General features: G+C 41.0%; 14 protein-coding genes across 25 annotated transcripts in view; all 14 read left to right on the forward strand.

The window, feature by feature from the left end:
- Positions 1–10,538: 10,538 nt before the first annotated feature.
- Positions 10,539–11,649, forward strand: LOC310725896 (uncharacterized protein; the record flags this gene model as incomplete). The annotated part of the gene is made up of 1 exon (XM_083541017.1): positions 10,539–11,649. The coding sequence occupies one exon, from the start codon at positions 10,539–10,541 to the stop codon at positions 11,601–11,603; it is 1,065 nt and encodes a 354-aa protein (XP_083397143.1). The 3' UTR covers positions 11,604–11,649.
- A 35-nt stretch (positions 11,650–11,684) lies between these two features.
- On the forward strand, positions 11,685–23,969 carry LOC310725892 (uncharacterized protein). Of its 3 annotated transcripts, none has more exons than XM_083541013.1 (4): positions 11,685–11,740; positions 16,916–17,183; positions 21,472–21,556; positions 21,629–23,969. In XM_083541013.1, the coding sequence occupies exons 3-4, from the start codon at positions 21,550–21,552 to the stop codon at positions 22,741–22,743; spliced, it is 1,122 nt and encodes a 373-aa protein (XP_083397139.1). In that variant the 5' UTR covers positions 11,685–11,740; positions 16,916–17,183; positions 21,472–21,549; the 3' UTR covers positions 22,744–23,969. The 3 variants fall into 3 exon arrangements, 2 of the variants coding, with proteins under 2 accessions (XP_083397139.1, XP_083397138.1); XR_014533538.1 differs by lacking the exons at positions 11,685–11,740; positions 16,916–17,183 and adding an exon at positions 20,321–20,756 and having other exon boundaries at positions 21,629–23,856; positions 23,896–23,969; XM_083541012.1 differs by lacking the exons at positions 11,685–11,740; positions 16,916–17,183 and adding an exon at positions 20,321–20,756.
- A 360-nt stretch (positions 23,970–24,329) lies between these two features.
- Positions 24,330–36,897, forward strand: LOC310726989 (uncharacterized protein). The gene is made up of 4 exons (XM_083543021.1): positions 24,330–24,844; positions 25,890–26,955; positions 30,411–32,323; positions 34,105–36,897. Exons 2-3 carry the CDS (start codon positions 25,900–25,902, stop codon positions 31,284–31,286), a joined length of 1,932 nt encoding a protein of 643 aa, XP_083399147.1. The 5' UTR covers positions 24,330–24,844; positions 25,890–25,899; the 3' UTR covers positions 31,287–32,323; positions 34,105–36,897.
- Positions 36,898–38,944: 2,047 nt separating this feature from the next.
- On the forward strand, positions 38,945–50,606 carry LOC310726990 (uncharacterized protein). Its single transcript, XM_083543022.1, has 3 exons — positions 38,945–39,174; positions 44,101–44,963; positions 49,029–50,606. Exons 2-3 carry the CDS (start codon positions 44,114–44,116, stop codon positions 50,096–50,098), a joined length of 1,920 nt encoding a protein of 639 aa, XP_083399148.1. The 5' UTR covers positions 38,945–39,174; positions 44,101–44,113; the 3' UTR covers positions 50,099–50,606.
- A 1,162-nt stretch (positions 50,607–51,768) lies between these two features.
- On the forward strand, positions 51,769–59,895 carry LOC310725897 (uncharacterized protein). 2 transcript variants are annotated; one of them, XM_083541018.1, is made up of 3 exons: positions 51,769–51,808; positions 51,908–52,084; positions 58,093–59,895. In XM_083541018.1, the coding sequence occupies exons 2-3, from the start codon at positions 52,007–52,009 to the stop codon at positions 59,065–59,067; spliced, it is 1,053 nt and encodes a 350-aa protein (XP_083397144.1). In that variant the 5' UTR covers positions 51,769–51,808; positions 51,908–52,006; the 3' UTR covers positions 59,068–59,895. The 2 variants fall into 2 exon arrangements, with proteins under 2 accessions (XP_083397144.1, XP_083397145.1); XM_083541019.1 differs by lacking the exon at positions 51,908–52,084.
- A 3,737-nt stretch (positions 59,896–63,632) lies between these two features.
- LOC310725880 (uncharacterized protein) lies at positions 63,633–66,815 on the forward strand. The gene is made up of 2 exons (XM_083540991.1): positions 63,633–63,788; positions 64,798–66,815. The coding sequence occupies exon 2, from the start codon at positions 64,821–64,823 to the stop codon at positions 66,159–66,161; it is 1,341 nt and encodes a 446-aa protein (XP_083397117.1). The 5' UTR covers positions 63,633–63,788; positions 64,798–64,820; the 3' UTR covers positions 66,162–66,815.
- Positions 66,816–68,141: 1,326 nt separating this feature from the next.
- Positions 68,142–81,882, forward strand: LOC310725890 (uncharacterized protein). 4 transcript variants are annotated; one of them, XM_083541009.1, is made up of 7 exons: positions 68,268–68,299; positions 71,702–71,876; positions 73,772–74,930; positions 75,006–75,248; positions 75,436–75,546; positions 75,770–75,908; positions 80,537–81,882. In XM_083541009.1, exons 4-7 carry the CDS (start codon positions 75,206–75,208, stop codon positions 81,357–81,359), a joined length of 1,116 nt encoding a protein of 371 aa, XP_083397135.1. In that variant the 5' UTR covers positions 68,268–68,299; positions 71,702–71,876; positions 73,772–74,930; positions 75,006–75,205; the 3' UTR covers positions 81,360–81,882. The 4 variants fall into 4 exon arrangements, 3 of the variants coding, with proteins under 3 accessions (XP_083397134.1, XP_083397135.1, XP_083397136.1); XM_083541008.1 differs by lacking the exons at positions 71,702–71,876; positions 75,770–75,908 and having other exon boundaries at positions 68,142–68,299; positions 73,772–75,248; XR_014533536.1 differs by lacking the exons at positions 71,702–71,876; positions 73,772–74,930; positions 75,006–75,248; ... (1 more) ...; positions 75,770–75,908; positions 80,537–81,882 and adding an exon at positions 70,088–71,607 and having other exon boundaries at positions 68,184–68,299.
- On the forward strand, positions 79,340–87,537 carry LOC310725903 (uncharacterized protein). The gene is made up of 3 exons (XM_083541027.1): positions 79,340–79,445; positions 82,142–82,316; positions 86,396–87,537. The coding sequence occupies exon 3, from the start codon at positions 86,418–86,420 to the stop codon at positions 87,285–87,287; it is 870 nt and encodes a 289-aa protein (XP_083397153.1). The 5' UTR covers positions 79,340–79,445; positions 82,142–82,316; positions 86,396–86,417; the 3' UTR covers positions 87,288–87,537.
- Positions 87,538–91,039: 3,502 nt separating this feature from the next.
- Positions 91,040–92,522, forward strand: LOC310726984 (uncharacterized protein). The gene has a single exon (XM_083543017.1). The coding sequence runs from the start codon at positions 91,072–91,074 to the stop codon at positions 91,855–91,857; it is 786 nt and encodes a 261-aa protein (XP_083399143.1). The 5' UTR covers positions 91,040–91,071; the 3' UTR covers positions 91,858–92,522.
- A 536-nt stretch (positions 92,523–93,058) lies between these two features.
- On the forward strand, positions 93,059–102,208 carry LOC310725888 (uncharacterized protein). 4 transcript variants are annotated; one of them, XR_014533534.1, is made up of 2 exons: positions 93,059–93,275; positions 96,970–97,395. XR_014533534.1 is itself a non-coding variant. In XM_083541006.1 (2 exons), exon 2 carries the CDS (start codon positions 100,217–100,219, stop codon positions 101,336–101,338), a length of 1,122 nt encoding a protein of 373 aa, XP_083397132.1. In that variant the 5' UTR covers positions 93,066–93,275; positions 100,195–100,216; the 3' UTR covers positions 101,339–102,208. The 4 variants fall into 4 exon arrangements, 2 of the variants coding, with proteins under 2 accessions (XP_083397132.1, XP_083397131.1); XR_014533535.1 differs by lacking the exon at positions 96,970–97,395 and adding an exon at positions 95,682–96,033; XM_083541006.1 differs by lacking the exon at positions 96,970–97,395 and adding an exon at positions 100,195–102,208 and having other exon boundaries at positions 93,066–93,275.
- Positions 102,209–104,177: 1,969 nt separating this feature from the next.
- On the forward strand, positions 104,178–112,309 carry LOC310725907 (uncharacterized protein). 2 transcript variants are annotated; one of them, XM_083541031.1, is made up of 2 exons: positions 104,178–104,327; positions 111,479–112,309. In XM_083541031.1, exon 2 carries the CDS (start codon positions 111,501–111,503, stop codon positions 112,284–112,286), a length of 786 nt encoding a protein of 261 aa, XP_083397157.1. In that variant the 5' UTR covers positions 104,178–104,327; positions 111,479–111,500; the 3' UTR covers positions 112,287–112,309. The 2 variants fall into 2 exon arrangements, with proteins under 2 accessions (XP_083397157.1, XP_083397158.1); XM_083541032.1 differs by lacking the exon at positions 104,178–104,327 and adding an exon at positions 109,031–109,141.
- Positions 112,310–119,417: 7,108 nt separating this feature from the next.
- On the forward strand, positions 119,418–124,916 carry LOC310725891 (uncharacterized protein). Of its 2 annotated transcripts, XR_014533537.1 has the most exons (4): positions 119,418–119,568; positions 121,421–122,765; positions 124,393–124,469; positions 124,714–124,916. XR_014533537.1 is itself a non-coding variant. In XM_083541011.1 (2 exons), exon 2 carries the CDS (start codon positions 121,443–121,445, stop codon positions 122,562–122,564), a length of 1,122 nt encoding a protein of 373 aa, XP_083397137.1. In that variant the 5' UTR covers positions 119,444–119,568; positions 121,421–121,442; the 3' UTR covers positions 122,565–123,120. The 2 variants fall into 2 exon arrangements, 1 of the variants encoding a protein (XP_083397137.1); XM_083541011.1 differs by lacking the exons at positions 124,393–124,469; positions 124,714–124,916 and having other exon boundaries at positions 119,444–119,568; positions 121,421–123,120.
- Positions 124,917–134,573: 9,657 nt separating this feature from the next.
- LOC310725873 (uncharacterized protein) lies at positions 134,574–140,392 on the forward strand. The gene is made up of 3 exons (XM_083540979.1): positions 134,574–134,715; positions 136,570–138,466; positions 138,558–140,392. Exons 1-2 carry the CDS (start codon positions 134,700–134,702, stop codon positions 138,459–138,461), a joined length of 1,908 nt encoding a protein of 635 aa, XP_083397105.1. The 5' UTR covers positions 134,574–134,699; the 3' UTR covers positions 138,462–138,466; positions 138,558–140,392.
- Positions 140,393–141,187: 795 nt separating this feature from the next.
- The window catches only part of LOC310725882 (uncharacterized protein), a 3,599-nt gene continuing 3,358 nt past the window's right edge, over positions 141,188–141,428 (forward strand). The window contains exon 1 of the mRNA XM_083540994.1: positions 141,188–141,307. The gene's annotated coding sequence lies outside the window, so the exon portion shown is untranslated. The remainder of the gene's footprint in view (positions 141,308–141,428) is intronic.

Below are 141,428 nucleotides of genomic sequence, written 5' to 3' on the forward strand. Positions count from 1 at the left end.
TGCAGAAGTTCTCTGATGACTCTGCCATTGTCGAATGATCACGAATGATGATGACAGAGAGTACAGAGGACTAATACAGAACTTTGTGGACTGGTGCCAACGGAGCTGCCTCCAGATAAACGTGGGGAAAACCAAAGAACTGGTGGTGGATTTCCATAGGCACAAACACACTTCATCACTTCCATTGGTAAACATTCAGGGAAAGGACATTGTGAGAGTGGACTCTTAAAAATACCTGGGTGTTCACCTAAACAACAAACTGGACTGGACAGACAACACTGAGGCAATCTACAAGAAAGGGCAGAGCAGACTCTTTCTGCTGAGGAGACTAAGGTCTTTTGGAGTGCAGGTAGAGCTACTGAAGACCTTTTTTGACTCTGTTGTGGCATCAGCCATATTCTATGAAATGGTCTGCTGGGGCAGCAGCATCTCTACTGCAGACAGGAAGAGACTAGACTATCTGATCAGGAAGGCCAGCTCAGTCCTGGGGATTCCCCTAGACACTGTACAGGAGGTGGGAGAAATAAAGGATGGTAGCAAAACTATCATCATTACTGCAGAACGCATCCAACACCCTGTATGAAACTGTTACCTCGTTGAGCAGGTAGCAGCGATACAGAAGGTCTTTTCTCCCTGCTGCTATTAGACTGTACAATAAAAGCTGCTCCCAGTGAACCATTAACCAAAATACACACTGCTATTACTGTTCAATGGTGTAATAGTTACTGTTTTTACTGTTTTACTATTTAATAATTCTACTGTGTGCAATATTACATGAAATACGTGCAATATTACCTGCAATACGTGCAATACCACCTGTGTGCAATACAACCTGCAATACTTTCTGTCCCTCATCTTTATTTATATATTGTGTTTGTTTATACTTGTAATATTATAGTATGTCCCTTTCGTCTATTCTTTTATATATTTGCATTTATTTTTATTTTTTTTTATACTGCTGTAACAAAGAAATTTCCCCACTGTGGGACGAATAAAGGTTTATCTTATCTTATCTTATCTTATCTTATCTTATCTTATCTTATCTTATCTTATCTTATCTTATCTTATCTTATCTTATCTTATCTTATCTTATCTTATCTTATCTTACTGGTGCCCCTATTTAAGGAAGAAGAAGAGACACAATTGGGGAGGGTTGTTGTAGTGGTGATCGTTGTGTTATTGGTGATCATTGTGATTGTTGTGATTGGCTTAGTTTGGTAACTGTTGAGAAATGTAGCTTTATTTAGCTTTAAAGCGAAGACTTATTATTTAAAGAGTTCAGGTATGAAAACCTCGCTTAAATTATATATGAGGATATAGAAAATTGTATAAGAGGTAAGAGAGAGAGTCTGCATAAAGTGATACAGGCTGTTTGAAGACATCTGCAGCCAGCATTGTTAAACACCTGAGCTAAAGACACTCCTTGACTTATCTTGCAGAGCAACATGCATGTGCAAGTTAAAAAGTGCAGCTTAGGCCAGCTTAAATCATTATTAATAGTAGACAATAAAATTCAGCTTTCTTTACTGAAAATTCCATGGACAAGTTCACACTGTGTGAACAGTCAGTGCTAACTACAGTTCACATTTGATCTCCATCACTGCACCTCAACAACGATGAACTGTAATAAATGGACATTCGGTGCCATCCAGATGAGGATGAGGTTCCCTCTTGAGTCTGGTTCCTCTCAAGGTTTCTTCCTTATTTCATTTAAGGGAGTTTTTACTTCACCACAGTCGCCACCGGCTCGTTCATCAGGGACAAACTTACACTTATAAAGAACAAACTTATTCATTTTTATCTCCACATTATCTGTGTAAAGCTGCTCTGAGACAATGTTCATTGTTAAATGTTCATTGCGCAACACAGATAAACATTCTGCAAAGTATTAGGTCAGGAAAACAGGTAAGAACAATCGAGCAGATTGGCAGGTTTTGAATGTAAACAACCAAAGCAAGAACGAAAGTTAGAAGTATGGTAGGCAAAGGTCAGGTCAGACAGAAGTTCTGGTTGAAGCTTTGCAGTAGACACCACCCTCTCTGCCTTTAAAGGAAGTGTTGCAGGAGACTTCCTCTTTATCTCCAGCAATCTTCTCAGGTTGGAAAGAAAACACAATGTGATATTTCGTAGGTGACCCTAAAAGATCACATCAATGATGAAGGTTTTTTATAGTAACTAATAGCAAGGTTTAGTTTGTGGATTTGTGTATATGCAGTGCTTTTTTGCAGTGCTTGTGGGTTGCACAGTGTTTTCTGCTACAGCTTGTTCTTGGTACCAGAGCCTCTGAGCTGATTTTGCTATGGTAAAAAGTCACATACGAGTTTCCTGTATGAAACTGTTTCATCACCAGTGGCTTTATTTACTCAGCAGACCTCTTCCTTTTATTTACTCAGTCATTTTCCACTATCAGCATCAGCAATGTTCTCCACTAGTCATTCGGTTTTGCTGGTTCTACTGGTGATCACCTGCTTCCATTAATATGCAGAATGTGATGGTAAGTTCAACAAAAGCTGCTCACATATTTTTCTATTTTACCCACAGAATTATATTATTATTATTATTATTATTATTTTTGTTGTTGTTGTTATTATTATTATTATTATTATTATTATTATTATTATTATTATTATTATTATTATTATACATTTTCTCTGTTTTTTTTTAAATTATAGATGAACTCATGACCGATTTTTGTTTAAACACGGATACACCTGTATACATGGATTCCTCAACAGTGCTAAGTCAAGAAATCTTGACAACCTTCTCTATTTTGGCTACAACGAATCCAGATCAACAGGATTACACAGAACATCTACACACTCTACAAACACATAGAGGTTCAGGTATGTGATATGTGACTACAATAAACACTTCTTCGCAACTTACTGCTGAGAGGTTTTTTTTTTTCGTGTGTGTAAGTGTGGGGGGGCCTCCTACGATTGGCTTGTGCCCCCACATGGAGATCATATCTACGTTATTATTGTACATTTAAACTATAATGCTTGTTTAAACAATTATCAACTCCATGTTTAATAATTCTTGCATAATATTAGAAAAATATTCGGGGAGGGGCAGAAAAAATGCAGACGTTTGTTAAGATCAGCAGGTCTCTAACACTGTGCCAAGATGGTGTTTGGGTTTTTTTTGTTAGTTTTTTTCTTAAAAATATGAATAACTGCCTTAAGATTTCATACAACATTTGAACATGAAATTAATATCTGGATTTAATCATTTGAAATTTTCACATTTCCCAGAACTAATTGGTGGATAATCATTAATATTTAAATAATTGTAATCATTAGTATATTAAGCCAAACTCTCAGGATATTTTATTCATTTTTTTTTACATATGTTGATTTAAATTCTATCACATTTCTAAATAAAAAAAAAGATTAATTTAATAATCATTAATTATTAATTTATTAAATAAAAGAGCTTCTATAGGATAAATGGAGAATATTCAGTGTGACCTTGAACAATAGCAGGAACCTGGTTCTCGTAAATCTAAATGAAGTGGAACCCTGATTACCACCTGCTTCTTATTTAGATACTAGAATCAAGTGATTCACAGATTACAGATATACCCTGAGCTTCTTAATGTTATTATTAATGTTATTATTATTAATATTATTAGGTGTAGTGTCAATAGTAATTGGTTGTGAAATAATCAGTGTTCATTAAAAATACCTCATGACTTTAATTCAACTCCAGCCTTTATTGTAAAATAAAAGAGAAGATAATGAAATGTTCTGTCACAGGAGTGAATAAAGCGGCGGGTTTGTGCTGTTTTGAGTTTCATAAAACATCAATTCCTGCAGCGAACATCGTCTCTGTGGAACAAACAAGATTCGACTGCACACTTCCTGGAGTCATGTATGATTTGTGATTCCTGTCTTTTTTTTATTTGCTTTATGAGGAGATTTACAGATTCTGGTTCTTTCCTGATGTTTATCTTCTTTCTTCTGCAGTCTTACAACAAAAAAAAGATCACGGATGTGTGTAGATCCTGAGGACGATTGGGTGAAGCAGATCATCAGTAAGTCTGAAAAAAAAGAGAAGATAACGACATTGAATGTCACAGGAGTGAATGAAGCAGGATTGTGCTGTTTTGAGTTTCATAGAAGACCAATTCCTGCAGTGAACATCATCTCTGTGAAGGAAACCAGATTCGACTGCCCACTTCCTGGAGTCATGTACGATTTATCATTCTTACTTTATTTTTTTATTCTTTATTATTTAATCTTTATTTATTTTTATTATTTATTCTCGCAGAGGATTTCAAAATATAATCTAAATGAGGAGATTCACAGATTCTGGTTCTCTCCCGATGTTTATCTTCTTTCTTCTGCAGTCTTACAACAAATAAGGGATCACAGGTGTGTGCAGATCCTGAGGTGGATTGGGTGAAGCAGATCATCAAAATTAAACAACCTGCATAGACTCAGACGTCACATAAAAAATGTCTCTCCATGAATCAGCTTTTTTTTTCAGAATGCTTCACGTCATACTTTCATGATGTTTTATTAAAAAGACACCTGTAACTGCAGGCACTGATTTATTTCCATCTTCTACACAGATTAAAGCACATTTATAACTCATGACCTCTTGGTTTGTTTCTCTGAATAATCACTTCTTAATACTGTTTCTATTGTTGGGATGTTCTGGGATGTTCTCTCACAACCTCTGGGTTCTTCCAGGAACTGGGCATTTATACTGAGAGAACATGAACCTTTTAATGGAATTACTCTCAGATCAACTCCAGTCTAGTGATTATAGAACCAGTTTCACACCAACATTCTCTCTGTAATCTGCAGTTTATACTGATTTAGTTTACAGCATTTATTCATAGTTCTTAGAAACACTTTTATTCAGGGTCAGTAACATTTACAACAAAAGCTTACTGATCCTGCTCAAGGGTCCAGCAGTAGAACCTTTCCCTCAGAAGCTGCTCCTTTCACTCACATTAACCAGTGTGTTTCCACAATCACAACATCTACAACATGTGTAATAAATTATGACAGACCCAAAAAATAACATCCTGGTAAAGCAATGAGAAAACAAAATGTGATTTTCTTCTTGAATGATCTAAAGGAGGAGATGGTGGTGGAATGTGTGTTAATAAATGGATTTAGTATCACACAGAGGGATAAAGCCTCAGAGAAACAGGAACTAAAGCATTTAACCTTCCTCTTATGTTAGCTTCCTGTTACTATCTCTTATGTTAACGGGTTGGTTTTGACCCGTGTCTTAAAACAGCCATAAAATACCCACAATTTTTCATCATCCAATTTGTTTCTCACCTCTTGGTTACCCTGTTAGGTTTCCTTACCCATGAAAAGATTGCTTTGAATATTTTTGGTGTGGCCCCCTGGGCCTTTCATTTGAGAGCATACCTCTCGTTTTCAATAAAGAAAAATGGTAAAATGAACCTCAAGAGAATTATATAAATAAATAAATGATTGTTATGTTGCCTGACTATTACTGAGAGGTATTAGAACACATCTCTTAAATAAATAAATAAATACATACATACATTCAATTATTTTTATATTATTACCTATAGTAGCATCTATGGTGTTCAGGTCAATTTTGACCCATATATTTTTACACCAAAAAAAGTATATATTTTTTTTTAAATAGAGCTTTAATACAAATACAAAATGAAAATCAGAACAAGTAGTAATAAAAAAATATGGATATAGATTTGCAGTCAAACAAACAACAACCAATTAGGCAATCAAACCAATGGAAATCAATTACCAGTTCCAAAAAATGTCTTTGTTTGCAAAAACATACATGTATGTGTGTTTAGATGCATGTGTGGCAAATAGTCAGTAGTGTGTTCTTTGCAGAGATATTTTTTGCAGTAGAAGCAGAATATATGTTTGTCTTTCTGTCCTTATTGCTAGGGCAGACCTGACACCTCTTTCTTTTAGAATCAGGTGGACTCAGTTGGTTTGTGGCTTTTGCTGTGCTGGTTGATGTTGAGGCTGGGCAGGGCTGGCTGAGGAGGATGCTGGTGCTGATGCTCTTTAAGTTGCTAGGTGAACTCTGCAGCTGTCTGACCAAGGCTGCGGCGGCTGGGTCTCAGCTTCGCTCAATGTGCGTCTTGACTAGGGAACTTCCTAGCTCCTCAAGAAACATTCTTCGCTTGTATTTTTTATTTTTTTTTGGTTGAGTTCCACCCTAGGTGGATGTGAGTCCACAACACAAATGTATTGTATGCAGACACATCTAGGATGTTATAAAAACATTTTTTTTTTTTTACACTATAAAAATAAAAAAAAAAGAAGGTGGAGCCCTGTCCTTCACCTGCAAAATTTCTGCGGGCAGCTCAGGTTTTTTTTTTATTTTATTGTGCCCACTATGGTAACTTTCCTCCTAAAAAGTTCTTGTCCAATTTCATAGCTGGTAAAAAATAATTGTCACATGTGATATTGTGACCCCTTAGTCCAGTAGTCATATTGAGGACTACACATTTTCCTTGTTTTTTTCTTAGGGATGCCACTCGCAGGTTTGCCTGTGTAAATCTGTAGATTCCATGCATAGCTGTTTTTTACAGATCAAAAAGTCAAAAAAATTGATGTCTCATCAAAGCAAACCTAGTGATCCCAGAGGTCATTTTGATTACATTTGCAGCAGTTACCCTGCCATGTAATTCAGCAGGTACTGAGCTCCAACAGATGTTCCCACTTTTGTATTTGAATGTTTCAGCAGGAGCGGAAGCAGCTTCAGCACTGGCGACCTCTTCATCAGACTCATCAGATGTGTCTGTGTCTTCTGGTTGATTCTCTACATTGTCTTCCTCCTCAGAAACTTCCTAATCTGTATTGTGATGCTGATCTGTGTCCTCTGCCTCACAGAGGATTGAGAGCTTGGCTTGTTGTAAATCTTCTAATTTTTTGCATGCAAACTGGAGATATGCACTCTGCAAGTCACCAAATCTAAACTGAATTGGTCTTATGCATGTCTTGCATGTCTGGACATGTCAGTTTTGTTTGTTTGTTTTGTTTGTTCAGGGAAGGCGACAAACAGGCAAATAGAGAAGCCCCTAACTGAAGCTTACAGGGTTAGGAGAGGAGCTGACTTTCAGTTGGCTGTCGGCTGACTTTGTTACTGAGCTGACAATTGTGTTTATGGTTTCAGTTTTGGCACTAATTATTGTTTTAAAATGTTATATTATAACTGGGTCGAAACCGACCCTAACAACACAAAGGCCATAATTTTATTCAGAGAATTTTATAATTTAGTGAAAGAGATTTTTTTTATTTTTTTTTTTTTTAAATAAAGATTCCTGGCAAAGTAAAAAAAATAAAACCTTGATGCAATAAACAAATGTATGTGGTACTTCTGTGCATTTAAACATTAAAACGGGTCGGTGCCGACCCTAACACAAGAGGAAGGTGAAAACAGTTTTCATGAACATTAGAAGGAAGTGGAGTAGATCTTTAATATTTTACCTAAAATCCAGGCCAGTAGATGGCGATAAAACACCATACACCTGTGAAATCATCTCAACTCGATGAAGAGCTTGGACCTCCGAGATCTAATCAGAATGATCTGATCATCTCTACATGTACTCTAAATATAGTTTATATACAGTAAAATATTTTTATAAAATATAATTATAGTAGTGACATCTGAGGAGGATGAATGTTTAAATCCTGAGGTAAGTTAAAGTGAAACTGTTTCTCTGAGCTGCTCGGTGTGGGTTACCAGGTCCTGACTGGATCTCCACTGGATCTCCACTTCATATCTAATAGGGTCTAGTGAACATTACTACATTTTACCTCATAAATTCCTCAGGAATCTTTACATATTTCAGCGACTGGTAAAGATTGAGGGTCTAAGTTACTTTACTTCAGGTAGCATACCTTCAGCTACATTATTTACACAGGGGTTAATGGTAGAATTCAAATTGTGATGGTTTTAAATCTTAGAATAGGAATTTTAATGATTTTAATGGTTATAATGGGAATTGTAAGGGTTATAATGAGAATGGGACTGGTGTTAAGGGTTATAAGAGGAATTGTAATGGTTCAAAGGGTTATAATTGGAATTGTAATGGTTTTAAGGGTTATAATTGGAATTGTAATGGTTCAAAGGGTTATAATGGGAATTGTAATGGTTTTAAAGGGTTATAATGAGAATTGTAATGGTTTTAGGGCTGTAATGGGAATTGTAATGGTTTTGAGGGTTATTATGTGAATTGTAATGGTTTCAGCTACATTATTTACACAGGGTTTAATGGTAGAATTCAAATTGTAATGGTTTTAAACCTTAGAATAGGAATTTTAATGATTTGAATAGTTATAATGGGAATTGTAAGGGTTATAATAAAAATGGGACTGCTGTTAATGGTTATAAGAGGAATTGTAATGGTTTTAAGGGTTGTAATGGGAATTGTAATGTTTTATTGGTTATAACAGGAATTGTAATGGTTTAAGGGTTATAATGGGAATTGTAATGTTTTAATGGTTATAATGGGAATTGTAATATTTTAAGGGTTATAATGGGAATTGTAATGGTTTTAAGGGTTATAATGGAACCATCCCCAGCCACTCTTAGTGCCGGTCCCAAGCCCGGATAAATTGGGGAGGGTTGTGTTAGGAAGGGCATCCAGCGTAAAAAAATGTGTCAAATCAAACGTGCGGAGGATCCGCTGTGGCGACCCCTAACGGGAGAAGCAGAAAGAAAGTTTAATGGGAATTGTAATGGGTTTAAGGGTTATAATGGGAATTGTAATGGTTTTAAGGGTTAAAATGGGAATTGTAATGGGTTTAAGTGTTATAATGGGAATTGTAATGGTTTAAGGCCTGTTATAGGAATTGTAATGGTTTTAAGGCCTGTTATAGGAATTGTAATGGTTTTAAGGGTTATAATAGGAATTGTAATGGTTTTAAGGGTTATTATGGGAACTGTAATGTTATAATGGGAAATGTAATGGATATAATCGTTATAATGGGACTTGTTGTGGTTTTATTGTTTATAATGAGAGTTGTGATGGTTTTAATGGTTATAATGGGAATTGTAAAGGTTTCGGTGTAATAATGCGGATTGTATTGGTTTTGGGTGTAATAACGGGGATTGTAATGGTTTTGGGTGTGATAATGGGGATTGTAATGGTTTTGGGTGTGATAATGGGGATTGTAATGGTTTTGGGTGTAATAATAGGGATTGTTATGTGGTTTGTGGTTATAATCACAACTGTTTTGGTTGTAATTGGAGATATAATGGTTATAATGAGACTTGTATTGGTTACATTGTCAGATTGGAATTATATCGATTTTAATAGTTGTAGAGGGAAGTGCATTTGTTTTAAAATAAGATAAGAAGGGAGAAAAGAGCTTCTGTATCGCTCTTTCAGACACAGGATGTAAGTGTGTCACTGAAGGAGCTGCTCAGAGATTAAACTGTTGCATACAGGGGGTGAGAGACGTTCTGAAGTAATGATGAGTTTAGCTCCCATCCTCCTTCTCCCATCTCCTGTACAGTGTCCAGGGGAATCCCCAGGTCTGAGCTGGACTTCCTGATCCCAGCTTGTCCAGTCTCTTCCTGTCTGCAGTAGAGATGCTGCTGCACCAGCAGATCACACCATAGAAGATAGCTGAGGCCACCACAGAGTAAAAAAAAAATGGTTATAATGGGAATTGCATTGTTGTAATGGAATTGTTTCAGTTTTATTGTTAATAATGAGAGTTGTATTGCTTTTATTGGCAGAATTAAACATACTGCTTTTAAAGGTGATGATGTGAATTGTAGTAGTTGTAATGGGAATACAATATATCGTTTTTAATGGTTGTATGGTTGTAACAAGAGTCCCATTGGTATTAATGGTTATAATGGGAATTGTTATGTTTTAATGGTTATAATAGAAACACCTTTGGCAACATGAAGGTCACGTGATGGTTTCTGAATTGGTTTCTGTGCTTTTATTTTATTAAATTTTTTTGGTTTCTGAGTTTTTGAGCTTATTTAATGACTTACACAAGCATGATGTGATGGTCACTTTCATTAGAATTTGTGATGTTTTCTACTGTTTGCAGTGATCTTCAGAAAACAAGATGGTTAAATTTTTTTTCTTCTTCCATACATCTGTGAGCTCTTTTACAGAATTATTTTTGAGTGATCAATCCGACTGAAAAACTTTGCTAAAACTATTTTAGCTGCATGTCTTCTAAACTGGTTAACTGGTTCTGGTAAATGGAATGGATCATTTGGGAAAAGATTTCTGAAGGTTATGAGTTCGAATGAGTTCAAGCAACCAGTTTTTGGGCACTTGAGCAATGCCATGAACCCTCAGCTGCTCAGTGGTATAAATGAGATTAACTTAGGATTTAACCAGTGGCCTTAACCTAAGTTGTTTGAAGTGCTTTTCACATTTACTTTGGGTTGTGTGGTCGATGTTGCTTGGAGATCTGAGTCAGTGCTTTTTGGCAAACCGGCTGATGGTCCTATAATTTAAAGCGTAGTAGTATGGTTACGCAAACAAAGCTTATTGAGTTCCATTCCTTTCCTTTCCAGGTATAAACAGTATCATGATGCCCTCAAGAGACTCGGACAGTCAGCAAGAGGCCGATATGTTTTGTACTATGACCAGTGAAGTACGGATGCAGGCTGACCTTCACCCCTGCTCGGACTGTGGGAAGAGTTTTACTCATCGCAGCATGCTCCAAAGACACCAGCGCGTTCACACCGGAGAGAAGCCGTACGATTGCTCGCATTGCGGAAAGAGTTTTTCACAACTGATCACTCTCCAGCTCCACCAGCGCATCCACACCGGAGAGAAGCCCTATGACTGCTCGAAGTGCGGGAAGCGTTTCTCCAGGCTGAGCAATTACCACCAACATCAACGGATTCACACGGGAGAGAAACCGTTTCTCTGTGTGGAGTGCGGAGCAAAGTTTACTCACAAGGCCAATCTTAAAACACACCAGCGCATCCACACGGGGGAGAAGCCCTATCGATGCGCAGACTGCGGAAAGAGTTTTGCTGACATTAGCAATTTTCTACAGCACCAACGAACCCACGCGGTAGAGAAGTCGTTTCGCTGCTTACAATGTGGCAAGGGTTTTCATCTACAGCGTGGTCTCCAACAACACCAGCACGTTCACACCGGGGAAAAACCCTATCACTGCCTGCAGTGCGGCAAGAGTTTTAATCACAAAAGGACCCTGACACGACACCAGAGTATTCACCGAGGAGACAAGCCGTACCGCTGCTCGCAGTGCGGCAAGAGCTTTAACCGAGAGAGCAACTTCCAAACGCATCAGCGCATTCACACCGGAGAAAAACCCTACAGCTGCTCCCAGTGCCAAAAGTGTTTTAACCAGTTAAGCGCTCTCAAAGCACACCAGCGCACCCACACGGGTGAAAAGCCGTACCAGTGCTTGCATTGTGGGAAGAGTTTTAATCAGAAATACACTCTAAGACATCACCAGCACATTCACACTGGAGAGAAGCCGTATCAGTGCTCGCGGTGCGGGAGGAGCTTCACTCACCCCAGCACTCTGCAAAGACACCTGCGTGTTCACACCAAACAAACCCAATCCAATCCACATTCGCAATGGACGAAAACTGGGTCGAAAAATTCACTTATTTAAACTCATTTTAAGTTAAAGACGATGATGGGATCTGTAGCTGTCGGTCTTATTTGGAATAACGATCTGGAATTCGACAACAGGAAAACAAGTTTAGTCCAATAAACACCTGTTAATAATAAGTATATTCTAATATAGAGGTCGACCAAGATGGCGGCGCGTGCACAACGGGAGGCCCAGCGTCTCTCCAGATTTTGCGATTTAGTAGCAATTTCTCCATCAACAGCAAGTTTATTCACGCAGAACAGGCTTGCACACATCTCACACAGCCGAGAAGCATTACTAGACATCAGCAACACTCACAGATACGGACTTTCAACGTACTTTGAACTCCCTCGGGAAATCGCCCGAACACCGCGGACCGCTGATCCAGCTCGGCCGACAGCGAGACCACAGCGCCGGCGGCGAGACCGTAACCAAAGGAGGGGGAAGCGAGGCGGCATCAGGGCTAAGCTAAGGCTAAACCCGCATTAACCATCGATTCCAAGTGTCTTCCTTGCCAATGTACGGTCTCTTGCTAATAAAATGGATGAGTTGCTGCTCCGGATATCATCACACAAACGGATTAAGGAATGTAATGTCATGATTTTTACGGAAACATGGCTCAACAACAACATTCCCAGCAGCGCCATTGAGCTCAGGGGTCGCAGTGTCTTTCGGGCGGACAGGACGGCAGAGGACTCTGGTAAGCGCAGAGGTGGAGGTCTCATGGTGCACCGACTTTACTGTTACTGAAAGTCATTGCTCTGTTCATTTAGAGTATTTGATGATTAAGTGCAGCCCCTTTTATTTACCGAGAGAATTCTCAGCCATTGTTGTGACTGCAGTGTACATTTTGCCGGATGCTAATGCTAAGCTAGCTATGAAGGAACTGCATGCAGCTATCAGCAAACAGCAGTCTACACATCCGGAAGGAGCCATCATTGTTGCTGGAGATTTCATTTGCGGTGAAATTTCTATCAAAATTTCACCGCAATGTCTCCTGCTCTACCAGAGGAGACAAAACACTGGACCAGGTATACACAAACATACCTGGGGCATACACAGCCATTCCCCTCCCCCACTTGGGTCAGTCTGATCACCTCTCTTTGTTCATGCTACCCAAATACACACCACTGATCAAACGTGTGAAACCAGCTGTGAGGACAGTAAAGGTATGGTCAGAGGGGGCCATTTCTTCTCTACAACAACAGTTTCAGGATACTGACTGGAACATGTTCGCTTCACAGGCCACACTGGACTCACACAGACATGGACACTTACACATCATCGTTTTGGACCATATTAACACGTGCATTGACAATGTCACTACCGTCAAACATGTGAAATGCTTTCCTAACCAAAAGCCGTGGATGAACTCTGAAGTCCGTCTCCTGTGAAAGCAAGAGATGCTGCCTTTAAATCTGGCAGTGCAGAGGACTACAACAGAGCCAGGTCCAACCTGAAAAGGGGCATCAGGAAAGCAAAGCTCACATTCAAACTCCACATAGAAGAGCACTTCCACAACTCTGACCCCAGACGCATGTGGAAAGGCATCCAGTCAATCACAGACTACAAACCTACAGTTTAACCAACCAGCAGTGCCTTCCAACCGAACGAACTTAATCACTTTTTTGCTCGTTTTGACCAAAGCACAGGACATTTTACACCAACCACGGACTCTGCTACTGCTTACAGCCCACTTTCACTCTCAACAACGGACGTCTATTCAGTGTTTAGCAGAGTGGATGCACGCAAGGCAGCTGGCCCGGATGGCATATCGGGACGTGTTCTCAGAGCATGCGCTGGACAACTGGCACAGGTTTTTACTGACATTTTCAACCTGTCACTGGCCCAAGCCACGGTACCAACATGCCTGAAGACCACTACTATCATACCAGTGCCTAAGCACTCAGCTGCTAAATGCCTGAATGACTTTCTTCCGGTTGCACTTACCCCCATTGCTATGAAGTGCTTTGAGAAACTGGTCCTGAATCACCTCACTGCGGGCCTACCACCTTCACTGGACCCACACCAGTATGCCTATCGCCCGAACAGGTCAACTGAGGATGCAGTTTCCACAGCTCTTCATTCTGCTCTCACCCACCTGGATAAGAGCAACACATACATAAGAATGCTGTTCATTGACTTTAGCTCTGCATTCAATACAGTCCTCCCCACTGTACTGATCACTAAGCTCAGTGAACTGGGTATCTGCACCTCCACTTGCAGATGGATTCTGGACTTTCTCACCAACAGACCTCAATCTGTCAGGTTGGGAAACCAGGTATCCTCAACCCTCATTCTGAACACTGGCATACCGCAGGGCTGTGTTCTGAGCCCACTGCTCTACTCGCTGTTCACCCACGATTGTGCTCCTCTGTATAACTCCAACATCTTCATCAAGTATGCAGATGACACCACCGTGGTCGGCCAGATCGAAAAAAATGACGAATCCGCCTACAGGGTAGAGATCCGTAATCTGGCAGCATGGTGTGCCACCAACAACCTGACTCTCAACGCCACAAAGACCAAAGAGCTCATTGTGGACTTCCGGAAATCCAACAGCGGGAGACATCTACCAGTCAACATCAATGGAACCGAGGTAGAGTGAGTCTCCAGCTTTAAGTTCCTGGAAGTTCACATCTCTGAGGATCTGTCCTGGCAGCAGAACACGTCAGCTCTGGTAAAAAAAAAAGCACAACAACGCCTGTACTTCTTGAGAAGTCTCAAGAAATCTCATCTGTTCCCGGGGATTTTAACGAGTTTCTACCGCTGCATCATTTAGAGCATCCTGACCAACTCCATCACTGTATGGTACGGAGGCTCCACTGTGTGTAAACGTAAAGCACTGCAAAGGGTGGTCAAAACCGCCCAACGCATCACTGGCACCCAACTACCTGCCATCGAACACCTTCACCACAGCAGATGTCTGCGCAGAGCTCACAACATTATCAAGGACTCTTGACATCCCAGTCATAAACTGTTTAACCTCCATCCATCATAAAAGGAGATACAGGAACTTACACACTAGAACCAGCAGGTTCAGGGACAGCTTTTTTTCCATCCACCATCACATTACTGAACTCAACACTACACCGCTAAAACACTACAAAACAAACACGAACAAAAGACTGTATATAACCTCTATACAATACATCTCCATACTATATATTATATCTTTTTCACTCCTCAGTACATCTGCACTTTTTATATCTGTATGTATCTTTATCATTACTGTACATTCTGCCCAACATTTCACATTAATTTGTGTATATAATGTATGTGTGTATACAGTGAGGAAAATAAGTATTTGAACACCCTGCTATTTTGCAAGTTCTCCCACTTAGAAATCATGCAGGGGTCTGAAATTGTCATCGTAGGTGCATGTCCACTGTGAGAGACATAATCTAAAAAAAAAAATCCAGAAATCACAATATATGATTTTTAAACTATTTATTTGTATGATACAGCTGCAAATAAGTATTTGAACACCTGTCTATCAGCTAGAATTCTGACCCTCAAAGACCTGTTAGTCTGCCTTTAAAATGTCCACCTCCACTACATTTATTATCCTAAATTAGATGCATTTGTTTGAGGTCGTTAGCTGCATAAAGACACCTGTCCACCCCATACAATCAGTAAGAATCCAACTACTAACATGGCCAAGACCAAAGAGCTGCCCAAAGACACTAGAGACAAAATTGTACACCTCCACAAGGCTGGAAAGGGCTACGGGGAAATTGCCAAGCAGCTTGGTGAAAAAAGGTTTACTGTTGGAGCAATCATTAGAAAATGGAAGAAGCTAAACATGACTGTCAATCTCCCTTGGACTGGGGCTTCATGCAAGATCTCACCTCGTGGGGTCTCAATGATCCTAAGGAAGGTGAGAAATCAGCCCAGGACTACACGGGAGGAGCTGGTCAATGACCTAAAAAAGAGCTGGGACCACCGTTTCCAAGGTTACTGTTGGTAATACACTAAGACATCATGGTTTGAAATCATGCATGGCAGGGAAGGTTCCCCTGCTTAAACCAGCACATGTCGAGGCACGTCTTAAGTTTGCTAATGACCATTTGGATGATCCAGAGGAGTCATAGGAGAAAGTCATGTGGTCAGATGAGACCAAAATAAAACTTTTGGGTCATAATTCCACTAAACGAGTTTGGAGGAAGAAGAATGATGAGTACCATCCCAAGAACACCATCCCTACTGTGAAGCATGGGGGTGGTAGCATCATGCTTTGGGGGTGTTTTTCTGCACATGGGACAGGGCGACTGCACTGTATTAAGGAGAGGATAACTGGGGCCATGTATTGCGAGATTTTGGGGAACAACCTCCTTCCCTCAGTTAGAGCATTGAAGATGGGTCGAGGCTGGGTCTTCCAACATGACAATGACCCAAAGCACACAGCCAGGATAACCAAGGAGTGGCTCTGTAAGAAGCATATCGAGGTTCTGGCATGGCCTAGCCAGTCTCCTGACCTAAACCCAATAGAGAATCTATGGAGGGAGCTCAAACTCTGTGTTTCTCAGCGATAGGCCAGAAACCTGACTGATCTAGAGAAGATCTGTGTGGAGGAGTGAGCCAAAATACCTCCTGCAGTGTGTCCTGTCCTACAGGAAACGTTTGACCTCTGTAATTGCAAACAAAGGCTACTGTACCAAATATAAACATTGACTTTCTCAGGTGTTCAAATACTTATTTGCAGCTGTATCATACAAATAAATAGTCAAAAAATCATACATTGTGATTTCTGGATTTTTTTTTTTAGATTATGTCTCTCACAGTGGACATGCACCTACGATGACAATTTCAGACCCCTCCATGATTTCTAAGTGGGAGAACTTGCAAAATAGCAGGGTGTTCAAATACTTATTTTCCTCACTGTATATATATATAATTTTTATTTTTTTTTTATATATAGTAGACTGTTTATTCAGCTTGCTACACTTTAATGCCATGATCTTGTGATCTGTAACCTTTCATTTCTGCACATTTTCTTAATTACTGTACGCCTCTATATTTATTCACTGTACTTCTGAATGTCCACACGTCTCTGCACTGAAATAGCCTTTATATTTATTCACTGTATATACTTTCATATATACCACTTGCTGTAAATATGCTAGATAGTTATCTGCACTGTAAATATGCTAGATATTTATCTGCACTTTTGCACGACTGCTACATTTTGCACTTCTGGTAGATGCCAAACTGCATTTCGTTGCTGTGTACCTGTACAATGCAATGACAATAATCTATCTATCTATCTATCTATCTATCTATCTATCTATCTATCTATCTATCTATCTATCTATCTATCTAATAGTAAGTATAAGAAGCAGTAAGAAAGGAATCGCAATGAAACATCAGCTGGAACATGACCTCCCATAAAACACTGAAAGGGACATTGACAAAAGTTTGTGGACACCTAAAATTAATACGGAACGGCATACATTAGATTTTGTGATTAGATGTGTCCTAGTGGTGAACATGTTGAATTTTCTATGACAATGTCATGAGCCCCACCAAGCTGCCATTGGAGCAAGGCCCAGCAAAGTCTGGTGCTGATGTTGGATGGAGTTCCAATTCCTCCCAAAGGTGTTGAATATGGTGTTCTACATCAGGCAACTCTGTAGAACCTATGTTCTACAGAGTTGCCTAATGTTTTGTTTTTAAACTGTTACCACAAATCTGTAGGCACTCAGTTGTACAGGTCTTTAGATGGCGCTATAATAACATTTTGCTTTCACTTGAACTACAAGACCCAAACCTGTTCGAGCATGGCGATGCCCCTGTGCACAAAGTGAGTTTCTTGAAGATCTGGTTTACATGCTTTGGAGAGAAAGATCTTGCTGCTATAGAGCTCTGATCTCATCCCTACTGAACACCTTTGGGATGAATGTGAACGCTGACTGCACCACAGGTCTCCTCACCTACATCAGTACCTGCCTTTCGGAATACCCTTATTGCACAAATATCTATAGCTCACTTCAAGATCTCGTGGAACATCTTTCCAGAAGAGTGGAGGGAATTATAAGAGCAAATTGGCACTAAATGTGCAATGCGATACTCAAAAATTACATACCGTACTTATGACCAGGTGACCAAATACGTTTGGCCACATCAGTAAGTAACCACACCCCCACCTGAAGACTAATCTTACAAAGACCAACCGTAAGAATCAATCTTCAAACAAACATGGAAAATTCTTTTCAGTGTCTTCTATAATAGAGTCAAAATGTCAATGCATCTTTAACAGTTATATGAAAGAACATCCAGGTATAAGACTAAATTGCATCTCAGGAGATACCCCTCTCATACACAGAAACATTCAATTCCAGAATGAAACCCTCTGAGACCTTCAATCAGTTTTAGTTCCTGGCTTTGTATCTAGCAGGTACACCAGAAATAGGAAAGTGAGGACTTATGAGAACTCAATGGTTAATGATCTGAAGGTTGAGAATTCATACTGTTGGGCAATTAAGCAAGGCTTTAAACCATTTTTTCTCCAGAGGAGGTCTGTGTCATGGCTGTGCTCTCAACAAAGATTCCTCACAAGCTGGGATATGTGACAAGTCAAATCCCATTTCTTTCTCTTGTTTTATCATGTCCAGAAAAAGGTTTATAATTCTGTTTGTGTTGAAATAATGAGAGCGTTTGGAGAAAATAGATTTATTTAACATTTAATCCTGAGGTAAGTACAAACTGGTCCTCAAGTTCCTGTACAATGTCTTTTTTTTTTTTTTTTTTAAGGTGGAGTAATGTGAAGCTTTGAATTGTAGACCAGAGAAGGTCTTCAGACTTGGTGTGTTCTCATCCATTGGACCGAGGATACAACAAATAAGAGAATGTGCTGAAAGTCACACTGCTTTGTAAACTCTCTACATAACAAGGACAAACATATCGCTTGTGTGTTCCAATACTTTTGAATACGTGGAAATCTGGGATAAAACAAACATTAGCATGTTTTAAATTGTTAAATTTACTATGAGGTGGAAATACCAGGATGTGAAAGATGAAATTAGGACCTGTCATCTCAATCACCTTTTGATCTCAAACCTGAATGTCTTAAGTGTGTAGTAAAACCAATGGAACCAGCCATGATGTTCTAATACTTTTGGTACTGCAAGATTGATTGATTGATTGATTGATTGGATGGATGGATGGATGGATGGATGGATGGATGGATGGAGGGATGGGTGGAGGGATGGGTGGAGGGATGGGTAGGTAGGGAGAGAGGCAGGCAGGCTCACAATGATTTCAGCATCAGGAGGATTTAGCCTGTATGTGTATTTTTATCAACATAGGCCAAAAAGGTCCTCCTTCTGTAGCTTATCTTCTAAAGCCCATACTACTGAAAATATTCTGGCAGGTCAACCTCTCAACAGCCTCCAAACCGTTTCAGAATGCAATTTGTAAGTTCTTCCTACGTTCTCCCCCACACCACCTCATTCCTTTAACTCAGATTTAAAAACACTTGTGCTCACCTACAAAACCCAAACTGGACCAGCATCCACCTACCTCAAAGCTCTTATCTCCACCACACTCCTTCTGAATCTCCAACATTGCATGACTGATCCGTCCATTTCTCAGGGTACAAAAAAAAAAAAGTCATTGCATCAAGAACTGTTTTGGCACTGGAATTTTTGGATTGTGCATCATTATTTACACCCCATTCTTGAGTGATTTCATTCTATTACAGCACCTTTGATGAGAAAGCAGTATATGAGCTGAAATTATAAACAGGTCAAGCGCTACAAAAACAACACATAATATTACATTACACAAAACTAACCCACAACATGCACAGTGGGAGGCAATGTAATATGGGATTACACCAGATGGAAGAAAGAGTTTGTTCCAATACTTTTGATCACATTAAAAAATCTTTTTGCTAAAACAAAAGTTGATCTTTTTACATCTGGATCTGATAGCTGACATTTTGGTCTGTCATCTCATGATCATTCAATTTATGGCATTTTGTCAGATGTCTTTATCTAGAGCGACTTAGAATGTTCTCATTTCTACTCTGAGCAGCCCAACAGTGGGGAATAGTGTTTGGATTTTATGTTTCATTCAGACATCCAACACCTTACCTACAGAGCTACAACTTCCCCAAATGTCTTCATCGTATAGCAAAACCAATAGAACTAGCCTTCCTGTTCCAATACTGTTGAAGAGAACACAACTGAAAGAACAATATAAGAATCCAAGCAAAGTAGAATACAACCTGCTGAGTATCTTTCTTTCAGATGTTATACACCTGACTTACACCTAACACCTAACTTACAGAGCTACAACATCTGCACGTGGTCATCTTCTGAGCTCGAAACCAAAATGTCTTAATTGTATAGCAAAACCAGTATAGCTGTTCCAATACTTTTGATCATTTGCACTGAATAGGTCTGGAAATATTGTGGCTTGTTGTGGAATATAGTTATGATTATGAAACGTGGCTTGGTCAGATAGAAAGAGCAGATGGAAGCAAGCCTTGGAAAAAGTAATCCTGGGTTGAGTCTATGGAACCTTCTGCAACAGAATAATATGGTTGCAATTTAAAACTTTCACACAGCAAGGGTTGAAATTCAAATTGCTTAGTGCTCTACGTGGAAAGGAAATACGCTGTGTTCCAATCCTTTGGACACCTGATAATCTGTGTTCTAAGTTGTTAAAAAAAAAAACATGAGGTGGAATTATCAGGATCTGAAAGCTGTAAAGCAAAACCGATGAATACTTCTGGAGAGAAGAGTACTGCAAGAATAATAAGAATCTAAGCAGAGTAGACGACAATCTGCGCTGAGAATCTTCCATTCGGACATCCAACACCTTACCTACAGAGATCAGACTTCCCCACGTGATCATCTTTTGATCTCAAAAGTGGTGCCACTTCAATCATATAGGAAAAATAGCTGAAAGAAACATTATAGAGAATCTGAAGAAGCTCTAAACACACTGACAGTGTACTTGGAGCAGAATACAGTGCAGTTTGAGATATTTAACAAAACCTGGTCCTATAGAGGGCAGTATAACACTTCTAGCTGTGAAAACACAGAGGAAGAAACTGTTTTTTATCATCTGGATGCTGAAAACTCTGTAATTTTGCTTTGGTTGAACAGAAGATGGAGTATATGAATAAAACCAGCATTTTGGAAAGGACCATTAAATCCTGGGGTAAGTTAAAGGTGTCAGTTGCATCCTGAATAGATATTCATGTATGTCTAATGCTTTATATATATATTATATATATGGATTGTGCTATTTCTATATATGCACATCCCTTTGAATAAGTTATTCCTAATGTAAGATTACACATGGATACCTCTATTTTTGTCTGTTTTCTATGTACATATATTAATACACACACTATATGGACAAAACCTTGTGGACATCTGACCATAAAAGTGGTATGTGCTTCTCATCTTCCACATTCAGTCTTATATTAACATCCACTCTTCTGGGAAGTTGTTCCACTAGATAGTTTTGTGGAGATTCCTTTAGCCACAAGGGTGTTAGTCAAGTCAGATGCAGGTGCCTGGGGTGCAGTGATCAGGTTTACATAGCTCAGTAGTTGGAGATCTTCCATTCCGAACCATGTAAAGCATATCCTGATAGATACTAGCTTTGTGCACAGGGGCATTGAGGTGGAATGCTGGAACAGGTTTGGAAAAATTTCATGCTAACACATCCAAAGACATCTTATAGAATAGTGTGCCTCCAACTTTGTGGTAACAGTCTGGAGAAGAACTACATATGGCTCGAAAAGTCAGGTGTCCCAATACTTTTGGGAGAAAAAAACGGTGCAAATATCCACTTTTACACAATATTTTTTCTATCAGTGTAAGTGGTTCAATATATAATTTCTTCTGATATTTCTGTTCACTTATAGAATCTATCCTGAGTGGTATATGTTTATTTGGACTGAAATGAAGAAGGATGCCATTTCCAAGTTTCCCAGTTTCTTGAAATGCAAGGTCGTTATTTTCACTGCTTTACTCTTTTATTTAATGATTACTTTATAATGAGCCCATTTTTGCCCTCCCCAGACATGCAGAAGAACATGATGCTGATAAAAGACTCCACTAGTCACAAAACTTCATCTGGTGATACCTGTTCTATCTCCGCTCATACCGAAGTGAAGAAAAAGCTTCACTCGTGCTCAGAATGTGGGAAGACCTTCACTTGCAAGAGTGGCTTACAGATTCACCAGCGCACTCACACGGGAGAGAAGCCGTATCTGTGTTCACACTGTGGGACGAGTTTCAACCGCAAGGACACTCTCAGACATCACCAGCGCCTTCACACGGGGGAGAAGCCGCACGAGTGCTTGCAGTGCGGCAAGAGGTTTACAGGCACGCGGGCTCTCCGGAGACACCAGCGCATTCACACAGGGGAGAAGCCGTATCAGTGCTCGCAATGCGGGAAGAGCTTCTCCGACATCAGCAACTTTAAGCACCACCAACGTGTTCACACAGGAGAGAAACCGTTCACCTGCTTGCAGTGTGGAAGAAGATTTACCATGCGAGGTAACCTCAGGACGCACCAACGCATTCACACGGGGGAGAAGCCGTATCGCTGCTCGCTCTGTGGTACGAGTTTCCAATACAACGCGACCCTCCAGGAGCATCAGAGTGTTCACTCTGGGCAGAGGCTCTACCACTGCTCGCTGTGCGGGAAGAGTTTCAATCGAGAGAGTCATTTCCAGAAACATCAGCGCATACACACCGGAGAGAATTATATCTGCTCACAGTGTGGAGAAGGTTTTCCTGATCGGGGCACCCTTAAAGAGCACCAGCTCCTTCACCCTGAAGAGAACCCGTACCAGTGCTTGGAGTGTGGAAAGAGCTTTGTTCGACGCGACACATTCCAGTACCACCAACGCCTTCACACGGGGAAAAATCTGTTCCATTGCTCGCAGTGCGGGAAACGATTTAATCGAAAGGATACTCTGCGGCATCACCAGCTTGTTCACACCGGAGAGAAACCGTATTCTTGCTCGCAGTGTGGCAAGAGCTTTAACCGAAAGGACACGCTTCGGCATCACCAGCGCCTTCACACCGGAGAGAAGCCGTACAAGTGCTTGCAGTGCGAGAAGCGTTTCGCTCACCCGAGTAATCTTCAAACACATCTCCGTGTTCACGCGAGACAGAATTCCCATTAGTACTGACATCAAGGGGTTTTTCCCTCAACCGAGTCACCTGCGTTCACACAGGAAGGCAAAACAGGGATTCCCTCGTCAGTAGTGTTCTAGTCAGAGTTATCTAACAGCCTTTGCTCCCCACGTGCATCAGTGATCCTCGTCCCCCTTGACCCTGTCACCGGTTCACCACTGTTCCTTCCTTCTAGCACTTTTGATAGACAATGACCACTGCAGACCAGTAACATCTCACAAGAGCTGCAGTTTTGGAGACCCTCTGCCCCAGTCATCTAGACATCACAATTTGTCAAACTCGCTTAAATCCTTACGCTCGCCCATTTTTACTGCTTCTAACATCAACTTTAAGGACAAAATGTTCATCTGCTGATTGATAAATAAATCCACTCGCTTACAGGTACCATGATGAAGAGATCATTAGTGTTCTTCACTTCACCACTCAGAATGTTCTAATGTTATGCCTGATCAGTGTTTACATCTAAAGTTTTAAAGCCTTGCTCAAGAACCCAATAGTGGCATCTTGGTGTTGTTGGAATTTAAACTCATGACTTTCTGACTTTTTAAGCTACTTTCATGTGAGAGCTGGATGTTAAATGCCTCCGATTTATAAGCAAAGCCATAAGAATTGTTTTAAGTATAAATTTCAGTTGGTTTATAATTTCCTCCTTCTGCTAACGCTACACTATATGGACAAAACCATTGTGACTTTTTTCACCCATGTTTGGTTCCTCAAAAAACTGTTTGCAGAAAGTTGGAGGCAGACAATTGTGTAAAATGTCGTTGTATGTGGTAGAATGTGTAGAAATGTTCCCTTTACTTGAACCACATTCCTTCATGACAATGCAAACCCTGTGCACAAAGCCAGCTCCATGAAGATCTGCTTTACATAGGTTGGAGTGGAAGATCTCCTGCTATAGAGCAACTGATTGCACCGCAGGTTTCCCGGCATCCTTTACATCAGTACCTGGCTGTGATAACACCCTGAATGAGCACGTATCTCCACAACCAAAATCTAGTAGAACATCTTCCCAGATAGTGGAGGTTATTATAAGAGTGAATGGCGACTAAACATAAGCATTAAGAAACATGGTTTAAATGGTTATCATGTGAATTGTACTGGTTTTAATGGAGACAGCAACAATGTGTGGGTCTGTAAAGGTCATTTCTTGACTTATATTGCAATCATTGTACGTGTGACATCTTTATGCACCAATAAAGCACTTTTTTTGGCAGCTTGTAGATTGTATGATGGTATCTCCTGGACAACAATATGGACACCTTTCCGGAATCATTCACATTCTGGTAAGTTTTTACACAGACTGATTTGGTTTGGTGATTTAACAAACATTTGAGGCAACGTATTGGAAGCCATTTGATTTTAATGGGTTTAATGGAATTCAGTTGAATTTCTGTGAGAGTTTCTACTGTGATAAAGCAAAGGAATATAATATCCAGAAGAGAAGAAAATACATTCACAAGTGGTTTTACATTTAATAAATAAGCAACAGAATGATGGGGAGATGAACAGAAGGCATTTGAGATTAAGTACCAAAGATAAGGAACAGCTGGACTGAAGAACATTGAGGGACAACTCTGATACCATTTCAGGTTTACTTTATCCAGCATGATTTACAATTATTTCATTCAAACAACTGTGGGCTAAGGACCTTGTTTAAGGGCCCAGCAAAGGCAGCACACTGGTGTTGGAATTTAAACTCACAACCTTCTGATCAGAAATCCAACATCTTAACCACTAAGCTACTGCTAAACTACCCCTGAGTGTAAAGGGCCTTGCTCAAGGGCCCACCAGGTGTAGCTTGGTGATGTTGGGATTGGAACTCATGACCTTCAAACTCCAACGCATTAAGTAATGAGCTACCACCACACTATAATCTAATCTAGTGCAATTTGAGTAGATATTTGGTCAAAGTTGGTCCAATAGATGGCGGTAAAACCCATGTTTAGCTGTGAAATCACTGAAGAAGAAGAAGCAGCCATTCACGTCTCAATGTTTATTAATATTTTCCTTAGTGTTACAGCGACGGTTAAATCCGTTGGAATGAAAAAATAACGGACGCAGAAAATCCGTTAATATTTAAATCCTGAGGTAAGTTCAAATAAAACCGGATCCTGACTGGATCTCCACTTCATATCTGGGAAATATTACTAGATTTTCCCCTTGGAATAAATTACTCAGGCTTGCTAGCAATTTTCTAATATACTTCATGTTGTTTTGTTAGCATTGTGCTAATAATTAAACTTAGTTTACATCAGCTAACAGTTTCCTCAGCTGGTAATTCCCATTCAAGACCCTGGATCATTTCAGAGTTGGCTTTGGAGAACTTCTCTAACAGAGTGGTGGTCAGTAAACTATTAATTATATTAGATATAAATTATTAACTGTACTCTGATCAGCCAGAACACTTAAACCACCTGCCTAATATTGTCTAAATATCACCTCACATGGAGATGTTTGCAGCAGATCCTTTAGGTTCCTTCAAGTAGTGAATTGGAGAAGCGAAAGTTCAGTGGAAAAGATGTTGGACTTCCAATCAAAAGGTTGTGAGTACAAATCTCAGCATCGCTGAGCTGCACAGAAGGGCATCTTCTGTAAATCTAAATAAGCCTCTATGCCAGGGGTCCACAAACTTTTTACTGTGAGGGCCACATAGTTTTTCCTTTCTTTAATGGGGGTCTGTCGGTAACAGAAAATGATTTTGATATATAGTCTATTATTACTACACTATCATAATGAAATGTTTTAATATTTATTGCTATTGAAATAAAAACAATCACTTACTTACTTACTGGTCCATTTTCTTGCAGCATTGAAATACAGTAATCCCCCGTTTCTCGAGGTGGTTACGTTCCAAAACCTCATGTGGTAAACGGACGCCACCCACAAATGCTTTTTTTTATCGTTTAAGCTATAAATTATCCTTCCACACACTTCAAACAGTCATTATTTTTATTAATAAATTTCACTTTTTCAAATGTAAAACTTCATTAAAATCAGCCAAACTAATTAGTTATGTGGCAAATGCAATTCCGCGCCAAACCGGGGCGCCAGATTCTAACTTCGGTAAAGCGGGGGATTACTGTACTACAGATTTTATATAAATTTTTTATTTTATTCTTCTTTTCTTACCTAGACTCAAAACCATGATGCCCACAAAAGACTCCAGTAGGCATCAAGCGACCTTTAGCGTCCCCGATACGATCACCAGTTCTTTACCAACAAAGAAAGCTCTTCCCACTTGCTCAGACTGTGGAAAGAGTTTCGCGTCGCAGAGTAAACTCCAAATCCACCATCGCATTCACACGGGAGAGAAGCCGTATCAGTGCTCGCAGTGCAGCAAAAGGTTTAATTGCACGAGCGCTCTTCGGAGACACCAGCGCGTTCACACGGGCGAAAAGCCGCATCAGTGCTCGCAGTGTGGGAGGAGGTTTAATTGCAGGAGTACCCTCCGGAGACACCAGCACATTCACACGGGCGAGAAACCGTATCGCTGCTCGCATTGTGAAAAGAGCTTCACTCGACTGAGTATTTTACGCGAACACCAGCGAATTCACACCGGCGAGAAGCCGTTCATGTGCTTGCAGTGTGGCAGGGGATTTACTCAGCGGGGAAATCTCAGGACGCATCAGCGACTTCACACAGGAGAGAAACCCTATCAATGTTCACAATGCGGCGAGAGTTTCAAACACAAGACAACTTTCCAGGAACACCAGACTCTTCACTCAGGAGAGAGGCTCTATTACTGCCCGCAGTGTGGGAAGAGTTTTAATCGGGAGAGTCATTTTCAAATACACCAGCACGTTCACACCGGACAGAAGCCGTACCGCTGTTCACAATGTGGAAAGAGCTTTGCTCGGCCAACTACGCTGCGAAACCATCAGCGCATCCACACCGGACAGAAACCGTACCAGTGTTCAAAGTGTGGAAGGAGCTTCACTCAAATAAGTACCCTCCAAAACCACCAGCGCATCCACACCGGACAGAAGCCGTACCACTGTCCACAGTGCGGAAAGAGGTTTGCTCTGTCCAACGCCCTCCGAAGACACCAGCGCATTCACACGGGAGAGAAACCGTATCACTGCTCAGAGTGTGGGAAGAGTTTCAACCAAAGAAGTCACCTCCGAACACACCAGCGTATTCACATACCTACAATGTGGGAAAAGATTTGCCCCCCAGGGCCGTCTCAAAACACTACACATCCATGAAGGAGGGAACAGTGGAACTGGTTATATTCGCATTTATGGTTGCAAAATTACAAGAAATTTGAAGACTGGAAACTTTCCATGAGGATTAATGGGATAAAACGAAATTCTCAGTGGTGGACTAATGAAATAAATGTAATTTGTTCCTAGTTTTTTTTAAGTATCTGTACTTTACTGAAGTATTTCCATTTGGGGAGACTTTTACTGTAACTTCACTACATTTCAAAGTCAAATCTTTGACTTTTTACTCTACATTTTGCAAAATCAGTCGTTCCTTTTTATTAATGCGGATCAAAACGTAACTGGTCAAACACGCAAGTCACCAATCAGCGTTTTTAACTTGCATTTACATTTGCGCCATTTAGCAGCCGCCCGTGTCCTGAGCGACGTACAAAAGTGCTTTGAGTCTCCAGCAATGAATAAATCTACACTGGTACACTGGATTACACACTTAATATAAATCATACTAAAACTCTTGATTTCTACAAAGCAAACGTGGGAAGTGCTGAAGGGAACAGCTGAAAGACAGTGACTTGCATAGGAATGCAAAGTGGCAGAACATTTCGGGCCTCATGACCCTGCAGGAAGTGTGCTGTGTGCATGTGATTGATGAATGTGCAGGGTAGACATTTAACTGAAATTGCATTAAATCTGATTATAAAAACAATTATACTGAAAGACTTTTATTTTTACTGCACTTAAGTTCTCTGTTATATGCTGCAATTTTGTAAATTCCCAGTTTATTACCATGGCAAGTTTCCAGTCTTGAAAATTCCTGGAATTTTGCAACTCTAGACTTACAACTGAGCAGTTGAGGGTTAAGAGTTTAACCACTGAGCCTCCACTCACTTCCAGTTTGGATTCCCTTATCATGCCACAGTCTTATCCCAGAAATGTAGAGGATTTCTTCTGAGCCTCTTAAAACCAGATTACATTGACCTGCTTCTCATGCTGCATCAGCATCAGGGTGGCATAAGTCTTTACAAAGAAGTGCAATCCAATACCTGCATTAACTTCTAGACAGCCATGACAGGCTTGTCACTTTGATTCACAAAAGAGGGACAGAATGAAGACTCTCCTCCAGACAGCACAAAGCCAATTTTTCTGTGCAGGAAACCAAGAATGTGGGATCTTCCTGATTCACAATCTTCTGATAGGTTGAATGCTTCTCTGTTGTGCCACTATGGAAGCAGTAGTTATTTGATAACTATCTCTAATTTCTCTCTAAGGTGTATGTAGGTGATTCGACCAGCTAACAGTTGGAATCGTCTGGTGATTGTTCAAGGGAATTTCTTAAAAAATCTTTATTGAATGATGAAACATAAACGGATGAGAAAAGAGCTCTTCCAACTTTTTCATTAAGTTCTGGACAATTATTTATTTGTAAATTCTGTTCACGTGGTATTGTCTGAATGAATTACGTCTAATCTTACTGATTTTCAGTTTTATCTTCATCTTATTTTCTCTTGAAATAAAAAATATATTTATATAATAGTAACGAGAGACTCCAGCGGTCAAGAGGCAAACTTCCGTTCCACCTTGTACTGTTACCCATCATGCACAAATAATGAAAGCACTTCAACCCTACAATGTAGGGAGATGTGGAAAGTTCTCCAGGGGTACTGCAACACAGAGGGGCTAGCACCTCCCCGAACTATAATCTGATCAATAACCTAGAGCCTTAACTACTGAGCGAGCACCTACCCCAACATTATTTTTGTTTATTTTTATCAGATTTATTTTATTTATAAACTACATCTATATGTAGTAATAAACTTTTACTATGCAGGTGCTGTTTATTTATATAAACATCCAAACACATATTCCTGCATGTGACACTGGAGTCCTACCAGAGCACATTCAGCCATAGACTGAGACCACCAAAGACAAGCACAGAACACCACAGGAGATCTTTCACACCAGTGGTCATCAAACATTATTCCCACTTCTGTAGGGAGCAGAGCTGAAACAATTCTCACAATAATTATAATGTATGTTTATACAATATCATTTCCAATATCACTTCATGTGCAATATGTTCTAAGTTCCTGAGCACCTTTTGTATTTATATATATGTATATATGGAATATTTAAATTATTTTTCAAATATATTTCATTCATTTTCTTTTTTTTTGCTTGTACTTTGAAGTAGTCTCTGGCAAAATAATTTCTTTCGGATAAATAAAGGACTTTTTAATTGTATCTTATAAGTTTGACATAAGTATATTATATATAAGTTGTTTGTGAATAGATTTTACTCCTTGAACCTCACACTCCTCTCAGTCTATATCTGTGTATTAGAACATTTTGCTTTACATTCCGTCCTGTAGGTGGCAGAAACGCACCAAAAGTTGGTTTTACAACCTCCAGAAGAAAAGCGCAGTGTGTAGACATAAAACATTTCTTCCAGGGTTTCATCAGTGATGGTTGAAATCTCTCTGATGTGAACACCAGCAGTATTTGACCTGATTAAATACTGCAATTCTGAGGTAAGTGAAAGCAGTTTTCTGAACTATAAAATAAATAATTTAGAAAACAACTTCCTACAGCAAACCGACAATAAGTTCACAGCCCAGGGCCTGTTCTTCTGTTCTTTCTACACTGAGAAGTGAATTAGCTGTAGATCTCATTGTTCAGGATCTAGGGTTAGGGTTCAGACCTGCTTGGGATCAGGATTATTTCCCAGGAACAGGATTAGATGATGGTTTTCTAAGCAGATGATATCAGAAGTGTGTCCAGGTCTAGACACTAAGAGCTAGATGGGAGAGGTTAGTGTGTAGAGCATTATTTATAGCATTATCTGTGGACATCTTTTAGAGGGTTAGGATCTGGAGAGTTATTTAGGGGGACAGACAATATGTAGGAGCAACATATAGCTTGAGGGACGGATAAATCATGGTGGTGAAGACTGGTGCCGTTTGGGTAGCACAGACTTTTTGCACATATTGTCTGAGGCTGTTGTCAATGCTAGTGGCTTTGGGGATTCCATGATTGATGCAAGACCCTGACGATCTTCTCAGCAATCCTCACTATTCAATGTAGGACCATGGTATTGAGATGGTGTGATCCCCAGACCAGGCAGTAATGCAGCTGATCAGGATCTCCATGGTCCCTCTCTAGAACGTGATTAGGATGCGTTCTTAGTTTGGAGCTGGTTTTGAGAGACCAGGTGAGGCTTTCTGCCAGATGAACACTAAGGAATTTGGTGTTCTTGACCATCTCCACAGAGAAGCTGTTGGTGTATCATTTCCGTGGTTAAGAGTTTGGACTTCAGTTTGGAAGGTTGTGAGTTCAAATCCCTCCAAGCTGCCACTACTAGTAACATAATCCTCAGCACTTTAACCAGTTCTTTATCCATGGTATTAATGTGTTTAAAACAGTCCACTATGGGATATTGGGATGATATTGCTTTGTATTTTTTGTTATTGACCTTTTTTTTCCTTCTTCTCCAGAAACACACCATGCTGTCTACAGGAGACTCCACTAATCATCAATCGAATGATATTTTAAGAATGACTGATTTCCAAGCGCCACAGCACACCCACACAGGAGAGAAGCCATTTCACTGCTCACACTGTGGAGAGAGTTTTGCTGAAGATACTGAATTCCAGGAACATCAGCAAATTCATAAAGAAGAAAAACCGTTTGTCTGTTCAGACTGCGGGAAACGATTCGGTAATAAGGGCAATCTGAAAAAACACCAACGCATCCATACAGGAGTGAAGCCCCATCAGTGTTCCCAATGTGGAAGGAGTTTTGCTAGCAGGACTCGTTTAAAAAAACACCACCGAACCCACGTAGTAGAGAAGTCGTATCACTGCTCAGAGTGTGGGCGGAGTTTTAATCTGGAGAGTTCTCTCCAAGTACACCAGCGCATCCACACCGGAGAACAACCGTATCACTGTTCTCAGTGCGGGAAGAGTTTTAATTACAAGAGATCCCTCAAGAGCCACCAGAGTATTCACCGAGGAGAGAAGCCGTATTACTGCTCACAATGCGGGAAGAGTTTCAACCGAGAATTCAACTTCCAATCACATCAGCGCATTCACACTGGAGAGAAACCGTACAACTGTTCAGAGTGCGGAAAGAGTTTTAACCAACAAGCTCATCTCAAAGCGCACCAGCGCCTTCACACGGGGGAAAAGCCGTACAAGTGCTCGCAGTGTGGGAAGAGTTTTGCTCAACGAAGTCATCTCAAAATCCATCATCTCAGCCACACAGGAGAAAAGCTGTATCAGTGTTTACAGTGTGGGAAGCATTTTACTTACCCAGAAAGCCTCCGGAAACACCAAGCCATCCATGTGAGAGAGAAGCTGGATGAGAGCTGACCGAGCCAGATATATTTTGCCCTGAACATGTGATGATACTTTAAACGTTGCTTTCCTGTATTTTATGTAATGTTTATATCCCACTATAACAGGATTTTTAAGGGACTAAATGAAGCATTGAGGCAAATGGTTTACTACTTAGTCGAGTTACTTAAAGAATCTTTTTATCCCTCATTGATTTGAAGTTTAGGCTGTAAGTCATGCTGGATACAAGTTCACACGTTCTTTTCAAGATGTATCACGGTTCCCAGATTCTAACAAGTCATCTGTGCTTCGCATCTTTCACTTAATAGAGTCGCTAACGTCCCTGTACTGCGCATGCGTCATTTTCCGGCTCTTTGAAACGTCCTCGTCCACACTCTGCGACATGAAAACAGCGTTTTCTAGATTGTTCTAGAAACACAGCTTCACTGTAAAACAGAGCATGTTTGGTGGTTGTGTGTATGTTTACATTTATGGCATTTGGCAAATGATATCTAGAGTTACTTAAAACTGAGCCGGGTTAAGGGCCTCCCTGAAGGGCCCAGCAGTGGCAGCTTGGTGGTGCTGTGATTTAAAATAATGACGCTCCAATGCCTTAAATCACTGAGCTTCCACTTCCAGGAGTTTTATAATAGGATGTGAGGATGGTTGTTAAGGGAATGAATCCATGGCATAACAATAACAAACACTATATGTGTAATGTTTATGATTCTGAGGGTTTGTGGGAAAAAATAAAAACTAAAATATCTAAAAATGTGTGTTTTTGTCAGTTTGCCATAGTTAGACGTTTGCTTTAGTTAACAGCTCCAGGTCATGTTCTCGTGATCTATCAGATAATGAAAACAATGTCGTCTCTCTGGATTTCCCAGCTAAGGCTCAAAACATCACACTCCATCCCTGTAGGTGGCAGAAATGCACCAAAAGTTAAACCTCCAGAAGAAGAGAAGCTTTTCTATCTCTTTTAGTGTTTCTTCTACAATGGTCTCAAAAATAATACCGATCTGAAAAATAACAGCATTTAAACTGATTAAATCCACCGATCCTGCAATCCTGAGGTAAGTAAAACTGGATTTCTGAGCTGTGGAATGAATTCAGGTTTGATTTATGGAAAAAAAACAAAAGACAAATCTTTGTGATCAGGGCCTGTATGTTGTACATGTTCATGATCATCTAATCGTGGTCATTATGGTCTGGCCAAATGGGTTCTTCATGAGCAGGTGAGTAGTATAGCAGGAGTGGGTTTGAGATGTACAAACTGGTTACTCAAAGCCATGATTTGCAATGCTGTGATTGCCTGATCAGTGGTCCAATGAGAGCAAAAGTTTTTGGTCGGTTATAAAGGATATCAAGAATATGGATACGGAATAAATAAAATAAAACACTAAATAAACACTCCATGTTAAATTAAATGCATTTGTGAAGATATTTGAAGATAACCATTTTCAGCACGACTTATGGAATTTGTGAAACGGTAATGCTTTACTGTAAGAGTCCATATGTAATTGAAGGTAATAAATGCTTTAGAAATATTATTTCTTCTTTCAGCTGCTTCCATTAGGGGTCTCCACAGCGGATCATTCGCTTCATAACCCCCTGTCCTCTACATCTGCCTCTTCCACACAAACTATCTGCATGTCTTCCCTCACCACATCCATAAACCTCCACATTGGTCTTCTTTTTCTCCTTCCTGGTGGCTCCATCCTCAGCATTCTCCTACTGATACACCCCATGTCCCTCCTCTGCACATGTCCAAACCATCTCAATCTCACCTCCCTCACCTTGTCTCCAAAATGTCCTATCTATATCTCTATATCTCTCTATATATATCTCTATATCTCTCTCTATATATCTCTCTCTATATATCTCTCTCTATATATCTCTCTCTATATATCTCTCTCTCTCTCATATATATATATATATATAGATAGATAAAATGTTATATTTATAGATAAAAAAAAAAAGTATTGCACAACAGGACAAAATAGAACTTGGAACAGTAAAATACAAGAATGTTCTATAAAATTGTCTCCTTTACTACTTTTATTTTGAGAATTTAAGAGCAATGCGACTGAACCCTGACCTGCTCAGTGTATAATTGTAAGTCGCTCTAAATAAGGACACCTGCCATAGGATAGGATAGGATAGGATAGGATAGGATAGGATAGGCCCGGCCCCAGATGAGCTTCAAAGAGCCAAACAATGCTGGTCCACCCCAGTTGGTTCAGGATGAAAATTAAAGTGGTAAGAAAAGTCTATTCAAAGGTTTATGTCCTTTCTAAAAACAATATTGTACTTCAAACTTGTTCAAGGAGAGACTTCTCTGTATTTGGGTGAGTTTCTGAGTAATGTCTTCAGGAGCTTTACGCTCCCAATAGGGCTGTCGTTTGTAAAATCTAACAGTCCTAATGACACCTACAGTATGTATGACGGGTAGAGAAGAAAGGTAATGTGTATCTAGCCCAGAAGAGGATGAATGGGACCCATTTTGTAGTTGAACAAGCAAGTAGTTACTGGGCCACACGTCACCCGTCATCTGATATGCAGCTTGCAGAAGCTGTGGCTGGCAAGGGATGCCATTCAGTTGAAAAACTTTGTTAGATTTGGCCATAGAAATTACTTTGTGCAAACACTTTGGCATCTTGGAGGCAAAACGAATCAAGTGTGGATGAATGTTGACATTGTTGAGCAGTGGAATTAGCACTTTAACAGCTTCTTTATCTGTTGTATTGTTGTAGTCCATAAATCTAACAATACATAGAAGAATTAAACTGTGCATTATGGGATATTGGTATAATGTTCCTTTGTATTTGTCATGTTACATTTTTTTCTTTTCCAGTAACACACCATGACGTCTACAGGAGACTCCACTAATCATCAATTGAATGATATTATATTGAGAATGACTGATTTCCAAGCCCCACAGCACACCCACACAGGAGAGAAGCCATTTCACTGCTCACACTGTGGAGAGAGTTTTGCTGAAGATACTGATTTCCAGGAACATCAGCAAATTCATACGGGAGAAAAACCGTTTGTCTGTTCAGACTGCGGGAAACGATTCGGTAGCAAGGGCAATCTGAAAATGCACCGACGCATCCATACGGGAGAGAAGCCCCATCAGTGTTCCCAATGTGGAAGGAGTTTTACTTACAAGATTCGTTTACAAAATCACCATCGAACCCACGTAGTAGAGAAGTCGTATCACTGCTCAGAGTGTGGGCGGAGTTTTAATCTGGAGAGTTCTCTCCAAGTACACCAGCGCATCCACACCGGAGAACAACCGTATCACTGTTCTCAGTGCGGGAAAAGTTTTAATTACAAGAGATCCCTCAAGAGCCACCAGAGTATTCACCGAGGAGAGAAGCTCTATTACTGTTCACAATGTGGGAAGAGTTTCAACCGAGAGTGTAATTTCCAAAGGCATCAGCGCATTCACACTGGAGAGAAACCGTACAACTGTTCAGAGTGCGGGAAAAGTTTTAACCAACAAAGTCATCTTAAAGCGCACCAGCGCCTTCACACGGGGGAAAAACCACATCAGTGCTCGCAGTGTGGGAAGAGTTTTAATCAACAAAGTGGTCTCAAAGCACATCAACTCAGTCACACGGGGGAAAAGCTGTATCAGTGTTTACAGTGTGGAAAGAGTTTTAGTTACTCAAGTACATTCCGAAAACATCAAGCCATTCACAGGAGAGAGAAGTTGAATGAGTGCTGATTTTTTTTCCTTTTACCTGAACATGTGACTATCCATTACATATTATTTTCCTGTAGTTTACTCAGTAAACATTATAAAGTAGGCTTGTGCAATACTTATTTTATCCTCGTTTCTACCTGTTCAGGCTGATGGTTTAGACCAGGGGTCACCAACATGGTGAATAGCTAAAGAAAATAGCTCACCATAGCGCCATTTACCAGTAAGCTGCATTTAATAGACCTAGTCTTTATTTAGTCTGAACATATACAAGGCAGAGGCTTAAGGGGAAGTACAAACCGGAAAACGGGTAGACTCTGTAATGCGGGTTGTCCAGGGATGATCGCCAATGTAAACTTTTAAAGGCAACCCTATCTTGAAGCGGAGCCAGGAGCATGAGAGTTCGGGAAATTTTAGTGGTAGGAAGTCCAGTACATCTATCATGGCAACAAGTAGATCCAACTGTGAGTAAGGTGGAATCGGGACCTTATAAAGGGGAAAGGTAATGGGGAACAGGTGTAGGTGATTAAAGCAGGGAGAGGCTGGGTGAGAGTTAGAGCCTTGGAGGGAGGCGTGGCTGGTGGTTCCCTGACAAAATCACACTTGCATTGGTGAGAATTTAAAAATTACAATATTAAGATTTAGATCACTAGATATAGATGAATATCATTAATTATTAATAATAACATATAATTAAAGGTAACTTGAGCAAATGTGTTATTTCAGAAGTGTGTATCAAACTGGTAGCCCTTCACATTAATCAGTACCCAAGAAGTAGCTTTTAGTTTCAAAAAGGTTGGTGACCCCTGGTTTAGACACATAATTTCTGACCAAATATACCAGAAGGAGAATGTTTTATTGACAGAAATCTTGTAAGTCTCTGTATAACAGAGTTTGCTGAATCCCATTTAATTGTTCTATGCAAAATGTCTAACAGCATTGTTAATGTCTAATGTAGCAGAGCTGATGGCCAGACATTACTTTTCAATCTGGTGCTATTTGCTCATTTCCAAATGAGAGCTTCTGGCTGATGTACAGCATTGGATATTCCTTCTTCTTCACCACCTGGGACCCCCTTCCTCCCAATATTTTGTAATGATGAGGACACTACAAGGTGCTGAGGTTTGCAGACACTTTTGCAGATCATTTTAATCCTTAGTAATTTGTATAGCTTGCACAGTGTTCATATCGCTGTTTGCAAATGGTCCACAATGCTATATGCTGACATGTTGCATAAAAGCACCATTTCCAGGTATCTAACACAAAGTGATGCCCTCCTGCAGCCAGTTCCACTGGCTTGAAAACATGAATATGGGTAAGAGGTGCATTTTTGAAGTGGCCAGCAGATTCACCAGCTGACATTTGTCACAGTCCACACACCATTCGCCAACACTATCCCCAATATCCAGTTCGAGGCATTGTTCAGTGCCCTAAATGTTCTGCCATAAGAATATGGAAATAACACTTCCTGAAGGCTCTTTGGAACCAACAAATGAGTTGTCTTTTTTTTGGGTGAGGTTTTAGTGTTATAAATTGTCCTTACAAAAATGAAAAATAAGAGTAGGACAGTCCAGCGATTGGCTGTATTTACTGACCATGGCTGGTTCTATATGTGATCATCTTTTTCTTTTTGCTTCACCCATTAGGGGTCACCGCAGTGTATCATCCGTCTCCATACCCCCCTGCCCTCTACATCTGCCTCTTTCACACCAACTACCTGCATGTCTTCCCTCACCACATCCATAAGCCTCCTCCTTGGTCACTTTTCCTCCTTCCTGGTATCTCCATACTCAGCATTCTCCTACTAATACACCCCATGTTCCTCCTCGATTTGGTACGCCCTTTCTAACGCAACCCTCCCCACACTGGCATGTGCAACACTAATGGTTGGGTTCCATATGTAATATCCTTGTTTTCAATAAAAAAATTTTTTTTTTACATTTTATGTTGTCAACATCAGAGCCACTACAGGACTCACTTGGGGGAAAAAACATGGGAAATAATTAATATTTTATTTGTCAGTAACTTCTGTCGGTGCTGTCTCCTTTTTTAGGTGGTTCCTGGTATTTTGCCAACACTGTCACGAATGTTCAGGCTAAGAGTTGGTTTGGTGTCCTGAATATTATGTTTCTCTTGAGTAAGGTCTTGTGTCACTCACTATAACTGGTCCTTAATAATTAAAAAAATACGAGAGGACAGTGCAGCAATTGGCTCTATTTACTGACCATCAATTGTTTTCACCTGGTCAAGATTATTCTAGAAACACAGCTTCATGTGGGCTGGGTAAAAGGTTTTGGATGTGTATAGTGTCATGGTCAAAAGACCGAGCAATATCATCTTATACAGAAAGTATTCAGTGTTCTTAAGCTGTCTTGGTTCTGTGATAATAATAATAATAATAATAATAATAATAATAATAATAATAATAATAATAATAATAATGTTCTCATCTTTGTTAGTTCTCAACACTTAGTTTGTGCAGTTTGTACTCAATAAACTATTTGTTAGCGAGTGTGAACCTGGTTATAAAACAAAAATGTACTCAAGCGAACTTAAATGAAAAGATTTATGACAGTACAATAAAAAAATATCTACCCAAATGCATACAGGTTCTACTGAAAGCATAGCAACTCCAATGATTGCTAGCGTTTGTGCCCTCACTCTGATCCAGTAGGTGGCGCTAGAACTGTTTTCACCTGCGAAAGAACCTCAAATCAGCAAAGACGTAGAAGTTCACTGGGACAGCTGAGTCACCCCACAGAGCTTAACCATTACATCAGGGTGTTTCCCCAGTCTGTGTAGACAGAGTAAAGTCTGAAATTAGAAATGAAAGGAATCTGCACAATGTTTAGCATAATGCAGCAGTTATTCTCAGATATTTGGGCCTTGATTGGCAAAAGTTTGGGCACCTCTGCTAGAATAGAACATGGGGTAAGAATTTCAGATTATTCAGACACCTGACCTTTAATGCCATTTGAGGTTCTCCAAACTGTTACCACAAAGTCGGAGGCACACACTTGTACAGGAGGTCTTTGGATGTGGTATAATAAAATGTTGCGTTCACTTGAACTTGGAAACCCGACACCTGTTCCAGCACGGCAGTGCCCCTGTGCACAAAGCCAGCTCCGTGAAGATCTTCTTTAAATGATTGGAGAGGAAGATCTCCTGCTATAGAGCTCTGATCTCAACCCTACTGAACACATTTGGGATGAATGTAAACACTGACTGCACCCCAGGACTCCTCACTTTCTTACCTACACGACTACCTGACTTTACTCAGACCATGTTGGCAGTGGTGGAGGAAGTACACAAAGAATGTAGTTAAGTAATAGTAGAGATTGACTCTGTAAAATGTGACTCCAGTAAAAGTAAAAGTTTCCCTTTAAACTTTCACTTGAGTAAAAATACAAAAGTATTTGTCTTCAAATGTACAGTATCCAAATTACTATAATTTATTATAACTATAATGTTCCTATTATCATTTTTATCACACGACTCTTCACTCAATCAACTCAGTTTATGTGAAGATTCGAATGTGACTCTGGTGGCTGATGAACACAAACGTCCACAAGCACATGCCAAAATCTAGTGGAACATTAAATGTGGAATGTGATGCTCAAAAAGCATGTACCATACTTATGACCATGTGTCCACAAACTTTTGGAAATCATCCTTTTCTTTTTCTTTTTCTTCTGCTGTCTCCACAGCAGATCATCTCCATACCCCCCCCCCCGAACCCCCCGTCCTCTACATCTGCCTCTTTCAACCTCTCACCACATCCATAAACCTCCTCCTTGGTCTTCCTCTTTTCCTTCTTCCGGGTGGCTCCATCCTCAGCCTTCTCCTACTGATATACCCCATGTCCCTCCTCTGCACATGTCCAAACCATCTCAATCTCACCTCCCCCACCTTGTCTACAAAATGTCCTACATGCTCTGTCCCTCTAATAAACTCATTTCTAATCCTGTTTATCATCATCACTCCCAATGAACACTTTTAGAAATATAGTGTGTATATTTGGAATTTGCTCCTCACTCCGTCCCTGTAGGTGGCAGAAATGAACCAATAGATGCTTTTCCAACTTCCAGAGAAATCCAGAAGGAGAAGAGACGCTCCCAGGATCTACATGAGAAGATTTGTGTCCAGTGTTTCAGATCTCATGGATATGAAAAATAAACGCATTTAAGCTGATTATCCTGAGTGTGAAATCCTGAGGTAAGTGAAAGTGAAACTTGTTTTGTAAACTGCTGAATGGATTCGAGGTTTAGTTTATTTCAATTAATTATATAATATATATAAACAACTTCACAAATCCAAACATCCTGACATCTTTGACAGACCAGGGCCTGCTCATTACACATATCTCACTACACTAGAAATCTAATCACCATCTAATCATTAGTGACTGCTTAATTAGATTCTTCACGCAGACGCGCGCACGTGATTATTGTATCGGAATTAAGAGGAATGCGCGTTCACGCGGTGCTCGAGATAGAAGCCTGTATGTGTATAGTGATATTAGAATCGATGATGGGAAGCGCTGCGATTGGCTGCTCAGTTGTCCAATGAGCGCGTTTGGATTTTTCCTCTCCTGCAGAGTGAGTTATTGTTCTGGAAGCATAGACATTTCATTTCAAATATAATACACAACATGGCAATGCATTTCTGTATTTCCATTTTTCATTTCTCTATGTGCAAAGTTTGGTGCAAAATAAAATATCATTCGCGATTTACAACAGTAGTTTTAATATGTAAAATTCATACAAATTTTTAACACTTATATAAGTTGCAAAATTAAAATGAAAATGTTTTACCCAAATTGATTTGATGTGATGAACATGTCCAAGCAGAAAATGATCATTTGTCCTGAATGCATTTAGACTCACAGTTAGGACACTTAGGATCGCATTTTTACCCACTGGGGTTTTCATTAGAAATTAACTTTTCAAACGTCTTAAGTGTCTGTGCATTAAAAAGACATTCAAATCCCCATTTTGCTATTTTTTTGCTATACCTTTGGCTCCAAATGCATTTTGAATCATTATGATGAAAATGCAATTTTAACATTTAAATGATAATTTTGCGACCATTTCTGCTCTAAATATCAAGTCGATTTGGTTAAAGCTTATTCGTTTTGATTTCACAGCTTATAAAGTGTAAACTTGTGTGTAATTAACATTAAAACTACTGCTGAAAATGGCAAATTTGAAATGTATAATTAAATTATTATTTTCCTTTTGCACCAAACTTTGCACATGTAGTAATAGATTGAAATACAGACCCAGCCAACATTGTCATGTGGGCCCCATGTGGGTTTTTGATGGGCTGTCACTTGGGCCCTGCATGGGCAACCCGAATGGGGCCCAGAGAAATTTGTCCATCGGCTCCACATGGGCCCCATGCGTGTTAGCCCAGAAGGCTGACTGATGGGTCCATGGTGGGCTCTAAGTGGGGCCTGTATAGCTGTTCTTTATATGGGCCCATTTGGGTCCCAAATAGGTGTTAAAAATGGGGCCAATGGGGGCTACATGTGGGCCTCTTATGGGACCACAGTGGGTGAGAATTGGGTCCCATTTATTAATTTCATCATTGATTTCTGTGGGTGAACTTAATGTGTACTTAATCTTACTATGGAAAATCCACTGTCAAACCATTCAAACCTCAGTTACAATGTAAAACTGTGCCTGATTAGTTGATTTTATGTGCTGCACTATGATTAAAATTACATGGTTGAGTATTTGAACTGTAAAAAATAAATGACTTCAACTCAGAATGTGTAAATCACATTTAATTTAAATTGATTCAATTAAAAAAACAGGAAACAGGAATAACAGAATTACTAATGTAGAATAGTTCACTGGTGGGTCTATGCAGATTCCTCGGCTGCTCACCTACAAAACAGTAAAGAAAGAAAAGACAGAAAAGGCAATTTAGTACATTCACAGCAGCATCTAAAAAAACATGCATCAATTAAGACATATCCTTTAATCTCATCAGTGAATTGTTCCCACCTCTGCCTCACACAGTAATAACTTATGCCGGTGGAACAGTCATGGAATCCAAAACTTATGAAAGTAACAATTAAAATATCAACCTTGCGTCTGAACTTCACTCTTAAACGAATATTTGCCTATTGCCAAAAGCCAAGGATTAGAACAATGGTTCTGATCAGCTGAAAGATGTAAGTCACACCTCGGATCACAGTGGACCAGAAAGTTCAACGCACTGCAACTGAAGAAAACATATGCAAATAGAAAAAACACCAGCAAATTTATCAAACATCTTTATCAGTTAAACAGCACGTCCTGCAAATCCTCACAACACAACCAATTAATTTACACTGTAAATAGCACAGACCACAAAATAAATGTTTCATGGGGACCCCAACAAGTGACTACCCCGGGACTGCTTGTTCAGTGTCTATTCGTCAGTGGTGGTGTTGATGATCTGAAAGGTGAGTTTTTTTTGTTTTTTTGAACATCCTGATCATGATTCTTGGCTTTGCAAGTTAACATAATAACATTTTACAGTTAATTGTGTATTTCATCAGATTATTTAGGATAATAATATCCAAAAGGCCAAGGAATCATAAACAAACAATGATAAAATAAACAAACAACTCACCTTTCAGGTCATCAACACACATCAACACCACTGACGACATCGAACAATAAGCAGTTCAAGACGGGTTTGTCACTTGTTGTGGTCCCCTTGAAACATTTATTTTGTGAGAGCGTGGGGGGGGAATTCTGACTGACTTTCTAAACGGTGCAAATTTACCTTATCTTTACCGTAATCATAACGTATCGTGTTTTTATTAATGTTTAGAAATAATATAAATATGAATGTTTATGACCTCTACCTATTTCACCTAAATCACATTAAAATAATGTTAAGTATTGTCACAATCTCCTCAGAGCTTTTCTCTGTGTATTGTATATACACATGTTATAAAGGTAGTGAAAGAGAAAGAGACTCCACAGTGCTTTTACTGTTTCACCCTCCTGTTATCATGAGGACACTATATGGAGAAAACACGGGTGAAAATGGTTTGAAAAGTCGGTATTTCCACATTTTAGTAGACGATGTCCTAGTTATCTGCTAATCATTAAGAATGTTCAGTTTCTCCACAGGTGTTTATCTCTGAGGTAAACCAGTTTAATCTCCACACTGACCTTCTTTATATCGTGCCTGTAACTTTTATTACCACACAATCTTTCAGAAGTATACATTAAATAAAAACAACAGTAAAATGTGATTAATTTAAAACAAGAGATAATTTCTTACCGTGACAGAGAGGTCAGGTTCTGCAGGCCAGGTCAGGTTCTCCAGGTCAGATCAGGTTCTCCAGGTCAGGTCAGGTTCTCCAGGTCAGGTCAGGTGCTCCAGTGGTAGTGAGTGAGTTTCTTCAGAATCAGAAGGCGGGAACACAGGAGCCAATGAGAGACTCTGTGAGCTGCACAACCGATTCTTTTTTTTTTTTTTTTTTTTTAAAGGTCATATCATGTTATTGTTAATATATAATTTTTTTTTTATGTACGCAAAAAACATATCAATTGAATTTATCATCAATTGAATAATAGAATGATAGATTTCTTTTGAGAAATATAGATAAATATAGCCCAAATGTGGCCCATACAAGACCCTCAAATAAACAAAATGGGCAACCAACTGGGGCCCACATTCAGCCCATCAAAGTGCCCACTCTGACCCCATGCCCACATGATGCCCATATAACCCAGATAAAACCCATGTGGGGCCCACATGGACATGTTGGCTGGGGAACTACGTTTCCATTTTGAATATTGCATTGCCAGTTTGCGTGTTACATTTTAAATTGAATTTTGTTACCTCTAAACTTTCTTTCAGCTTCTCCCATCAGGGGTCGCCACAGCGTTTCCAAGTCAATAAGGATGAAAAACAGGTTTTGACATTAACAGAATAACAGGTCAACCAACAATTGTGAGCTGCTAAGAACATGTGTGACAGGTGTAGCATTTTACATAAACAAATGGCTGCACACAGCCTTGCGGGGAAACATCCAACTAATGACAGATGGTTTGATTACAGTGAACGTTTGTCTGCATAAACAAATGCAATTGGCCTTTTAATTTTTGCACCATTTGTTGTTTTTCTTGAAGGCTCACTTTGGCATACTTAGCTCCGTGTTTGATGTCAAAATGCAGACGTAGATTGTACACTTTGACAACCGCCACTGCCTCATAACACAAAAGACATACTGGTTTTTCTCCTTGAAGCACAAACATATATTCGCCTTCCATCTGCATAAATTTTTCTCTTCCTGGACATTTTGGGATCATTGTTTACATTTCTTAATTCGGAAAATGACACTGATGTGGAAACACTGCAATCTAGTGGTGGGATGCCGTCACTTCACGGGTAACATGAGCGGCATGCAATATGGGAAATGTAGTTTATGGTCAATGCACCCTTTTGACTTATTAATTATAAGATAATCAGACCTTTTCAGCTTTCGCGAAAAGCCACATAAAATGATGTGGCGGGCCACATTTGGCCCGCGGGCCTTGAGTTTGACACACAATGTTTGTGCTGTATAATACGCATCTAATCATTTTTTTTTATTCGGTATCAGCTATTTTCCATATATTTCTATTTATCAATATCTACAATATTTAATGAGGATCATTTTTAATTTATATTTATTTATATTCCCCACAGCCGTAGTGTAGAAAGTCCCTGCACTCGGTCAAAGACTTTGCTTAGTCAGCGTAGATGAACGAGCACCTGGTGCACCTTTATCACCAAGCTGTTTGTGAGAGTTATCCAGCAGCAGTCGAAGTATTTGTTGCTGTTCACCCTCTTATCTGTACAGCAGGTGCCTAAGGCCACAAACCTGGGGGTTCCAGTAAAGTGAGGAGAAGGTGTGGTTTCTCCTTCTAAAAGACCAGGATCCAATGACCTTCCAATCAGAAGTCCAACATCTTTCCCACCGAGCTACCACTTCCCATATGCAGGTGTGGCCAGCAGTAAAATTAGCATATAAAACACTCTCATCCATGAAATGCATGTATCCATAATAATACCTAGAAAATAATCAGGTATGGGGGATAATATGACGTTGTATTTTTCATTCTATTGACTTTTCTTTCTTTCTCTTAGGGAACACAACATAATGTCCAAAAGAAACTCCAGTAATCCCCAATCGTCTGTTGATATAATTTTAAGAAAGACGCCACGGGACCCCCACACAGAAGAGAAGCCATTTCACTGCTCGGGCTGTGGAGAGAGTTTTGCTCTACAGAGTGATTGGAAGCAGCACCAGAAAATTCACATGAGAGGAAAATGTATCGTCTGTTCAGACTGCGGGCGACGCTTTGCTAGCAAGGGCAATCTGAAAATACACCAGCGCATCCACACGGGAGAGAGACCATACCAGTGTTCCCAATGTGGAAGGAGTTTTGCAGACAGTACCCGTTTACAAAAACACAAAGTAACCCACACAGCCAAGAAGCATCACTGTTCAAAGTGTGGGAGGAGTTTTCATCTAGAACGTTCTCTCAAGCTGCACCAGCGCATTCACACCGGAGAACAACCGTACCACTGTTCTCAGTGCGGGAAGAGTTTTAATCACGACAGGTCCCTCCAGAGACATCAGATTGTCCACAGAGGCGACAGGCCCTATTACTGTTTGCAGTGCGGCAAGACTTTCAACCATCAGAACAACCTCCAAACACATCAACGCATTCACACGGGAGAGAAACCGTACAACTGCTCCGATTGTGGGAAGAGTTTTAATCAACACAGCACTCTTAAAGCACACCAGCGCATTCACACGGGGGAAAAGCCATACAAGTGCTCGCAGTGTGAGAAGAGCTTCATTAAAAAAGGTGGCCTCAAGATACATCAACTAAGTCACACAGGAGAAAAGCTGTACCAGTGCCCACAGTGTGGGAAGCATTTCACTTACCCAGGAAGTCTCCGGAAACACCAAGGCATCCACGAGAGAGAGAAGCTGGACGAGAGCTGATCATGTAGGAGCCTCCAGTACAATATAGTGCCTGTTTGTGTCTCCTGAACATTAATTTCCTGTAGATTACACAATAAATCCATTATTGTTTTAGCACTTATTTTTCATTGAACTTCCCAACAGGATTTTTTACAAATCTGAAGGTTTGGTCTTAATCACTGGACTAGCAGAAGGATGTGTTTAATTGCTCGAACCTTCTAAGGTTGTTCTCTGAGTCGCTGGACACCATGGTTTAATCCTTGTGCCGTTGATTTGTTTCACTTCCTCGTATTTGGGGTCACTGTGACTCCAATGATTCTAAATGATAATTTATAATCAATTTAATATAAACTAATACGTCGTTTTTTTGCCCTGTTTTTACTGTTTCTTTTCATTTCTCCTGAGGTAGAAGGGCTTTTTGGTTGTCACATGAACATTACAGTACAGGGAAATTCTTTCTTCGCATATCCAATGATCAGCCATGATACAGCACCCCCTAGAGCACAGACGGTTAAGGGCCTTGCTCAAGAGCCCAAGACTGGCAGATTGGCCATACTGGTACTTGAACTCACGACCTTGCGATCAGTAACCTAGAGACTTTCCCACTGAGCTCCCACTTTCCTTAAACGTCTAGAACTGAGAATGATTCACTTATGTTTATCCTTTTATCTCGTTTATTTACTAAAATATGAATTTCAGGCAACAGAATTAACCATATTTCTTAATTTACACAAAATATGTAATGTAGCTGTATATGTTTGATATATACGTCAATAACATTATAACACTGAGTGGTGAAGTGAAGAACACTGATGATCTCTTCATCATGGCACCTGTTAGCGTGTTGATTTTATTTATTAGGCAGCAGTTAAACATTTTGTCCCCAAAGTTGATGTTAGAAGCAGGAACACGTCTGGGACAGAGCGTCTCCAAATCTGCAGCTCTTGTGGGATGTTCCTGGTCTGCAGTGGTCAGTATCTACCAAAAGTGCTCCAAGGAACAGTGGTGAACCAGCGACAGGGACGTGGGGGACGAGGCTCATTGAAGCACGTGAAGAGCGAAGGCTGGTCCGTGTGGTTCCAATCCAACAGACAAGCTCCTGTAGCTCAAACTGCTAAAGAAGTTCATGCTGCTAAAGCTCAATGGGTCATGACTGTTTAAGCAGCAAAAGAAGACCAACACAATATTCCAAATGCAAGTGGTGTTTTGGGTTTTCTTTCCACACAGTGACCAACTAATGACTCTCAAAACTATACTCTATATACATATTGAACAGATATAACATCAAAAGGACAGCTGAACACCTTTCTGCTAAATCCTGAACACCATTAGCACTAGAGAAATGGAAGGAGAAACGCACATTTGATTTGATTGAAAATTTGATTTGACAGAGAGGGTTTTATATTGAGACATTTCACCTTAGGTACCAAAGAGTTTTAAAGCATGTGCAAGGTCTTTGCTCTCAATCATTTATTACTGGGTTCATATGACCCCAACATCATGTGTGCAGTCATGATATAGCAGCCATCAAAAATGATCAGTAAGTTAAAAGCACATGTCTGGTGGCAATCTATATGTGAAAATAATGTCTCATGCATTTACACAATTTGAGCCTGATAAATCCTGACATGTGCCATCAGGGAAGCCAAAACCCAGTCATTCAGTATATTCAGGTAGTCAGCTGACCACCGGCACTACTAGCTTATTTAGTAGGTGCTAAGCATCATGGGTGCATCACTTTATCTGCCTCGCTTCTTACCCTGATGTAGGCACCACAGTAGAACGGGGATTTTGGACTCATCAGACCAAATGACCTTTTTTCCATTGCTCCAGAGTCTGGAGAGAGGAAATGATACACCAGTGGAAGGTTGAAAAAAACGTGCAATGACAAGAAATTAGGAAAAAATATTGATCATGTATCCGAATAGATTAAAACTGAAGTAACGAGTCTGGTTTGAACATGTAAGAAGTAGAATGTACAGATATTTGTGTAGAAATTTTAAAAGGTTGTCCACAAGAATAAATACTGAATTACAGATACCAGAAAATACGACACGCTTTGTGGCAAAATAAAAGGTAAAACAGATTGAATAATCTTTTATTTCCATCAGATAATCAAACCAGCAGCTTCCGGTCATGTTCACATCATCCATCAGAGTGGGAGAAGCATCACTCTCCCTGTAGGTGGCAGAAATGCACCAAAGGTTGGTTCTCCAACCTTGAGAAGAAGAAGAGAAGCTCTCTGTGTCTACTAGAGAACATGTCTTCCAGTGTTTCTTCTGCAATGGTTGAAAATCTTACTAATCTGAACAATAACAGCATTTGAGCTGATGAAATCTGTGTTCCTGAAGTCCTGAGGTAAGTGAAAGTGGTTTTCTGAGCTGCTGAATGGATTCTGGTTTAATCTCTGAACATCCTGATCCTCTCTTACAGACTAGGGCCTGTTTACAGTACATGTCTAACCACATCCATGATCATCTGTCCTGGTCATTGTGGTCTGGATAATTAGGTTGCTCAAGCAGATGTAATTAGTGTATCTGGGTTGAAATAATTGTACGTTCATGTGGTGATCTATAGAAGAGGCTTTGTGTAGATATCGATCTTAGAAAGATCTGCAATGCTGTGATTGTCTGGTCAGTTGTCCAATGGGCAGTGAGCGTTCACAGTTTTTATTATTACAACTGTAGAGCAGCAGTTATTGGTGGGAAAGACCTTAAAAGCAAAAAAAAAAAAAAGAAAAAGAAAAGAAAAGAAAAGAGGAATGATAGAAGGTTGTTAAATAATTAAATAATACCTATTCCCTATGTTGTGTATTTTTTTTTTTTTTATGATTTTTTTACACATTACTTCCTTGTCACCACAAAAGACCCACTAGGAATTGGGGACATGTAAATGTGAAATATTTAATAAAAAAAATTTTTGAATAGAAGAAGAAGAACAGTCTTTATTTGTCACATATATACATTACAGCACAGTGCAATTTTTTTCTTCACATATCCCAACTTGTTCAGGAGCTGGGGTCAGAGTGCAGGGTCAGCCATGATACAGCGCCTCCCCCCCGGAACACAGATGGTTAAGGGCCTTGCTCAAGGGCCCAAGAGCGGCAGCTTGGCAAACCCAGGGCTTGAGCATATGACCTTCCAATCAGTAACCCAGAGCCTTAACCACTGAGCTCCCACTCCCCCTAGAACTTTAACCATGGCCATTTTCCCAATGTCTCATAGGCTTTTATTGTCATTTCACCCAAACACAATAAAGTGCACACCATCACTGATGCACTTGCAGTTTTAGTTGAACACTGATGAGGTGAAGTCCTCCAAGCTGGTGAAGCCACTGTTTGTCGTAGTCTCCCTGAGGCTCGCCCTCTAGTGGGGAATAAGTACATTTTTGAACTTGGTTATTTGATGTTATTGATTTAGAACTTGATATTTAAATAAACTAGACATTTTTAAACTTATTCATTACCATTTTTTGGGGTGATGGAAAGTGCCTTTTTATCCTGTGCCACACCAGCTCCAGACCAGGCAGTAATGCTCTCCACAATCCAAGTGTAGAAAGATCTTAAACAACTTGAAGGAGATTTTGAACATTGTAGATGAAAGAGCCCTCTGTGCACCGTTGTCACCATGCTGTTTGTTGTTCTGATTCTCTTTCTGGTAGATGGACCCCAAGCTTTCAATGCTGCTCACTCTTTCAACTTTTGATCTTTTTTGATCATCAGCAGACTGTAGTTCCTCACCATAGTCAGTGATCTGCAGGTTGATGTTTGCCAGTGGTGCCCATGTATCCAATGTTTGTAGTAGCCCATATTCCTCGTGTTTCTAATTCTTGGTGTAATTTAAATGGAACACATTTTATAGGGAGGTGTTCCTGGTCCAGGCAGTGAAGGGAGGACCTTTGGAGTGGTATGGCATGATCCTGAAGTGGAATTAGCATTATTAGAGCTCCTTTATTCACTGATGATTCTATAACAATAATTAATACATAGGAAATTTACACAGATCACAAGAGGGTACTGGGAAAATATTGCTTTGTAATTTTTAAATGTCTACATCTTATTTTATTTTTTATTTTTTTACAGAACACACTATGATGTCTACAGGAGACTCCAGTGATCCTCAATTGAATGATGGTATTATTTTGATAAAAACTGGTTTCCAAGCACCACAGCACACCCACACAGAACACCAGAAAATCCATACGGTACGAAAACCAGCTGTCTGCCTAGACTGTGGGAAGCGTTTTACACGTAAGTGTAATCTCAAAAAACACCAGCGCATCCATACGGGAGAGAAACCATACCAGTGTTCGCAATGTGGAAGGAGTTTTGCTGAAAAGACTCGTTTACAAAAACACCAACGAACCCACGTAGTAGAGAAGTCGTATCACTGCTCAGAGTGTGGGCGGAGTTTTAATTTGGAGAGTTCTCTCCAATTGCACCAGCGCATCCACACCGGAGAACAACCGTATCACTGTTCTCAGTGTGGGAAGAGTTTTAACCACGAGAGATCCCTCAAGAGCCACCAGAGTATTCACCGAGGAGAGAAGCTCTATTACTGTTCACAATGTGGGAAGGGTTTCAACCGAGAGTATAATTTCCAGTTACATAAGCGCATCCACACCGGAGAGAAACCCTACAGCTGCTCCGAGTGCGGGAAGAATTTCAATCAACAAAATCATCTGAAAGCTCACCAGCGCATTCACACGGGGGAAAAACCACATCATTGCTCACAGTGCGGGAAGAGTTTCAACCGAGAGTATAATTTCCAGTTACACCTGCGCATCCACACCGGAGAGAAACCCTACAGCTGCTCGGCGTGTGGAAAAAGTTTCAATCAACAAAATCATCTCAAAGCGCACCAAAGCATTCACACAGGGGAAAAGCCACATCAGTGCTCGCAGTGTGGGAAGAGCTTCAATCAGCAACGTGGTCTCAAAGCACATCAACTCAGTCACATGGAAGAAAAGCAGTTCAAGTGCTCACACTGTGAACAGAGCTTTACTCATCAAAGTGCCCTCAACGTACACCAGCGCAAGCACACGGGGGAAAAGCCGTATCGCTGCTCAAAGTGCGGGAAGAGTTTTGGTTACTCGAGTACTTTTCGAAAACACCAGGCCATTCACGAGACAGAGAAGCTAAACGAGTGCTGACACCATGGGGCGCTCTCCTCCTATGTGTTTTTTTATGGTGCCATGAGGCTTGCGCCTGGACATCTCAAACTAATCATCTCAATCATGAATCATGGCCCTAGTGATTTATTTAGCTCATACAGTGTTTAAGAGGGGCCTCCACAATGGTATTATCTGGTTTTATCACTTCTGGGTATCTGCATTGTCCACCAAAGCTAACACAAAGTAATGTCTTCCTGAAGCCCACAAACAGTGGTAAGGGGGTGCAGTAGTGCTTTTAATGTGTCCAACATTAGTTCAACATTTGGCTGCATTCACTGATCATCAATTGCTTTGGCATCTTCAAGATTGTTCTGGAAATACAACTTCAGTTTGCTGGGTAAAAAGGTGGAGGGTGTGTATGGTGTACTGGTCCAAAAGCCCAAATGATATCATGCTTATCTTATACAGAAAGCATTCTGTGGTCTTGATTATGTGAATAAAATAATAATAATAATAATAATTAAAGTGTACCCAATTTTGTATGGTCTCAAGGCTCAGACTGGAATTTGTACTTCATAAACTGTTTATTCAGGATGGCTGTTAGACAATTGTGTATTCAAATTCATAAAAAGTAAAAGGTATATGACAATGCAAAACAAAATCCATCTGTAATTTTTAACATTTCTTTCAGAGTTTTTGGTGAAGATAAAAATGTGTTGAAAAAAATTGCTGCGTTTAGGTCGTAGTTTGTGGTGGCCCCTGAATTGGAGCTTGGCCACCCCTCTGGCCACCCCTGTTGTTGAACTCACTTTGAGAACAATGACCGGTGACTTTTTTGCCGCCCAAAGTTATGACACACTACTCAGCACTATTAGATTTATCAGCAGGAGAACAAACATATAGTTTAAAGCTCTGTGTGTAAACTGGAAAAATTTATTATAAAGTGAAACAACACGAGAAGAAACGTGGATATGAGGTGTGTGAAATCAGTGCTATTTACCTCGATTGAAAATCTTTTCATGAAAATTAATCAAATTTAGAACTCTGCCAGATTTCATCATCAGAATAATAATGTTTCCAAATTAAAGTTACCACATACGTTTACATTATGAGTCTGTCATTGTTGGAAGGTTTCTTGATAGATGTGTTTACATAAACTGCAGAGAGCATGGGGAAAAAAAGGAGGGGTAGAAGATACATTCCATTTTTACAAAGAAGAGCAGATCAGACTAGGATCAGAAATCAGGACAATTAGTCATTGTCCATTAGTTAAATTCTGTAGATTACCTTTAATACGGAATGTACACTTTTTTTTTTTTGGTCACCCAATAAATGAGTTGGGGTGGGAGCCTGGTTAAGGCAAAGGACTTTGAATATGGATTTTGTGGGTTCAAATCTGCCACTCTTGGGCCCTCGAGCGAGGCCCTTTTTTTCTTCCAGATGTTGCTGAAATGGCTAAAACTGCATATCAAAGAAAGACTCGTCACACAGTACAGAGCCTAATAATAAATAATCATAAAAAATACAAATAAAATCAAAAAGGGTGGTGCACTTCACACTCCATTCCTGTAGGTGGCAGAACTGAAAGCTGGTTTTCCAACCATGAGAAGAAGAAGAAGAAGAAAACAGAAGCTCTCCATGACATGAGAACATTTTCCCCAGTGTTTTTTATGCAAAAAATAAAATCTCATCAGAATGAAAACCAGCAGCATTTGATCGGATTAAATCTGCTGATTCTGCAGTTCTGAGGTGGGTGAAATGAAATCTGTTTTTCTTTAGAAAACAACTTCATACAATAAAGACAGAAATCCTGCTTCTCTTCCAGACAAGGGCCTGTTCTGTTTACAGGGATTTGACATGATCTGGAGTTGAGCTCAGATCTGTTTGAAAGCAGAATAATTTCACTGGAGCAGGATTAGATCATGACTTTAATGGAGGTGATCCTGGATGTGTTCTACCTATTCTTTTCTCCACGAGAACTTTAAGAAGAATCAAGAGGAAAACAGAAAGCATGTGGAATTGAAGGTGGGGACTCACTGAGCCTATCCTGCATCTCTGTAAAGTGCTATTGGAAAGATCTCCATCAGTATTCATTCATTAGCTGGATCTTTAAAGTCTGATTCATTTTCTAGAATGTTCTTGTATTTCAGGTTCCCAAGTTCTATTGGATACTGCAGTGGTTTTAAAACGTTAAAGTAATGAGAATGTTCTACCACCTTTAGTGGACTTTGCTATTCTAGGAACTACTAGAAGTCCAGAGTTTTGAGATCTCAGGGAGCGTGACGGATTGTAGCGTGTTAGAAGACTGGAGAGATACATGGAGATAAACCATTTAGTGTTTTGTAGGTAAGTAGCAGTAGTTTGTAGTGGATTTAAAACTTAACAGGAAGCCAGTGTAGGGATGAGAAGATTGGGGTTATATGGTGATATTTTCTCGACCTTGTGAGAACTCTGACGGCTGCATTCTGAACTAACTTGAGCTTGTTTATTAATGATGCAGGACATCCACCTAGTAATGCATTAAAATAGTCCAGTCTGGACGAGCTTCTCTGCATCAGATATAGACATGTTTCTTAGCTTAGCAATATTTCTAAGCTGGAAGAAGCTGTTTTTGTAACTTGGTTGATTTTTAAGAGACAAGTTGCTCTAAAATAACTTCCAGGTCTTTTACTGTTGAAATAGTGGTTACAGAACATTCGTTTAAATGCAGGTTGAGATGTTGGAGCTTCTGTGTACTATTTTTTGGGCCGATAAGCAAAATTTTCCTTTTATCAGAATTGAATAGTAGAAAGTTATGAGTCATCCAGTCTTTTATTTCTTTAACACACTCAGTTAATCTATAGATGAAGCCTTGGTCTGAAGCTAAAAACAGGTCATTAGTGATTTTAACTAGAGCAGTTTCTGTGCTATGATGGAGCCTGAAACCTGACTGAAACTCTTCAAAGATGTTGTTCTCTTGTAAGTAGTAACAGAACTGGGCAGCGACAATCTTTTCTAAAATCTTAGACATAAATGGGAGATTGGAAATGGGTCTGTAATTTGATGGCGTGTTTGGATCCAAATGAGGTTTTTGCTCAGGTGTTCAGCTGTAGCAGCTTTTAGCGCCAGTCTGTAGCTGAGCATACTGTCTATACACAATTCTAAATACCTCCAATTTAGTTTTCCTCCGTTTTCTGAGGTGAAATATCTATATCAGTGACGTCTGCTCCGTGGGATATTATTAAGTCTAGTGTGTGGTTAAAGCGATGAGTTGGGCTGGTCATGTTTTGTTTAAGCCCAAAAGAGTTTAATAAGTTCCCAAATGATAATCCTAAAGCATCGTTTACATCATCTACCTGAATATTAAAATCTCCTACAAGCAGCACTTTATCAAAATTGATCAAGAGGTCTGAAAGAAAACAAGCAAACTCTTGAAAAAAATCAGCGTAGGGCCCCGGTGTTCTGTACACGGTGACCAGAGCGAGAGATAGTAGGGGTATTCCATATGCACGAATGAACCTGCATTCCATCAGAAAACGCAGGCCTTTGAGCTGCTGATAATAAGCCAAATGGTCCCTCTCCTCCTTAGCATGGAGAACGTGGTGTCCATTGCTTTCAAAAATAATTTAAAATTTTGATTCTTTTGACCAGAAAACAGTTTTTCACTGTGCCGCAGTAAATTAATGTTAAGGAACATTATTCTGAAATTGTTCCACAGTTTGTAGACTGTTTGTAGTCTTTCACATATGGGTGAAGCTCTGCCTATTTTTACTTTTGAGAGATTATGCCTCTCCTAGATATACTATTTATACCCCATTCATCTGACTGACCTGCTGTTAGTGAACCTTTTTAGTTGGAAAATGTTCCTCCAGCTGTTCCTCTTTAAAAACATTTTCTTCTCAAGCCTTTTGTTGCCCCGTCCCAACTTTATAACGTTCTTCTTCTTCTTCTTTCGGCTGCTCCCATTAGGGGTCGCCACAGCGGATCATCCGTCTCCATACCACCCTGTCCTCTACATCTGCCTTTTTCACACCAACTACCTGCATGTCTTCCCTCACCACATCCATGAACCTCCTCCTTGGCAATCCTCTTTTCCTCCTGCCTGGCGGCTCCATCCTCAGCATTCTCCCATCAATATAACTCATGTCCCTCCTCTGCACATGTCCAAACCATCTCAATCTCACCTCACTCACCTTGTCACCAAAACGTCCAACATGTGCTGTCCCTCTAATAAACTAATTTCTAATCTTGTCCATCCTGGTCACTCCCAACGAAAACCTTAACATCTTCAGCTCTCCTACCTCCAGCTCCACCTCCTGTCTTTTACTCAATGCCACTGTCTCTAATCCATACAACATTGCAGGTCTTACCACAGTCCTATAAACTTTCCCTTTCATTCTTGCAGATACCCTACTATCACAAATCACCCCTGTCACTCTTCTCCACCCACTCCACCCTGCCTGCACTATTTTCTTCACTTCTCTAACACACTCTCCATTACTCTGCACTGTTGACCCCAGGTACCTGAACTCCACCACCTTCTCCACCTCTTCTCCCTGCAACTGCACCCCTCCACTGCCCTCCCTCTCATTCACACACATGTACTCTGTCTTACTCCTACTGACTTTTATTCCCCTTCTCTCCAGCGCATATCTCCACCTCTCCAGGATCTTCTCAACCTGCTCCCTACTCTCACCACAAATCACAATATTATCCGCAAACATCATAGTCCAAGGAGACTCCTGTCTGACCTCGTCCGTCAACCTGTCCATCACCACTGCAAACAGGAAAGGGCTCAGGGCTGATCCTTGTTGCAGTCCAACTTTCACCTTGAACCAGTCTGTTGTTTCTACTGCACACTTCACTGCTGTCACACTGTCCTCATACATGTCCTGCACCACCCTCACATACTTCCTCTCACCTTCCAAAAGTCTGTTAAACAATCTTGTTAAAAACTCCACTGCCATCCCTCCTAAACATCTCCATGCTTCTACCGGTATGTCATCTGGTCCAACCGACTTTCCACTCTTCATCCTCTTAATCGCTGCTCTCACTTCCTCCTTACTAATCCTATCCACTTCCTGCTTCACAATCTCCACATCATCCAACCTTCTCTCTCTCTAATTTTCCTCGTTCATCAGCTGCTCAAAATACTCCCTCCATATTCTCAACACACTCTCCTCACTAGTCAACACATTTCCATCTTCATCCTTTATTGCTCTAACCTGCACCACATCCTTCCCAGCTCGGTCCCTCTGCCTGACCAATTGGTACAAATCCTTTTCTCCTTCCTTAGTGTCCAACCTCTCATACAGCTCCTCATATGCCTTTTCCTTGGCTTTCGCCACATCCCTCTTTACCTGATGCTGCATCTCCTTGTACTCCTGCCTACTTTTCTCATCACTCTGTCGATCCCACTCCTGTTTTATTAACCTCTTTCCCCTTGTGCTCTCCTGCACTTCCTCATTCCACCACCACGTCTCCTTGTCTTGCTTTCTATTTCCAGATGTCACACCAAGTACTTTTCTAGCTGCCTCCCTCATCACTCCTGCAGTAGTTATCCAATTATCCAGCACCTCTACACCACCACCGAGCCCCTGTCTGACCTCTTTCCTGAACCTCACACTACAGTCTTCCTCCTTCAGTTTCCATCATCTTATTCTTCTTTTAGTCCTCACTCTCCTCCTCTTCTTCTTCTTCCTCTCCTCTTCAATCACCAATCGTTTATTTCTAGGTACACCTTTTACCACTTCATCTAATTCACTCCAGAATCTTTCCTTCTTCTCAATTTCACAGCCAACTTGTCTGCTGACACTGATGACATTTATCATCATCCCTTCAACTTCCAGCTTCACGTTCATCACCCTATCAGAACTCTCTTCACCTTCATTACACTCTTACTGTACTCTTCCTTCAGAATCACCCCTACACCATTTCTCTTTCCATCCACACCATGATAAAACAGTTTAAACCCACCTCCAATGTTACTGGCCTTACTCCCTTTTCACTTGGTCTCCTGAACACACAACATATCTACCTTTCTCCTCTCCATCATATCAGCTACCTCTCTTTCTTTACCAGTCAGAGTACCAACATTTAAAGTACCAACCCAAACCTCCACTCTCCTCCAATTCTCCTTTTCCTGCTGTCTCTGTAGATGTCTTCCTCCTCTCCTTCTCCTCCTTCGGCCAACAGTAGCCCAATTTCCACCGGTACCCTGTTGGCTAACGATACCTGTGGCGGTCGTTGTTAACCCGGGCCTTGACCGATCCGGTATGAAATTCTTAATTGTGACCCGCATATTTGATTTGGCACAAGTTTTACACTGGATGCCCTTCCTAACGCAACCCTCCCCATTTACCCAGGCTTGGGACCGGCACTAAGAGTGCACTGGCTTGTGCCTCCCTAATGGCTGAGTTGTCCCAACTTTATAACGTTACAGCCATAAAATGGAAAATTACCTTTTTTTTTTTTTTTTTTTTTACCTTACATTTCCTCAGTTTAAATATTAGATTTTTTTCTTTGTTCTGTTGTGATTAAAATATGGGTTCATGAGATTTTCTGTTTTCTGTTACCCAGCAACCCAACTTTAGACTTGTCAAGGTTACAGATTTCCTGCCATTTTAAAAAGGTTTGCAAATTCCTCATAACCATCACAATCTTTATAATGCTTGCTCTGCAACTATAAAAAAAAAAATTAATACTCATTGACCATTTTACTTTAGACCAGTAAATCACAGAGCTGCCCATTATGATTTCTAGTCTGCTTGAAATGCACTGCCTAAAAAATGTCTCGCACTTCTATTTCCTTGAACTGCAAAACGCATTTTTAATAAATTGATGAATTCCATCCAGAATTGCTTTGCTTTAGAGGTGGCAGAAGCGGAAGCTCCCCTTGTCTGTGCTAGGACCATATTCCACACATTGCAACAAGTTGGTTTGTAGGCCGTCGTCCCAAAAGGAGCCTTTTTTGAAGCTGGCTCACAAGAAAGCCAACAAAAAGTTTGCTAAGGGCAACCTGTTCCAGAGCATCAATTACTGGAACCATGTCATGTGGTCTGATGAGATAAATATAAACTTGTTTGGCTTCGATGGTGTCCAGCATGTGTGGTGTCTTATCTACATGCCGTTCATGGTGGTGGCAGCATCATGGTCTGGGGCTGCATGAGTGCTGCTGGTACTGGGGAGCTGCGGCTCATTGAGGGAAGCATAGATTCCAACATGTACTGTGACATTCTGAAGCAGATCGTGTTGGCTCCCTTCAGAAACTGGGCTGAACGGCAATTATTAACATAATACCGATCGCAAACACACCACCAAGATGACAACTGCCTTGCTGAGGAAGGTGAAGGTGATTGAGTGGCCAAGACCTGAACCCTATTGAACACGTGGGGATCCTCAAGCAGAAGTTGAAGAAGGTCCATGTGTGATGTCATTTTGGAGGAGTGACAGAGGATCCCAGCAACAACCTGTGCAGCTCTGGTAAATTCAGTGCCCAGGGGGATTAAGGCAGTGCAAGATATCAATGGTGCTCACACACAATATTTAAACTTTTGACACAGTTCTGACATGTTTGCATATCCAAGTTTTATTTCTATAGTATTGTCCCTTGAGGAGATACTAAAATAGTTGTTGAAATGTGAGGGGTATACTCTTATTAGCTTATATAATTCATAACCGTTGTTATGGTGCCATTGTAATGGTAATAGAGCGAGCACACCAGTAGTTTGGTGTATGTGAACTGTATTTTGGATCATTTGGAGGTCAAATTTGAGTTCAGAGTTAGACCTGCCAGTGTTTGTAGTCTAGTCTCAAAAGCTCACTCTTTGGCCTTGCCCATAGTGGTGGAGAGGTTTGAATGAAAGAGGTTGATTCTGTGACTGGTGTCTTTTATACACACATTGAGTTGATATTAGGAGTACATTCTTAAAGGGACAGGGCTAATTTGGGTCTGTGAAAGTCAGAATTCTTGCTGTTTGGTAGTGATTATGGGAAATTGGGATAGTATTTAACTGTATTTGTCATCTTATTCCTTTTTTTTTTCTTCTCTCTAGAAACACACCATGACGTCTACAGAAGACTCCACTAAACACCAATCACCTTTGGGTATTATATTGAGAATGACTGATTTCCAAGCGCCACAGCACACCCACACAGGAGAGAAGCCATTTCACTGCTCACACTGTGGAGAGAGTTTTGCTGAAGATACTGATTTCCAGGAACATCAGCAAATTCATACAGAAGAAAAACCATTTGTCTGTTCAGACTGCGGGAAACGATTTGGTAGCAAGGGCAATCTGAAAATGCACCAACGCATCCATACGGGAGAGAAGCCCCATCAGTGTTCCAAATGTGGAAGGAGTTTTACTAACAAGATTCGTTTACAAAATCACCACCGAACACATGTAGTAGAGAAGTCGTATCACTGCTCAGAGTGTGGGCGGAGTTTTAATCTGGAGAGTTCTCTCCAAGTACACCAGCGCATCCACACCGGAGAACAACCGTATCACTGTTCTCAGTGCGGGAAGAGTTTTAATTACAAGAGATCCCTCACGAGTCACCAGAGTATTCACCGAGGAGAGAAGCCGTATTACTGCTCACGGTGCGGAAAGAGTTTCAACCGAGAGTGTAATTTCCAAAGGCATCAGCGCATTCACACTGGAGAGAAACCCTACAACTGTTCAGAGTGCGGGAAGAGTTTTAACCAACAAAGTCATCTCAAAGTACACGAGCGCCTTCACACGGGGGAAAAGCCTTTCAAGTGTTTGCAGTGTGGGAAGAGTTTTGCTCAACAAAGTCATCTCAAAATCCATCAGTTCAGTCACACAGAAGAAAAGCTGTGCCAGTGCTCACAGTGTGGGAAGAGTTTTGTTCAAAGAAGTCATCTAAAAATACATCTGTTCAGTCATACACAAGAAAAGCTGTGTCGGTGCTCACAGTGTGGGAAGAGTTTTACTTACCCAGGTACTCTCCGGAAACACCAACGCATCCACAAGAGAGAGAAGCTGAATGAGTGTGGGAAGAGTTGAGGGTGCAACAGTTACAGCTGGTTGATTCTGGGATTTAAACTCTCAGCACTTTGGAGTGCTGTCCAACACCTTGACCACTGATCTACCACAGAGTTATGACTTCCTTCTTGGTTTCAATTGGAAGAGTTTTAAATAACTGTTTGCTAGTGGTTTAAACAGAGTTTTAAGAACCCCATTGCGCCAGAGGGGCACGAGTGGCGGGGGGAGCCTCGCTGTTTCAGTCCGGCTCCTCCCTTCACTCGTGCCCTGCTGGCACACCCATGTTAACCAACACTGAGCCAGATGTGTTTTGCCTGGAATATGTTAAGATACATTAAATATTATCCTGTATTTTAAAAAGTAATGCTATAGATTTTCTCTTCATTTCTACCCATTATAAATGTTCACGTTACTGTACTATGTTTCTTTTTTGTCTATTCTGAACTCCTTAACAGGATTTTAAGACTCATGGTAACTTAACCCTCAACCTTGAACCAGCAGGAGGAGCTATTTAATTAATAGAAGCATCCTGTAATGGCAGGCTCACACTACGATTTTTATTGTCCCTTGCGATTGTTGCTTGTCGGACTGTACAAAAAATTATTCCCATGTCACACTGTAGGATCTCGGTTGCCATAACGTCAGACTGTACGACAGTCAAAAACCGATGCACGCAAGAAAAAGTCTCATCCAAAGTTTTACGTCATTAATCCGTTGACACGTTTAGACCCTCATTCTCTTGCTAACGGTATCAAGCAGCAAACAAAACCATTCTGCAGCATTAATTCTGTTTATAACTTTTATTGATAATAAAAATGTCATACAAACACTCCTTTTTCCTCGAAAGCTCAATACGCGTCTTTTCTCACTGTATTGTCCACCTGACCTTGTTTCAAAATTTTCCTGAAGTTGTCACACTAAGCGCATAATCAGGTTTGGTGCGCCGATTGGTTCTTGGTTTGCCGGTTATCGTAGTAGAAGTCGCACTGCGGGAAAGAGTCGGAAATCTTATAGCACTGGCAGAATTTCATCAGAGGAAACAGATTTTCGCAATTGGCCATTAATCAGCTGTTGGTGAACAAAATGATTTTAATCTCAGGTTATGGAATCTGTTTTGCCATTGCTTTTAAACAGGTAGAATTTGGTGTGAATTTGCTTGGTTGGGATGAAAACCTGCACCCACACCAGCACTTTGTGGAAGGTTTTGTACACCCCTGGTATGGAGTATCACTTGTTCAATGGCCAGACACTTTTTTCTATTACGCTGTTCTTCCTCACTTGCTCTGATGTACAGCATGTGGTGCCCCTCTGCCTATACCACCCGGTACCCCTAGAGACCTGTCCAACACTTTTGTCTGTAAAATAAAAGGGCAAAACAGAAGTCTGGGGAATGCAAATATGGATTGCTGCTTTAATTTTCATCTTAATATCGGAACCTCCTCCCAATTTTCCGTTTAGACATTTAGGACATTGTGAGGTTTCATGAGGTTTGTGCCAGAACTAAGAACTTGCAGGGCTTCTCGAACTGCAAATAACACAGATTTGGATTCCATGCATCACGATTACGAATAATTTTTAAAAAAATTTTTTATATTGCTCCACCAGGAGCAACCACATTTCAGTAATATTTAGTACCGTTGGGTGCTTTAGTGTTTTCTCCTGCCCTTAGTGTCCTACCATCTGATTATGGTAAGCTATTTAAAAATTTTTCAACTGATAAACTGATATTCAGTGGGTTTACACAGTCTAGGTTATGTTAACATAATAATAATAATAATAATAATAATAATAATAATAAAAAGAATGACATCTTTGGAGTTTATCCGGAAGCGTGATGGATGGAGCGTAAACATAATTTAAAGTGAAAGATCTTGGGCATAAAGTAAACCAAAACATAATTTTTTTACTTTTCTATATATTGTTTTTAAATAAAAGTAAACCTGATTCAACGAAAAGTGCTTTTTGTCCAAGTAATTTGCTGCTGTTGGATTATGAAAATTGCCTTCGTGTCCTCACTCTGGTTCAGTGGGGAACTCTGGCACCTCAAATTGTAAAACACATGGAAGGTTACTGGGACAGTAGAGAAAGGTCTTTTTTGGGATCTGAACTGAATTGGGTCAATACTGAACTACATATAATCTTCAGGACAAACGATACTGCTATTAATACTTCTTGTTTTCGGTTCATATGCGTTGGTGTCGATGGTGAATTAGAAGCTGCTGCTTGTCATTTTCCGTCCCTGAATGGTCATCACGTGGTCAACATTTGCTCGACAATCAGTCATGGCGTCAACGTTAAAATGTCCAAAAGTGTGGGCAAAACTAATGCAATATATGCAGTAGTGTAATAGTGAATGAAGGAGGCAACATTAGTAATATAATTAAACATTTACAATCAAAACACTTCTTTCTCGATTTTGAAATGTATCTAATTATAACTTCCACAGGAAATGCTAGGCTAGAAAGGGTTACAGCATCATTAGAGGGCCGAGGCCGAGACGCAGACGGTTTAAGACACCCAGGAGCAGCCCATTCACCATAACGATGGAGGGGAAGATGACCCCTGAGAAAACAACAAAACGGCAGGGTTTTCTACTCTACAGTAGAGTCGACCTGGTTCTGGTCTAGTAGGCAATAGATAAGTTCACCTAAATGCTGGAGTTTCCAGAATTGTTCACTGGGTTGTGCTGTGCTCCAATGCAGATGCTGTTCATATATTTAGTGCCGTGGATTGCTGAGGAAATCTCTTTCTCTATCTCTATATAAATAATTTATTTGATATTTTTATTTACAAAAAATGTGCTTTATGTATTTCTGTTTAGAGTAATTTGTAAACTGCAGTAATAAAATAACTTGAAATTTTCAATGTCTTTTGGCACAAGATTATGAAGAGTAGTATCGATAACAGTATCAATAAAATGAGAATGATACCTGTCCCTACTGTAGACAGTTTAAATACATGGTTTGTCTTTATTATTATGAAGTGCCTGATTATGTTAACTATGTACAAAATATTGGTTTTAATTAAATGTTGTTACTGAAATCCACCAGGAAATGCAGAAGGAATATGAGCAAAACAATGAAGAAGATGAGACACTGGAAAAGTCAATAATCTTGCAATAAATTATTATTTACTCTTGTTGTTATGTTATATATATTTTTTCCTCCTCAAGCAAAAATTAAGAGAAACTTTATTGGTCAAGATTCAGACTTCTGCTCCACCTGGTTCTTTCAGCCATCATGGACAAACAATGAAAGCACTTCACCCCTGCTCGGGTCAAGGAAGTTACAGTGTACCTGCACATCTAAAAACACACCAATGCTTCAGTCCATTAGATTAGATTAGATTAGATTAGATTAGATTTCTTGCCATTTTGGGTTTTTGTCAAAATCTTATGAATGATGATTGAAGGTACGCTGCAGAAGGATGAAAAGGAAAAGTGGGTGGAAAATAATATTTGATTCCTCAGTCCATGGGTTAAATATTCATTTGATTAAATTAATGAGAAATTTGTTTTGGAAAAACAAGAGAATACAGTTGATGCCAGATAAATTACGTTTAACATGCATAAACATCTGTACAAGTATTAAAACACACACTTTATCTGTTCCTGTTCAGTTTTTTTTTATTGGTGGCAATAGGAGGAACAACACAGTAAAGTCTGATCTGTTCATCAAACATCATCATTTAATAAATGTGGGATTGGAGAGACTGTTAATGATGTACTGGAGCCCCCAAATATCCTCCTCCAAAATATAAATATAGAAATTGTAATAAACAGTTGTTTGGAGAGATTGTTGATAACGAGCATAAATATATTTTGGAAGTTTTTTCCAGAATATTTCAGGTTCTTTTAAATTACTGAAATAAATGAATTGTTATAATAGAACATAAGGTTAGTTTAGGTTTTTGCACCAGACTCCTGTAGTGTCTTAAACGTATAGTATCTTAAATGTGTAATATCTAAAAGCCTTAACTCATACAATTCTACAAATGGTGACAGTCCTGGAAAGGCCAAAGTTAATTACTGAACCATCTGGCCAGATGTTTTCCTTTAAGCCAAATGTATGAAAGGCCCATAGTGCTTATCTTATGAGCCGTGACTGGGAAAATGAGACGGATGGTCGTCCTTAAATCAATATAAGCCGAAGTATAGAATATGATCCAGGATGCATGTCCTCTTGGGAAAAGACCTCTGACCCGTTCTCACTGTATGTTAAGATGAATGGTCTGGGAAAGTGAGCGCTGGTAGATTTGAGATATATTAAATCTGGACAAAGACAGGTTTTCTCTTTAAGATAAACATTATTGCACAGTAGGCTGATATACATCTGTTATACATTAAGAGGCGGACCCAGAGAATGATCAGAATATATAATGAGTGTGCAGCCATGGATCGGGAGTCAGACTTTGAATCAGAGCGTGCTGACTCCAGGCTTGACCGGAAGGCCTGTAAAGATGCTATATTTCTGTGCTGAATAAAAATCATTATTTACACGAAATAACTGCGTCTACGGAGATTCCTTCCAACCGACAGCTACACTCCATCAAGACGACGAAATACACAACACTCCACTCCAGTAGGTGGCAGAAATGCACCAAAAGTTGTTTTTACAACCTCCAGATGAAGGAGAGGAACCTGGAGGAGAAGAATAGAAGTGGGAGATCTGTGCATGGAAACATTTCTGCCTGCTTGGGGAAAATAGCAAACTGGTTGAGGAAGCTGATGTTTGAGTCCTGAGGTAAATGAAAGTAAAACTGGATTTTTGAACTGGTTTTGATTTAAATATTAAAACTTTACACAGCAGACACACAGAAATCCTGACCATCTCTCGCACCTGATTGGCTCCCAGTTCAGGACAGTGTGTTTTATAGTTTTACAGTATAGATGTAAAAAAATTTAATATATGAAATCAGTTGTCTAAATCTAATTTTGGGAAATGTGATGTATAATCACTGTGTACTTCATCTCTAACAGGTGAACATACATGGAGCTCTTTAACCAGCCAATCACTTGGCAGTGTGTGTGTGGAAATGCCTTGTTGAATCGATTTTACCTTTAGTCATCTAGTCACTTTTATCCACATTTATTTCATTCATACAACTGAGCAGCTATGGGGTTAAGAGCCTTGCTCAGGTGCCAAAAATTAGCATCTTGTGTTGGATGGATTTTAAACTCATGACCTTCCAAAGTCCAATTCCTTAATTACTTAACTACCACCTCCCATTGTCAAGAGGCAAGGAAGGAAAAAACAACTCAAATGTTCATTCTGTAGGACTATGGTAAGCAGAAAAGTATCTCACCATGCACAAAGAGATCAAACCTTGAGGCTGATGGGCTACAGCAACCATCAACCACACGATGTTCCACTCATTTCAGCAAAACCTAGGCCAATCATGAATAAGTACATTCTGGGTGAGCATGTGTTTTTGATGGCCTTAGGTGGTTCAGATTGGTTCAACAAAAATAAACAGCATCTAAAAATAATAAAAACAAAAAGAGGAAAAACAAACATCATGTGGTGTCAGTGATTCGCCTCTAGAGGCCGCTTTTGTGCTGTATAATGACTACGGACCTTCTAACTGGGAAATCACTGCACTGACATGGTTTGTCTTTTTACTGTCAAGTTTAAGGTGTTTGCACTTGAAGCTGTCATTAGTTTTATGTAGGACTCTTTGTTTTGGGCATTAGAAAATGGGAGTATTTATATATTGTATCCTTTTTTGACATTTTTCTTTGCTTCTCTTTAGAGACATGAACAGACAAGAACACAATGTTAGCCACCGACTCCAGTAATAGTCTAAAGACTGCTGGTAATGTGACCAGTCAAGTCGTATCGCACACGGATCTTCACCACTGCTCCCATTCTGGGAAGAGTTTAACTCAGCAGAGTAGTTTACAAGTGCACCAACGCATTCACTCAGTAGAGAAGCCATTTAACTGTTCACAATGTGGAAAAGGTTCCACTCGGCCTTTTCACCTCAAACTACACCAACGCATTCACACGGGAGAGAAGCCTTATAGCTGTTCACAATGCAGCAAGAGTTTTGCTCTGCACAGTAATTTCCAGGAGCACCAACGCATTCATACGGGAGTAAAACCATTCGCCTGCTCAGACTGTGGAAGGACATTTGCTCACCAATCTAGTCTCACTGCACACCGGCGCATCCATACGGGAGAGAGACCATTCATCTGCCCACAATGTGGAAGAAGGTTTAGTCGCAAGTCTACTCTTAATACACACCAACACATCCATATGGGACAGAAACCATTCCGTTGTTCGCACTGCGGGAGGACATTTACAAAGCCGTATTTCCTCAGAGTGCATGAACGCGTTCACACGGGAGAGAAACCGTTCATCTGCTTGCTGTGTGGAAGTGGATATACTGCCCTGTGTAACCTCAGGAGACACCAACGCATCCATACAGGTGAAAAGCCGTATCAGTGTTCACACTGCGGAAAGAGTTTTGCTGACATGACTCATTTCCAAAGACACAAACAGACCCACGTGGTGAAAAAGTCGCATCGCTGCTCGCAGTGTGGGAAGAGTTTTGGTTTAGAGAGCGTCCTCCTCGAACACCAGCGCATCCACACCGGGGAACAACCGTATCACTGTTCACAATGCGAGAAGAGTTTTAATCACAAGAGATCTCTTCTTCGTCACCAGAGTATTCACCGAGGAGAAAAGCTGTATCACTGCTCGCAGTGCGGCAAGAGTTTCAACCGGGAGTATAATTTCCAATCGCATCAACGCATTCACACAGGAGAGAAACCATACAGCTGTTCAAAGTGTGGGAAGAGTTTTATTCAGCAAAATGGTCTCAAAAAACACGAGCGCACCCACACCGGAGAGAAGCCCTACAACTGCTCACAGTGTGGGAAGAGTTTCTATAATCAAAGTGGCCTCAAGATACATCAGCGCATTCACACTGGACAGGAACCCTACAGCTGTTCAGAGTGTGGCAAGAGTTTTAATTATCGGAGTGTCCTCAAGACACACCAGCGCATTCACACAGGAGAGAAGCCGTATCAGTGCTCAGAGTGTGGGAAGAGTTTTAATCAGTCTGGAGCACTCCAGCGACACCAGCAAGTTCATGCAGGAGAAAAGACCTAAATGCTACTAAACGAAGAGAGATTTAAGTACATATAAAGTGTACTTGTTGGGCAGCATAGCAGAATAGAGCATTTCTGTACCTGATATCTAAATCTAACAGAGAGAAGCAATGTTGTCCTGTGTTTTGATTTTGCAGTCTGTAACTCTTTACCGTGTAAGAGGTGATAGCAAAAAGTTTCAGGACTTGTTTTGTAGCATGCCAGCAGATGGCAGCATAGTCACAGGGAGCACCGACCTTCATAAGTCAGTTTGCCAAAAGATCCTGTGTACATAGCGAGCTCTGTAACTGGTGCCGTTCTGACCACGTGCGGTACCACGTCTGCGTTTTCATCTGTGGTGCACAAAAAAATAGATGCTCTGCAATGACCATGCACCCTGTCACGAGCTCTCCTCACATGTGAGTTTCTCAGCAGAAACAGCATGATCTCAACACCCCATTCGCCAGATTCATCCCGAAGATGGAAATTCAGCTCAAAGGTCGCCGTTTTGACAAACATTGCAGAGATTCAGCGCGTATAGCAGAAGATGCTTGACACGCTTCGAGAAGAAGACTTCCAGGACACATTCCAGAAGTGACAGGAACACTGGGAGCAATGTATTGCTGTGAAGGTTATAGTGTGTAAATGATAAATAAAGTACTTTCTTGTAAACAGAGCGAATCTCTAACTAGTCTTTTTAATACCACCTCGTGTATAGGGGAAGTGGTAGCTCACTGGTGAAGATTTTGGAAGGTCATGAGGTAAAATTCCTGCATTGCCAATGTACCACTGCTGGGCCTTCAAGCACAAAATGCTAGAAATGGACACGTGTATGTAACTTTTTGTGTTGTTTTGTCTGTTGTTGAATTACAGACCTTCACTACTTCTACCTTGGAAATTGATCCTTAAAGACTCGTGGACTAATTAGAGAGATCTAGTTTATTTTCCACAGAAAATCCTTTGATGTAACATTTTGTTGAAGTTTGATTTGAATATCATTTTTAAGATTTTAACCCTAACCCAGTTCTGACGGACCTTGGAACAGCAAGAAGTGAAACCGTTTCAAAGCAACATGTCTGTTTTTGTCAATTTGCTGTTGTTCGACTACACGCATTTGTGCTAATGATGTCCTTCAGGGATATGTCACATACGAATAACAGCTCATCAGTTTCAGGTCCATAGGATTGGGGGTAATAAACACCTCTCAGGGTCAGAGGGTACTCTGTGTCTGCAGTAATGGGGGTTAAGGCAGTGGATGGGTGTCATTCAGAAACCTGATGGCTTGTGGGTAAAAACTTTCAGCTTTGATGTTCAGGCTAACACTCCTGTAGCATCTATGACTGTGGTCTGGTAGAGGCTCTCCAGTGCTGGTCAGGCTGTTAACTTGTGTAACACAACTTAACAGCGTTTTAAACACAATTTTATGAAACTCAAGTGTTTTTGATTGTTGCCCATTTTAAACTCCAGTAGGTGGCGCTAGACTACTTTCAGCTCATATAAAAGAAGACATAAATCCATTTATTTGTAGTAAAACAGTTTTGTTTGTCATCACAACCTCTTATTTAATGTATAATCTCTGAATCAGAAATTCCATTTTTTCTTTACTTTTAATAAACATTTTCCTCTCTGTGCTTCTGCAGTGCCTCAAGGATGAATAAAACATTCATCCATCCATTTTTCCCTCTTTTGTTTATTTTTCTCTAACACTTTTTTTCATTTCCTCTTTTTCCTCTTTCTTCTTTTTTCTTTTTTTCTTTCTTCCTTCATTAATTTGTTTGCTTGTTTCTACACATCTATCCATCCTCTTCTCTATTTGTTCTCTGTATTTTCCCCCTCTTTTTGTATGGAGAGAGTGTTGTTGAAGGGCTAGAGTATAAATACATTTTCAGAATTTATCAACTTCTTTTAAAACACTGAAATGATTCTATTGTTATAATAGAACATGGGGTGAGTTTGGGTTTTTGCCCCAGACTCCATTCCTTTAGGTGGCAGAAATGCACCCAAAGTTGGTTTTCTGATGTCCTAAGAAGTCCAGAAGAAGTAAAGGAACCAGGGGGAGAAGAATAGGAGCTGGAGATCTCTGCATGAAAACATTTCTGAATGCGTTGGAAAAATATCAGCATTTGAGCTGGTTGAAGGAGCTGATGTTTGAATCCTGAGGTAAGTGAAAGTAAAACTGGATTTCTGAGCTGCTGAATGGATTTGGATTTGATTTAGAAACAAATAAAAGCTTCAACAGCAGACAGACAGAAATCCTGACCATCCCCCACACCTGATTGGCTCCCAGTTCAGGACAGTGTGTGTAATAGTTATACAGTATAGATGTGTAAAATCTAACTCGTATACATGGAGATCTCAAATCAGCCAGAAGAACAATTATGCAGATGCGCCTCAGTAGCTGAAGTTTACATCAAATATTAAATGTGGAAAGTGTGATCTCTGTGTCTGTAAACAAAGCATGGATTTCAGTTCCAAGAGGTCTGGTGGTAATATTTCAGAAACTGCTGATCTCCTGGGATTTTCACACACAATGTCTCTAAAGCTTCATTATGAGCAGCAGGTCTGTGGGTGGAAACAAGTTTATTTATATTATTAGACTGGTGTTTTTAAAGCTTTGGCTGATTGGTCCAAACTGCAGGTCGGCCGATTAATCTGTTAATAGGCACCGATAGTTGATTGCTGAAACTATCTACAAAAATCCATACCGATAGTTTTTCTGGGTTTTGTCTGTGCTGGAGCGGCTGAGAAGGTCCATTGGCATGACTTCTAGAAGAGTAACGCTGACTCAGCGTGCTGTTTGTTTTGATACATGAGACTGCGAGCTGTACTTAATTCATCTTAGCTTATAGTGCATTAACTAAATTTAACTTTATTCATCTAAAATTAAATGTTGAAATGAGCAAATAAGCAATGAACATAAAGCATTTATATACTTGAGTTAATGTTAAAATGGAATCTTACTTTAAAGCGTTACCATTTCACATAAATCCATACAGTCCTGCTTAGAATCAGCCTCTTCTAATTTCTTCACGAAGACCAGAGCATTGAAATTACTTTTATTTTTGTAATAAAGTTCAGTACTATTTCACAGGGAGTGTTCTGTTTCTTTGTTTTTTTTTTTATCTAGTAGCCATTTTTAAAAACTAGCAATTTTATTGCTTATTTTGGAACTATGAGTAAGAACTCGGCTTAATGGGAACAGTGTTCACATTGGCGTCTTTCAGCAGTTACACTGGTCAGGAATGGATCAAGAATGACCTTCAGGTAGTCCAAATCGTAATCGAATTGGTCCATAGAGCCATATAATCCATTTCATGGGACTTGGTGGTGCCAGATATCTAGTGCTACAACAACTAATAAAAAAATTGATAATAATCAATAATAAAATGAGTTGTCAAAGGATGCCGTTATCGATTAGTTGGGCTGCTCAGGTTATAGTTTCGCATGACGCTAGCTAAATGGCGGAGAGTTCAGGGTCAACCAACAGCAGAAAAATTAAACACACTGGTATCACGAATGAAGGTGAAACATCAGCGTAAAAACTCCTATAATTCTCATAATGTGTAAATGGTGTAGTTTAATAAAGTGCTGTTGTGTAAACTGTAACTTAATGTACTTGATCAGAGCTACTTATATTTATCTCATTCATACAAATAAGCAGATATGGGGTTAAGGGCCTTGCTCAGGGGCCCAGAAGTGGCTGCTTGGTGTGACTGGGATTTGAGCTCACAACCTATAAAGGTGGCAGTTTTTAGTTTTATGGCTGATTGGTGCATATTGTGTTTTCTCACAAGCTGGGCCAACTGGAGTATCAGTGGACCTTCATGTTCTTATGCGTTACTGCACACTGGGAGTGGGAATCAGATTGTGAATCTTTGCAGTCTAAACTGTCATTTGCTAGTTTCATTTATGTTCTGCTTTTTGTCTTCCATTTTCTTTTCTTGTTAGAGACACAAGAGACGTATTCAGTATGGCCAGTCAAGTAGAAAAGCACACAGACCTTCACTACTGCTCATACTGTGGGAAGAGATTCACTCACCCGAGTAGTTTTCAGGCGCACCAACGCATTCACACAGGAGAGAAACCATTCATCTGTTTACTGTGTGGAAGCAGTTTTTCACACAAATGGAACCTCAAAACACACCAACGCATCCATACGGGAGAGCGGCCGTATCAGTGTTCACACTGCGGAAGGAGTTTTGTTCAAATGACCCATATTCAAAGACACAAACAGACCCACATGGTGAAAAAGTCGCATCGCTGCTCACAGTGTGGGAAGAGTTTTGGTTTAGAGAGCGTCCTCCTCGAGCACCAGCGTATCCACACCGGAGAACAACCGCATCACTGTTCACAGTGCAGGAAGAGTTTTAATCACAAGAGTCTCCTCTGCGTCACCAGAGTATTCACACTGGAGAGAAGCCGTATCACTGCTCGCAGTGCAGGAAGAGTTTCAACTAGGAGTCTAATTTGCGTTCGCATCAATGCATTCACACAGGAGAGAAACCACACAGCTGTTCAGAGTGCGGGAAGAGTTTTAATAATCAAAGTGGCCTCAAGATACATCAGCACATTCACACTGGACAGGAACCATACAGCTGTTCGGAGTGTGGCAAGAGTTTTAATTATCGGAGTGTCCTCAAGAAACACCAGCGCATTCACACAGGAGAGAAGCCGTATCAGTGCTCAGTGTGTGGGAAGAGTTTTTATAAGTCTTGGGCACTCCAGCGACACCAACAAGTTCACGCAGGAGAAGAGACCTAAGTGCTACTAAACGAACCAAGATTTAAGTACATGATATTAAGAACATTTCTGTTTTTGTCAATTTGCTGTTGTTTGAATGAAGGCATTTGTTTTAATGATGTCTTTCAGGGAAATGTCACAGTACAATACAGATAACAGCTCAGCAGGTTCAGGTCCATGTTCACATCATCCATATTTCTGTGGTTTTAAATCTATAGATTCAAGATCCAAGAGTTTATCAAATGTACATTAAACAGTTTGTTCCATCATACAACAATTTTCTTTGTCTGTAAATCTGTAAATGTGTTTTAGATTGTTGCCAATTTTAAGCTCCAGTAGGTGGCGCTAGACTACTTTAAGCTCATTTAAAAGAAGACATTAATTCGTTTAGTGGGATAACTGAGTTTTCCAACAGTCATCACAACCTCTTACTGTTCAGTAATTAGATTGATGGCAATAGAAGAAATGATACATTAATGTATAATCTATTAATCAGAAACACAAATTTCCTCTCTGTGCTTCTGCAGTACCTCAACGAAGAATAAACCATCCATCCATCCATTTTTCCCTCTTTTGTTTCTTTTTCTATTTTTCCCTTTTTCATTTCTATTTGTTCTCTTTTTTTCTCCTGTTTTTCTTTCTTCTTTCTTAGAAAAACAGAAATTGTAATAAACGAGTGTATGGATAGAGCGTTGATGAAGGGCAGGAGAATAAATACATTTCCAGAATTTATCAACTTCTTTTAAAACACTGAAATGATTCCATTGTTATAATAGAGCATGGGGTGAGTTTGGGTTTTTGCCCCAGACTCCATTCCTGTAGGTGGCAGAAATGGACCCAAAGTTGGTTTTCCAACCTCCAAAGAAGTCCAGAAGAAGGAGAGGAACCCGGGGGAGAAAAATAGGAGCTGGAGATCTCTGCATGGAAACATTTCTGAATGCTTTGGAAAATTATCAGCATTTGAGCTGGTTAAAGGAGCTGATGTTTGAATCCTGAGGTAAGTGAAAGTAAAACTGGATTCCTGAGCTGCTAAATGGATTTGGGTTTGATTTATATAAAAAAAAAAAAAAAAAACTTAACAGCAGACAGACAGAAATCCTGACCATCTCTAAACAAATCGTGAATTTCAGTTCCAGAAGGGCTGGTGGTAACCCAGCTATTAGTGTTGCACAATTCAGGTCACTCTTAGTGTCAGTCTCAAGCCCGGATAAATGTGGAGGGTTGTGTTAGGAAGGGCATCCAGCGTAAAACATGCCAAATCAATTATGCGGATCACAAATCAGAATTTCATACCAGATCGGTCGAGGCCCGGGTTACCAACAACCACCACAAGTATCGTTAACCAACAGGGTACCGGTGGAAATTGGGCTTATGTTGGCTGAAGGAGGAGAAGGAGAGGAGGAAGACGTCTACAGAGACAACAGGGAAAGGAGAAGTGGAGGAGAGTGGAGGTTCGGGTTGGTACTTTAAATGTTGGTACTATGACTGGTAAAGGGGGAGAGGGAGCTGATATGATGGAGAGGAGAAAGGTACATATGTTGTGTGTTCAGGAGACCTAGTAGAAATGTAGTAAGACCAGGAACATTGGAGGTGTTTTATCATGGTGTAGATGGAAAGAGAAATGGTGTAGGGGTGATTCGGAAGGAAGAGTACAGTAAGAGTTTAGTGGAGGTGAAGAGAGTTTCTGATAGGGTGATGAACTGGAAGTTGAAGGGGTGATGATGAATGTCATCAGTGCTTATGCTCCACAAGTGGGTTGTGAGATAGAGGAGGAGGAAAGATTCTGGAGTGAGTTAGATGGAGTGGTAGAAGGTGAACCTAGGCATGAAAGATTGGTGATTGGAGCAGACTTTAATGGGCATGTAGGTGAAGGGAACAGAGGTGATGAGGAGGTGATGGTAGGTATGGTTTTAAGGAGAGGAATGTGGAAGGGCAGATGGTGGTAGATTTTGCTAAAAGGATGGAAATGGCAGTGGTGAACACTTATTTTAAGAAGAAGGAGAATCAAAGGGTGACATATAAGAGTGGAGGAAGGTGCACATTGGTGGACTATGTTCTATGTAGGAGATGCAACCTGAAGGAGATTGGAGACTGTAAGTTGTTGGCGGGGGACAGTGAAGCTAGACGGCAGTGAATAGTGGTCTGTAGGATGGTGTTGGAGGTGGTGATGAAGAGGATGAGAGTGAGGACTGAAAGAAGAATAAGATGGTGGAACCTGAAGGAGGAAGACTGTAGTATGAGGTTCAGGGAAGAGGTCAGACAGGAGCTCAGTGGTGGTGAAGAGGTGCTGGATGATTGGACAACTACTGCAGAAGTGAGAAGAGAGACAGCTATAAAGGTACTTGGTGTGACATCTGGAAATAGAAAGGAAGAAAGAGTATTTTGAGCAGCTGATGAACAAGGAGAGAGAGAGAGAGAGAGAGAGAGAGAGAGAGAGAGAGAGAGAGAGAGAGAGAGAGAGAGAGAGAGAGAGAGAGAGAGAGAGAGAGAGAGAGAGAGAGAGAGAGAGAGAGAGAGAGAGAGAGAGAGAGAGAGAGAGAGAGAGAGAGAAGTTTGGACGGTGTGGATGGTTAAGCAGGAAGTGGATTGGATTAGTAAGGAGGAAGTCTCTTTAAGTTGATCGAAACTCTAAAAACTTAATGTACTTAATCAGAGCTACTTACATTTATCTCATTCATACAACTGAGCAGATATGGGGTTAAGGGCCTTGCTTAGGGGCCCAGAAGAGGCTGCTTGGTGTGACTGGGATTTGAGCTCACAACCTTCTAAGGTTTGTTTGAAACAAGAGAAGACTGGTAGAGGTGGTGGTACAGGTCTACTTTTATCACTGAGATGGTGTCACACCTCTCCCTTTGTCTCATCTAACTATGTCTTCTTTTGAATTCCATGCAGTTTCAGTTACCTCTCCAATCAACCTTTTCATCATTGTCATCTACCGCCCTCCTAGTCTCCTTGGAGACTTCCTAGAAGAAATGGACACACTCCTCAGTACTTTCCCCTCTGACAGCACCCCTCTGACAGTTCTTGGTGACTTCAACCTCCCATCCGACAAACTTCAGTCATCTTGCTCTCTTGCCTTTTCTGAATACCTTCTCCTTGACATTTAACAGCTGCCCTCCAACACACAAGGGAGGAAATGTCCTGGACCTGGTTTTCACCTGCCCTACTCCAGCTACAGACATGTCTGCCCCTCCACTTCCAATCTCTGTTCATCACCTGGTTTCTTTTTATTCACTCAAAAAAAATAATTTACATGTCTTTCTTATCCGTCCTAACCTTCACTCTATCTCTCCCTCCTCTGTAGCTTCCTGTACTCTTTCATCTCTACCTGACTCTGACTCCTTTTTCTCTCTACCCTTAGACGTTGCTATGGACTCCTTTCTCTCATCTCTTTCCTCAACCATGGACCTCCTTTGCCCCTTGACTACAAAACCCAAGAAGACTTCTTGTTCCACACCATGGCTGTCGGAGGTTTTGCGCAGCAATCGACGAGAACTCAGATCTGCAGAGAGGAAGTGGAAAAAAATCAGAACTCGATGTAGACCTCGCATCTTACCGCGCTCCTGCCAAAACTGCCTTCTACAAGGAAAATCTTGAGGCCTCTGCACAAGATCCTCGTAAACTTCACAACATCTTCTCTTCACTACTCAACCCCCCTGCTGCACCTGCTCCATCCTCCCTGACTGCTAATGACTTTGCCTCCTTCTATGATGAGAAGATTAAGAAAATCTGCCAGACCTTCACTTCCTCCCCAACAACGACTACACAACACAGCCAACAATCCACTACGTCTCTGTGAAGTTTCTCAACCTTAACAGAAGATGGGATACTGCAAGTCATCCAATCTTGCAATCCCACCACCTATCCTCTGGATCCAATCTGTTTACCTATGCTTCAGACCATCACACAAGATTTCCTGCCCTTCATCTCCACAATCATCAATGGGTAATTAACATCTGGCTATGTACCAACTACCTTCAAGCAAGCAAGGGTCATTCCCATCTTGAAGAAACCTGCTCTGGATTCATCAGACATGAACAAATAAAGACCGGTATCACTTCTCTCCTTTCTTTCTAAATCTCTGGAACGCACTGTTTTTAACCAACTGTCTGTCTGTCTCTCATAGAACAACCTCCATGATCCAAACCAGTCTGGTTTCAAAGCGGCACATTCCAAAGAGACGGCCCTTTTGGCTGTTTCTGAGAAACTGCATGCTGCAAAGCTGTCATCTCTACTTATCTTCCTGGACCTTTCAGCAGCATTTGACACAGTGTACCACAAGACACTTTTGTCAACCCTCAAGAGCCTCGGTATCTGCGGAAAAGCATGGGAATGGTTTGCTTTCTACCTGGAAGGTCGCTCATACAAGGTAACATGGAGGGGATCCACATCTGCCCCATGCAGACTCACCACTGGTGTCCCACAAGGCTCAGTACTTGGTCCCCTCCTTTTCTCCCTCTATACCCACTCCATTCGTGAAGTCATATCCTCACATAGGTTTTCTTATCACTGCTATGCAGATGACACTCAACTAATCTTTTCTTTCCCGCCATCAGATACCACAGCTTCCGCTCAGATATCAGCATGCTTGACAGACATATCTTCATGGATGAGTGCTCACCAACTAAAACTCAACCCCAGCAAAACAGAACTGCTGGTCATCCTATGTGATTCATTTCCAGGTCAAGATTTCCAAATAACACTTTATGACTCTTTGCTATGGACAATGAACTGTCCTTCTTTCCACATGTTGCTATGTTGCTCATTCTTGTCGATTTCTTCTCAATAACATCCGAAGGATTCGACCATTTCTGTCGATACAGGCTGCCCAGGTGCTTGTTCAGTCTCTTGTCATTTCAAGACTTGACTACTGCAACTCTCTGCTGGCAGGTCTTCCCCTGAACGCTATTCGTCCACTGCAAATGATCCAAAATGCAGCTGCACGACTTGTTTTCAATCAGCCCAAGTTCTCCCACACCACCCCACTGCTGCGCTCCCTTCACTGGCTTCCAGTAGCTCAGAATGAGAGGTAAGTACACTTTAAAGCTCTTCTCTGTTCTGGCACCGAGGTGGTGGAATGACCTTCCCCTAGATGTCCGTACAGCAGAGACCCTGACTATCTTCAAGCGCCGACTGAAGACCTACCTCTTCCTGAAACACTTAAATTAGCACTTTCCAATTCAAGGGTTATATTTATATTAAGTTTGTAATCTTGCATACCAGTGTAGATTTATTCATTACTAGAGACTCAAAGCACTTTTGTACGTCGCTCTGGATAAGAGAATCTGCTAAATGCCGCAAATGTAAATGTAAATGTAGTTTTATGGCTGATTGGTGCATATTGTGTTTTCTCAAAAACTGGGCCAACTGGAGTATCAGTGGACCATCATGTTCTTATGCGTTACTGCACACTGGGAGTGGGAATTCAGACTGTGGGATCTTTGCAGTGTAAACTGTCATTTGCTAGTTTCATTCATGTTCTGCTTTTTGTCTTCCATTTTGTTTTCTTGTTAGAGACACGAGACGTATTCAGTATGGCCAGTCAAGTAGTAAAGCACACAGACCTTCAGCACTGCTCATACTGTGGGAAGAGTTTCACTCAGCCGAGTAGTTTACAGCTGCACCAACGCATTCACACTGGAGAGAAACCTTTCCAGTGCTTAGAGTGTGGAGAGACTTTCAGTCAGAGCTTTCATCTCAAACAGCATCAGCGCCTCCACTCAGGAGAGAAACCCTTTCAGTGCTCAGAGTGTGGAAAGAGCTTCAATCGGAGCGCCAATTTCAAACTCCACCAAAGCATCCACACGGGAGAGAAACCGTTCGTCTGTTTACTGTGTGGAAGCAGATTTACACACAAATGTAACCTCAAAACACACCAACGCATCCATACGGGAGAGCGGCCGTATCAGTGTTCACACTGCGGAAGGAGTTTTGCTCACATGACCCATTTCCAAAAACACAAACAGACCCACATGGTGGAAAAGTCGCATCGCTGCTCACAGTGTGGGAAGAGTTTTGGTTTAGAGAGCGTCCTCCTCGAGCACCAGCGCATCCACACCGGTGAACAACCGTATCACTGTTCACAGTGCGGGAAGAGTTTTAATCACGAGCGATCCCTGCAGCGTCACCAGAGTATTCACCGAGGAGAGAAGCCGTATCACTGCTCGCAGTGCGGCAAGAGTTTCAACCGGGAGTGTAATTTCCAATCGCATCAACGCATTCACACAGGAGAGAAACCATACAGCTGTTCAGAGTGCGGGAAGAGTTTTATTCAACATAGCTGTCTCAAAGTGCACCAGCGCATTCACACTGGAGAGAAGCCGTATCAGTGCTCACAGTGTGGCAAGAATTTTAATCGGAAAAGTCATCTCAATGTACATCAGCGCATTCACACGGGAAAGTAGCCTTGTAGCTGTTTAGACTGTGGAGTTTTTAATCATCACCATCATCTCTGTGTATGCAGTAATGGGGGTAGAACCAGTGGATGGCTGTCATTTAGAAACCTGATGGCTTGTGGGTAAAACTTTCAGCTTTGATGTTCAGGCTTTAACACTCCTGTAGCATCTATGACTGTGGCCTGGTAGAGGCTCTCCAGTGCTGGTCAGGCTGTTAACTTTTGTAACACAACTTAACAGCGTTTTAAACACAATTTTATGAAACTCCAGTGTTTTTGATTGTTGCCTATTTTAAGCTGCAGTAGGTGGCGCTAGACTACTTTCAGCTCATATAAAAGAAGACATAAATCCATTTATTTGGGTTAAAACAGTTTTTTTAAACAGTCATCACAACCTCTTACTTAATGTATAATCTATCAATCAGAAACTCTATTTTCTCTTTACTTTTAATAAACATTTTCCTCTCTGTGCTTCTGCAGTGCCTCAAGGATGAATAAACCATTCATCCAGCCATTTTTTTCCTCTTTTGTTTCTTTTTCTCTTTTTGCATTACTAGGTGGATGTCCTGCATCATTAATAAACAAGCTTTAGTTAGTTCAGAATGTGGCAGCCAGAGTTCTTACAAGGTCAAGAAAATATGATCACATAACCCTAATCTTATCATCCCTGCACTGGCTTCCTGTTAAGTTTCAAATAGACTACAAACTACTACTTTTTACTTATAAAACACTAAATGGTTTGGCTCCCCTGTATCTCTCCAGTCTTTTAACATGCTACAATCCGTCACGCTCCCTGAGATCTTAAAACTCTGGACTTCTAGTAGTTTCTAGAATAGCAAAGTCCACTAAAGGTGGTAGATCATTCTCACATTTAGCTCCTAAACAATGGAATAGTCTTCCTGACAGTGTTCGGGGCTCAGACACACTCTCACAGTTAAAGTGCAGAATAAAAACGTATCTTTTTAGCAAAGCCTACACATAACATACGTCTCACATCATAACCTTGTGCTCCAGAACATATGATCACGTACATTATCAACTTGTGCTGTTAATATCATGAACAGCAGCTACGCTAATTCTTCTCCACTGCTTCTCTTTCTCTCCCCATCCCCGAGGCTTCCTGAGGTTTGGCCAGCTCCAGTCACGTCCCACCTCATGAAGATTGTAGACCTTTAAAGAAGTAGATGCCGAACTCGCAAACATCCCGAACCATTCAGAGACGTACCACTGCCAATTGGATCCCGCTACATGTGTGGAGTTTTGACATTGGACCTCCTGGAGTGTTTAAAGGCTCTGGCATGGAGAAGCTGATGCTGGATCTGTGATGATCACAAATGTTGAGCTCAGAAGCTCCTAGTTTTATATCAAAGACTGTAGAAAGAACATTTACTTATAATCTTATACTCCAGTACTCATGTTAGTTCTCTCTCTCCAGTGTTCTGTATTGTTGAAAGATTTATGATCAAACTCTTGATGTCACCCAAATGAGGATGAGGTTCCCCTTTTGAGTCTGGTTCCTCTCAAGGTTTCTTCCTCATACCATCTAAGGGAGTTTTTCCTTGTCACAGTCACCATGGCTGCTCATCAGGGATAAACGCACACCATTCACCTTAACTGTTGATTTCTGTAAAGCTGCTTTGAGACAATGTCTGTTGTGAAAAGCGCTGTAGAAATAAACTTGACTTGACTTGGACCCTTTTTTCATTTTCTCTTTTTCCTCTTTATTTTTTCTTTGTCTTTTTGTCTTTTCTTCATTTTCTCTTTGTTCTTTTTTTTTCTTACTTCATTTATTTATTTACCCCCTCTTTTTCTTTTGTTCTTTCTTCGGAAAACAGAAATTATAATAAACGAGTGTTTGGAGAGAGTGTTGTTGAATGACAAAAGTTTAAATAAATTTCCAGAATTTATCAACTTCTTTTAAAACACTGAAATTATTCCATTGTTATAATAGAACATGAGGTGAGTTTGGGTTTTTGCCCCAGACTCCATTCCTGTAGGTGGCAGTAATGCACCAAACGGTGGTTGTCCAACCTCCAAAAAAGTCCAAAAGAAGAAGAGGAGCCCTGGGGAGAAGAATAGGAGCTGGAGATCTCTGCATGGAAACATTTCTGAATGCATTGGAAAAATATCAGCATTTGAGCTGGTTGAAGGAGCTGAGGTTTGAATCCTGAGGTAAGTGAAAGTAAAACTGGATTTCTGAGCTGCTGAATGGATTTGTGTTTGATTTAGAAACAAATAAAAACTTTAACAGCAGACAGAAAGAAATCCTGACCATCCCCCACACCTGATTGGCTCCCAGTTCAGGACAGTGTGTGTAATAGTTATACAGTATAGATGTATAAAATCTAACTCGTATACATGGAGATCTCTAATCAGCCAGAAGAACAATTATGCAGATGCGCCTCAGTAGCTGAAGTTTACATCAAATATTAAATGTGGAAAGTGTGATCTCTGTGACTGTAACCATGGCGTGGATTTCAGTTCCAAGAGGGCTCGTGGTAATATTTCAGAAACTGCTGATCTCCTGGGATTTTCACACACAATGTCTCTAAAGCTTCATCATGAGCAGCAGGTCTGTGGGTGGAAACAAGTTTATTTATATTATTAGACTGGTGTTTTTAAAGCTTTGGCTGATTGGTCCAAACTGGCGGTCTGGTGCTACAACAACTAATCAATAAAATCAATAAAAAGCGATAATGAAATTTGTTGTCAAAGGATGCCGTTATCGATTAGTTGGGCTGCTCATTTTATAGTTTTGCATGACGCTAGCTAAATGGCGGAGAGTTCAGGGTCAACCAACAGCAGGAAAAGTAAACACACTGGTGTCACGGATGAAGGTGAAACATCAGCGTAAAAACTCTATAATCCTCATCATGTGTAAATGGTGTAGTTTAATAAAGTGCTGTTGTGTAAACTGTAACTTAATGTACTTATCAGAGCTACTTATATTTATCTCATTCATACAAATAAGCAGATATGGGGTTAAGGGCCTTGCTCAGGGGCCCAGAAGTGGCTCCTTGGTGTGATTGGTATTTGAGCTCACAACCTTCAAAGGTGGCAGTTTTTAGCTTTATGGCTGATTGGTGCATATTGTGTTTTCTCACAAACTGGGCCAACTGGAGTATCAGTGGACCTTCATGTTCTTATGCGTTACTGCACACTGGGAGTGGGAATTCAGATTGTGGAATCTTTGCAGTGTAAACTGTCATTTATTAGTTTAATTCATGTTCTGCTTTTTGTCTTCCATTTTCTTTTCTTGTTAGAGACACAAGAGACGTATTCAGTATGGCCAGTCAAGTAGGAAAGCACACAGACCTTCACTACTGCTCATACTGTGGGAAGAGTTTCACTCACCCGAGTAGTTTTCAGGCGCACCAACGCATTCACACAGGAGAGAAACCATTCATCTGTTTACTGTGTGGAAGCAGTTTTTCACACAAATGGAACCTCAAAACACACCAACGCATCCATACGGGAGAGCGGCCGTATCAGTGTTCACACTGCGGAAGGAGTTTTGTTCAATTGATCCATATTCAAAAACACAAACAGACCCACATGGTGAAAAAGTCGCATCGCTGCTCACAGTGTGGGAAGAGTTTTGGTTTAGAGAGCGTCCTCCTCGAGCACCAGCGCATCCACACCGGAGAACAACCGCATCACTGTTCACAGTGCAGGAAGAGTTTTAATCACAAGAGTCTCTTCTGCGTCACCAGAGTATTCACACTGGAGAGAAGCCGTATCACTGCTGGCAGTGCGGCAAGAGTTTCAACCGGGAGTATAATTTGCGTTTGCATCAACGCATTCACACAGGAGAGAAACCATACAGCTGTTCAGAGTGCGGGAAGAGTTTTAATAATCAAAGTGGCCTCAAGATACATCAGCGCATTCACACTGGACAGGAACCATACAGCTGTTTGGAGTGTGGCAAGAGTTTTAATTATCGAAGTGTCCTCAAGACACACCAGCGCATTCACACAGGAGAGAAGCCGTATCAGTGCTCAGAGTGTGGGAAGAGTTTTTATAAGTCTTGGGCACTCCAGCGACACCAACAAGTCCACGCAGGAGAAGAGACCCAAGTGCTACTAAACGAACCGAGATTTAAGTACATGATATTAAGAACATTTCTGTTTTTGTCAATTTGCTGTTGTTTGAATAAAGCCATTTGTTCTAATGATGTCTTTCAGGGAAATGTCACAGTACAATACAGATAACAGCTCAGCAGGTTCAGGTCCATGTTCCCATATTTCTGTGGTTTTAAATCTATAGATTCAAGATTCAAGAGTTTATCAAATGTACATTAAACAGTTTGTTCCATCATACAACAAATTTCTTTCTATGTAAATGTGTAAATGTGTTTTAGATTGTTGCCTATTTTAAGCTCCAGTAGGTGGCACTAGACTACTTTCAGCTCATATAAAAGAAGACATTAATCCGTTTATTCGGGTAACTGAGTTTTCCAACAGTCATCACAACCTCTTACTGTTCAGTAATTAGATTGATGGCAATAGAAGAAATTATACATTATTGTATAATCTATGAATCAGAAACTCCATTTTCCTCTCTGTGCTTCTGCAGTGCCTCAACGAAGAAAAAACCATCCATCCATCCATACATTTTTCCCTCTTTTGTTTCTTTTTCTTTTTTTCTCTTTTTTCATTTCTATTTGTTCTCTGTATTTTTCCTTTCTTTTTCTTTCTTCTTCCTTTGGAAAATAGAAATTGCAATAAACGAGTGTTTGGAGAAAGCGTTGTTGAAGGGCAACAAATTTGCAGAATTTATCAACTTCTTTTAAAACACTGAAATGATTCCATTGTTATAATAGAACATGGGGTGAGTTTGGGTTTTTGCCCCAGACTCCATTCCTGTAGGTGGCAGTAATGCACCCAAAGTTGGTTTTCCAACCCCCAAAGAAGTCCAGAAGAAGGAGAGGAGCCCTGGGGAGAAGAATAGGGGCTGGAGATCTCTGCATGGAAACATTTCTGAATGCGTTGGAAAAATATCAGCATTTGAGCTGGTTGAAGGAGCTGATGTTTGAATCCTGAGGTAAGTGAAAGTAAAACTGGATTTCTGAGCTGCTGCATGGATTTGTGTTTGATTTAGAAACAAATAAAAACTTTAACAGCAGACAGAAATAAATCCTGACCATCCCCCACACCTGATTGTCTCCCAGTTTAGGACATTTTGTGTAATAGTTATACAGTATAGATGTGTAAAATCTAACTCATACACATGGAGATCTCTAATCAGCCAGAAGAACAATTATGCAGATGCGCCTCAGTGGCTGAAGTTTAAATCAAATATTAAATGTGGAAAGTGTGATCTCTGTGTCTGTAAACTTCTTCTTCTTCTTCTTTCGGCTGCTCCCATTAGGGGTCGCCACAGCGGATCATCCGTCTCCATACCACCCTGTCCTCTACATCTGCCTCTTTCACACCAACTACCTGCATGTTTTCCCTCACCACATCCATGAACCTCCTCCTTGGCCTTCCTTTTTTCCTCCATCCTGGTGGCTCCATCCTCAGCATTCTTCTACCAATATAATTAATGTCCCTTCTCTGCACATGTCCAAACCATCTCAATCTCGCCTCCCTCACCTTGTCACCAAAACATCGTACATGTGCTGTCCCTCTAATGAACTCATTTCTAATCTTGTCCATCCTCGTCACTCCCAACGAAAACCTTAACATCTTCAGCTCTGCTACCTCCAGCTCCACCTCCTGTCTTTTACTCAATGCCACTGTCTCTAATCCATACAACATCGCAGGTCTCACCACAGTCCTATAAACTTTCCCTTTCATTCTTGCAGGTACCCTACTATCACAAATCACTCCTGTCACTCTTCTCCACCCTGCCTGCACTCTTTTCTTTACTTCTCTAACACACTCTCCATTACTTTGCACTGTTGACCCCAGGTACCTGAACTCCTCCACCTTCTCCACCTCTTCTCCCTGCAACCGCATCACTCCACTGCCCTCCCTCTCATTCACACACATGTACTCTGTCTTACTCCTACTGACTTTTATTCCCCTTCTCTCAAGCGCATATCTCCACCTCTCCAGGCTCTTCTCAACCTGCTCTCTACTCTCACCACAAATCACAATATCATCTGCAAACATCATAGTCCAGGGAGACTCCTGTCTGACCTTGTCTGTCAACCTGTCCATCACCACTGCAAACAGGAAAGGGCTCAGGGCCGATCCTTGATGCAGTCCAACCTTCACCCTGAACCAGTCTGTCGTACCTACTGCACACTTCACTGCCGTCACACTGTCCTCATACATGTCCTGCACCACCCTCACATACTTCTCTGACACACCTGACTTCCTCATACAATACCACAACTCCTCTCTCGGCACCCTGTCGTACGCTTTCTCTAAATCCACAAATACACAATGCAGCTCCTTCTGTCCTTCTCTATACTTCTCCATCAACATCCTCAAAGCAAATAAGGCATCTTTGGTGCTCTTCCTCGGCATGAAACCATACTGTTGCTCACAGATGGTCACCTCTCCTCTCAGCCTGGCTTCCACTATTCTTTCCCATAACTTTATGGTGTGACTGATCAACTTAATTCCCCTGTAGTTACTGCAGGTCTGCACATCTCCCTTATGTTTAATGATCGGTACCAGCACACTCCTTCTCCATTCCTCAGGCATCCTCTCCCCTTCCAGAATCTTGTTAAACAATCTGGTTAAAAACTCCACTGCCATAAACATCTCCAAGCTTTTACCAGTATGTCATCTGGTCCAACCAACTTTCCATTCTTCATCCTCTTAATCGCTGCTCTCACTTCCTCCTTACTAATATTATCTACATCCTGCTTCACTAACTCCACATCCTCCAACCTTCTCTCTCTCTGATTTTTCTCATTCATCAGTTGCTCAAAATACTCCCTCCATCTTCTCAACACACTCTCGTCATTAGTCAACACATTTCCCTCTCCATCCTTTATTGCTCTAACTTGCAGTACATCCTTCCCAGCTCGGTCCCTCTGCCTGGCCAATCGGTATAAATCCTTTTCTCCTTCCTTAGTGTCCAACCTCTTATACAGCTCCTCATATGCCTTTTTCTTGGCTTTCGCCACATCCCTTTTTACCTGCTGCCGCATCTCCTTGTACTCCTGCCTACATTTCTCATCACTCTGTCGATCCCACTTCTGTTTTGCCAACCTCTTTCTCCTAATGCTCTCCTGCACTTCCTTATTCCACCACCACGTCTCCTTGTCTTGCTTTCTATTTCCAGATGTCACACCAAGTACTTTTCTAGCTGCCTCCCTCATCACTCCTGCGGTAGTTGCCCAATCATCCGGCACCTCTTCACCACCACTGAGCCCCTGTCTAACCTCTTCCCTGAACCTCACACTACACTCTTCCTCCTTCAGTTTCCACCATCTTATTCTTCTTTCAATCCTTACTTTCCTCCTCTTCTTCTTCGCCTCCAAAACCATCCTTCAGACCACCATCCGATGCTGTCTAGCTACACTGTCTCCCGCCAACACCTTACAGTCTCCAATCTCCTTCAGGTTGCATCTTCTACACAGAACATAATCCACCTGTGTGCACCTTCCTCCACTTTTATACGTCACCCTATTATCCTCCTTCTTCCTAAAATACGTGTTCACCACTGCCATTTCCATCCTTTTAGCAAAATCTACCACCATCTGCCCCTCCACATTCCTCTCCTTAAAACCATACCTACCCATCACCTCTGTTCCCTTCACCTACATGCCCATTACAGTCTGCCCCAATCACCAATCGTTCTTTCCTAGGTACACCATCTACCACTTCATCTAATTCACTCCAGAATCTTTTCTTCTCCTCCATCTCACAGCCAACTTGTGGAGCATAGGCACTGATGACATTTATCATCATCCCTTCAACCTCCACCTTCACGATCATCACCCTATTAGAAACTCTCTTCACCTCCACTACACTCTTACTGTACTCTTCCTTCAGAATCACCCCTACACCATTTCTCTTTCCATCCACACCATGATAAAACAGTTTAAACCCACCTCCAATGTTCCTGGCCTTACTCCCTTTCCACTTGGTCTCCTGAACACACAGAATATCTACCTTTCTCCTCTCCATCATATCAGCTACCTCTCTCCCTTTACCCGTCATAGTACCAACATTTAAAGTACCAACCCGAACCTCCACTCTCCTACACTGCTCCTTTTCCTGCCGTCTTTGTAGACGTCTTCCTCCTCTCCTTCTCCTCCTTCGGCCAACAGTAGCCCAATTTCCACCGGTACCCTGTCGGCTAACGATACCTGTGGCGGTCGTTGTTAACCCGGGCATCGACCGATCTGGTATGAAATTCTCATTTGTGATCCGCATATTTGATATGGCACATGTTTTACGCTGGATGCCCTTCCTAACGCGACCCTCCCCATTTACCCGGGCTTGGGACCGGCACTAAGAGTGCACTGGCTTGTGCCCCCCTAATGGCTGGGTTTCTCTGTGTCTGTAAACAAAGCATGGATTTCAGTTCCAGGAGGGCTGGTGGTAACCCAGCAATTAGTTTTGCACAAGTCAGGTCACTCTTAGTGTCAGTCTCAAGCCCAGATAAATGTGGAGGTTTGTGTTCTGAAGGACATCCAGCGTAAAACATGTGGAGAGAGAGAGAGAGAGTGAGAGAGAGTGAGAGAGAGTGAGAGAGAGTGAGAGAGAGTGAGAGAGAGTGAGAGAGAGTGAGAGAGAGAAGTTTGGATGGTGTGGAGATGGTGAAGCAGGAAGTGGATAGGATTAGTAAGGAGGAAGTCTCTTTAAGTCGATCGAAACTCTAAAAACTTAATGTACTTATCAGACCTACTTACATTTATCTTATTTATATAATTGAGAAGATATGGGGTTAAGGGCCTTGCTCAGGGGCCCAGAAGTGGCTGCTTGGTGTGGCTGTGATTTAAGCTTACAACCTTCAAAGGCAGTTGTTTTTAGTTTTATGGCTGATTGGTGCATATTGTGTTTTCTCACAAACTGGGCCAACTGGAGTGGACCTTCATGTTCTTATACATTATTGCACACTGGGAGTGGGAATTCAGATTGTGGAATCTTTGCAGTGTAAATTTGCTAGTTTCATTCATGTTCTGCTTTGTGTCTTCTATTTTCTTTTCTTGTTAGAGACACAAGAGACGTATTCAGTATGGCCAGTCAAGTAGGAAAGCACACAGACCTTCACCACTGCTCATACTGTGGGAAGTGTTTCACTCAGCCGAGCAGATTACAGGCGCACCAACGCATTCACACGGGAGAGAAACCTTTCCAGTGCTTAGAGTGTAAAAAGACTTTCAGTCAGAGGTTTCATCTCAAACAGCATCAGCGCCTCCACACGGGAGAGAAGCCCTTTCAGTGCTTAGAGTGTGGAAAGAGCTTCAATCGGAGCGCCAATTTCAAACTCCACCAACGCATCCACACGGGAGAGAAACCGTTCGTCTGTTTACTCTGTGGAAGCAGATTTACATATGAATGTAACCTCAAAACACACCAACGCATCCATACAGGTGAAAAGCCGTATCAGTGTTCACACTGCGGAAAGAGTTTTGCTGACATGACCTATTTCCAAAAACACAAACAGACCCACACGGTGGAAAAGTCGCATCGCTGCTCACAGTGTGGGAAGAGTTTTGGTTTAGAGAGCGTCCTCCTCGAGCACCAGCGCATCCACACCGGAGAACAACCGTATCACTGTTCACAGTGTGGGAAAAGTTTTAATCACGAGCGATCCCTGCAGCGTCACCAGAGTATTCACCGAGGAGAGAAGCCGTATCACTGCTCGCAGTGCGGCAAGAGTTTCAACCGGGAGTGTAATTTCCAAACGCATAAACGCATTCACACAGGAGAGAAACCATACAGCTGTTCAGAGTGCGGGAAGAGTTTTATTCATCGTAGCCACCTCAAAGTGCACCAGCGGATTCACACTGGAGAGAAGCCGTATCAGTGCTCACAGTGTGGGAAGAATTTTTATCGGAGAAGTCATCTCAATGTACATCAGCGCGTTCACACGGGAAAGTAGCCCTGTAGCTGTTTAGACTGTGGAGTTTTAAATCATCGCCATCATCTCAAAATGCACCAGTGTGTTAATGCAGAAGAAACAACCCTCAAAGATTTACATAGTGAAGTACAAATAAAGCAAATAAGTTGTGTAGTGTAGCAATGTAGCGCCATCTGTATTTAGTATGTAAATATAGAGCAATGTAGTCTTATTGATGTAACAGTGTATTAACACTTTCCTGTGTGTATAACTGCTTAGTATTGGATTTACCTCTTTCTCACTAAAGACCAGTTATGTGGTACAAAGTTCATCATTTATTTTCAGAGACGATTCATCAATGCAGATCTGTATAGAACTTTTAGGAATAAACCACAACGATCTGTTACAGAAGCCGAGCTCAGATCAGTGTGTCGGTCATTTACCTCTTCACCCAGCGCTGTGTCAGTGCACGGTGAAGGCACACGATCGCGTTGAGAGAATGGAATTAAATGCTGTGCTACAAACCTTTTGGAGGATCCTGGACCATCAAAAACATTCTGCTCCTGTTGTAATTTGGGGGTTGAATTTTGAACATGCTGCTGGTTTGAAGGATTTAGTCACAATTCTGAATCAATGAAATTATTATTATTATTTTATTTTTATTTTTTATTTTTTATAGAAGTTCAGTTGATTCTGTGAACATTCGTTTTCACGAGCTAATTATGAAAGAAAAATCAAGATAATAAATTAAATTTGTTGTAATTTGCTGCTGCGATTTTACAGTTCAGAACATACAGTTGTGAAATCCTATAAAAAAAAGAGACATTCATTCGTTTATTGGGGTAACTGAGTTTTCCAACTTAGTCATCACAACCTCTTACTGTTCAGTAATTAGATTGATGGCAATAAAAGAAATGATACATTATTGTATAATCTATGAATCAAATAATCAGTTTTCCTCTCTGTACTTCTGCAGTGCCTCAAAGATGAATAATCCATCCATCCATCCATCCATCCATTTTTACCCTTTTTTGTTTCTTTTTCTTTTTTTCTCTTTTTTCATTTCTATTTGTTCTCTGTATTTTTCCCCTCTTTTTCTTTCTTAGGAAAACAGAAATTGTAATAAACGAGTGTATGGAGAGAGTGTTGTTGAAGGGCAGGAGATTAAATACATTTCCAGAATTTATCCACTTCTTTTAAAACACTGAAATGATTCCATTGTTATGATTGAACATGGGGTGAGTTTGGGTTTTTGCCCCAGACTCAATTCCTTTAGGTGGCAGTAATGCTCCAAAAGTTGGTTTTCCGTCCTTCAAAGAAGTCCAGAAGAAGGAGAGGAACCCTGGGGAGAAGAATAGGAGCTGGAGATCTCTGCATGGAAACATTTCTGAATGCTTTGAGAAAATATCAGCATTTGAGCTGATTGAAGGCGCTGATGTTTGAATCCTAAGGTAAGTGAAAGTAAAAATGGATTTCTGAGCTGCTGAATGGATTTGGGTTTGATTTAGAAACAAAAAAAACTTCAACAGCAGACAGACAGAAATCCTGACCATCCCCCACACCTGATTTGCTTCCAGTTCAGGACAGTGTGTGTAATAGTTATACAGTATAGATGTATAAAATCTCTCATACACATGGAGATCTCAAATCAGCCAGAAGAACAATTATGCAGATGCGCCTCAGTAGCTGAAGTTTACATCAAATATTAAGTGTGTAAAGTGTGATCTCCGTGACTGTAAACAAAGCATGGATTTCAGTTCCAGGAGGGCTGGTGGTAACCCAGCTATTAGTGTTGCACAGGTCAGGTCACTTTTAGTGTCAGTCACAAGCCCAGATAAATGTGGAGGTTTGTGTTCTGAAGGACATCCAGTGTAAAACCTGTGCCAAATCAAATATGCAGATCACAAATCAGAATTTTATACCGGATCGGTCGAGGCCCGGGTTACCAACGACCACCACAGGTATCTTAACCAACAGGGTACCGGTGGAAATTGGGCTACTGTTGGCTAAAGGAGGAGAAGGAGAGGAGAAAGACGTCTACAGAGACAGCAGGGAAAGGAGAAGTGTAGGAGAGTGGAGGTTCGGGTTGGTATTTTAAATGTTGGTACTATGACTGGTAAAGGGAGAGAGGGAGCTGATATGATGGAGAGGAGAAAGGTAGATATGTTGTTTGTTCAGGAGACCAAGTGGAAAGGGAGTAAGAGCAGGAACATTGGAAGTGTCTAAATTGTTCCATCATGGTGTGGATGGAAAGAGAAATGGTGTAGGGGTGATTCTGAAGGAAGAGTACAGTAAGAGTGTAGTGGAGGTGAAGAGAGTTTCTGATAGGGTGATGAACATGAAGCTGGAAGTTGAAGGGGTGATGATAAATGTCATCAGTGCTTATGCTCCACAAGTGGGTTGTGAGATGGAGGAGGGGAAATTCTGGAGTGAGTTAGATAAAGAGGTAGATGGTGTACCTGAGAATGAATGATTGGGGCAGACTTTAATGGGCATGTAGGTGAAGGGAATAGAGGGGATGAGGAGGTGATGGGTAGGTATGGCCTTAAGCAGAGGAATTTGGAATGGCATTGATGGTGGTAGATTTTGCTAAAAGGATGGAAATGGCAGTGGTGAACACGTATTTTAAGAAGAAGGAGGATCATAGGGTGACATATAAGAGTGGAGGAAGGTGCAGACAGGTGGACTATGTTATATGTCGGAGATGCAACCTGAAGGAGATTGGAAACTGTAAGGTGTTGGCGGGGGACAGTGTAGCTAGACAGCATCAGATGGTGGTCTGTAGGATGGTGTTGGAGGTGAAGAAGAAGAGCAGGAGAGTGAGGACTGAAAGAAGAATAAGATGGTGGAAACTGAAGGAGGAAGACTAGTGTGAGGTTCAAGGAAGAGGTCAGACAGGGGCTCAGTGGTGGTGAAGAGGTGCTGGATGATTGGGCAACTACTGCAGAAGTGTTAAGGGAGGCAGCTAGAAAGGTACTTGGTGTGACATCTGGAAATAGAAAGGAAGACAAAGAGACGTGGTGGTGGAATGAGGAAGTGCAGGAGAGCAGAACGAGAAAGAGGTTGGCAAAGCAGAATTGGGATCGACAGAGTGATGAGAAAAGTAGGCAGGAGTACAAGGAGATGCAGCAGCAGGTGAAGAGGGATGTGGTGAAAGCCAAGGCGAAGGCATATGAGAAGTTGGACACTAAAGAAGGAGAAAAAGGATTTGTAGCGATTGGCCAGGCAGAGGAACCGAGCTGGGAAGGATGGGCTGCAAGAAAGAGCAATAAAGGATGGAGATGGAAATGTGTTGACTAGTGAGGAGAGTGTGTTGAGAAGATAGAGGGAGTATTTTGAGCAGCTGATAAATGAGGAAAATGAGAGAGAGAGAGAAGTTTGGACGGTGTGGAGATGGTGAAGCAGGAAGTGGATAGGATTAGTAAAGAGGAAGTCTTTTTACAGTAAGTCAATCGAAACTTTTAAAAACTTAATGTACGTAATCAGAGCTACTTACATTTATCTCATTCATACAACTGAGCAGATATGGTGTTAAGGGCCCTGCTCAGGGGCCCGGAAGTCGCTGCTTGGTGTGGCTGGGATTTGAGCTCACAACCTTCAAAGGCAATTGTTTTTAGTTTTATGGCTGATCGGTGCATGTTGTATTTGCTCGCATACTGGGCCAACTGGAGTATCAGTGGACCATCATATTCTTATGCGTTACTGCACACTGGGAGTGGGAATTCAGATTGTGGAATCGTTGCAATGTAAATTTGCTAGTTTCATTCATGTTCTGCTTTTTGTCTTCCATTTTGTTTTCTTATTAGAGACACGAGACGTATTCAGTATGGCCAGTCAAGTAGGAAAGCACACAGAACTTCACCGCTGCTCATACTGTGGGAAGAGATTCACTCAGCCGACGAGTTTACAGCTGCACCAACGCATTCACACGGGAGAGAAACCTTTCCATTGCTTAGAGTGTGGAAAAACTTTCAGTCACAGCTTTAATCTCCAACAGCATCAGCACCTCCACACGGGAGAGAAACCGTTTGTCTGTTTACTGTGTGGAAGCAGATTTAGATACAAAAGTAACCTCAATACACACCAACGCATCCATACAGGTGAAAAGCCGCATCAGTGTTCACACTGCGGAAAGAGTTTTGCTGACATGACCTATTTCCAAAAACACAAACAGACCCACACGAGGGAAAAGTCGCATCGCTGCTCACAGTGTGGGAAGAGTTTTGGTTTAGAGAGCGTCCTCCTCGAGCACCAGCGCATCCACACCGGGGAACAACCGTATCACTGTTCACAGTGCGAGAAGAGTTTTAATCACGAGCGATCCCTGCAGCGTCACCAGAGTATTCACCGAGAAGAGAAGCCGTATCACTGCTCGCAGTGCGGCAAGAGTTTCAACCGGGAGTGTAATTTCCAAACGCATAAACGCATTCACACAGGAGAGAAACCATACAGCTGTTCAGAGTGCGGGAAGAGTTTTATTCATCATAGCTACCTCAAAGTGCACCAGCGGATTCACACTGGAGAGAAGCCGTATCAGTGCTCACAGTGTGGGAAGAATTTTAATCGGAAAAGTAATCTCAATGTACATCAGCGCATTCACACGGGAAAGTAGCCTTGTAGCTGTTTAGACTGTGGAGTTTTTAATCATCACCATCATCTCGAAACGCACCAGTGTGTTAATGCAGGAGGAACAACCCTCAGAGATTTACATAGTGAAGTACAAATAAAGCAAATGAGTTGTGTACTGTAGCAATGTAGCGCCATCTGTATTTAATATGTAAATATAGAGCAATGTAGTCTTATTGATGTAACAGTGTATTAACACTTTCCTGTGTGTATAAATGCTTAGTATTGGATTTACCTCTTTCAATTTCTCACTAAAGACCAATTATGTGATACAAAGTTCATCATTTATTTTCAGAGACGATTCATCAATGCAGATCTGTATAGAACTTTTAGGAATAAACCACAACAATCTGTTACAGAAGCCGAGCTCAGATCAGTGTGTCGGTCGTTTACCTCTTCACCCAGCACTGTGTCAGTGCACAGTGAAGGCACACGATCGTGTTGAGAGAATGGAATTAAATGCTGCGCTACAAACTTTTGGAGGATCCTGGACCATCAAAAACATTCTGCCTCCTGTTCTAATTTGGGGGTTGAGTTCTGAACATGCTGCTAGTTTGAAGGATTTGGGCACAATTCTGAATCAATGAGATTATTATTATTATTTAAATATTTTTTATTTTTATATAAGTTCAGTTGATTCTGTGAACATTCATTTTCACGAGTTAATTATGGAAGAAAAATCAAGATAATAAATTAAATTTGTTGTAATTTGCTGCTGCGATTTTACAGTTCAACACATACAGTTGTGAAATCCAATAAAAAAGACATTCATTCGTTTATTGGGGTAACTGAGTTTTCCAATTTAGTCATCACAACCTCTTACTGTTCAGTAATTAGATTGATGGCAGGAAAAGAAATGATACATTATTGTATAATCTATGAATCAGAAACTCCATTTTCCTCTATGTACTTCTGCAGTGCCTCAAGGATGAATAAACCATCCATCCATCCATCCATCCATCCATTTTTACCCATTTTTGTTTTTTTTCTTTTTTTCTCTTTTTTAATTTCTATTTGGTCTCTGTATATTTCCCCTCTTTTTCTATCTTCTTTCTTAGGAAAACAGGAAATTGTAATAAACGAGTGTATGGAGAAAGCGTTGTTGAAGGGCAGGAAAATAAATACATTTCCAGAATTTATCAACTTCTTTTAAAACGCTGAAATGATTCCATTGTTATAATAGAACATGGGGTGAGTTTGGGTTTTTGCCCCAGACTCCATTCCTTTAGGTGGCAGTAATGCACCAAAAGTTGGTTTTCCGTCCTCCAAAGAAATCGAGAAGAAGGAGAGGAACCCTGGGGAGAAGAATAGGAGCTGGAGATCTCTGCATGGAAACATTTCTGAATGCTTTGGAAAAATATCAGCATTTGAGCTGGTTGAAGGAGCTGATGTTTGAATCCTGAGGTAAGTGAAAGTAAAACTGGGCTGCTGAATGGATTTGGGATTGATTTGGAAACAAAAAAAAACTTCAGCAGCAGACAGACAGAAATCCTGACCATCCCCCACACCTGATTGGCTCCCAGTTCAGGACAGTGTGTGTAATAGTTATACAGTAAAATCTAATGTGTAAAATCTAACTCATACACATGGAGATCTCAATCAGCCAGAAGAACAATTATGCAGATGCGCCTCAGTAGCTGAAGTTTACATCAAATATTAAGTGTGTAAAGTGTGATCTCTGTGACTGTAAACAAAGTGGATTTCAGTTCCAGGAGGGCTGGTGGTAACCCAGCTATTAGTGTTGCACAGGTCAGGTCACTCTTAGTGTCAGTCTCAAGCCCAGATAAATGTGGAGGTTTGTGTTCTGAAGGACATCCAGCGTAAAACATGTGCCAAATCAAATATGTAATATAATATCACAAATCCTTCCCGTGGGCTCACCACCTGCAGGAGGGACCGTAAGGGAAGGTGCTGTGTGGATTGGGCAGCAGTTGAAGGCATGGTATGCCTGCTTAGACTGCTGCCCCTGCGACCCGAATTACGGATTATCGGGAGAAAATGAATGAATGAATTAATATCACAAATCAGAAATTCATACCGGATCGGTCGAGGCCCGCGTTACCAACGCCCACCACAGGTATCATTAACCAACAGGGTACCGGTGGAAATTGGGCTACTGTTGGCTGAAGGAGGAGAAGGAGAGGAGTAGGACGTTTACAGAGACAGCAGGGAAAGGAGAAGTGTAGGAGAGTGGAGGTTTAAATGTTGGTACTATGACTGGTAAAGGGAGAGAGGGAGCTGATATGATGGATATGAGAAAGGTAGAGATGTTGTGTGTTCAGGAGACCAAGTGGAAAGGGAGTAAGAGCAGGAACAGTGGAGGTGGGTTTAAACTGTTCTATCATGGTGTCGATGGAAAAAGAAATGATGTAGGGGTGATTCTGAAGGAAGAGTACAGTAAGAGTGTAGTGGAGGTGAAGAGAGTTTCTTGATAGGGTGATGAACATGAAGCTGGAAGTTGAAGGGGTGATGATAAATGTCATCAGTGCTTATGCTTCACAAGTGGGTTGTGAGATGGAGGAGGGGAAATTCTGGAGTGAGTTAGATGAAGAGGTAGATGGTGTACCTGAGAATGAACGATTGGGGCAGACTTTAATGGGCATGTAGGTAAAGGGAACAGAGGTGGTGAGGATGTAATGGTACGTATGGCCTTAAGGAGAGGAATGTGGAAGGGCAGATGGTGGTAGATTTTGCTAAAAGGATAGAAATGGCAGTGGTGAACACTTATTTTCGGAAGGAGGATCATAGGGTGACGTATAAGAGTGGGGGAAGGTGCACACAGGTGGACTATGTTCTATGTAGGAGATGCAACCTGAAGGCGATTGGAGACTGTAAGGTGTTGGCAGGGGACAATGTAGTTAGACAGCATCGAATGGTGGTCTGTAGGATGGTTTTGGAGGTGAAGAAGAAGAGGAGGAGAGTGAGGACTGAAAGAAGAATAAGATGGTGGAAACTGAAGGGATGATTGAGACAGCTAGAAAGATACTTGGTGTGACATCTAGAAATAGAAACGAAGACAAAGAGACGTGGTGGTGGAATGAGGAAGTGCAGGAGAGCATAATGAGAAAGAGGTTGGCAAAGCAGAATTGGGATCGACAGAGTGATGAGAAAAGTAGGCAGGAGTACAAGGAGATGCAGCAGCAGGTGAAGAGGGATGTGGTGAAAGCCAAGGCGAAGGCATATGAGAAGTTGGACACTGAGGAACGAGAAAAAGGAATTGTAGCTATTGGCCAGGCAGAGGGACCGAGCTGGGAAGGATGTGCTGCAAGTTAGAGCAATTATGGATGGAGATGAAAATGTGTTGACTAGTGAGGAGAGTGTGTTGAGAAGATGGAGGGAGTATTTTGAGCAGTTGATAAACGAGGAAAATGAGAGAAAGAGAGAGGAGTTTGGACGGTGTGGAGATGGTGAAGCTGGCAGTGGATAGGATTAGTAAAGAGGAAGTCTCTTTAAGTCGATCAAAACTCTAAAAACTTAAAGTACTTAATCAGACCTACTTACATTTATCTCATTCATACAACTGAGCAGATATGGGGTTAAGGGCCTTGCTCAGGGGCCCAGAAGTGGCTACTTGGTGTGACTGGGATTTGAGCTCACAACCTTCAACGGCAGTTTTTTATGTTTTATGGCTGATTGGTGCATATTGTGTTTTTTCACAAATTGGGTCGACTGGAGTATCAGTGGAGCATCATGGTCTTTTGCGTTACTGCACACTGGGAGTGGGAATTCAGATTGTGGAATCTTTGCAGTGTAAATTTGCTAGTTTCATTCATGTTCTGCTTTTTGTCTTCCATTTTGTTTTCTTTTTAGAGACACAAGAGACGTATTCAGTATGGCCAGTCAAGTAGAGAAGCACACAGACCTTCACCACTGCTCATACTGTGGGAAGAGATTCACTCAGCCGAGGAGTTTACAGGCGCACCAATGCATTCACACGGGAGAGAAACCTTTCCAGTGCTTAGAGTGTGGAAAAACTTTCAGTCAGAACTTTAATCTCAAACAGCATCAGCGCCTCCACTCAGGAGAGAAGCCCTTTCAGTGCTCGGAGTGTGGAAAGAGCTTCAATCGGAGCACCAATTTCAAACTCCACCAACGCATCCACACGGGAGAGAAACCGTTCGTCTGTTTACTGTGTGGAAGCAGATTTACATATGAATGTAACCTCAAAACACACCAAAAAGCACACCACACGGGAGAGAAACCGTTCGTCTGTTTACTGTGTGGAAGCAGATTTAGATACAAAAGTAACCTCAAAACACACCAACGCATCCATACAGGTGAAAAGCCGTATCAGTGTTCACACTGCGGAAAGAGTTTTGCTCACATGACCCATTTCCAAAGACACAAACAGACCCACACGATGGAAAAGTCGCATCGCTGCTCACAGTGTGGGAAGAGTTTTGGTTTAGAGAGCGTCCTCCTCGAGCACCAGCGCATCCACACCGGCGAACAACCGTATCACTGTTCACAGTGCGGGAAGAGTTTTAATCACAAGAGATCTCTTCTGTGTCACCAGAGTATTCACCGAGAAGAGAAGCCGTATCACTGCTCGCAGTGCGGCAAGAGTTTCAACCGGGAGTGTAATTTCCAAACGCATAAACGCATTCACACAGGAGAGAAACCATACAGCTGTTCAGAGTGCGGGAAGAGTTTTATTCATCGTAGCGACCTCAAAGTGCACCAGCGGATTCACACTGGAGAGAAGCCGTATCAGTGCTCACAGTGTGGCAAGAATTTTAATCGGAAAAGTAATCTCAATGTACATCAGCGCATTCACACGGGAAAGTAGCCTTGTAGCTGTTTAGACTGTGGAGTTTTTAATCATCACCATCATCTCGAAACGCACCAGTGTGTTAATGCAGGAGGAACAACCCTCAGAGATTTACATAGTGAAGTACAAATAAAGCAAATGAGTTGTGTACTGTAGCAATGTAGCGCCATCTGTATTTAATATGTAAATATAGAGCAATGTAGTCTTATTGATGTAACAGTGTATTAACACTTTCCTGTGTGTATAACTGCTTAGTATTGGATTTACCTCTTTCAATTTCTCACTAAAGACCAGTTATGGGATACAAAGTTCATCATTTATTTTCAGAGACGATTCATCAATGCAGATCTGTATAGAACGTTTAGGAATAAACCACAACAATCTGTTACAGAAGCCGAGCTCAGATCAGTGTGTCGGTCGTTTACCTCTTCACCCAGCGCTGTGTCAGTGCACGGTGAAGGCACACGATCGCGTTGAGAGAATGGAATTAAATGCTGTGCTACAAACTTTTGGAGGATCCTGGACCATCAAAAACATTCTGCTCCTGTTGTAATTTGGGGGTTGAGTTCTGAACATGCTGCTAGTTTGAAGGATTTATGCACAATTCTGAATCAATGAGATTATTATTATTATTTTATTTTTATCTTTTTTATTTTAATTTTTTTATAGAAGTTCAGTTGATTCTGTGAACATTCATTTTCACGAGTTAATTATGAAAGAAAAATCAAGATAATAAATGAAATTTGTTGTAGTTTGCTGCTGCGATTTTACAGTTCAACACATACAGTTGTGAAATCCTATAAAAAAGACATTCATTCGTTTATTGGGGTAACTGAGTTTTCCAACTTAGTCATCACAACCTCTTACTGTTCAGTAATTAGATTGATGGCAATAAAAGAAATGATACATTATTGTATAATCTATGAATCAGAAACTCCGTTTTCCTCTCTGTACTTCTGCAGTGCCTCAAGGATGAATAAACCATCCATCCATCCATCCATCCATCCATTTTTACCCTTTTTTGGTTTTTTTTTGTTTTTTTCTCTTTTTTCATTTCTATTTGTTCTCTGTATTTTTCCCCTCTTTTTCTTTCTTCTTTCTTAGGAAAACAGAAATTGTAATAAACGAGTGTATGGAGAGAGCGTTGATGAAGGGCAGGAGAATAAATACATTTCCAGAATTTATCAACTTCTTTTAAAACACTGAAAAGATTCCATTGTTATAATAGAACATGGGATGAGTTTGGGTTTTTGCCCCAGACTCCATTCCTTTAGGTGGCAGTAATGCACCAAAAGTTGGTTTCCCGTTCTCCAAAGAAATCCAGAAGAAGAGGAGCCCTGGGGAGAAGAATAGGGGCTGGAGATCTCTGCATGGAAAGGTTTCTGAATGCTTTGGAAAAATATCAGCATTTGAGCTGGTTGAAGGAGCTGATGTTTGAATCCTTAGGTAAGTGAAAGTAAAACTGGATTCCTGAGCTGCTGAATGGATTTAGAAACAAAAATAACTTCAACAGCAGACAGACAGAAATCCTGACCATCCCCCACACCTGATTGACTCCCAGTTCAGGACAGTTGGTTGTAATAGTTAAACAGTATAGATGTATAAAATCTGAATCACATACATGGAGATCTCTGTAGCTGAAGTTTACATTAAATTTTAAATGGGGAACGTGTGATCTCTGTGACTGTAAACAAAGCATGGATTTCAGTTACAGGAGGGCTGGTGGAAACCCAGCTATTAGTGTTGCACAGGTCAGGTCACTCTTAGTGTCCGTCTCAAGCCCAGATAAATGTGGAGGTTTGTGTTCTGAAGGACATCCAGCGTAAAACATGTGCCAAATCAAATATGCGGATCACAAATCAGAATTTCATACCGGATCGGTCGAGGCCCGGGTTACCAACGACCACCACAGGTATCATTAACCAACAGGGTACCGGTGGAAATTGGGCTACTGTTGTCTGAAAGAGGAGAAGGAGAGGAGGAACACGTCTACAGAGACAGCAGGGAAAGGAGAAGTGGAGGAGAGTGGAGGTTCAAGTTGGTACTTTAAATGTTGGTACTATGACTGGTAAAGGGAGAGAGGGAGCTGATATGATGGATATGAGAAAGGTAGAGATGTGTGTTCAGGACTGGAAAGCAACAACAGGAAAGGGAGTAAGAGCAGGAACATTGGAGGTGTTTAAACTGTTCTATCATGGTGTGGATGGAAAGAGAAATGGTGTAGGGGTGATTCTGAAGGAAGAATACAGTAAGAGTGTAGTGGAGGTGAAGAGAATTTCTGATAGGGTGATGAACGTGAAGCTGGAAGTTGAAGGGGTGATGATAAATGTCATCAGTGCTTATGTTCCACAAGTTGGTTGTGAGATGGAGGAGGAGGAGGAAAGATTCTGGAGTGAATTAGATGAAGTGGTAGAAGGTGTAGGAATAAAAGATTGTTGATTAAGAAAAACTATAATGGTCATGTAGGTGAAGGAAACAGAGGTGATGAGGAGGTAATGGTAGGTATGGCTTTAAGAAGAGGAATGTGGAATGGCAGATGGTGGTAAATTTAGCTAAAAGGATGGAAATGGCAGTAGTGAACACTTATTTTAAGAAGAAGGAGGATCATAGGGTGACGTTTTAGAGTGGAGGAAGGTGCACACAGGTGGATTATGTTCTATGTAGGAGATGCAACCTGAAGGAGATTGGAGACTGTAAGGTGTTGGCAGGGGTCAGTGTAGCTGGACCGCATCAGATGGTGGTCTGGCGGATGGTGTTGGAGGCGAATAAGATGAGGAGGAGAGCGAGGACTGAAAGAAGAATTAGACGGTGGACATTGAGGAAGGAAGACCGTAGTTATGAGGTTCACGGAAGAGGTCAGACAGGAGCTCGGTGGTGGTGAAAGGTGCTGGATGATTGGACAACTACTGCAGAAGTGATGAGGGAGAACGATAGAAAGGTACTTGGTATGACATCTGGAAATAGAAAGCAAGACAAAGAGACGTGGTGGTGGAAGGAGAAAGAGGTTGGCAAAGCAGAATTGGAATCAACAGAGTGATGAGAAAAGTAGGCAGGAGTACAAGGAGATTCGGCAGCAGGTAAAGAGGGATGTTGTGAAAGCCAAGGAGATGGCATATGAGGAGCTGTAGGAGAAGTTGGACACTAAGGAAGGAGAAAAGGATTTGTAGCGATTGGCCCGGCAGAGAGACCGAGCTGGGAATGATGTACTGCAAGTTAGAGCAATAAAGGATGGAGCTACTTACATTTATCTCATTCATACAACTGAACAGATATGGGGTTAAGGACCTTGCTCAGGGGCCCAGAAGTGGCTGCTTGGTGTGACTGGGATTTGAGCTCACAAACTTCAAAGGCAGTTGTTTTTAGTTTTATGGCTGATTGGTGCATATTGTATTTTCTCACAAATTGGGCTAACTTGATTATCAGTGGACCATCATGTTCTTATGTGTTACTGCACACTGGGAGTGGGAATTCAGATTGTGGAATCTTTGCAGTGTAAATTTGCTAGTTTCATTCATGTTCTGCTTTTTGTCTTCCAATTTGTTTTCTTGTTAGAGACACAAGAGACGTATTAATTATGGCCAGTCAAGTAGGAAAGCACACAGACCTTCACCACTGCTCATACTGTGGGAAGAGATTCACTCAGCCGAGTAGTTTACAGCTGCACCAACGCATTCACACGGGAGAGAAACCTTTCCAGTGCTTACAGTGTGGACAGACTTTCAATCAGAGCTTTCATCTTAAACAGCATCAGCGCCTCCACACGGGAGAGAAGCCCTTTCAGTGCTCGGAGTGTGGAAAGAGCTTCAATCGGAGCACCAATTTTAAAGTCCACCAACGCATTCACACGGGAGAGAAACCTTTTCACTGCTTAGAGTGTGGAAAAACTTTCCGTAAGAACTATCATCTCAAAGAGCATCAGCGCCTCCACACAGGAGAGAAACCGTTTGTCTGTTTACTGTGTGAAAGCAGATTTAGATGCAAAAGTAACCTCAGTGCACACCAACGCATCCATACGGGAGAGAAACCTTTCCATTGCTTAGAGTGTGGAAAAACTTTCAGTCAGAGCGTTCATCTCAAACAGCATCAGCGCCTCCACACGGGAGAGAAACCGTTTGTCTGTTTACTGTGTGGAAGCAGATTTAGATTCAAAAGTAACCTCAAAAGACACCAACTCATCCATACGGGAGAGCGGCCGTATCAGTGTTCACACTGCGGAAAGAGTTTTGGTCACAAGACTCATTTCCAAAAACACAAACGGACCCACATGGTAGAAAAGTCGCATCGCTGCTCACAGTGTGGGAAGAGTTTTGGTTTAGAGAGCGTCCTCCTCGAGCACCAGCGCATCCACACCGGCGAACAACCGTATCACTGTTCACAGTGCGGGAAGAGTTTTAATCACAAGAGATCTCTTCTGTGTCACCAGAGTATTCACCGAGGAGAGAAGCCGTATCACTGCTCGCAGTGCGGCAAGAGTTTCAACCGGGAGTGTAATTTCCAAACGCATAAACGCATTCACACAGGAGAGAAACCATACAGCTGTTCAGAGTGCGGGAAGAGTTTTTTCCATCGTAGCGACCTCAAAGTGCACCAGCGGATTCACACTGGAGAGAAGCCGTATCAGTGCTCACAGTGTGGGAAGAATTTTAATCGGAAAAGTAATCTCAATGTACATCAGCGCATTCACACGGGAAAGTAGCCTTGTAGCTGTTTAGACTGTGGAGTTTTTAATCATCAACATCATCTCGAAACACACCAGTGTGTTAATGCAGGAGAAACAACCCTCAGAGATTTACATACTGAAGTACAAATAAAGCAAATGAGTTGTGTAGTGTAGCAATGTAGCGCCATCTGTATTTAGTATGTAAATATTGAGCAATGTAGTCTTAATGATGTAACAGTATACAGTCCCTGACAAAAGTCTTGTCACTTTTATACAAATTGACCTGAATTGCTGCGGAAATATATTTCTAATCAAGATTTTTTTTTTACAAGAAATGGCTCATTTTAATCCCAGCAGCTTTTGTAATAATGTTTCAGTGCAAATCGAAACTGTCAAAAAGTATTCTAATATTCACAGCTTGGTAAATCCCATTGAGTCAATTTTTGCAAAGACATAAGTGTTGTCGCCTTTTCATATGAGCTTCACCTGTGACTAATAATGGATCAATTAGGTCTCAGCTGTGTATAAAAAGAACCTCAGTACACTAGACCTTCACATCAACTGCAACTAGACCTCTGCAAACATGCCTAAGATTCACCCTGAGACTAAAGATTTGATTATCAAGAGGCTGAAGACCAGATCCACTGCTGATGTGGCAGACACCTTCAATGTGTCTTGGTGTCAAGTACAGAGGATAAAAAAAGATTTGAAGAGACTGGAGACGTTTTTGACAAGCCCAGGTCAGGCAGACCCCGCAAGACAACTGCTCAAGAGGACGGTTTGTTGGCTCGAAAATCCAATCCAGCCCATTTTCCACTGCAGCAGAGCTCCACAAGACCTGGTCACCTGAAGTCCCTGTGTCAACCAGAACAGTTTGTCGGATTCTGTCTCGAAATGGCCTCCATAGTCAAATCAGTGCTGATAAAAGGATGGACGCTGGAAAAGTGGCAGATTTTTCGGATGAATCGTCTGTTGAATTACACCACAGTCGCCGCAAATATTGCAGGAGACCTACTGTAGCCCGCATGGATCCGAGATTCACCCAGAAGTTTGGTGGCAGAAAAATCATGGTCTGGGGTTACATCCAGTATGGGGTTGTGCAAAAGAGATCTGCAGGGTGGAAGGCAACATCAATAGTCTAAAATACCAAGAAATCTTAGCTACCTCTTATATTCCCAACCATAAAAGAAGCCAAATTCTGCAGCAGTATGATGCTCCATCGCATACTTCCATCTTCACATCAAAGTTCCTCAAGGCGAAGAAGATCAAAATGCTCCAGGATTGGCCAGCCCAGTCACCAGACATGAACATCATTGAGCATATGTAATGTAGGATGAAAAAGGAAGCATGAAAGACGAAACCAAAGAATATTGATGAACTCTGGGAGGCATGCAAGACTGCTTTCTTTGCTATTCCTGATGACTTCATCAATAAATTGTATGAATCCTTGCCAAACCGCATGGATGCAGTACTTCAAGCTCATGGAAGTCATACAAGATATTAAATTTGGATCTCACAGCACCACTACTTAATTTGCTGACGTATTTTTGCATTTGCAGTAAATTTGTTCACTTTCTGTATAGACAAAACTTTTGTCTTGGCAAAATTTGACCTTTCTGTCTTGATTAAATAATAAATCTTTTTTCAGTGAAACTCATTTATTTCAGTGCATTAAACATCATTTGGGAGGGTTTTAGCTTTTTACATGAGATATTTCTAACACCAATTGCTTAATTAAAAGTCAGTTTATTAAGCAGGTGTTTCTAAAAAATAGATAAGCGACAAGACTTTTGTCAGAGACTGTATTAACACTTTCCTGTGTGTATAAATGCTTAGTATTGGATTTACCTCTTTCAATTTCTCACTAAAGACCAGTTATGGAATACAAAGTTCATAATTTATTTTCAGAGACGATTCATCAATGCAGATCTGTATAGAACGTTTAGGAATAAACCACAACGATCTGTTACAGAAGCCGAGCTCAGATCAGTGTGTCGGTCGTTTACCTCTTCACCCAGCGCTGTGTCAGTGCACAGTAAAGGCACACGATCGCGTTGAGAGAATGGAATTAAATGCTGCGCTACAAACCTTTTGGAGGATCCTGGACCATTAAAGAAGTTCTGCTCCTGTTAAAATTTGGGGGTTGAGTTCTGAACATGCTGCTGGTTTGAAGGATTTAGGCACAATTCTGAATCAATGAGATTATTATTGTTATTATTATTTTTTTTTTTATTATTTTTTTAATAGAACTTCAGTTGATTCTGTGAACATTCGTTTTCACGAGTTAATTATGAAAGAAAAATCAAGATAATAAATGAAATTTGTTGTAATTTGCTGCTGCGATTTTACAGTTCAACACATACAGTTGTGAAATCCTATAAAAAAGACATTCATTCGTTTATTGGGGTAACTGAGTTTTCCAACTTAGTCATCACAACCTCTTACTGTTCAGTAATTAGATTTATGGCAATAAAAGAAATGATACATTATTGTATAATCTATGAATCAAAACTCAGTTTTTCTCTTTGTACTTCTGCAGTGCCTCAAGGATGAATAAACCTTCCATCCATCCATCCATCCATCCATTTTTACCCTTTTTTGTTTTTTTTCTTTTTTTCTCTTTTTTCATTTCTATTTGGTCTCTGTGTTTTTCCCCTCTTTTTCTTTCTTCTTTCTTAGGAAAACAGGAAATTGTAATAAACGAGTGTATGGAGAGAGCGTTGTTGAAGGGCAGGAAAATAAATACATTTTCAGAATTTATCAACTTCTTTTAAAACGCTGAAATGATTCCATTGTTATAATAGAACATGGGGTGAGTTTGGGTTTTTGCCCCAGACTCCATTCCTTTAGGTGGCAGTAATGCACCAAAAGTTGGTTTTCCGTCCTCCAAAGAAATCGAGAAGAAGGAGAGGAGCCCTGGGGAGAAGAATAGGAGCTGGAGATATCTGCATGGAAACATTTCTGAATGCTTTGGAAAAATATCAGCATTTGAGCTGGTTGAAGGAGCTGATGTTTGAATCCTGAGGTAAGTGAAAGTAAAACTGGATTTCTGAGCTGCTGAATGGATTTGGGTTTGATTTGGAAACAAAAAAAAAACTTCAACAGCAGACAGACAGAAATCCTGACCATCCCCCACACCTGATTGGCTCCCAGTTCAGGACAGTGTGTGTAATAGTTATACAGTATAGATGTGTAAAATCTAACTCATACACATGGAGATCTCAATCAGCCAGAAGAACAATTATGCAGATGCGCCTCAGTAGCTGAAGTTTACATCAAATATTAAATGTGGAAAGTGTGATCTCTGTGTCTGTAAACAAAGTGGATTTCAGTTCCAGGAGGGCTGGTGGTAACCCAGCTATTAGTGTTGCACAGGTCAGGTCACTCTTAGTGTCAGTCTCAAGCCCAGATAAATGTGGAGGTTTGTGTTCTGAAGGACATCCAGCGTAAAACATGTGCCAAATCAAATATGTAATATAATATCACAAATCCTTCCCGTGGGCTCACCACCTGCAGGAGGGACCGTAAGGGAAGGTGCTGTGTGGATTGGGCAGCAGTTGAAGGCATGGTATGCCTGCTTAGACTGCTGCCCCTGCGACCCGAATTACGGATTATCAGGAGAGAATGAATGAATGAATGAATATCACAAATCAGAAATTCATACCGGATCGGTCGAGGCCCGCGTTACCAACGCCCACCACAGGTATCATTAACCAACAGGGTACCGGTGGAAATTGGGCTACTGTTGGCTGAAGGAGGAGAAGGAGAGGAGTAGGACGTTTACAGAGACAGCAGGGAAAGGAGAAGTGTAGGAGAGTGGAGGTTTAAATGTTGGTACTATGACTGGTAAAGGGAGAGAGGGAGCTGATATGATGGATATGAGAAAGGTAGAGATGTTGTGTGTTCAGGAGACCAAGTGGAAAGGGAGTAAGAGCAGGAACAGTGGAGGTGGGTTTAAACTGTTCTATCATGGTGTCGATGGAAAAAGAAATGATGTAGGGGTGATTCTGAAGGAAGAGTAAAGTAAGAGTGTAGTGGAGGTGAAGAGAGTTTCTTGATAGGGTGATGAACATGAAGCTGGAAGTTGAAGGGGTGATGATAAATGTCATCAGTGCTTATGCTTCACAAGTGGGTTGTGAGATGGAGGAGGGGAAATTCTGGAGTGAGTTAGATGAGGTAGATGGTGTACCTGAGAATGAACGATTGGGGCAGACTTTAATGGGCATGTAGGTAAAGGGAACAGAGGTGGTGAGGATGTAATGGTACGTATGGCCTTAAGGAGAGGAATGTGGAAGGGCAGATGGTGGTAGATTTTGCTAAAAGGATGGAAATGGCAGTGGTGAACACTTATTTTAGGAAGAAGGAGGATCATAGGGTGACGTATAAGAGTGGGGGAAGGTGCACACAGGTGGACTATGTTCTATGTAGGAGATGCAACCTGAAGGCGATTGGAGACTGTAAGGTGTTGGCAGGGGACAATGTAGTTAGACAGCATCGAATGGTGGTCTGTAGGATGGTTTTGGAGGTGAAGAAGAAGAGGAGGAGAGTGAAGACTGAAAGAAGAATAAGATGGTGGAAACTGAAGGGATGATTGAGACAGCTAGAAAGATACTTGGTGTGACATCTAGAAATAGAAACGAAGACAAAGAGACGTGGTGGTGGAATGAGGAAGTGCAGGAGAGCATAATGAGAAAGAGGTTGGCAAAGCAGAATTGGGATCGACAGAGTGATGAGAAAAGTAGGCAGGAGTACAAGGAGATGCAGCAGCAGGTGAAGAGGGATGTGGTGAAAGCCAAGGCGAAGGCATATGAGAAGTTGGACACTGAGGAACGAGAAAAAGGAATTGTAGCTATTGGCCAGGCAGAGGGACCGAGCTGGGAAGGATGTGCTGCAAGTTAGAGCAATTATGGATGGAGATGAAAATGTGTTGACTAGTGAGGAGAGTGTGTTGAGAAGATGGAGGGAGTATTTTGAGCAGTTGATAAACGAGGAAAATGAGAGAAAGAGAGAGGAGTTTGGACGGTGTGGAGATGGTGAAGCTGGCAGTGGATAGGATTAGTAAAGAGGAAGTCTCTTTAAGTCGATCAAAACTCTAAAAACTTAATGTACTTAATCAGACCTACTTACATTTATCTCATTCATACAACTGAGCAGATATGGGGTTAAGGGCCTTGCTCAGGGGCCCAGAAGTGGCTACTTGGTGTGACTGGGATTTGAGCTCACAACCTTCAACGGCAGTTTTTTATGTTTTATGGCTGATTGGTGCATATTGTGTTTTTTCACAAATTGGGTCGACTGGAGTATCAGTGGAGCATCATGGTCTTTTGCGTTACTGCACACTGGGAGTGGGAATTCAGATTGTGGAATCTTTGCAGTGTAAATTTGCTAGTTTCATTCATGTTCTGCTTTTTGTCTTCCATTTTGTTTTCTTTTTAGAGACACAAGAGACGTATTCAGTATGGCCAGTCAAGTACAGAAGCACACAGACCTTCACCACTGCTCATACTGTGGGAAGAGATTCACTCAGCCGAGGAGTTTACAGGCGCACCAACGCATTCACACGGGAGAGAAACCTTTCCAGTGCTTAGAGTGTGGAAAAACTTTCAGTCAGATCTTTAATCTCAAACAGCATCAGCGCCTCCACTCAGGAGAGAAGCCCTTTCAGTGCTCGGAGTGTGGAAAGAGCTTCAATCGGAGCACCAATTTCAAACTCCACCAATGCATCCACACGGGAGAGAAACCGTTCGTCTGTTTACTGTGTGGAAGCAGATTTACATATGAATGTAACCTCAAAACACACCAAAAAGCACACCACACGGGAGAGAAACCGTTCGTCTGTTTACTGTGTGGAAGCAGATTTAGATACAAAAGTAACCTCAAAACACACCAACGCATCCATACAGGTGAAAAGCCGTATCAGTGTTCACACTGCGGAAAGAGTTTTGCTCACATGACCTATTTCCAAAGACACAAACAGACCCACACGATGGAAAAGTCGCATCGCTGCTCACAGTGTGGGAAGAGTTTTGGTTTAGAGAGCGTCCTCCTCGAGCACCAGCGCATCCACACCGGCGAACAACCATATCACTGTTCACAGTGCGGGAAGAGTTTTAATCACAAGAGATCTCTTCTGTGTCACCAGAGTATTCACCGAGGAGAGAAGCCGTATCACTGCTCGCAGTGCGGCAAGAGTTTCAACCGGGAGTGTAATTTCCAAACGCATAAACGCATTCACACAGGAGAGAAACCATACAGCTGTTCAGAGTGCGGGAAGAGTTTTATTCATCGTAGCGACCTCAAAGTGCACCAGCGGATTCACACTGGAGAGAAGCCGTATCAGTGCTCACAGTGTGGCAAGAATTTTAATCGGAAAAGTAATCTCAATGTACATCAGCGCATTCACACGGGAAAGTAGCCTTTTAGCTGTTTAGACTGTGGAGTTTTTAATCATCACCATCATCTCGAAACGCACCAGTGTGTTAATGCAGGAGGAACAACCCTCAGAGATTTACATAGTGAAGTACAAATAAAGCAAATGAGTTGTGTAGTGTAGCAATGTAGCGCCATCTGTATTTAATATGTAAATATAGAGCAATGTAGTCTTATTGATGTAACAGTGTATTAACACTTTCCTGTGTGTATAACTGCTTAGTATTGGATTTACCTCTTTCAATTTCTCACTAAAGACCAGTTATGGGATACAAAGTTCATCATTTATTTTCAGAGACGATTCATCAATGCAGATCTGTATAGAACGTTTAGGAATAAACCACAACGATCTGTTACAGAAGCCGAGCTCAGATCAGTGTGTCGGTCATTTACCTCTTCACCCAGCGCTGTGTCAGTGCACAGTGAAGGCACACGATCGCGTTGAGAGAATGGAATTAAATGCTGCGCTACAAACTTTTGGAGGATCCTGGACCATGAAAAACATTCTGCTCCTGGTAAAATTTGGGGGTTGAGTTCTGAACATGCTGCTAGTTTGAAGGATTTAGGCACAATTCTGAATCAATGAGATTATTATTATTATTTTTTTTTTATTTTTTATTATTTTTTTTTTATAGAAGTTCAGTTGATTCTGTGAACATTCATTTTCACGAGTTAATTATGAAAGAAAAATCAAGATAATAAATGAAATTTGTTGTAATTTGCTGCTGCGATTTTACTGTTCAAAACATACAGTTGTGAAATCCTATAAAAAAGAGACATTCATTCGTTTATTGGGGTAACTGAGTTTTCCAACTTAGTCATCACAACCTCTTACTGTTCAGTAATTAGATTGATGGCAATAAAAGAAATGATACATTATTGTATAATCTATGAATCAGAAACTCCGTTTTCCTCTCTGTACTTCTGCAGTGCCTCAAGGATGAATAAACCATCCATCCATCCATCCATCCATTTTTACCCTTTTTTGTTTTTTTTTTGTTTTTTTCTCTTTTTTCATTTCTATTTGTTCTCTGTATTTTTCCCCTCTTTTTATTTCTTCTTTCTTAGGAAAACAGAAATTGTAATAAACGAGTGTATGGAGAGAGCGTTGTTGAAGGGCAGGAGAATAAATACATTTCCAGAATTTATCAACTTCTTTTAAAACACTGAAATGATTCCATTGTTATAATAGAACATGGGGTGAGTTTGGGTTTTTGCCCCAGACTCCATTCCTTTAGGTGGCAGTAATGCACCAAAAGTTGGTTTCCCGTTCTCCAAAGAAATCCAGAAGAAGAGGAGCCCTGGGGAGAAGAATAGGAGCTGGAGATCTCTGCATGGAAAGGTTTCTGAATGCTTTGGAAAAATATCAGCATTTGAGCTGGTTGAAGGAGCTGATGTTTGAATCCTTAGGTAAGTGAAAGTAAAACTGGATTTCTGAGCTTCTGAATGGATTTGGGTTTAATTTGGAAACAAAAAAACAACTTCAACAGCAGACAGACAGAAATCCTGACCATCCCCCACACCTGATTGGCTCCCAGTTCAGGACAGTGTGTGTAATAGTTATACAGTATAGATGTATAAAATCTAACTCATACACATGGAGATCTCAATCAGCCAGAAGAACAATTATGCAGATGCGCCTCAGTAGCTGAAGTTTACATCAAATATTAAGTGTGTAAAGTGTGATCTCTGTGACTGTAAACAAAGTGGATTTCAGTTCCAGGAGGGCTGGTGGTAACCCAGCTATTAGTGTTGCACAGGTCAGGTCACTCTTAGTGTCAGTCTCAAGCCCAGATAAATGTGGAGGTTTGTGTTCTGAAGGACATCCAGCGTAAAACGTGCCAAATCAAATATGCGGATCACAAATCAGAATTTCATACCGGATCGGTCGAGGCCCGGGTTACCAACGACCACCAAAGGTATCATTAACCAACAGGGTACCGGTGGAAATTGGACTACTGTTGGCTGAAGGAGGAGAAGGAGAGGAGGAACATGTCTACAGAGACAGCAGGGAAAGGAGAAGTGTAGGATAGTGGAGGTCCGGGTTGGTACTTTAAATGTTGGTACTATGACTGGTAAAGGGAGAGAGGGAGCTGATATGATGGAGAGGAGAAAGGTAGATATGTTGTGTGTTCAGGAGACCAAGTGGAAAGGGGGTAAGAGCAGGAACATTCGAGGTGGGTTTAAACTGTTCTATCATGGTGTGGATAGAAAGAGAAATGGTGTAGGGGTGATTCTGAAGAAAGAGTACAGTACGAGTGTAGTGGAGGTGAAGAGAGTTTCTTGATAGGGTGATGAACATGAAGCTGGAAGTTGAAGGGGTGATGATAAATGTCATCAGTGCCTATGCTCCACAAGTGGGTTGTGAGATGGAGAAGGGAAAATTCTGGAGTGAGTTAGATAAAGAGGTAGATGGTGTACCTGAGAATGAATGATTGGGGCAGACTATAATGGGCATGTAGGTGAAGGGAACAGAGGTGGTGAGGATGTGATGGTACGTATGGCCTTAAGGAGAGGAATGTGGAAGGGCAGATGGTGGTAGATTTTGCTAAAAGGATGGAAATGGCAGTGGTGAACACTTGTTTTAAGACGAAGGAGGATCATAGGGTGACCTATAAGAGTGGAGGAAGGTGCACACAGGTGGACTATGTTCTATATAGGAGATGCAACCTGAAGGAGATTGGAGACTGTATGTAGCTAGACAGCATCGGGTGGTGGTCTGTAGGATGATGTTGGAGGTGAAGAAGAAAAGGAGGAGAGTGAGGCCTGAAAGAAGAATAAGATGGTGGAAACTAAAGGAGAAAGACTGTAGTGTGAGGTTCAGGGAAGAGGTCAGACAGGAGCTCGGTGGTGGTGAAGAGGTGCTGGATGATTGGGCAACTACTGCGTAAGTAATATGGGAGACAGCTAGAAAGGTACTTGGTGTGACATCTGGAAATAGAAAGTAAGACAAAGAGACGTGGTGGTGGAATGAGGAAGTGCAGGAGAGCAGAAGGAGAAAGAGGTTGGCAAAGCAGAATTTGGATCGACAGAGTGATGAGAAAAGTAGGCAGGTGAACAAGGAGATGCAGCAGCAGGTGAAGAGGGATGTGTTGAAAGCCAAGGAGAAGGCATATGAGAAGTTGGACACTAAGGAATGAGAAAAGAATTTGTAGCGATTGGCCAGGCAGAGGAACCGAGCTGGGAAGGATGTGCTGCAAGTTAGAGCAATAAAGGATGGAGCTGGAAATGTGTTGACTAGTGAGGAGAGTGTGTTGAGAAGATGGAGGGAGTATTTTGAGCAGCTGATAAACGAGGAAAATGAGAGAGAGAGGAGTTTAGATGGTGTGGAGATGGTGAAGCTGGCAGTGGATAGGATTAGTAAAGAGGAAGTCTCTCTAAGTTGATCGAAATCATACTTACTTCATACTTAATCAGTTATCTCATTCTCTACTTACATTTATCTCATTCATACAACTGTGCAGATAAAGGGTTAAGGGCCTTGCTCAGGGGCCCAGAAGTGGCTGCTTGGTGTGACTGGGATTTGAGCTCACAAACTTCAAAGGCAGTTGTTTTTAGTTTTATGGCTGATTGGTGCATATTGTATTTTCTCACAAATTGGCCCAACTGGAGTATCAGTGGACCTTCATGTTCCTATGCGTTACTGCACACTGGGAGTGGGAATTCAGATTGTGGAATCTTTGCAGTGTAAATTTGCTAGTTTCATTCATGTTCTGCTTTTTGTCTTCCATTTTGTTTTCTTGTTAGAGACACAAGAGACGTATTCAGTATGGCCAGTCAAGTAGGAAAGCACACAGACCTTCACCACTGCTCATACTGTGGGAAGAGATTCGCTCAGCCGAGGAGTTTACGGCTGCACCAACGCATTCACACTGGAGAGAAACCTTTCCAGTGCTTACAGTGTGGAAAAACTTTCACTCAGAGCTTTCATCTCAAACGGCATCAGCGCCTCCACACGGGAGAGAAACCGTTTGTCTGTTTACTGTGTGGAAGCAGATTTAGATACAAAAGTAACCTCAATACACACCAACGCATCCATACAGGTGAAAAGCCGTATCAGTGTTCACACTGCGGAAAGAGTTTTTCTGACATGACCTATTTCCAAAAACACAAACAGACCCACACGAGGGAAAAGTCGCATCGCTGCTCACAGTGTGGGAAGAGTTTTGGTTTAGAGAGCGTCCTCTTTGAGCACCAGCGCATCCACACCGGGGAACAACCGTATCACTGTTCACAGTGCGGAAAGAGTTTTAATCACAAGAGATCTCTTCTGTGTCACCAGAGTATTCACCGAGGAGAGAAGCCGTATCACTGCTCGCAGTGCGGCAAGAGTTTCAACCGGGAGTGTAATTTCCAAACGCATAAACGCATTCACACAGGAGAGAAACCATACAGCTGTTCAGAGTGCGGGAAGAGTTTTATTCATCGTAGCGACCTCAAAGTGCACCAGCGGATTCACACTGGAGAGAAGCCGTATCAGTGCTCACAGTGTGGCAAGAATTTTAATCGGAAAAGTAATCTCAATGTACATCAGCGCATTCACACGGGAAAGTAGCCTTGTAGCTGTTTAGACTGTGGAGTTTTCAATCATCACCATCATCATATATATATATATATATATATATATATATATATATATATATATATAACCCTAACCCATTTTTTTTTTTTTTTTTTTTACAAGAAATGGCTCATTTTAATCCCAGCAGCTTTTGTAATAATGTTTCAGTGCAAATCGAAACTGTCAAGAAGTATTCTAATATTCACAGCTTGGTAAAGCCCATTGAGTCAATTTTTGCAAAGACATTGGTGTCGTCTTGTCATATGAGCTTCACCTGTGACTAATAATGGATCAATTAGGTCTCAGGTGTGTATAAAAAGAACTCCAGTACACTAGACCTTCACATCAACTGCAACCAGACCTCTGCAAACATGCCTAAGATTCACACTGAGACTAAAGTTTTGATTATTAAAAGGCTGAAGACCAGCTCCACTGCCAATGTGGCAGACACCTTCAATGTGTCTCAGCATCAAGTACAGAGGATAAAAATAAGATTTGAAGAGACTGGAGACGTTTTTGACAAGCCCAGGTCAGGCAGACCCCGCAAGACAACTGCTCAAGAGGACCGTTTGTTGGCTCGAAAATCCAAGGCCAGCCAATTTTCCTCTGCAGCAGAGCTCCACGAGACCTAGTCACCTGATGTTCCTGTGTCAACCAGAACAGTTTGTCGGATTCTGGCTCGAAATGGCCTCCATGGTCGAATCAGTGCCCAGAAGCCAGCACTAAAAAAAAGACAATTGAAAACCGTGTGGCATTTGCCGAGGCCCATAGCCTGCTAAAAGGATAGATGCTGGAAAAGTGGCAGAAGGTGGATTTTTCAGATGAATCTTCTCTTAAATTACACCACAGTCGCCGCAAATATTGCAGGAGACCTACTGGAGCCCGCATGGATCCGAGATTCACCCAGAAGTTTGGTGGCAGAAAAATCATGGTCTGGGGTTACATCCAGTATGGGGTTGTGCAAAAGAGATCTGCAGGGTGGAAGGCAACATCAATAGTCTAAAATACCAAGAAATCTTAGCTACCTCTTATATTCCCAACCATAAAAGAAACCAAATTCTGCAGCAGTATGATGCTCCATCGCATACTTCCATCTTCACATCACAGTTCCTCAAGGCGAAGAAGATCAAAATGCTCCAGGATTGGCCAGCCCAGTCACCAGACATGAACATCATTGAGCATATGTAATGTAGGATGAAAAAGGAAGCATGAAAGACGAAACCAAAGAATATTGATGAACTCTGGGAGGCATGCAAGACTGCTTTCTTTGCTATTCCTGATGACTTCATCAATAAATTGTATGAATCCTTCCCAAACCGCATGGATGCAGTCTTTCAAGCTCATGGGAGTCATACAAGATATTAAATTTGTATCTCACAGCACCACTAATTAATTTGCTGACGTATTATTGCATTTGCAGTAAATTTGTTTAATTTCTGTATAGACAAAACTTTTGTCTTGGCAAAATTTGACCTTTCTGTCTTGATTAAATAATAAATCTTTTTTTAGTGAAACTCATTTATTTCAGTGCATTAAACATCATTTGGGAGGGTTTTAGCTTTTTACATGAGCTATTTCTAACACCAATTGATTAATTAAAAGTCAGTTTAATAGCAGGTGTTTCTAAAAAATAGATAAGCGACAAGACTTTTGTCAGACACTGTATTAACACTTTCCTGTGTGTATAAATGCTTAGTATTGGATTTACCTCTTTCAATTTCTCACTAAAGACCAGTTATGGGATACAAAGTTCATCATTTATTTTCAGAGAGGATTCATCAATGCAGATCTGTATAGAACTTTTAGGAATAAACCACAACGATCTGTTACAGAAGCCGAGCTCAGATCAGTGTGTCGGTCGTTTACCTCTTCACCCAGCGCTGTGTCAGTGCACAGTGAAGGCACACGATCGCGTTGAGAGAATGGAATTAAATGCTGCGCTACAAACTTTTGGAGGATCCTGGACCATTAAAAAAGTTCTGCTCCTGTTAAAATTTGGGGGTTGAGTTCTGAACATGCTGCTGGTTTGAAGGATTTAGGCACAATTCTGAATCAATGAGATTATTATTATTATTTTATTTATTTATTTATTTATTTATTATAGAAATTCAGTTGATTCTGTGAACATTCGTTTTCACGAGTTAATTATGGAAGAAAAATCAAGATAATAAATGAAATTTGTTGTAATTTGCTGCTGCGATTTTACTGTTCAAAACATACAGTTGTGAAATCCTATAAAAAAGACATTCATTCGTTTATTGGGGTAACTGAGTTTTCCAACTTAGTCATCACAACCTCTTACTGTTCAGTAATTAGATTTATGGTAATAAAAGAAATGATACATTATTGTATAATCTATGAATCAAAAACTCCGTTTTCCTCTCTGTACTTCTGCAGTGCCTCAAGGATGAATAAACCATCCATCCATCCATCCATCCATTTTTACCCTTTTTTGTTTCTTTTTTTCATTTCTATTTGTTCTCTGTATTTTTCCTTTCTTTTTCTTTTTTTCTTTCTTAGGAAAACAGAAATTGTAATAAACGAGTGTATGGAGAAAGCGTTGATGAAGGGCAGGAGAATAAATACATTTCCAGAATTTATCAACTTCTTTTAACACACTGAAATGATTCCATTGTTATAATAGAACATGGGGTGAGTTTGGGTTTTTGCCATAGACTCCATTCCTTTAGGTGGCAGTAATGCACCAAAAGTTGGTTTTCCGTCCTCCAAAGAAATCCAGAAGAAGGAGAGGAGCCCTGGAGAGAAGAATAGGAGCTGGAGATCTCTGCATGGAAAGGTTTCTGAATGCTTTGGAAAAATATCAGCATTTGAGCTGGTTGAAGGAGCTGATGTTTAAATCCTGAGGTAAGTGAAAGTAAAACTGGATTTCTGAGCTGCTGAATGGATTTGGGTTTGATTTAGAAACAAAAAAAACTTTAACAGCAGACAGACAGAAATCCTGACCATCCCCCACACCTGATTGGCTCCCAGTTCAGGACAGTGTGTTTAATAGTTATACAGTATAGATGTGTAAAATCTAACTCATACACATGGAGATCTCAAATCAGCCAGAAGAACAATTATGCAGATGCGCCTCAGTAGCTGAAATTTACATCAAATATTAAGTGTGTAAAGTGTGATCTCTGTGACTGTAAACAAAGTGTGGATTTCAGTTCCAGGAGGGCTGGTGGTAACCCAGCTATTAGTGTTGCACAGGTCAGAGGGAGCTGATATGATGGATATGAGAAAGGTAGAGATGTTGTGTGTTCAGGAGACCAAGTGGAAAGGGAGTAAGAGCAGGAACATTGGAGGTGGGTTTAAACTGTTCTATCATGGTGTGGATGGAAAGAGAAATGGTGTAGGGGGGATTCTGAAGGAAGCGTACAGTAAGAGTGTAGTGAAGGTGAAGAGAATTTCTAATAGGGTGATGATCGTGAAGCTGGAAGTTGAATGGGTGATGATAAATGTCATCAGTGCTTATGGTCCACAAGTCGGCTATGAAATGGAGGACAAGGAAAGATTCTGTAGTGAATTAGATGAAGAGGTAGATGGTGTACCAGAGAATGAACGATTGTGGCAGACTTTAATTGGCATGTAGGTGAAGGGAACAGTTGTGGTGAGGAGGTGATGGTAAGTTTGGCCTTAAGGAGAGGAATGTGGAAGGGCAGATGGTGGTAGATTTTGCTAAAAGGATGGAAATGGCAGTGTGAACACTTATTTTAAAAAGAAGGAGGATAATAGGGTGACGTATAAGAGTGGAGGAAGCTGCACACAGGTGGACTATGTTCTATGTAGGAGATGCAACCTGAAGGAGATTGGAGACTGTAAGGTGTTGGCAGGGCACAATTTAGCTAGACAGCATTGGATGGTGGTCTGTAGGATGGTTTTGGAGGTGAAGAAGAAGAGGAGGAGAGTGAGGACTGAAAGAAGAATAAGATGGTGGAAACTGAAGGAGGAAGACTAGTGTGAGGTTCAAGGAAGAGGTCAGACAGCTCGGTGGTGGTGAAGAGGTGCTGGATGATTGGGAAACTACTGCAGAAGGGATGAGGGAGACAGCTAAAAAGATACTTGGTGTGACATCTAGAAATAGAAAGGAAGACAAAGAGACGTGGTGGTGGAATGAGGAAGTGCAGGAGAGCAGAAGGAGAAAGAGGTTGGCAAAGCAGAATTGGGATCGACAGAGTGATGAGAAAAGTAGGCAGGAGTACAAGGAGATGCAGCAGCAGGTGAAGAGGGATGTGGTGAAAGCCAAGGCGAAGGCATATGAAAAGTTGGACACTAAGGAAGGAGAAAAAGGATTTGTAGCGATTGGCCAGGCAGAGGGACCAAGCTGGGAAGGATGTGTTGCAAATTAGAGCAATTATGGATGGAGATGGAAATGTGTTGACTAGTGAGGAGAGTGTGTTGAGAAACTGGAGGGATTATTTTTAGCAGCTGATGAACGAGGAAAATGAGAGAGAGAAGTTTGGATGGTGTGGAGATGGTGAAGCAGGCAGTGGATAGGATTAGTAAAGAGGAATTCTATTTAAGGCAATCGAAACTCTAAAAACTTAATGTACTTAATCAGAGCTGCTTACATTTATCTCATTTATACAACTGAGCAGATATGGGGATTAGGGCCTTGCTCAGGGGCCCAGAAGTGGCTACTTGGTGTGACTGGGATTTGAGCTCACAACCTTCAACGGCAGTTGTTTTTAGTTTTGTGGCTGATTGGTGCATACTGTGTTTTCTCACAAATTGGGTCGACTGGAGTATCAGTGGAGCATCATGGTCTTATGCGTTACTGCACACTGGGAGTGGGAATTCAGATTGTGGAATCTTTGCAGTGTAAATTTGCTAGTTTCATTCATGTTCTGCTTTTTGTCTTCCATTTTGTTTTCTTGTTAGAGACACAAGAGACGTATTCAGTATGGCCAGTCAAGTAGGAAAGCACACAGACCTTCACCACTGCTCATACTGTGGGAAGAGATTCACTCAGCCGAGGAGTTTACAGGCGCACCAACGCATTCACACGGGAGAGAAACCTTTCCAGTGCTTAGAGTGTGGAAAAACTTTTAGTCAGAACTTTAATCTCAAACAGCATCAGCGCCTCCACTCAGGAGAGAAGCCCTTTCAGTGCTCGGAGTGTGGAAAGAGCTTCAATCGGAGCACCAATTTCAAAGTCCACCAACGCATCCACACGGGAGAGAAACCGTTCGTCTGTTTACTGTGTGGAAGCAGATTTACACACGAATGTAACCTCAAAACACACCAAAAAGCACACCACACGGGAGAGAAACTGTTTGTCTGTTTACTGTGTGGAAGCAGTTTTACACACAAATGTAACCTCAAAAGACACCAACGCATCCATACGGGAGAGCGGCCGTATCAGTGTTCACACTGCGGAAAGAGTTTTGCTCACATGACCCATTTCCAAAAACACAAACAGACCCACACGATGGAAAAGTCGCATCGCTGCTCACAGTGTGGGAAGAGTTTTGGTTTAGAAAGCGTCCTCCTCGAGCACCAGCGCATCCACACCGGGGAACAACCGTATCACTGTTCACAGTGCGGGAAGAGTTTTAATCACGAGCGATCCCTGCAGCGTCACCAGAGTATTCACCGAGGAGAGAAGCCGTATCACTGCTCGCAGTGCGGCAAGAGTTTCAACCGGGAGTGTAATTTCCAATCGCATCAACGCATTCACACAGGAGAGAAACCATACAGCTGTTCAGAGTGCGGGAAGAGTTTTATTCATCGTAGCGACCTCAAAGTGCACCAGCGGATTCACACTGGAGAGAAGCCGTATCAGTGCTCACAGTGTGGCAAGAATTTTTATCGGAAAAGTCATCTCAATGTACATCAGCGCATTCACACGGGAAAGTAGCCTTGTAGCTGTTTAGACTGTGGAGTTTTTAATTATCACCATCATCTCGAAACGCACCAGTGTGTTAATGCAGGAGAAACAACCCTCAGAGATTTACATACTGAAGTACAAATAAAGCAAATGAGTTGTGTAGTGTAGCAATGTAGTACCATCTGTATTTAGTATGTAAATATAGAGCAATGTAGTCTTATTGATGTAACAGTGTATTAACACTTTCCTGTGTGTATAACTGCTTAGTATTGGATTTACCTCTTTCAATTTCTCACTAAAGACCAATTATGTGATACAAAGTTCATCATTTATTTTCAGAGACGATTCATCAATGCAGATCTGTATAGAACTTTTAGGAATAAACCACAACGATCTGTTACAGAAGCCGAGCTCAGATCAGTGTGTCGGTCATTTAACCTTTTCACCCAGCGCTGTGTCAGTGCACAGTGAAGGCACACGATCGCGTTGAGAGAATGGAATCAAATGCTGCGCTACAAACTTTTGGAGGATCCTGGACCATCAAAAACATTCTGCTCCTGTTGTAATTTGGGGGTTGAGTTCTGAACATGCTGCTGGTTTGAAGGATTTGGGCACAATTCTGAATCAATGAGATTATTATTATTTTTTCTTTTTTTTTTTTTCATATAAGTTCAGTTGATTCTGTGAACATTCATTTTCACGAGTTAATTATGGAAGAAAAATCAAGATAATAAATGAAATTTGTTGTAATTTGCTGCTGCGATTTTACAGTTCAGAACATTCAGTTGTGAAATCCAATAAAAAAAAAGAGACATTCATTCGTTTATTGGGGTAACTGAGTTTTCCAACTTAGTCATCACAACCTCTTACTGTTCAGTAATTAGATTGATGGCAGGAAAAGAAATGATACATTATTGTATAATCTATGAATCAAAAACTCCGTTTTCCTCTCTGTACTTCTGCAGTGCCTCAAGGATAAATAAACCATCCATCCATCCATCCATCCATTTTTACCCTTTTTTGTTTTTTTTTGTTTTTTTCTCTTTTTTCATTTCTATTTGTTCTCTGTATTTTTCCTTTCTTTTTATTTCTTCTTTCTTAGGAAAACAGAAATTGAAATAAACGAGTGTTTGGAGAAAGCGTTGTTGAAGGGCAACAAATTTGCAGAATTTATCAACTTCTTTTAAAACACTGAAATGATTCCATTGTTATAATAGAACATGGGGTGAGTTTGGGTTTTTGCCCCAGACTCCATTCCTGTAGGTGGCAGTAATGCACCAAAAGTTGGTTTTTTTCATCCTCCAAAGAAATCCAGAAGAAGGAGAGGAGCCCTGGGGAGAAGAATAGGAGCTGGAGATCTCTGCATAGAAACGTTTCTGAATGCTTTGGAAAAATATCAGCATTTGAGCTGGTTGAAGGAGCTGATGTTTGAATCCTTAGGTAAGTGAAAGTAAAACTGGATTTCTGAGCTTCTGAATGGATTTGGGTTTAATTTGGAAACAAAAAAACAACTTCAACAGCAGACAGACAGAAATCCTGACCATCCCCCACACCTGATTGGCTCCCAGTTCAGGACAGTGTGTGTAATAGTTATACAGTATAGATGTATAAAATCTAACTCATACACATGGAGATCTCAATCAGCCAGAAGAACAATTATGCAGATGCGCCTCAGTAGCTGAAGTTTACATCAAATATTAAGTGTGTAAAGTGTGATCTCTGTGACTGTAAACAAAGTGGATTTCAGTTCCAGGAGGGCTGGTGGTAACCCAGCTATTAGTGTTGCACAGGTCAGGTCACTCTTAGTGTCAGTCTCAAGCCCAGATAAATGTGGAGGTTTGTGTTCTGAAGGACATCCAGCGTAAAACGTGCCAAATCAAATATGTAATATAATATCACAAATCAGAAATTCATATCGGATCGGTCGAGGCCCGGGTTACCAACGACCACCACAGGTATCATTAACCAACAGGGTGCCGGTGGACATTGGGCTACTGTTGGCTGAAGTAGGAGAAGGAGAGGAGGAAGACGTCTACAGAGACAGCAGGGAAAGTAGAAGTGGAGGAGAGTGGAGGTTCGAGTTGGTACTTTAAATGTTGGTACTATGACTGGTAAAGGGAGAGAGGGAGCTGATATGATGGAGAGGAGAAAGGTAGAGATGTTGTGTGTTCAGGAGACCAACTGGAAAGGGATTAAGAGCAGGAACATTGGAGGTGTTTAAACTGTTCTATCATGGTGTGGATGGAAAGAGAAATGGTGTAGGGGTGATTCTGAAGGAAGAGTACAGTAAGAGTGTAGTGGAGGTGAAGAGAGTTTCTGATAGGGTGATGAACGTGAAGCTGGAAGTTGAAGGGGTGATGATAAATGTCATCAGTGCTTATGTTCCACAAGTGGGTTGTGAGATGGAGGAGGAGGAGGAGGAAAGATTCTGGAGTGAATTAGATGAAGTGGTAGAAGGTGTAGGAATAAAAGATTGGTGATTAAGACAAACTATAATGGTCATGTAGGTGAAGGGAACAGAGGTGATGAGGAGGTAATGGTAGGTATGGCTTTAAGAAGAGGAATGTGGAATGGCAGATGGTGGTAGATTTTGCTAAAAGGATGGAAATGGCAGTAGTGAACACTTATTTTAAGAAGAAGGAGGATCTATGGCATATGAGGAGCTGTAGGAGAAGTTGGACACTAAGGAATGAGAAAATTATTTGTAGCGATTGGCCAGGCAGAGTAACCGAGCTGTGAAGGATGTGCTGCAAGTTAGAGCAATAAAGGATGAAGCTGGAAATGTGTTGACTACTGAGGAGAGTGTGTTGAGAAGATGGAGGGAGTATTTTGAGCAGCTGATGAACGAGGAAAATGAGAGAGGGAGAAGGTTGGATGGTGTGGAGATGGTGAAGCAGGAAGTGGATAGGATTAGTAAGGAGGAAGTCTCTTTAAGTCGATCGAAACTATAAAATCTGAATGTACTTAATTAGAGCTACTTACATTTATCTCATTCATACAACTGAACAGATATGGGGTTAAGGACCTTGCTCAGGGGCCCAGAAGTGGCTGCTTGGTGTGACTGGGATTTGAGCTCACAACCTTCAAAGGCAGTTGTTTTTAGTTTTATGGCTGATTGGTGCATATTGTATTTTCTCACAAATTGGGCTAACTTGATTATCAGTGGACCTTCATGTTCTTATGTGTTACTGCACACTGGGAGTGGGAATTCAGATTGTGGAATCTTTGCAGTGTAAATTTGCTAGTTTCAATCATGTTCTGCTTTTTGTCTTCCAATTTGTTTTCTTGTTAGAGACACAAGAGACGTATTCAGTATGGCCAGTCAAGTAGAGAAGCACACAGACCTTCACCACTGCTCATACTGTGGGAAGAGATTCACTCAGCCGAGGAGTTTACAGGCGCACCAACGCATTCACACGGGAGAGAAACCTTTCCAGTGCTTAGAGTGTGGAAAAACTTTCAATCAGAGCTTTCATCTTAAACAGCATCAGCGCCTCCACTCAGGAGAGAAGCCCTTTCAGTGCTCGGAGTGTGGAAAGAGCTTCAATCGGAGCAACAATTTCAAAGTCCACCAACGCATTCACACGGGAGAGAAACCTTTTCAGTGCTTAGAGTGTGGAAAAACTTTCCGTAAGAACTATCATCTCAAAGAGCATCAGCGTCTCCACACAGGAGAGAAACCGTTTGTCTGTTTACTGTGTGAAAGCAGATTTAGATGCAAAAGTAACCTCAGTGCACACCAACGCATCCATACGGGAGAGAAACCTTTCCATTGCTTAGAGTGTGGAAAAACTTTCAGTCAGAGCGTTCATCTCAAACAGCATCAGCGCCTCCACACGGGAGAGAAACCGTTTGTCTGTTTACTGTGTGGAAGCAGATTTAGATTCAAAAGTAACCTCAAAAGACACCAACTCATCCATACGGGAGAGCGGCCGTATCAGTGTTCACACTGCGGAAAGAGTTTTGGTCACAAGACTCATTTCCAAAAACACAAACAGACCCACATGGTGGAAAAGTCGCATCGCTGCTCACAGTGTGGGAAGAGTTTTGGTTTAGAGAGCGTCCTCCTCGAGCACCAGCGCATCCACACCGGGGAACAACCGTATCACTGTTCACAGTGCGGGAAGAGTTTTAATCACAAGAGATCTCTACTGTGTCACCAGAGTATTCACCGAGGAGAGAAGCCGTATCACTGCTCGCAGTGCGGCAAGAGTTTCAACCGGGAGTGTAATTTCCAAACGCATCAACGCATTCACACAGGAGAGAAACCATACAGCTGTTCAGAGTGCGGGAAGAGTTTTTTCCATCGTAGCGACCTCAAAGTGCACCAGCGGATTCACACTGGAGAGAAGCCGTATCAGTGCTCACAGTGTGGGAAGAATTTTAATCGGAAAAGTAATCTCAATGTACATCAGCGCATTCACACGGGAAAGTAGCCTTGTAGCTGTTTAGACTGTGGAGTTTTTAATCATCACCATCATCTCGAAACACACCAGTGCGTTAACTCAGGAGAAACAACCCTCAGAGATTTACATAGTGAAGTACAAATAAAGCAAATGAGTTGTGTAGTGTAGCAATGTAGCGCCATCTGTATTTAGTATGTAAATATAGAGCAATGTAGTCTTAATGATGTAACAGTATACAGTCCCTAACAAAAGTCTTTTCACTTTTATACAAATTGACCTGAATTGCTGCGGAAATATATTTCTAATCAAGATTTTTTTTTACAAGAAATGGCTCATTTTAATCCCAGCAGCTTTTGTAATAATGTTTCAGTGCAAATCGAAACTGTCAAAAAGTATTCTAATATTCACAGCTTGGTAAATCCCATTGAGTCAATTTTTGCAAAGACATAAGTGTTGTCGCCTTTTCATATGAGCTTCACCTGTGACTAATAATGGATCAATTAGGTCTCAGCTGTGTATAAAGAGAACCTCAGTACACTAGACCTTCACATCAACTGCAACTAGACCTCTGCAAACATGCCTAAGATTCACCCTGAAACTAAAGTTTTGATTATCAAGAGGCTGAAGACCAGATCCACTGCTGATGTGGCAGACACCTTCAATGTGTCTTGGTGTCAAGTACAGAGGATAAAACAAGATTTGAAGAGACTGGAGACATTTTTGACAAGCCCAGGTCAGGCAGACCCCGCAAGACAACTGCTCAAGAGGAACGTTTGTTGGCTCGAAAATCCAATCCAGCCCATTTTCCACTGCAGCAGAGCTCCACGAGATCTGGTCACCTGAAGTCCCTGTGTCAACCAGAACAGTTTGTCGGATTCTGTCTTGAAATGGCCTCCATGGTCGAATCAGTGCCCAGGAGCCAGCACTAAACAAAAGACAATTGAAAACCGTGTGGCATTTGCCAAGGCCCAGAGCCTGATAAAAGGATGGGCACTGGAAAAGTGGCAGAAGGTGGATTTTTCAGATGAATCTTCTGTTGAATTACAACACAGTCGCCGCAAATATTACAGGAGACCTACTGTAGCCCGCATGGATCCGAGATTCACCCAGAAGTTTGGTGGCAGAAAAATCATGGTCTGGGGTTACATCCAGTATGGGGGTGCAAAAGAGATCTGCAGGGTGGAAGGCAACATCAATAGTCTAAAATACCAAGAAATCTTAGCTACCTCTTATATTCCCAACCATAAAAGAAGCCAAATTCTGCAGCAGTATGATGCTCCATCGCATACTTCCATCTTCACATCACAGTTCCTCAAGGCGAAGAAGATCAAGATGCTCCAGGATTGGCCAGCCCAGTCACCAGACATGAACATCATTGAGCATATGTAATGTAGGATGAAAAAGGAAGCATGAAAGACGAAACCAAAGAATATTGATGAACTCTGGGAGGCATGCAAGACTGCTTTCTTTGCTATTCCTGATGACTTCATCAATAAATTGTATGAATCCTTGCCAAACCGCATGGATGCAGTACTTCAAGCTCATGGAAGTCATACAAGATATTAAATTTGTATCTCACAGCACCACTACTTAATTTGCTGACGTATTTTTGCATTTGCAGTAAATTTGTTCACTTTCTGTATAGACAAAACTTTTGTCTTGGCAAAATTTGACCTTTCTGTCTTGATTAAATAATAAATCTTTTTTCAGAGAAACTCATTTATTTCAGTGCATTAAACATCATTTGGGAGGGTTTTAGCTTTTTACATGAGCTATTTCTAACACCAATTGATTAATTAAAAGTCAGTTTAATAGCAGGTGTTTCTAAAAAATAGATAAGCGACAAGACTTTTGTCAGAGACTGTATTAACACTTTCCTGTGTGTATAAATGCTTAGTATTGGATTTACCTCTTTCAATTTCTCACTAAAGACCAGTTATGGGATATAAAGTTCATCATTTATTTTCAGAGAGGATTCATCAATGCAGATCTGTATAGAACTTTAAGGAATAAACCACAACGATCTGTTACAGAAGCCGAGCTCAGATCAGTGTGTCGGTCGTTTACCTCTTCACCCAGCGCTGTGTCAGTGCACAGTAAAGGCACACGATCGCGTTGAGAGAATGGAATTAAATGCTGCGCTACAAACCTTTTGGAGGATCCTGGACCATTAAAGAAGTTCTGCTCCTGTTAAGATTTGGGTTGAGTTCTGAACATGCTGCTGGTTTGAAGGATTTAGGCACAATTCTGAATCAATGAGATTATTATAATTATTATTTTTATTTTATTTTTTTTATAGAAGTTCAGTTGATTCTGTGAACATTCGTTTTCACGAGTTAATTATGAAAGAAAAATCAAGATAATAAATGAAATTTGTTGTAATTTGCTGCTGCGATTTTACTGTTCAAAACATACAGTTGTGAAATCCTATAAAAAAGAGACATTCATTCGTTTATTCGGGTAACTGAGTTTTCCAACTTAGTCATCACAACCTCTTACTGTTCAGTAATTAGATTGATGGCAATAAAAGAAATGATACAGTATTGTATAATCTATGAATCAAAAACTCCGTTTTCCTCTCTGTACTTCTGCAGTGCCTCAAGGATGAATAAACCATCCATCCATCCATCCATTTTTACCCTTTTTTGTTTTGTTTTTTCTCTTTTTTCATTTCTATTTGTTCTCTGTATTTTTCCTTTCTTTTCCTTTTTTTCTTTCTTAGGAAAACAGAAATTGTAATAAACGAGTGTATGAAGAGAGCGTTGATGAAGGGCAGGAGAATAAATACATTTCCAGAATTTATCAACTTCTTTTAAAACACTGAAATGATTCCATTTTTATAATAGAACATGGGGTGAGTTTGGGTTTTTGCCCCAGACTCCATTCCTTTAGGTGGCAGTAATGCACCAAAAGTTGGTTTTCCGTCCTCCAAAGAAATCGAGAAGAAGGAGAGGAACCCTGGGGAGACGAATAGGAGCTGGAGATCTCTGCATGGAAACATTTCTAAATGCTTTGGAAAAATATCAGCATTTGAGCTGGTTGAAGGAGCTGATGTTTGAATCCTGAGGTAAGTGAAAGTAAAACTGGATTTCTGAGCTGCTGAATGGATTTGGGTTTGATTTAGAAACAAAAAAACTTCAACAGCAGCCAAACAGAAATCCTGACCATCCCCCACACCTGATTGGCTCCCAGTTCAGGACAGTGTGTTTAATAGTTATACAGTATAGATGTGTAAAATCTAACTCATACACATGGGGATCTCAAATCAGCCAGAAGAACAATTATGCAGATGCGCCTAAGTAGCTGAAATTCCATTAAATATTAAGTGTGGAAAGTGTGATCTCTGTGACTGTAAACAAAGTGTGGATTTCAGTTCCAGGAGGGCTGGTGGAAACCCAGCTATTAGTGTTGCACAGGTCAGGTCACTCTTAGTGTCAGTCTCAAGCCCAGATAAATGTGGAGGTTTGTGTTCTGAAGGACATCCAGCCTAAAATATGTGCCAAATCATTCATTCATTAATTTTCTCCCACTTATCCATAATTCGGGTCGCGGGGGCAGCAGTCTAAGCAGGCCCCTGCCTTCGACTGCTGCCCAATCCTCACAGCACCGTGCCTTACGGTCCCTCCTGCAGGTGGTGAGCCCACAGGAAGGCGGCCCCACGTCACTCCGACGTCTCGGACCTTGATATTTCCCTCGTAAGGGACCCCCGGAGCATAGAGGGCTAAGGGCCTTGCTCAAGGGCCCAAGAGTGGCAGCTTGGCGATACCGGGGATTAGTAAAGAGGAAGTCTATTTAAGTCGATCGAAACTCTAAAAACTTAATGTACTTAATCAGACCTACTTACATTTATCTCATTCATACAACTGAGCAGATATGGGGTTAAGGGCCTTGCTCAGGGGCCCAGAAGTGGCTGCTTGGTGTGACTGGGATTTGAGCTCACAACCTTCAACGGCAGTTGTTTTTAGTTTTATGGCTGATTGGTGCATATTGTATTTTCTCAAAAAATTGGGTCGACTGGAGTATCAGTGGAGCATCATGGTCTTATGCATTACTGCACACTGGGAGTGGGAATTCAGATTGTGGAATCTTTGCAGTGTAAATTTGCTAGTTTCATTCATGTTCTGCTTTTTGTCTTCCATTTTGTTTTCTTGTTAGAGACACAAGAGACGTATTCAGTATGGCCAGTCAAGTAGGAAAGCACACAGACCTTCACCACTGCTCATACTGTGGGAAGAGATTCACTCACCCGAGTAGTTTACAGGCGCACCAACGCATTCACATGGGAGAAAAACCTTTCCATTGCTTAGAGTGTGGAAAAACTTTCAGTCAGAACTTTAATCTCAAACATCATCAGCGCCTCCACTCAGGAGAGAAGCCCTTTCAGTGCTTAGAGTGTGGAAAGAGCTTCAATCGGAGCACCAATTTCAAACTCCACCAACGCATCCACACGGGAGAGAAACCGTTCGTCTGTTTACTGTGCGGAAGCAGATTTACATAGAAATGTAGCCTCAAAACACATCAACGCATCCATACGGGAGAGCGGCCGTATCAGTGTTCACACTGCGGAAAGAGTTTTGCTCACATGCCCCATTTCCAAAGACACAAACAGACCCACACCGGGGAACAACCATATCACTGTTCACAGTGTGGGAAGAGTTTTGGTTTAGAGAGCGTCCTCCTCGAGCACCAGCGCATCCACACCGGGGAACAACCGTATCACTGTTCACAGTGCGGGAAGAGTTTTAATCACAAGAGATCTCTTCTGTGTCACCAGAGTATTCACCGAGGAGAGAAGCCGTATCACTGCTCGCAGTGCGGCAAGAGTTTCAACCGGGAGTGTAATTTCCAAACGCATAAACGCATTCACACAGGAGAGAAACCATACAGCTGTTCAGAGTGCGGGAAGAGTTTTATTCATCATAGCTACCTCAAAGTGCACCAGCGGATTCACACTGGAGAGAAGCCGTATCAGTGCTCACAGTGTGGCAAGAATTTTAATCGGAAAAGTAATCTCAATGTACATCAGCGCATTCACACGGGAAAGTAGCCTTGTAGCTGTTTAGACTGTGGAGTTTTTAATCATCACCATCATCTCGAAACGCACCAGTGTGTTAATGCAGGAGAAACAACCCTCAGAGATTTACATACTGAAGTACAAATAAAGCAAATGAGTTGTGTAGTGTAGCAATGTAGTACCATCTGTATTTAGTATGTAAATATAGAGCAATGTAGTCTTATTGATGTAACAGTGTATTAACACTTTCCTGTGTGTATAACTGCTTAGTATTGGATTTACCTCTTTCAATTTCTCACTAAAGTTCTGCTCCTGTTGTAATTTGGGGGTTGAGTTCTGAACATGCTGCTAGTTTGAAGGATTTAGGCACAATTCTAAATCAATAAGATTATTATTATTATTATTTTTATTTTTTTTTGGAAGTTCAGTTGATTCTGTAAACATTCGTTTTCCGAGTTGATTATGAAAGAAAAATCAAGATAATAAATTAAATTTGTTGTAATTTGCTGCTGCGGTCATACTGTTTAAAACATACAGTTGTGAAATTCTCACACTGTGTTCATGCTCTCAGTGTTGAACATTTACACTTTTGTATTAAGTAAAAACAAATCATGAATTAATTCTGTTGGTCTTGTATTGGGCAGATTGATTAAGTTGGCACTATTGACTTTCATCACAAATTCATACTAATAGTTTTTCCGGGTTGCATTATACAGCACAACAGCGTCCTCTAGAGGCAAATCACTGACAATATGTGCTGTTTATTCGAAATTTCTTTTTTTATTATTATTCACTGTTTTTATTTAAGCTTTCCTCAATATTTATTCATATAATTCATATATTTATTTATTACATTTAGCACACATGGTGACCTCTAATGCAGCGGTCACCAATCTTTTAGACACCGAGAGCTACTTCCTGGGTACCGACTAATGTGAAGGGCTACCAGTTTGATACACAGTTCTGCAATAACAAATTTGCTCAATTTACCTTTAATTATATGTTATTATTAATAATTAATGATATTTATTTATGTCAAACTTACAAAGGATACACATTTATTGAACAATGTTTTTTGGACATAAATATGAATAAAAACAGAGGAATATTATTCCAGAATAAATAAACTTAAACTTTAAATAAATACGTCTCCATAAAAATATCTCCTGTCAAAATTATACAAGTCAGAAATATGAACATGCTGCAAAAAAACCCTGAACAAATCAATAAAAATTGTGCTTTTAAGTAAACATTAAAATAACAACAAATCAAAACAATCAGATTTTTTTGCTCTTATGCCATTTTATAAAAATATAAACTTAAACTTTAAGTTAATTAAAATACTTTGTTCTCCATAAAAATATCTCCAGTCAAACACCAGACGTCTCACAGCTTCATCATGCAGCTCTTCAGAAACTCAGTAAATAAGCGGCTGATGTTCCTCTGATTTCTCCTCTGTTTTCACACCAGCTTCACTTTGTGATTGTTCTCTGGTGAAAAACATCTGCTGAAATGTCAGATTCTTCTTTTACTCTTCTGCTTTCTGTATCTTCTGCTCTGCATTCAGGTTCTTCAGCTTCTCCTGATGTTTTGTCTGGTAGTTCCGTCTCAGATTCAATTCCTTAATTACAGTCACATTCGCTCCACTAATTAGACACACGTGTTTACCGGTGTTGTGCCTAATTCAAACCCCCTGTCTGAAATCAACCCCCCTTCGCGTGCACGCGGACAGTACTGTCGTATTTCCTGTAGATGGCACTAAAAACACGGAAGGCAAGCTGAATGTAAACCCCCTGCCTGTATTCTCTACCATATATATATATATACTTTTTTTGTTTTTATTTATTTATTAATTTTTTTTTAAGAAAATACACTACAAGTTTGGGTCAGTGTTGAATTTTTCTTTTTTTTGTTTTTGAAAATATAGCCTACTTTTTTCAGCAAGGACGTGTAAAATAAATAAAAAGTGATTGTAAAGGCTTATAATTTTAAAAAAGATTTCCATTTTAGATGAATGCTGTTTTTTGTTTTTTTTTACATTTTTAAATGAATCCTGAAAAAATCATAGCAGCCTCTAAAAAAAGGAGCACAACTGTTCATGATCAGCATTCAGCAGTAAGAATGCCTGCCTCTTTTACACTCGACTTTTCCTCCCTAGTTATTAACTGCACATCCTTCTTAATCAGCACACCTATCTGCCATCATCCTCACCAACTCATTTCACTACCTGCTTGTTTAGCAGATATTTACCTGTACGTTTGGTTGAAATAGGATCTATTTTCTTTCGCAATGTACATTTTAAATGTATATTCACTGACTGTACATTCAATGCAAATCATATAATCTTTTCACTTGAATTGGTTATTTTAGACGACCTGAGCAGCTGTGCCATGTCTGTGGGGAGAAAAGTGGTGATAATAACTGGGTATTTACTGTTTTCTATGGGCAAGTTTATTCACTATTTATCACAATTTCATTATTGGTTACAGTGTCTGTCTAGTGCCTTGAAGAAAATGATGTCTTCTCTACATTTCAGATTGCCTGTGACTGCTGCAATCGGTGGGACCACCCATCATGTATCCAGGCGACATCACAAGTGCACTTTTTGTGTCATGCCTGTCAAAACTAGAATTAAAGGAGTAACACTTTTTACACAACTCTTCTAGTAGTGGATTTTCATTTTGTATGGTTTTGTAAGTTTTACATGCATGAGCTCGAGATTTTTGGACATTTTGAAAAATAGAGCTGTCTGTATAAATCGAACAAAACTTTGTGCATTAAATATTATTACTTGTGTATTTGTATCACAGCAAGTTTGGTAACTTTGGTAAATAGACGGGGGGTAGAATTCAGGCAGGGGGTTTACATTCAGCTTGCCTAAATAATACCCCCCTAAATAATACAGCTGTCCATGTTGTTAAATTAAATGTAGTATTTTACACATAGTCAAGTCAAGTCAAGTTTATTTGTATAGCGCTTTTCACAACAGACATTGTCTCAAAGCAGCTTTACAGAAAACAACAGTGAAGGTGAATGGTGTGCGTTTGTCCCTGATGAGCAAGCCGTGGCGACAGTGGCAAGGAAAAACTCCCTTAGATGATATGAGGAAGAAACCTTGAAAGGAACCAGACTCAAAGGGGAACCCATCCTCATATGGGTGACATCAAAAGTTTGGTCATAAATCTTTCAACAATACAGAACAATTTGTGATCATCATAGATCCAGCATCAGCTTCTCCATGCCAGGGCCTTTAAACACTCGGCATCTACTTCTCCATGATCATCCATAGGTCCATAATCTTCACGAGGTGGGACGTGACTGGAGCTGGCCAAACCTCAGGAAGCCTCGGGATGGGGAGAGAAAGAGAAGCAGTGGAGAGGAATTAGCGTAGCTGCTGTTCATGATATTAACAGCACAAGTTGATAATGTGCATGTGATCAGATGTTCTGGAGCACAAGGTTGTGATGTGATGTGTGTGATGTGTGTTATGTGTAGGCTTTGCTAAAAAGATATGTTTTTAATCTGCACTTAAACTGGGAGAGTGTATCTGAACCCCGAACACTGTCAGGAAGACTATTCCAGAGTTTAGGAGCTAAATGTAAAAATGCTCTACCGCCTTTAGTGGACTTTGCTATTCTAGGAACTACTAGAAGCCCAGAGTTTTGAGATCTCAGGGAGCGTGACGGATTGTAGCGTGTTAAGAGACTGGATAGATACATGGGAGCCAAACCATTTAGTGCTTTATAAGTGAGTAGCAGTAGTTTGTAGTCTATTCGAAACTTAATAGGAAGCCAATGTAGGGACGATAAGATTGGGGTTATATGATCGTATTTTCTTGACCTAGTAAGAACTCTTGCTGCGGCATTCTGAACTAACTGAAGCTTGTTTATTAATGATGCAGGACATCCACCTAGTAATGCATTACAGTAGTCTATTCTAGAGGTCATAAACGCATGGACGAGCTTCTCTGCATCAGATATAGATAACATATTTCTTAGCTTAGAAATATTTCTAAGGTGAAAGAAGGCTGTTTTTGTAACTTGATTGATGTGATTTTTAAAAGATAAGTTGCTGTCTAAAATAACTCCCAGGTCTTTTACCGTTGAACTAGTAGTTACAGAACAACCGTCTAAATGCAGGCTGAGATGCTGGAGCTTCTGTGTACTATTTTTTGGGCCGATGAGCAAAATCTCCGTTTTATCAGGATTTAATAGCAGAAAGTTATGGGTCATCCAATCTCTTATTTCTTCAACACACTCAGTTATGCGAGCTAATTGAGCTGTATCGCCTGGTTTGGATGAAATATATAGCTGGGTATCATCAGCATAACAATGGAAGCTAATTCCATGCCTTCTAATAATATTTCCTAATGGAAGCATGTATATTGTAAAAAGCAGGGGTCCCAGAACTGACCCTTGTGGCACGCCATAATTTACTAGCATTATCCTGGATAGCTCTCCATTTAAATCTACGAAATGGTAACGATTGGACAGGTAGGATTTAAACCAGCTTAATGCCTGTCCCTGAATACCGATGTAATTCTGTAAGCGATCGAGGAGAAGATCATGATCTATAGTGTCGAACGCAGCACTAAGATCTAGTAAAACTAATAGGGAGATGTAGCCTTGGTCTGAAGCTAAAAACAGGTCGTTAGTGATTTTAACTAGAGCAGTTTCTGTGCTATGATGGGGCCTAAAACCTGACTGAAACTCTTCAAAGATATTGTTCTCCTGCAAGTGGTTACATAACTGGGCAGCGACAATCTTTTCTAAAATCTTAGACATAAATGGGAGATTTGAAATTGGTCTGTAATTCGATAGCGTGTTTGGATCCAGATTAGGTTTTTTAATGAGGGGCTTAATAACTGCTAACTTGAGGGATTTATGGACGTGACCTAACGATAGTGAGGAGTTAATAATATTTAAAAGAGGCTCACCAGCTGTATATAACACTTCCTTCAGTAGTTTAGTGGGAATTGGATCTAACTGACATGTTGATTTAGCTTTCATAATAGCATCATACAGCTCTTCCTGTCCTATACATGTAAAACAGTGTAGTTGTGGGGTTGTAAGTACGATTGTGTCGGGAGATGCTGTCAGAGGTTGAACTGCCACAATTGTTTTTCGAATGTTATCTATTTTTTCAGTGAAGAAATTCATAAAGTCTTCACTACTAAACTGTGATGGAACACATTTTTCAGATCCCTGATTTGTTGTTAATTTAGCGACTGTACTGAAAAGGAACCTGGGATTGTTTTTGTTATTTTCTATGAGTTTGCTCAGGTGTTTAGCTCTAGCAGCTTTTAGCGCCTGTCTGTAGCTAAGCATACTGTCTTTATACGCAATTCTAAATACCTCCAATTTAGTTTTCCTCCATTTTCTCTCCAGATTACGTGTTGTTCTCTTTAGGGCATGCGTATGACTATTATACCAAGGTGCAGGTGCTTGTTCTCGAACCTTTTTTAACCGGAAGGGGGCAACAGTGTCTAATGTGCTAGTGAGGATAAGGTCTATGTTGTTCGCCATCTCATCAAGATGATCAGCAGTTATGGGTTTAATGTGAAACTGAGATAAATCAGGCAGGTTATTTATGAATCTGTCCTTAGTGGTTGGAATAATAGTCCTACCAGGTCGATAACGTGGTGAAACACGGTTAATCTGCTCTACCGGTAGTGTGTACAGTAGGAGATAATGGTCTGTGATGTCATCACTCTGGGGTAAAATATCTATATCAGTGACGTCTGCTCCGTGGGATATTATTAAGTCTAGTGTGTGGTTAAAACGGTGGGTTGGTCTGGTGACGTTTTGTTTAACTCCAAAAGAGTTTAGTAAATCGACAAATGATAATCCTAGGGCATCGTTTTCATCATCTACATGAATATTAAAATCTCCTACAAGCAGCACTTTATCAAAGCTGATCAGGAGGTCTGAGAGAAAACAAGCAAACTCATGAAGAAAATCAGCGTAGGGTCCTGGGGGTCTGTATGCATCTCTGAAAGTGCAATTTTAAGAACGTAACATACATTATTACTTGTGTAGGTGTATTACAGCAAGTTTGGTAACTCCGAGTGTGAAGGAAAAATAAATAGAGGGGGGGTAGAATTTAGGCAGGGGGTTTACATTCAGCTTGCCTTCCGTGTTTTTAGTGCCATCTACAGGAAATACGACGGTACTGTCCGCGTGCACGCGAAGGGGGATTGATTTCAGACCGGGGGTTTGAATTAGGCACAACACCTGCAGTGTCAGTAAACATCTACTCAGTGTCAACTTTTCTCTTCACCACTGTGAGGCGCTGTTTCACAATAACTGTACAATAGATTTAAATACATCAACAGAAGCTTGACTTGATTGACGCTGGAATGTTCCCAGGTAGTCTAGTGTTCGGTAAGGCAGCTGAAGCGATGCATTATGGGATCTGTAGTTTGTGGTTAGTTTGTGGTTAAACAGCTATTTTTTAGAAAAGTCTCACGGGCGACTCATGTGCTCCTTGTGGGCGACCACCACGTTGGTGACCCCTGGTCTAATGTATACAAGTCATTTTACTATTTTACTAACACTGTGCATCACCCACATATAAGAAGATTTGTGTAACTATTTAATTTAATGTATTATTGTTGTTATATTTGCCATGCCAAATAATGAACACCTGAGCATAAGTGTGGTATGTGCTTTAAGAACATCTCTTTCCACATTCAGTCCCCATGTGCTGTTATAATGAGTCAGGTAGTGATGGAGGTGAGAAGGTGAGGAGGTTCCTGGGGTGCAGACAGCGTTCACATTCATCCCAAAGTGTTCAATAGGGTTGGAGCTCTATATCAGGAGATCTTTCAATCCAACCCATGGAAAGTAGATCTTCATGGAGCTGTTTTGTGGTAAATTCCGTGCTACCAGTCCTTGACAAGTGTGTGCCTCAGACTTATGGAGCAGAAGCACATCTGGTGCGCATGTGTTTGAACACTTCTGGAGGTCTGTTATGACGCGTTTCTCCAAACTCCAGTCCAGCAGGTGGCGCTAAATGAGCGTATATTTTTTTTCCCGAGGACTGAAGCATCGTCTCTGCATGAAAACATCTCCCTCTGCCTGCGTTTCTTCTCCGAGGCTGAAATCACATCGGGTTGATAAATAATCACATTAAAGGCGATAAACTCGTGGATGTTGGAATCCTCAGGTAAGTGAAAGTGAAAGGGATTTTTCTGAGATGTTGAATGGATTCGTCCTGTCGCCTTTCATCTACAATAAATAAATATAATATAAAATAAATAAATAACTTGACCCAAGCGACTGACCGACAGACAAAAAGCCCGAGCGTCTCTCAGAAACCTGCCTGGAGCTCATGCAGGCCTTCAGGCTCCTCATGGGTTTCTAACGTGCACAAATATTCAATACAGCAGTTGAATCTTTCACACTTGACCAGTAATGTAGAAATAAATGTGGTGGTGTTGAAGATTTGGGGATTTTTGCCTGCAGTCTTCACATCCTTCAGCAGGTTCTGATAGACATCTTCTGCATGCATGACAGGAGACAGGTAGATGTTTAGATATGTGAGTAATAGTTCTATACAGTTAAAGGGATTTAAACACTTCCATGTGCTGGTTAGTGGAGTTGACTAATGAAGGAACTTTGTACAACCCCAATTCCAAAACATAGCAAATGCTGAAAATGTGGAAATGTACCATTTTATGGTGGAAAAAAAGGTCATTTTCAATTTGATTGCTGCAAAAAGATAAAAAAAAAATAGTTGGGACGGGGCAACAAAAGTCTGGAAAAAAAGTCTGATATTAACATTAAACAGTTTTACAGCTAGTTGAGTTCATTGATATGATTTGAGTTTTAGTGCCACATTTAAAATAAATCTTGGATTATAAGATTAAAAGTGTAGTAGTGTGAGAATAAATCATGGTATTTTGAGAATAAAGTCGAAATATTTTGAAGTACTGGCGAGCGCCAGCGAGGGTGTTCAACTCCTTTACGGTGGATTGCTATGATCATTATCCTCATAGTTTCTTGAGAAACATCTCTTTTTCTAATAGTATGCAGGTGTAACCATCGATGTTCTTAAAATTGACCACTGGTTGCCATTTCAGACTGCACAGACGAGGTGATCTCCTCAATTACCATTACTGCTAATTCTGGACTTGTGCCATAGTTAATTATCTTGTATCCCAAATTCCTTGGTTTTTTATTGATAATGAAAATTAGCCAATATTTTGTTGAGTGTGTTATTGTGCTGCTGACTGCTAAAAGTTTTAAAATTCTTTATATTCTGTGTGGTGGCCAGTTTACAGCAGTGACACATCATGAGTTTACATTAATTTGTACCTTTAATAGGCATTTTTGCATTTATAAAGCCATTCGAATAATAATAAGTTCTGACTGTTAATACGCAAATGAAAACAGAATCAACAAAACTGCATCTAAAGTAGCATTCCTATGTCTTTACACCCTGTTTAATGCTGCTCAGAGGGATATGTAATGCTTTAACCTGCACGTCCAAATGCAAAGATAATGTTTTTATATTTTAAACATAAAACATTGAACACTGAGTCTTGAGATTATAAAAAAAAAAATTTAGATACTGTAAATGTGAAATTAAAACCGCCAGTAGGGGGCAGCAAGTCACTGTTAAAAGTGAATCATTGCGATTGAACCGAGTTATTTAAACGGGTGATTCATTCACGGAACGCCATCATGTTGTTCATAGACGCAAAACAGTGCTGTGGATTTGTTTTGGATTATTTTTGTTGGTGAAATCGAGCAAAAACAGGCAACGTGGTTTATGTCTCTTAATATGAACTTCTGGTTTATTGAACTGTTGTATAAAATCAAGATCACATTTGTAACTGTGGTGATTTTTCGAGAAATAATGGCACTTTTTCATGCAATATTGATTGACTACATGAAATGATAAAAAATTTACTTTCCCCCTACACAATTGTTCCAAATAAAGTGGATGGTGAGTATGTATATATAAATCCTGTTTTAAACGGTACTGAACAATTGTTCCTTTTTTTTCCCGTCCCAGAAATGAACGAAACCAAAAAGCTCTTCTCCTGCTCCTTGTGCTCTCTTTCCTACAAATCTCAAATTGACCTCCACATTCACATTGACACATGCCACTATGTGGAATCTGGAGAGATTAAAAATGAAGACGTGACGCCCGCAGGATGCTCCAGAAGTCAGCAGAACCCTAGCGGAAATCTACCATCTAGCACAGATCTCAAACCAGGGGAGGAAGATCTTCAGCAAAACCAAAAATCTGGTAGTAGTTTTACTGATCTGAAAACAAGGCAACAGCTCCAAGCCGGAGAGAAACCGTATAGCTGTACTGAATGTGGAAGAAGTTTTAATTGTCAGGCTAATCTTAATGTTCACCAGCGCATTCACACTGGGGATAAGCCCTATAAATGTCAAGAATGTGGAAAGAGTTTTGCGCAGTCCGGTCATTTTCAACAACACCAGCGCATCCACACGGGGGAAAAGCCCTATCAATGCTCGCAGTGCGGGAAAAGTTTTACTCGTCAAGCTAATCTCCGGACGCACCAACGCGTCCACACAGGCGAGAACCGTCATCAGTGCTCGGAATGTGGAAAATGTTTTACTTACCGAAGCAATCTCGAGATACACCAGCGCGTCCACACGGGCGAGAAGCCCTATAATTGTGTCCAATGCGGGAAGAGTTTTGCCCAAGTGGGCCATTTTCAACAACACCAGCGCATTCACACGGGAGAGAAACCCTATAACTGCTCTCATTGCGGAAAGAGTTTTGCTCAAGTGGGTCACCTTCAACGGCACCAAACCGTCCACACAGGAGAGAAACCATTTCCATGTTCGCTCTGCGGAAAGAGTTTCGCCGAAAGCGGTACTCTTAAAACACACATGCGGATTCATACGGGAGAGAAACCGTACCGCTGCTCAGTGTGCGGAAAGCGTTTCACCAAAAGTGGTAGCCTGAAGGCGCACATGAGAATTCATACCGGAGAAAGGCCTTACCAGTGCCTACAGTGTGGGAAAAGTTTCTATTCCCGCAGCCCTCTTCTAATCCATCAGCGCATTCATACGGGAGAGAGACCCTTCCAGTGCTCGTTGTGTGAAAAGAGTTTTTATTGCCGGAGCCGCCTCCGGATCCATCAGCGTGTTCACACAGGAGAGAGACCCTTCCAGTGCTCGCAGTGCGGGAAGAGTTTTTATTGCCGAACCCATCTCCAGATCCATCAGCGCATTCATACAGGCGAGAGACCATTCCACTGCTCAGAGTGCGGGAAGAGTTTTTACTGCCAAACTCATCTCCAAATCCATCAGCGCATTCACACGGGAGAGAAGCCTCACGTCTGCTCACAGTGTGGTAAAGGTTTCAGTCTGTTGAGTACTCTCAAAGTACACCAGCGTGTCCACACTGGGGAGAAGCCCTATCATTGCCTGCAGTGCGGCAAGCATTTTGCTCAAGTGGGTCATCTGCAGCAACACCAACGCGTTCACAGAGCACGAGAAAAGCCACCGCGTGCCTCGCAGTACGCAAAGGGTTTCGAGCGAGTGGATCACAAGCGCAAACCTGCTCACACCAGACAGTTGTTTCGCTGTTCACGGTGTGCGAAGATCTTTACCGAAAGAGGTGCCCTCAAAGCGCATATACGCATTCACACGGCCGAGAGACCTTACATCTGTTTTCAGTGTGGGAAAAGTTTTTATTACTGGACCTACCTACAGATACATCAGCGCATTCACGCCGGAGTGAAACCGTTCCACTGCCTGCAGTGCGGCAGGAGTTTTAGCCTGCAGAGTACCCTCAATGTTCACCAGCGCGTTCATACGGGGGAGAAGCCGTACATCTGCTCGCACTGTGGGAAGAGCTTCAGTCTGCTGAGCAGTATCCAAATACATCAACGCGATCACGCCGGAGAGAAATCTTCTGTCTGATTACAGTACAGTGAATATTTTATTATTCGAATACATACCTTATAAAGTACTATAGCCTGATAAAGTAATAGTGTTCTATCTTTTTTTTACTTGCAGGTAGAAGTCAGCAGTCGTACTGGGAAGTCATACTGGGGAGGTGGTAGTTTAGTGGTTGAGGTATTTGGTTTGAAAGGTTGTGAGTTCAAATCCCAGCCACACCAAGCTGCTACTCATGGGCCCCTGAACAAGGGGGCCCCAAAGATGCTCAGTTGAATGACTGATATAAAAGTCGCCCTGGAGATGGGCGTCTGCCGTTAATGTACTGTATATTAAGCTTGCAGGACAAAGAAAGACCCTATTCATTGAGCGCTTACATTTGTACTGCAGTTATTCTTTGATTATTATAAAAAAACATGATCACTAGTCATAGTGATTGAAGTTTGCTTGTTCTAAAAGGAGGTGAGGTTTCTCCTAACTCCTTCTCTAGCCATTGGAGGAGAAGTACAAAGAAGAGTCCTGTACACACTTCTACTTTAGAGCAATCATGTGTATTATTGAGTTTATATTGTGCAAGTTCTTTTTTGTGTTGTCATTTATTTGGTAGATCTAGATCCAGATTATTTACTCTAGCTTTTGTTGAGGAACGTCTTCAAGAATTGGTTTGAAGAAGTGAGATCCCTCGCTAAGATTTCTGAGAAAGCCAAATTTCTCTTCCTTTCTAGGTTTGGATTCTGGAAAAATCATAGTATTGAATGAAGTTTCCCCAGAGGTCCATTTTGGTCCTTTTAAAAGTAAACCCAAAACTAAAGGTTGATTTTCATGAACATGGTTGGAAAGTTCCTGACTGGTTTAAGCTCAGACTTTATAGACTTTAAACACTAATTGAAATTGCTGAGAGCTGAGCAAAGTGTAAGATAGTGTCCTATACTCTCTTCATTTTCTTCTTTCTATTTATTCAGCACTTAGGGCATGTTTATCCCCCGAAATGCCCCTCACTTCAAAGTAGGTGTTTCATAGCTTTTTGCACCTGTCTCTTTGTGTTATGGATATGTGTAGAATAGTTTATTTAAAACAAAAAACTACAAGTAGTTTTAAAGATATTGTATTCATTTTATAAATAGTACTTTCTAGAATGTGATCTAGAATGGATACGCCCTGCTCTACTGGCAAGGTCTTTTTGTTTGTAGGCTTTTTGAGCTGTATTTCGTCCCACCAGATGGCATCCATTGAAGAGGACAATATAGCGCCTCCTATATGTGATAGCCTGCCATTACCTGAGAAAAATCTCATAAACATAAAATGCTCATCTTTAATCAACATTTGTTTGTGGTGGAACAAACTACACAAAAGTCATAGCTGACGCAATATGGGCAAAAGTTTGTGAACCCCTTAGCATAAGATCGGTATGTGCTTTTAAACATACCATTGCACATTTATTCCCCAATTTGCTGTTCTAATAATCTCCACTCTTCTGGGATGATGTTACCCCCGATTTTGTGGAGATTTATTCAGCCATGAGGGTGTTATTAAAAGCAGGTACTGATGTAGGTGAGTTCTATAGCAGTAGATCTTCCACTCCAACCCATGTAAAGCATATCTTCATGGAGCTGGAATTGGTTTTGGTCTCCTAGGTGAAGTGAAGGGAAGATTTGATGCAACCACATCCAAGGACATGCTGTACAACTATGTCTCAGTAAATTTGTCTATATAATGTAGGTAAGCTCTAAACATTTCACTTTTCTCGACATCTCACTGATAGTTATTCTAGTGTTGTATCCAATACTGTTGTTTGATTACGTTTCTGCTTCATAACCTTCCTGTTTTGATTCCTATTTAGTCTACATTATGGTTTTGTCTTTTCGGTGAACTTGTGTTAAAACACGGTGTGTGAATACAAGTCTGTGAATTCTTTCAGCATTATCTAATAATCTAATAAAGAAAACCTGAAGAAATTACGGGTTATGTTTCTAAATATTGGAAATTGTTTGTGTGTGTATATATATTATATATTAACATCAGCATTAACTTGGATTGGTCTGTTGGATCGGACCACACGGACCAGCCTTCGCTCCCTACGTGCATCAATGAGCCTTGGCCGCCCATGACCCTGTCACCGGTTTTGATTGATACTGACTACTGCAGACCAGGAATATCCCACAAGAGCTGCAGTTTTTGGAGATGCTCTGACCCAGACGTCTAGCCATCACAATGGCCCTCGTCAAAGTCACTCAAATCCTTAGGCTTAACCAGTTAGTTAGTTAGTTAGATAGATAGATAGATAGATAGATAGATAGATAGATAGATAGATAGATAGATAGATAGATAGATAGATAGATAGATAGATAGATAGATAGATAGATAGATAGATAGATATTGGGGGGGGGGAGTTGTGGTCAGCAGGATCAGGAAAACCAGTTACATGTATATTAGGCTTTTAACAATGGCCATAGTTTCATTGTATGTTATGGTTTGGCACTTTATGACATTAGTAACTGCAGTAGCAGTAATAATGATAATAATGAGCGTACACTTTATGCTAGGGGTCCCCTGGCCACCAGATCCCTCATTGAGTTATATTTATAAAGGACCTCCCTCCTGCTATCCCTTTCTTTCCAAAGATCTTTAGGTTGAGGGGGATTTATTGGATTTTCTTCTTTTCAGATATGGCTGGGATGAATTTTTACACTCTCCAGCCCAGTAGGTGGCGGTAATAAACAGAATCTTTTAAAAGAAAAGAAGAAGAAATAAAAAAAAACATCCTTTCGCACTTCATACCAAATCCTGCAGGTACTTGAGAGGATTTTAGCACAACAGCACAATCTGACCTGGGTATGCATGGACGTGGGTAATAGTGTTCAAGTCCAGAGGTAAGTCCAAGTGAAAGTGAGTTCTGAGCTGCTTAGGTTCTGACTGGATCTCTATTTCACCTGTCATTGCTTACATTTTCCTCTTTAGGTGATCATAATTGCGGACCTCACATCATCGCAG

This window comes from Silurus aristotelis (genome assembly GCF_946808225.1).
Source record: "Silurus aristotelis genome assembly, chromosome: 5".
NCBI classification, from domain to species: Eukaryota; Metazoa; Chordata; class Actinopteri; order Siluriformes; family Siluridae; genus Silurus; species Silurus aristotelis.

What these genes read in the sequence shown, in the direction of transcription:
- LOC310726989 (XM_083543021.1), top strand. Translation starts at nt 25,900, where the DNA reads ATGATGCCCACAAAAGACTCCAGTAGGCATCAAGCGACCTTTAGCGTC. An exon ending in CGTCTCAAAACACTACACAT is followed by an intron (nt 26,956 to 30,410) that starts CCATGAAGGAGG and finishes CTTCTTCTCCAG; the next exon opens with AAACACACCATGCTGTCTAC.
- LOC310726990 (XM_083543022.1), top strand. Translation starts at nt 44,114, where the DNA reads ATGTCCAAAAGAAACTCCAGTAATCCCCAATCGTCTGTTGATATAATT. An exon ending in GAGAGAGAAGCTGGACGAGA is followed by an intron (nt 44,964 to 49,028) that starts GCTGATCATGTA and finishes ATTTTTTTACAG; the next exon opens with AACACACTATGATGTCTACA.
- LOC310725897 (XM_083541018.1), top strand. Translation starts at nt 52,007, where the DNA reads ATGTGTTCTACCTATTCTTTTCTCCACGAGAACTTTAAGAAGAATCAA. An exon ending in GAAAGCATGTGGAATTGAAG is followed by an intron (nt 52,085 to 58,092) that starts GTGGGGACTCAC and finishes TCTTCTCTCTAG; the next exon opens with AAACACACCATGACGTCTAC.
- LOC310725880 (XM_083540991.1), top strand. Translation starts at nt 64,821, where the DNA reads ATGTTAGCCACCGACTCCAGTAATAGTCTAAAGACTGCTGGTAATGTG.
- LOC310725890 (XM_083541008.1), top strand. Translation starts at nt 75,016, where the DNA reads ATGATCCAAACCAGTCTGGTTTCAAAGCGGCACATTCCAAAGAGACGG. An exon ending in TGGAAGGTCGCTCATACAAG is followed by an intron (nt 75,249 to 75,435) that starts GTAACATGGAGG and finishes TCCCGCCATCAG; the next exon opens with ATACCACAGCTTCCGCTCAG. An exon ending in AGAACTGCTGGTCATCCTAT is followed by an intron (nt 75,547 to 80,536) that starts GTGATTCATTTC and finishes TTTTCTTGTTAG; the next exon opens with AGACACAAGAGACGTATTCA.
- LOC310725903 (XM_083541027.1), top strand. Translation starts at nt 86,418, where the DNA reads ATGGCCAGTCAAGTAGGAAAGCACACAGACCTTCACCACTGCTCATAC.
- LOC310726984 (XM_083543017.1), top strand. Translation starts at nt 91,072, where the DNA reads ATGGCCAGTCAAGTAGGAAAGCACACAGAACTTCACCGCTGCTCATAC.
- LOC310725888 (XM_083541005.1), top strand. Translation starts at nt 98,013, where the DNA reads ATGGAAAGGTTTCTGAATGCTTTGGAAAAATATCAGCATTTGAGCTGG. An exon ending in GCTGATGTTTGAATCCTTAG is followed by an intron (nt 98,089 to 100,196) that starts GTAAGTGAAAGT and finishes TTCTTGTTAGAG; the next exon opens with ACACAAGAGACGTATTAATT.
- LOC310725907 (XM_083541031.1), top strand. Translation starts at nt 111,501, where the DNA reads ATGGCCAGTCAAGTAGGAAAGCACACAGACCTTCACCACTGCTCATAC.
- LOC310725891 (XM_083541011.1), top strand. Translation starts at nt 121,443, where the DNA reads ATGGCCAGTCAAGTAGAGAAGCACACAGACCTTCACCACTGCTCATAC.